Here is a 112,609-nt window from a genome sequence, read left to right as displayed (position 1 = left end):
TTGTGGATGTCCTTAAAGCTGCTGTTGGTAGGAATGGTGTAAAAAACATTGCTTTTTTTCTGCTGGGTTTGGAGAAAAGGTCATATTGCCCATCAGTACTCATCAGTAAGTGGAGTAATTTGAGACTCTTGGGAAATCTCTGCGTTTTCCAATGCCTTTGTATCAAGCAATGTTATTATTCCCCTCGTTCCAATTATGACGAACCAATCACAGCTAATCTCCAATCCTCTGTCCTGATTGGTTAAGGGGCGCCCCCCACTCCGTTTGGTTATGAGTCCGGCACTATCATGACTGCACATGCCGATCTGTGTTGGGGGGTTCAGAGGAAATCTGGTTGGGAGGGATAGTGTTGACATTTGAAGTCCCTCTCTGAACAGATGTTTACGCTGTGACTACCAACAGCAGCTTTAAGTTTATATAGAAGGATTTTGAAAGTGATTACAGGTATTACTGCTAGGTGGCAGTGTATGACAGAAGACATATTTACAAATAAAATACAAACATTTTCAACTGGAGATTAAATACAACCCTGTCTTTAGACAAGTCTTAACTATGAAGGTAAAATGTGTATTCTGATAAGCTCAGGGTAAATGCTCGAGAAACGCTGTTTTATTGTGAAAGGACTGACCGGAAGTCCTCCTGTCTTCGGCTAACTTGTGTGTAGCCGCAGTGTTGTGTTGGTTGTGTTGTTGCTGTGGCTCTGTAGATCTGTCATATCTGCTAGCTAACGCAACAGCCTCTGTGTGTTGTCATGTCAGGATCAGGATCAGGATCAGGCTGCCCCCTCACTGCACAGGGCTGTTAACCTCTTCACTTCTTCACACGTCCACTTCAGGGTCCGAGGACAGAAGTCTGTGCGGAGAGCAAGAAGAGGAGATGAAATGACAACGTCAACATTACAGGTAGGAGCTAACCATAGGGAGCTAACCAGCGCTGTAAGCTACAGCTCGGCCCATGAAGCTGCTTCAATCTGAACTAACGGTAGCAAGTCAGCTTAGCTAACTCTGCTGCGGACAGTTCTTCAGTGAGGTTTATTCGAAACAACAGCATTTAGATGATACAATCAGCGTTAATGTGCAGGCCAACAACACAATGAGAACAATATAATGAGGTAGCTCTGTCGGGGTTTAAGAATCTGTCCCCTGATTATAACGGTATTAGCACCGTTAGCTGGGCTGTGGCTCCTGAAGGTGTCAGTGAAACATCAAATACTGAATGTATTGTTCTTTGGAGCCTGGTTATATGAGTAAAAAAAACAGATTATAATGTGTAGCTTAATCCCAGAGATTTATGTGATCTTGTTGTGTTACATGCTTGTGTATTTTGTCTGCTATGTTTTGGTTGCAGCTCCAGTTTTGACAGGTGGACTCCGTATGAAAACACCAACATTTAGAGAAAGACAGAAGCTCTTATAGCAGATAGGATTTTAATTATTGTTTTAAATACAGTGGATATCAAAAGTCTACACACCCCTGTTAAAATGCCAGGTTTTGTGATGTAAACAAAATGAGACCAAGATAAATCATGTCAGAACTTTTTCCACCTTTAATGTGACCTATAACATGAACAATTCAACTGAAAAAAAAATCTAATCTTTTAGGGGGAAGAATAAAAATTAAAAAGATATAATAATGTGGTTGCATAAGTGTACACACCCTCTTATAACTGATGATGTGGTTGTGTTCAGAATTAACCAATCACATTCAAACTCATGACAAATAGTATTCAGTATACACCTGTCATAATTTAAAGTGACTTTGATTAATCCCAATAAAGATCAGCTGTTCTAGGAGGATTTTCATCACATTTCCTCAGTTGCATCTTAAAGTAAAAGCCATGGTCCACAGAGAGCTTCCAAAGCAGCAGAGGGATCTCATTGTTGAAAGGTATCAGTCAGGAGAAGGGTACAAACATGTTCCAAGACATTAGATATACCATGGACCACAGTGAAGACAGTCATCATCAAGTGGAGAAAATATGGAACAACAGTGGCATCACCAAGACCTGGACATCCCTCCAAAACTGATGAAAAGACCAGAAGAAAACTGTTCAAGGAGGCTTCCAAGAGGTCTACAGCAACATTAAAGGATCTGCAGGGATTTCTGACTCGTACTGGCTGTGTACTACATGTGACAACATCTCTCCTATTCTTCATATGTTTCTGATATGGGTAGGGTGGCAAGAAGGAAGCCTTTTCTTATGAAGAAAAACATCCAAGCCCGGCAAAATGTTTCAATAACATACATGAAGTCTCCAAAAAGCATCAAATGTTTTATCGGTGTAATAAAATCAAAAGGTGCTTCAAAAATAATAAGTTAAAGGGTGTGTACACTTATGCAACCACATTATTTTATTTTTTAAGTTTTTATTCTTCCCCCTAAAAGATTTTAATTTTGTTTTCAATTGAATTGTGCATGTTATAGGTCACATTAAAGGTGGAAAAAGTTCTGACATGATTTATCTTGGTCTCATTTTTTTTACATCACAAAACCTGGCATTTTAACAGGGGTGTGTAGACTTTTGATATCCACTGTAGATATAATAAGGTAAGAAAAGAAGGGTTTAGGTTTCACAGTGTATTACATATTTCCACTGTCAGGTTCCTCCTGTCTAGAGTTTTTTAATCGTGATGTGAACTCTGTAAGTCACAAGTGTAAATGCTCTGCCTTCATTCATGTGATTCCACCTTAAATCCATCCTTCATCTCTTCCCTCTCTCCACCTGTTTGTCTGTCTGTGTTGCAGAAAGCGATTGATCTTGTGACCAAAGCCACAGAGGAAGACAAGGCCAAGAACTATGAAGAGGCCTTGCGACTGTACCAGCATGCGGTGGAATATTTCCTACATGCCATCAAATGTGAGTGCTGCAGCCTGACAGTGGGACCGGTTCTGCAGCTTGTATTGGTATTTTTACTCACTTTTCATCTTTTCTCCAGATGAGGCTCATAGCGACAAGGCCAAGGAGAGTATACGAGCAAAGTGCATGCAGTACCTGGACCGAGCTGAGAAACTGAAGGACTATCTGAAGAACAAAGACAAACAGGGCAAGAAGCCTGTGAAGGAGGCCCAGAGCAATGACAAGTACGCTACCTATCCTCTGACTTCTCAGGATACAAGTGTGAGTCTGTGATCCTTATTTGTGTCAACTGTGTGTGTGCGTGTGCGTGTGTGTGTGTGTGTGTGTGTGTGTGTGTGTGTGTTTCTGCTTTAGGAGTGATAGTGACAGCGAAGGTGAAAATCCAGAGAAGAAGAAACTGCAGGAGCAACTTATGGGTGAGTAAAGTCTGACTGAAGAAGGGGACACAGAGGAAACACTTCAGATTTAATGTTTGTTTGATTTTAGAACAGCGTGATCTTCTGATACAGTGAAAATAAATGATCTGACTGATAAGTTTCAGTAACTGAACCGACTGAAATGAAGAAAATGTTGTTAAATTAAATCTTGCTTTATGTTTTGTAACAGTCTGAAGTTCAGTGGAGTTATGAGGTCTTAGTTGTGTTCAGTCATTTTGAAGTCTCCTTCCAAACCTGCTCTGTGTGTGTTCAGGTGCCATCGTGATGGAGAAGCCCAACGTCAGGTGGAACGATGTGGCTGGACTGGAGGGAGCAAAGGAAGCTCTGAAGGAGGCCGTCATCCTGCCCATCAAATTCCCTCACCTCTTCACCGGTACTGTGAGATCATCTGATTTAAAGAGCATCAGCACAACAGCTTTATAGAATTTTTGCAGTTTTTATTATGAGTATTTCTTAAAACCTTTAAAATGTGTGATTAACAAAGTGCATTTTGATAAAGTCTGATCTGAAGCTGTATTTCCTAAACGTCAGAGTTTCACATTGAAACAATAAATACTCCAGAACCCACTCAAACCTTAAATACTGTCCAGGACCTCTGTGATAATATTTACTAGGGATTTAAATTTCAAGTATTTTCCGTGATCGATCTTTGGAAATGTTAACAAGGGAACTGAACAGAAACATATTTCAGACTCACGGTGTCCAGTTTTCTTTAGTCAGCTGATTCACATCGAAACATGCTTTAAACTTAAAACACCTCCCTGATAGCTGAACCACATATGAGACCACATGATGATTGTTCTACGTGATAGAAAATACAAAAAAAAAATGTGCTTGAGTACGTTCTTAACAATCAATTAATCAATAATCGATTAATTGTTGACATTCCTAACATTTACCATGTTTTTTATATCAATTTACAGCAGGTAATAAATTATTTCAACACTTAAATCTGAATAATTCTTCATCTCCACCTTATCTCCACCTCATCTCCACCTGTTTGCTCATAACTTTCTGTCTCTCTTCCTGACATCTATCAGTCCCATCCACTCACTTTATCAGCTGTATGTCTTATCGACCTGGCATTATACATCAGCTCCACTTTTATCATGTTAATATATCATCAATGGAATCTAATGTTTTAATACAACTGCAAAAAGATGTTCAACTAGACATCACCTCTCAATCATTACATTTAAAGAGAGGGCATTCCAGTCATTCCAGTATGTACACTACCAGTCAAAAGTTTGGACACACCTTCTCATTCAATGGTTTTTATTTATTTTAATTATTTTCAACATTGTAGATTAATACTGAAGACATCAAAACTATGAAATAATCTGGCTTTGCCATAATCTGGATTACAACAGTAGTCAAATAGGGCTATCCATTGTGTGCTAACCCTACCTCTGAACAACACAACTGATGGTCTCAAACACATTAAGAAGGCAAGTCATTCTACAAATGAACTCTTGACAAGGCTCATGTTAATTAGAAACCATTCCAGGAGACCACTTCATGAAGCAGACTGAGAGAATACCAAGAGTGTGCAAAGCTGTCATGAAGGAAAAGGGGGCTACTTTACAGAATCTAAAATATAAAACATATTCTGCTTTGTTTAACACTTTTTTCTTCATTCAATAATTCCATATATGTTCTTTCATAGTTTTGATGTCTTCAGTATTAATCTACAGTGTTTACAATCATTAAAATAAATACAAACCCTTGAATGAGAAGGTGTTTACAAACTTCTGATTGGTAGTGTTTGTGTTTCTCTGGGGAGCATGTTGTGTGAAGACCCTGCATGAAACAGATCTGTGATTCTGGATCCATTAGTTTAGTAACTGTGATGGTATACAGATGGAAAAATACGTTCAAATATACAGAATATACTTTGGTGTCTTTAGATATGTATGCAGTCTTTGTGTGGGAAACATTGATTCAGTTTTATTTAATAATCAGAAAAATACTGAAGCAGTTAGTCCACCATTGGTTGCCGTGGAGCCTTAAACAGGATACATCTTGCTTATTTAAAAGCTCTTCACTAAAAAGTCTTTTTTTATATATATTTTGAAATGACTGCTAACTGTCATTTTTATATTCATAAGCATGAATTAATGAAGGGTTTCGTCCTGCTGGTTTTTTATTAGTGAGGACTCAGCTCCCTTGTTATTTGACTGTTGGTGTGCGCAGCAGTAACTCAGTCCTGACTGTAAACATGTGAGACTTCATATGACCATCATAACTCCTGCTCTCTGCATCCTCAGGTAAGAGAACTCCCTGGAGAGGCATCCTGCTGTTTGGTCCTCCAGGAACGGGGAAGTCTTATCTGGCCAAAGCCGTGGCCACCGAGGCCAACAACTCCACCTTCTTCTCCGTGTCCTCCTCAGACCTCATGTCCAAGTGGCTGGGAGAGAGTGAAAAGTACGTCTCTGATGTGAAGTGAAAAGTATACAGTGAGGGTTTGTGATGCTGCACAAATCCATCAACATGTCTTTAACGACTTCTTTGAGAATTTAATCTAACTTGAATTTTAACTCAGAGGAAACCTGACTCTCCATTTGTTTAGATAAATAATGGTCATTGAAAGGACTTATAGCGCTTTTCTAGGTACTCAAAGATGCTTTACAGAAAGTGCGAAAAAACATAGAAAACAAATAAAACAGAACAAAGACAGAGGTGGGGAGGGAGTAGAAGTTTTGTGTTGTATGCTTTTTTGAACAGGAAGGTCTTGAGGAGGTTTTTAAATGATTGAAGAGAGTCAGAGTTAAGGATGTGTGGAGGGAGGGAGTTCCAGAGAGTTGGGGCAGCGATGGCGAAGTCTCCGTCCCCTAAAGTCAACATCAACAATCTTAAAATAACAACAAACACAATCATAAATAGAACCACAGACTTCTGTCTAAACAAGAGCTCACACATTCATTTCATTGAGGATTGTTCAATACAAGATGAATACAGTAAATCATGATGAGGGCCCACATCCGAGGCAAAGGGGACGTCTTTTTTCAAGTCTGCCAGATATTTTAGAGTCACTGTGGGTTCCACTGAATGAAGCCTTAGTTTTGACGCTCTCTAAAATCCCTTTCTTGAATTTCCCTCTGAAAAGAACTCAACAGGGCCACGTGATAAAGTGTAAGCTGTTTAAGGTGTTTATTTTCCATGTTTTTATCCACAAATCCTAAAAGAGAGTGAGAGAGAAAGAGAGAGGTAAAAAAAACATCTCCACTCTCTCCTTGTCGAACTGCCACCTCACTAATTCAAAAACTGATCTTCTACGGATGACCCTTAACAAGGGGGCGGGGTTACAGCAGGCATGATTCAGCCACCCTTCCAACAGAGGACATCTATATCACAAATCCAAATACCTTTTAATATTATTAGAAGATACTAACAGCACAATGAACTTGAACTTTTACCTATGTATAAATGTAAAGATGTATCTTTATCCTTGTGAATGAACTATCTATGTAAATTATTATCTTGCACATTAACTTTTACATGAATTATTACAACATTATAAATTGCATTTAAGCTCCTACAGTCACATTCACAAAAGAAGGGCACAGCTGCTTTCAAACAGATTTCAGTGCATCTCTCATTGGACTGCAGGTACATGAAAACTCATTGCTCTGCTGCATGTGTATAGATAAGCTCATGTGTGTTTACTTCAGAGGTGCAAACAGCAGAGCTGAAATCCATGTTTAGATGAAGTGAGATAAAAGTGTCATCAGAGGTTTGGTAGAGACTGAAGTGCTTTGATAAACTATCAGACTTTCTATCAACAGTTCCTCCTTTTATCATAAAAGAATACTTTTTCTCTAAATATCGTCTGCACATCATTTTTTCTCTGTGTCTCTCAGGCTGGTGAAGAACTTGTTCGACTTGGCTCGCCAACACAAACCCTCAATCATCTTCATCGATGAGGTGGACTCGCTGTGCGGCTCCAGGAATGAGAATGAAAGTGAAGCCGCCCGCCGAATCAAGACAGAGTTCCTGGTCCAGATGCAGGGTGAGCTGAATGAGACTGACATGGAGACAGGAATACATATTATCAAATATTATTTACCTCAATGTACTAAAGCGGGAGGATAGAAACATGATCAAAGGACCTTGAATAGAAACAGGACGTCTGAATGAAGCTCTCTGGTTTTGCAGGTGTGGGAAACAACAACGATGGGATCTTAGTGTTGGGAGCCACCAACATCCCCTGGGTGCTCGACGCTGCCATCAGAAGACGGTCAGAATCACTTCACTACTCCATTGTTGTTGTTTAGGATGTGTTAGTCTAAATACCCGTCTCTTACCAAACAGATGATCGGTCTGTCGGAGGAGATCCAGAATCAGGGAGGAGCTAGTTCTCTTCTTACTGTTTTAAATGACACGTATTGACTTCAGCTAAATGAAGCGCTCTTGTACTCAAGCTGAACTCTACAGCACAGAGGTTTTGACACTACTTTGTTGAAATTCTCACACAAACAAGTGAGTACACGGTGCACTCAGTGTGCTGCATGTTTGTGTTCTCACAGGAGTATCTCAGAGAAAACACAGCCCATGAAAACATGATGATTCAGAGGATCAGGAGCTCTTACTCAAACACAGTGGTTTGTATCAGTGTGTTATTAGACAAACACTTCCATCTCATTTTTAATCTCCAACGTTTCCTCTGAAATGTACTGAAAGACCTTAAGTCAGGTAACAGGAGGTGCTCAGTTTGGAAGGAAATCAGATGTGAGACCACAGAGATGAGTTTTTAGTGGTCCTGAAACAACAAAGTGTCCTGGTTATGACCAAGTCACTGAAGTTTCACACTTATATGACATTTCATCCTGGTTTTATGTAGTGCTGGGCGATAATGAAAATTATGTTATCACAATAAAATATTTCATATTAGTGGATATTGCTAATTATCACTTTAAATATCAAATCATTATTTCATTTAAATGTAAAGGCAGATTTTTGCTCCTGAGTGAAAGTTGAAGAAACCAGTCAGTTTGTTCATTTGTATCTGGGTTTAGTTTTCTGATAAGCTTCTTGAATCCATCATTTCTGACAGCACTAAGTAAGATGTATACGTTTTCTTCCGTGTCGCTGTCACTCGTTTCATCTGTGTTTACGTTCCGCTCTAAACATCTTTAAGCCCCGCCCACCTCTCACCCTGCAATATGATTGGCTGTTCAATACTGTATTCTTCTTCTTTCTAATGTTGGGTGGAAAGTAGCGTTTGAGGCTCATTAGCGCCCCTCCCTTTCCAGTGGTTGGGGGGTGTAATTACAGGGCTAAATATATCAAATTTATTGAACATTAGTTATATCTATATTGAGAAAATGATATCATCATAATTAATGAATTATCGCCCAGCCCTAGTTTTATGGGACCTTGACATGCCGCCTGAAGTACTCTGACAGAGAGCAGAACCCTGTGGCATGAGTACAGTACAGCTTCTCTAGGTCTCTGATCATTCATGACTCAGATGATCAGATATCATTTAAATTTGCACACAGACCTACAGAAACCAGGATACTGCCGTGATCAGCTGTTAAAGGACATGATTAAGTAGGTGGAGTAAACATCATTTAGACCAAAAGCAGGATTGGGCTCGACATCTTGATACTCATGAGTATGGAAATACACGTGTATGACCTGTGACCTCCTGTTTGACAGCTCCAGTAGAACATAACAAAAGAAAGTCTGGACTTCACCCCAACAATGTTTTCACTCTGTAGTCTTTCATACCACTAATCTTGAGTACGAGGACTTCATGTTTCAAACATCTGCTGACGTGCCCGTGCCTCTGTCTCACGTCAGATTTGAGAAGCGTATCTACATCCCTCTGCCAGAGGAGCCAGCTCGGGCTCAGATGTTCCGTCTCCACCTCGGAAACACTCCCCACAGCCTGAGCGAGGCCGACCTGCGGCAGCTTGCCCACAAAACAGATGGTTACTCCGGTGCAGACATCAGCATTATCGTCCGGGACGCTCTCATGCAGCCTGTCAGGAAGGTCCAGTCTGCCACGCACTTCAAAAAGGTGACTGCAGTCAGCTTTAAAATCAAAACATGTAATAAGACTGTGGTTAATAAAGTTCCTAACAGTTGTTCTGTTTGTTTTCTTCTTCCTGCAGGTCCGTGGCCCGTCTCGGAGCAACAACCAGCTGATGGTGGACGACCTCCTGACTCCCTGTTCCCCCGGTGATCCTGCAGCTCAGGAGTTGACCTGGATGGATGTGCCTAGTGATAAGCTACTGGAGCCCATAGTCTGCATGGTGAGACACTTTCTTTCACGTCTCCTGGGTCACAACTGAACAAGATGATTCCACATACAGTACACATCCATGAAACTGACACCACGGGTTTGACATGCAGCCTAAGTGATAATCAAGTTAAATATAAAACTGAGTCCCTCTGTGTTTTTACAATCAGGAGCTACACTCAGAGTTCTAAGAGGGATGGTGATGGTCGCATGCACACAGTCACAAGCACAGAAGAAAAATGTTTTCTTTCTTTTCTTTTGCTGCAAGAATAAATTGCATTAATATTTGACAGTTTGTGACAAACATGACACAAACCAGAAATATATATGCAGACAAGGGGAAAAGAAAGAGAAGAAAAAGAAAGAAAAAGAGAAAAACAAAACAAAACAAAAAAAAAAACAGTCAGGAGCTACACTTTAAGACACACTGTGTTTTTACAATCGTAAGATGTATGATCTGTGAACATTTGATATGAACGGTGACGTGACGCTACATCAGGGAGCATGAGAGTGTCATCTGATTTAGATAAGCTCAGTTGAACTTTGTAGTTTTATCTCCAGAAAGAACATAAACACTCACATTCATTCATTACTTTCACATCCAGATCATTCACTCACCTCATTGTTTGTTTCTTACACATCATCCATGAAGAAACAGGAGCAGGGAAAGTAAAAAACATGACCAGAGCGTGAACATTATTCAGATTAAACATCACTGAATTTAATAAAAACATTCATAGATTTGACTTTAAAAACTGTCCTTAATTCTCCAACTTATCTATCTATCTATCTATCTATCTATCTATCTATCTATCTATCTATCTATCTATCTATCTATCTATCTATCTATCAATCAAGCTTTATTTATAAAGCATCTTTCAGATAAATCAAATGCAATCCAAAGTGCTTTAAAGCGATTGAAAACAAGACAGAAGCAGAAATAAAATAACAGCAAGACATAAAAAAAATACAAAAATGTGTTTTGAAGAGACTAATGCACACCAACAACAATAAAATATAATTAATTAAAATTATTTAAAGTTAAAGCATCAAAATAATAATAAGAATTTAATTATGTAAAATAAATTCAATAAAAAAGGTAAGGATAAAAGTTGAAGATAAATAAAGTCACTATACATTTCAATAAAACTGACTTAAGAAATAAAAAAATAGAAAAACAACACTAAATCAACACAATACATTAACATAATAAGAATATAAATAGTTGAAATAAATAAATACATAAAGGTAGGGATAAAAGCTGAAGATAAATAAAGTAGGGCAGTATAAATATTAACAAAACTGAGAAGACAAATAATAAAAACAATACTTTAAGTTATGAAACAACATTAAAATCAATATAAAACATTAAAATGATACAATTATGAAACCCTACATAAAAATTCAGACTGAATAGAGAAGTTTTTAGTTTACTTTTTTATTATTATTATTGGCTTTTACAGACATTAAAGTGACGTGTCCCTCTCTCTCCTCTGCAGTCGGACATGCTGCGCTCTCTGTCCACCACCCGTCCCACAGTCAACACTGAAGACCTGCTCAAGGTCAAGAAGTTCACAGAGGACTTTGGGATGGAGGGCTGAGAGACAGAGCCCTCTCTTACCTGGATCAAACTACTCTCCACAAGCTGCCCTCCCATACCCATCTAACTGCTGTATCATCCTGTACGCTTTCTCTCAGCCCAGCGCTTGGTTCACTTCCTCTCAGGGATGGAAAGAGGAGAGGAGTCCTCCCTCTTTGACCCAGGTCAGTATGGTTTAAGTCCTCTGGGGAAGTTGACTGATTGCTAAACCTTGGTGTGATTTGGTATTAGGACAACAAAGCCCACTACACTACAAGAACTTTTCATCTAACCTGCATCACGGCGAGGAAACGTGAAGTCCTCCCCCCTCTGAGCCCCCTCCGTCTGACTGAAAGACTGTACATTTTGTTGCCATTGTGCACTTTGCTTTGGATCACCATGAAGGACAGTGACGAAGAAGAAGAAGAAGAAGAAGATAGTTCTCCTGCCTGGCATGCGAGTGTGAATGCATCTAAGTGTTTTTATTAAACTCGTGTGTCTTATTGTTTGTGTCTGTGAGTTGAGCGCCCCGTTATTTTGTTATTTGACGAAGGGTTAAATTAACGAATCATCTCTGCCTCAGTGTCCCCATACCACTCTATGTGTGTGTGTGTGTGTGTGTGAGCGACACACTCATGTTTTACATTTACGATACAAGAGATGTGCTTGATTGAGCCGAACGTCACATCACTCTGAACACCTCGCAGTACTTTGAAGAGGTGTTCTGGAGCTTTGGTCACAATACGAGATGATTTCTCGACTTGTTGTTATATTGTAAATGTTTCTGTTCTCTGTCAGGGCTTCTGATCCACATCTGCTTCAAAGCTGAGGTCTCAAGGTCAACAGCAGCTGATCCTTTAGAGAGTTGTTGTGGAGCTTTTGCTCAGATGACATGACGTTCAGAACCACAGCTTTCAGGCCTGCATGGATGAAAAGTCCACAAGACGTTTAGAAAGGATGAAAGACGTCTTTAATTCTGATTTCATCACTTGGAAAGTTCCAACAAACAACCAGCAGAGTTTATTTGACTTTGTATTTTATGATTCTGTCAAAAACAGGAAGCTGGACTGGGATTTGTCACATTTTTTAAGTGCTCAGTACCATTAATGTGAGAAAATTCAAACACTCAAACCCTGAGCATCAGACAAGAATTCCCTTTATTTGTCATTGTTTAGAAAATGATGAGACAAAATAGAAGTTTAAAAAAGTTTTAAAGTATTTTTGTTTCATGTGAACTTTAAGCAGCTGATGAAGGTCGAGTGAAGTGACAGAAAGATGAAGGGGTTAGATTTTTTTAACCGCTCTTTCAAAATCCAGAAATGAATCTTAAACTTTAATTCAACCAAGCTAAAACTGGTTCCTGCACTACATTTCCCAGAATCCCCCCTGTCTGCGTCTGAGCTGTAATGTGTTGTTTTGAATCTGTCTTCTTGTAGCATTTCTCGTGTTAATGAGATTCAATGAAGCACATCTCTTTGCTCGACAGTGTCCTGCACATTATTTATACAGCATGTCTGACGACGTGTGTCGACTGTACTAGAGACTCAGTATGTTTACACTTGAAGTATTTCTTTTGTTGTTGTTTTCTGATAGAGCTCCAGTGATAGACCGTCCTTTGTTTTGTCATTTTGGAGGCTAATATAAACGCCACGTTCCCTCCTGAGGCAGACTCTACATAATGTTCCATCACTGTGTTCAGGGCTGGCTGTCATTCTCAAACCGGGTCCCTCAGTGGATCAAACTGCTATTGGATGTTTTTGTGTACCACCAGTCTGACCTCTCACTGTCTCATCAGGCCCGTCTGTGTGTGAGGGCGCTCTATGTTAGCTCAGAGTGCCGTCACTGCTCAGTGTTTGTGGAGGTACGTACTGGTTCAGTGGGAGGTCGGCTTAGCGTCCCTTTTAGGGGGCTTAACCTGCTGCTGGCCCTGTAACCATAACTACTAATTTATCCTGCATTAATAAAAACTGACATTTCAAATGAAAGAAACACAACACCGCTGGTTTCATGTTTTATTTTATTCAGTTGATGCTGGTTCAGAAGTGTGAAGAGGTTCTCAGGTAGCTTTTCAGTTTTCTCTCCCAGTTTGGTCGATCCATCTACACTACCAGTCAAAAGTTTGGACACACCTTCTCATTCAAGGGTTTGTATTTATTTTAATGATTGTAAACACTGTAGATTAATACTGAAGACATCAAAACTATGAGAGAACATATTTGGAATTATTTAATGAATAAAAGTGTTAAACAAAGCAGAATCTGTTTTATATTTTAGATTCTGTAAAGTAGCCCCCTTTTTCCTTCATGACAGCTTTGCACACTCTTGGTATTCTCTCAGTCTGCTTCATGAAGTGGTCTCCTGGAATGGTTTCTAATTAACATGAGCCTTGTCAAGAGTTCATTTGTAGAATGACTTGCCTTCTTAATGTGTTTGAGACCATCAGTTGTGTTGTTCAGAGGTAGGGTTAGTACACAATGGACAAAAGTCCTATTTGACTACTGTTGTAATCCAGATTTTGGCAAAACCAGATCATTTCATAGTTTTGATGTTTTCAGTATTAAAATAAAAATCAAATAATTAAAGGATTGAATGAGAAGGTGTGTCCAAACTTTTGGCTGGTAGTGTACTTCTCTCTGTTCTATATCTCAGGTTTTTACTGACAGGCTTCTCTTGTTCTGCAATTTATTTTGGGTGTTCAAGCGGAGGCTTTTTAAATACTGTAGCTGTATTTGATCATTGATCCTTTTTTTTTCTTTGTTGACATCCGGTAACACAAATCACAGGCTTCACGATCATCGCCCTCTGAGCTGTCGGAGAGATATTCACTTATTCCAAATCCCTATTTTCACATTGTTTCAAGTATCTTTAACGCTCTTTTAAACTTCACCAGAAGAACGTTAATGACTGCTCAGCTCACAGCCCCCAATCCCCACTGACAGGCAGAGAAACATTCAGTGTTTAATCAACAGGTTCACAGTTACAGGAGAGAAGTTTGTCATACTGGAGTTGGACAAAAGAAAAGACCTTATTGATGAATATTGGGGGAATCCTGACCTCAGAACAAGCTCAGACTCTACATTTGAGCTCTGGGCAGCTTGCCTCGCAGCCCCTCCTGACGTCCTGTGTCAGCAGAGAAGATTTAAAGGGACAGAGTTTGGATGTATAATAGTTTATATGGTTTTATAATCTCTTTAAATCACTGAGTCTGATTGTTGAAGGAGAGTAAACCTGTGTGGATGAAAATCTAAACTAAGAACAATCAGCTGGATTCAGGGTTTTGACTCAGTTTGTAAGGATACCATCGGCCCTGCTGACGCTCCTGAACTGGACTGTAAACAGCGGTGCAGCAACAAAGCTCTAAAACAAGAGGATGAGTCAGGAAACTCTTTTCAAACTATAAATGTACTCTAAATCCATGTTTCTGTCCCAAGTTTAAAAATTAAAGATCATCAAATTATCTGGTTTCCTAAAAGTCAGTCTAACACTTTAACGAGGAGTAAAAAAGCAGGGGTTCAGAGACTCTCTGAAGGACACTTTGACTAGGCGCACAGCTGGTCAGAGACCAGCTGTGATGGTTGTGAGGAGATCCTTCTCCCTCCTCTCACTCTTTGAATCGTACAGGCACATTCTTCTATTTAAATCCTGTTTCTCCTGACCCACAGAGGCCTTTAAACACACCCGGTGTAGCTGTGAATGAAGCTCTCGCACGTTGTGAATGTGATCACAGCCTCTCAATCGATCACAGAGCAGAGGTCTGTGTAGGCAGCCCCGCGAGGTGTTGATCTGTGCCAGTTTGTTGCTTCAGCTGAGTTCCCCTGGAGTGCAAACACCAACGTAAAACCTCCTCATGAGCCCATTCCTGCTCCGTGCGTGCAGAGGGAACAGAAACACTCATCGTTGGAGCGCACCTTCCTGAGAGTGTGAGCTCTGGAGGGTTGAGTCCAGCATGTCGCTGCCTTCATCACACTTTGCTCCTCTTCGAGTGGCTCTCTGCCTGAGCAGCAGCGGCCCTCTTGTTGCGATGGTGGGGGAATGTTGGCATCAGCTCAGGCTCACAGGCTGCAGAGAGAAGCAGACAGACAAGATTAGTGACTGATTATTGATCCACCAGAGGGCTGTGATAAATACCGCTGAGCCAGAGTCTTCTCACTCACGTAGAGGTTTCTCTTTGAAGTAGGAACTCTCCAAGCTGTCTTTGGCTGTAGCTCTGAATCAGGAAGACAGACAACATCGGTCAGTCATGTCAAAGATTTCAAGAATTCAAAGGGAAGTTCCTCTATTATTACCTTTATTTTCATACATAGCATTGTATACATACTGGAAGCAAAGTGGGAACTTCAGTAGGTCATTAGAAAAATATTTAGAACCCAGATTCCATCAGCTCTTCTGAGAACAACTCTCTGTAAATGTTGGTGGACCCATGAGACCAGTTTTAAAGTGAAATTTCCCATTCTTGTCTGAGAGGATTTCAGCAGCTCAAAAGTTGAGGGTCTCCATTGTCGTATTTTTAGTTTCATGATGCTCCAAATGTTTCCAATGGGGGATGAGTCAGGACTGCAGGCAGGTCAGTTCAGCACCTGGACTCTTCTACTACAGAGCCATGCTGTTGTAATATGTGCAGAATGTGGTTTATCATTGTCTTTCTGAAATATGTAAGGTCTTCCTGAAGACATCATCATCTGGATGGCAGCATATGTTGCTCCTAAACATGCATGTATAGTTCAGCATTAATGGAGCCTTCACAGATGTGTAATCTACCCATGCCATGGACTCTTATGATCCCCATACCATCAGGGACGCTGGCTTTGAACTGTGAGCTGATAACAAGCCGGTTGGTCCTTCTGCTCTTTAGAGCGGAGGACACAGCGTCCATGATTTCCAAAAAGAATGTCAGATTTTGATTCATCAGACCACAGGACAGTTTTCATCTTAAACAGGCTCAGGTCCAGAGAAGTCTCTGTGTTTCTGGATCATGTTTATGGTTTCCTCTTTGCATGGTTCAGTTTTAAACTGCATTTGTGGATGCAGTGATGAACTGTGTTCACTGATGATGGTTTGTGGAAGTGATTTAGAACCCATGCAGTGATTTCCACTACAGAGTCATGTCTGTTTTAATGCGGTGCTGCCTGAGGGTGCAAAGATCACGGCTATGTAGTATGTTTTGGTCCTTGTCCCTGCAGAATACATCTCTCCTGATTCTTTGAATCTTAAAATAAATTTGGTTTAATTTAACTTGGTTTGCAATAATCAGCAAAGCACAGCTAATAGAATTGAGCTGTCTTTATTTAATTTATTTTTACACACACTGATTCTCTTTCTGTGACGTATTAAAACCTGTTCAGTGAAATGAAATAGAAGTCATGCACATGTGTTCCCAACAGAGTCAGACCCACTAGTGATACAGCCCTGATCCTAACACGTCTATGATCTGTGAGTGTGTACCTGCGCCCTGGATTGTACATGAAGAGCAAGTTGAGCAGTCTGTGTCCAGCATCAGACAGCCAGGTGAATTTGTTCTTCAGGTTGTTGTACGGCTGCTTCCTCAGACTGTACTGACCAATGAGGGGCAGCTGGGAGAAACCCTGAAACACACACACACAGATTCACATCAGAACACCTCACAAACACGTAGTGGTTAGTTTATTCTGGAGAAACTCTTGAGCTCAAGACTCACCGGCCAGATGTTTTCATTCGGAGTTCCCAGCAGCTGGACGATCAGGTCGACCTGCTGGATCTCTGAGGTCCCCGGCAGCAGAGGTTTGTGAGCCAGCAGCTCCGCCAAGATGCAGCCGACAGCCCTGCAAAGGAAACATCACATGTCCTGTTTGTTCTGTTGACCTTCCTTCTGTTGCAAAATCTCTGAACTAGATATCGGACATCACACTTGAGATGTTTCAAAACAAGATGTAATGACTTCATTTAATGGATTTGCATGGTGGGATGTTTAGTGTCTGCTCTCCTCACCACATGTCCAGAGCTGTAGTCTGTGTTTTGGTCCCTAGGAGGAGCTCTGGAGCTCTGTACCTGCAGACAGGTTAGGACAGGAAGGAGACCATATGGTGATGGAGTTTCAGCTGAGACTGCACCGGCACAAGGTGAGCGACACAGTGATCATCTGCAGGGTGCAACACACTCACCCAGACACTCACCACAGTGTGACCACTCGAGGCGTCATGGGCTGCTGGGGGATGCCGTACATCCTGGCCAATCCGAAGTCAGCTGCAAACAGAAACAAGAGAAAGATCCATAACAAAGAAACCAATCATCATTTAAATGCATATTTATAAAAGGTCTGAAATCTTAAAATTTGACTCATATTTCCTGAGGCTCAGATGATGTTAAAATACATGTATTTTTATTCAGACTGGGGATGTAGAGACTCTCACACTGAGGTCTATAAATGGAGTTCCTCTAACCCGTCCCTCCATATTTCTGTCCCACAACAGAGTTGACTCTGTTTGAAGTCCCGCCCACACCTGAATGAAGCACTTTTCATCAAGGTGGAGGGGTCCGATGGAGCTGCAAGCGTTTTGAACTTTATATACCCATGATTACGTGTCACACAAATGCTACGCCTTTTACGTAAATAACTGTTTAACAGACTTGCATTATTAATCATTGAAAAAGATGAAAAATACTCCACAATCTCCTTTTTTTTGTCATCAGGCTGATGTTTAAAATTAGTTAATTAGAAGAAGTAGCCTTCTTGTAAAGATACAACACTTCAAAATCTTATAAACACGTGACATTTTTACGACTGGGTTAATAAGATCCTGAAAATGTTGTAAACTATTGCATCCTTCTATCTTTGTGATCGTATTGTTTTTTCTTTATAAAAACAGTTTATCTCTGAGCGATTTAAAACACTGAACGCAGGCGCTGGTGGCCTAGCGGTCTAAGCGCCCCACATAAAGAGGCTACAGCCCTCGTTGCAGGGGTCGCTGGTTCGTTTCTTGACTGATGACCATTGTCCTATAAAATAAAGGCAAAAAGGCCAAAAAATATAACTTTAAAACACTGAACCACAATTTTTCGGAACATCTGGAGTCCATGATGAACAATAAACGCCAAGCAGCAACCTCCAGACGCGAGAATTGAAGCCAATACAGAAGTGTTATAAACTCCAGTTCATCGTGTGTCCACTTGAGGCTGGCTCCGGAAGTACCAGAAACCACACCATATTGGTAATGCTGAACTCAACCAAACTTAGTGTGAGGTAAAGAGGCGGGCTTTGAGCCTTCTAGCCAACAGCTGTGTTCCCGCCTGTCAGTCAAGTCAGTCATGTCCTTATTTGGGCAAAAACTGGTAATCTTAATATCTTCTGAACTGTAACATTAGAAGAAAATTCACCCCATGTACAGTGTGTGCTGATAGAGAAATAAGCTACATAGAACCAAGATGTTTTTGTACCAAGCTGTAAACATGTTTATTTCTGCTGTAAAGATCGTCTCTTTGAATTGGTGTGTATGTGGTTTCTGGTGTTTCTGCAGCCAGCCTCAAGCAGACACTCGATGAACTGCAGTTTATAAAACTTCCACATGGGCTTCATTTTTTGAGACCGGAGGTTGCCACTTGATTTTTTCATAATGCAGAAATTCTGAGATATCAATATTACGAGTTTTTCATTATGAGAGGCACAGCTGACTTGACTGACAGGCGGGAGCACTGTAGCTGTTGGCTAGGAGGCTCAAAGCCCGCCCCTTTTTATGTCACACTAGCTCGACAGCACTTATGTTGAGTTCAGCATTTCCAATATGGCTCCCGCCGACAATTGGCTTCAAAACAGCGCTTCAGAAACAGATGGGTGACGTCATGGATACTACGTCCATTATTTTTACAGTCTATGGTTATACGTGGTCCTTGATCATCATCCAATCAGAATCAAGAAGGGGTGGGACTTCTGATACCAACTTTGTCAACAACAATGGCGGAGGTCTGTATGGAGGTGAAAAGTTATCACACTTGTTTTTTCGAGGTACAATTTCAAAGTTTAGAGCTGCTGTTGTTGCTCTGAAACGATTTCTACCAATAGTTTTTAGTTTCTTGTTAAAATGCTGTTGAAGCAAGTATTTAGCATACAGAGCATCTGAAACAGACCCAACGGTCTCTACTTAGGGAAGCACAAGTGCTGCGGGACGAATTTGGTAACCTCGCAACAGTAAACACTGGTGAGAAGTGCTCTGAAATGGAGGTGATGGGCGCTCCCTGGACCCAAAAAAAAAAAGCCTGAGTGGACACAGCCTTCTCTCCAGCTTTAAGAGGAGCAGAGGTGTCAAACTTATACACATAGATTTAATTTTATACCTTAGTCTGTGACATGAAACTTCACTACCTCATAATCAAAGTGTCAAGTTCCTGCTTTCCATATTGGTTTCATTGAGGTCACAGTAGATAGACGTTAAGGGCTGGTGGTCACTGTTTGGATGAGGCAGTCAGTATAAAAGATAGTCACAGAGGTCAAAGGTCAGTGTTGCAGAGTTTGGGATGTACTGTATGTCAGTGCAGGTATGGAGTGATGACTCACCGATCTTAACGCAGCCTTTGTCTGTCATCAGCAGATTAGACACCTTCAGGTCCCTGGTAAGAAGATTGAAGAGGATAATGAACCAATCTGAACCCCATCCCCCTCCGCTTGACGTTCATCAAACTGCTTTCAGCTACAGTTTTAACTCTGAACATCTCTGCCTCCGCACTTCTTTTGTCCGGGCAGATCTGTTCAAGCTCAGTCAAGTTTAAATGGTAAACAGCTTTACATCATTTAGTCCCTCAGTGCTGCCTGACTGTTCTGGAAACTCATCGTGGTCGTGTGTGACACACTTTCTTTTGTTTTAGTAAGTTCAGACATGAGGTTCATTTGGGCCGTACCTGACTCAGAAGTTTAACTCAGTTATTTTCTTCTTTCTCTTTGTTCAGCTCAACAGTTGACTCTGATATCAGCCTGCTTGAGTCTCGTGCTTCACATGTAGAGTTTATCAAAGTTTCACATACAGGCCCGCTGTGAGACCGACCTCAAAACAACTACAGCTGATTTGTTTTTTAATGTAATTTCTCAGCTGCTTTTAAACTGGGTCATTGAACCTAATTAAGGGACTCAGTGAACTTGAGGGTTACATTCAGGGGCAGCTTGGCTCACAGACCCTGAAGGCTCACTGACTGAGTTTAAAGCGCTGCATTCATTTTCTGAATGGGTCTGTTTGTTCTTAATGATGGATACCACACAGCATGTAACTCATCTCCAGGTAGAAAGCTTTGAAACAGAGAACACATGAAGAAACCATCAACAGCTCAGCTCGCAGCCCCTCAACACATCACCTGACTTCAATGGAAGAGACTAAAAGAAACACACTAAATATTAAGAGACAAACAAACAAAGAAGGAAACACAGACAGAAAGAAAAAGGGAGAGAAACATAGGAACAAATAAACAATGGATCAAAGAAATAGAAACAAACAAACAAACAAGCAAAAAAAGACAGAAAATAAATGAAAGAAACAAAGGAACAAAGACATAAACAAAGAAGGGAAGGAAGAAGGAAACAAAGAAAGAAACAAAGGTAGAAAAAAGAAACAAACCAAAAGGACAGAAAAAAACTGACACAAAGACAGAAAGAAACAAAGAAGGAAACAGGCAGAAAGAAAAAGCGAAAGGAACAAAGAAACGAAAAAATAAACAAAGACAGACAGACAGAAAAAAACAATCAAACAAACAAATATACAAGCAAAGAAGGAAGAAAGAAAGACAGAAAGAAATGAAGAAACAAAGACAAATAAACAAACAAAAACGACAGGGGCAAATGAACAAAGACAGAAACATACAAACAAAACGAAAGAAACAAGTAAACAAACAAGGGAAGGAAGAAGGAAACAAAGAAATAAAGAGAGAAAAAAAGAAACAAACAAAAAGGACAGAAAAAAACACTGAAACAAAGACAGAAAGAAACAAAGAAGGAAACAGGCAGAAAGAAAAAGGGAAAGAAACAAAGGAACAAAGAAACAAAAAGATAAATAACCAGAAATAATAACTTATGATAGTGAAACTGAGGGAGTCCACCTTCCATCACCTACAGGAACAGAGTCCTGCTCAGTGAGAGTTCATATAAACTGAGTCCACCTTCCATCACCTACAGGAACAGAGTCCTGCTCAGTGAGAGTTCATTTAAACTGAGTCCACCTTCCATCACCTACAGGAACAGAGTCCTGCTCAGTGAGACTTCATTTAAACTGAGTCCACCTTCCATCACCTACAGGAACAGAGTCCTGCTCAGTGAGGGTTCATTTAAACTGAGTCCACCTTCCATCACCTACAGGAACAGAGTCCTGCTCAGTGAGAGTTCATATAAACTGAGCGAGTCCACCTTCCATCACCTACAGGAACAGAGTCCTGCTTAGTGAGAGTTCATTTAAACTGAGTCCACCTTCCATCACCTACAGGAACAGAGTCCTGCTCAGTGAGAGTTCATTTAAACTGAGTCCACCTTCCATCACCTACAGGAACAGAGTCCTGCTCAGTGAGAGTTCATTTAAACTGAGTCCACCTTCCATCACCTACAGGAACAGAGTCCTGCTCAGTGAGGGTTCATTTAAACTGAGTCCACCTTCCATCACCTACAGGAACAGACTCCTGCTCAGTGAGAGTTCATTTAGTGTTTACCTTTTCAACCCGTTCATCATTGAGTAATAACAGAACTCTTTCTGAACTCTGAGATCTTCTCATCAGCTTCATTAATAGCTTTTGTAACTCAGCACTGAATGCTTTAAGAAGCAGATCAGTCCTCTTAGTTAATCAAACTGCCTGGCTTAATGACTTGAAGGAGAAGAAGGAGACAGAGAGGAGGAATGAGGAGCTGAAAATAATCAGAGATATAAAAGATGGAGATTGTAATGTAGTGCCTTCTGTCTTTAATGTCACAACACAAAGACTAAACATCCCTAACACAGAGACTGAACGTCTATCTTTAGCTAACAGGTAGAAGACATGCTCCTCTCTACAAAACTAAAGCTGCCAACATGTAAACCTCTCACTGCCGGACATTTTATTGGATTCAATCTTTAAGCTGATTAATTCCACATGCCTCTGTGTCTGTCACTCTTACAGTTTGAAGTTTTCACAGAGCCAGTGTTAACTATCTCGCATCCACCCAGAGGTGAATCCCTTCCCTACAAATAACAACAATCTGAGGCCTCTGGACATTTCAAACTTTGGTTCTAAACAACATCTTTGATTCAAAGCAGCCCAGTGCTCCCTCTAAATGCTTCACCTCTCTCTTATGTATAATATGTATGATATTACAGGGATGGAGGGATGTATTTAGTCTCCTGTTTAACCTTGAAAATACCTGTTTCTCCGTTCATGGTTGAAGTAAAGAGGTTAAAGAAGTGTGTGGATCTGTATTGGCAAAGTTTCAGAATGATCAGCCTGAATTATATTTTATTCCCTCCATCTGTTTTTAACATTTCATCATAACAATTGTTATCTGTATAGATTCATCCACTTTTGACCCAAAACTTTTATTTATACGTTTACTGAAGTTTGTTTTTTTGATTTCTTAAGACAGATAAAAACAGACTTTCAGTCACTTCCTGTATTACTCCTGGGACAAAGTCTGTCTTTTTAGAATAGCAGGATTGTAGTAGAAGTTGGGATAGGGGTTCAGATTAGAATAAACAACCTGTTTTCTATCAAAGATGAGATCTGTAAAGCCGTCAGATCTGCAGCGCTCTATCAAAGTTTTTTGTAATTTGTTGTTTTTTTAAATTAAATCAAAAAGTGATTAAAAAGTCTTAATCATGTTGTTTAAGGTCATTAAAAGCATAATATTCTACAACTCTGTAGTCATGCACTGAGAAAACTGAAATTATATTTTTGCATAATATTAATTTGTTTTGGTTAAGTTTCTCAAATATACAAATTCTGCGTTTTTAGTGAACAGCTAAAAAATTGTTGCATTTTAATGCTTATAACAACCATGAACAGAATTATTGAGCCTCGTTTCAATAATCTTTTCATTTAATTTGAGGAAAACCTACATGTAGAAAAGAAAAGAACGAGGCTTTGGCTGTTTTACGAAACCGCCTGCTACACACTACCTACAAATGCAGGTGGTATGACTGTTCTGTTGGATCTGGTCTGCAGGATGCTGGGTTAGGTGTCGCTGGATTTTCGGTTTCAGCGGAAGTAAACAACGACCAAGCTTGTAGAGAAACTGCTTCTTTAGCATCACTTAGGATTTAAGAAGTTAAGAAGTGGTTTATATGGCAGTTAAAATAAAAATAAAAAGAAGAAGCGGAACGTTAGCGCTGTGCATTGTGGGAAACAGCACATGAGGGAGACTGGTTCGTTACAGACTGAGACATGTTCCTGAATCAGTACCACATCCGGGGAGTTTTGGCATACTGCAGATTTTGCTCTTGTTCACATACTGCATTCTGAATTATGTTCCAAATCAGTACGTACTTGTAGCGACTACTAAAAGCAAAAAGCCGCTGAGAGGCTGACGCTGGGCCTAGTTATTGTCAGATGCGCTAAAGCAAAAAAACACTATGCACCAAAGTAAGTTTAACCTTTTATTATCAAAAAAGGATGATAAACTCATGATAAAGTGCACAAACAAAAATAGGAAAAGTAAGTGATAAACAAGCGTTCATAAAGCGAAAAGCAAGCGAAAAGCAAGCGTCCAACAAAAAATATGGAGACCCAGCTCACCCCCTCTCTCTACCTGCAAAAACAAAGGAACACAGGTGGCCTAAATTAACTCAATAACCCCGCCCCTAACACATGACCCGTAAATAACCTAATTAACTGATCCCACAATAAACTATATTGTAAACAATCACCATAATAACACCACAAAAAATATACAAACAATATCCTACCCTAAACCTCAAAATAACATAATATAAACACTTGAATTCCCTTCATGGCTCCAACAGTACTACTACTCCACATTATCAAACCTGAGTCTGGCTGATCTTTCTGAAAATGTGCCACATGAATTATTAGCAGATGTTTGCAGAGGACACATGCGTCTATATCACACAGATAGAAACTCATTCTGGCTGCAGACTGATTGATTTTCTGGTCTGTATGTGAGAGAGAGTGAGCTGACAGAGCACTGTGGATCATTCATTAAAAGGTGACATATCACGCTTTTTTCATCAATATATATTGGTCTAAGAGGTCCCCAAAACATGTCTTTAAAGTTTATGCTCAAAAACACACTTTGAAATCAGATTTTGACATGCCTGAAAAGCCCTCTTCTTCAGTCCTCCTCAGAACACTCTGTTTTCTCTCTGACCACGCCCCCTCAGGAAGCGGATGTGCCTCGGCTGTCCAGCACGTTGATCTAATGTTTACGGCTGTTTCCGAAACGGCCTGCTACATACTACTTACTAATGTAGTAGGCAGTAGGTATTGCCTACTACATACTGCGTCTGAATTTAGTATGTAGTATGACTGTTCTGTCCGATCTGTCATGCAGCATGCTGAGCCAGACTTCGCTGGATTTCCGGTTTCGGAAAGCGGAAGTAAACAACGGCGAAGCCGATAAATAAAAAGCTTATTTAGCATCCATTTATGATTTAAAAAGTTAGGAAGTGGTTTATATGTAATTTGATAACTTTCACAGCACCTAAAAACGGATTTCCTCCCGTCAAAAAATGAGGAAAAAAAAAAAGCAGAACGAGCGCTGTGCATTATGGGAAACAGTACGCGAGGCAGACTGGTCCGATGCACACTGAGATATTTTCCCTAATCAGTAGACATCCGGGGAGTTTTGGCATACTGCAGATTTTGCTCTTGTTCACATACTACTTACTACATACTGAATTTTGGACATATCAGTACGTACTGCTAGTATAGTAGGCGATTTCGGAAACAGCCTACATGTTGGCTGAATATACACGGCTGCTCACAGACCCTCGTTACTTCAACCCTCTGAATCTGATCCAGAATCTGATCCTGACGGAGAGGCACCTGTAGCAGGACCTTTCTGAAGGATTGGTCACAGATTCTGTGTTTCTTGTTGTTTTATTTGTCAGTATGTAGACGTGTGTCTTGGTACACAGCTACAGCTATGAACATGTAGCTATGCTAACTAGCACTAGCACTTATCCATGACAAATAAAAATCATCCACTAGATCTTCAAATCTGCAGACGTGGGGAGTAAAACCGACCTTTGTGTTTATTAAGACAGCCTACAACTAGCATGCCTCCCTCCTAAGCTCCTTGTTACCACACATTTGTGCAGGTAATGAAAAACGGAGGGGGGATTCAGTATTAGTTTATACAGTCTATGGGCTGAACGAGCTCCGAGCTCTGACTCCGTGACAGACCGGATATTGTTGTTACGTAACAAAAACACGGAAGTCTGAAACGGCTCGTTTCACACACATTTACAGAAAGGTGCAGAAATCAGAACAGGGACAGAATGGATTTTTTTCATTCTCGGGGGGTTTGTAGACATGCCAGGGACACATATTTCAGGTAGAGAACCATTAAAAAGTCCATTTTGCATGATATGTCACCTTTAACAAGCTGACATGATAAAAAAGTACTATATGTTTAATTTACTGGGTTCAAGATTAAACACATGCACGTTAGTTTTAACATTTGGGATATAAATGTGTTTACATGTTTGGGACAAACCTGTGAATGATGAAGTTATGGTGGAGATACTCCAAACCTCTGAGCAGCTGAAGGACGATACACTTCACCTGAGAAAAGGACGACATGAGACACATAAATGATCATGTTATGATATGACGCAGGTAACCTCAGGCTGAGTCCTTTAACACTGCATTCAAATATTAGACTGCTACTGATGATAGAGTGAGGACTTCAATTAATCCTGGACCAGGACTACGGTAGAACCTTAATGTGAGAGGTTACCCATGAACTTTGTGTTCTGTCTCACATTAATTAATCTGACAGATTTTAAAGATGGCAGATAAAATGGAGGGAAAGTGAAGTTAATCAATCTTTATTAAAAAGCGCCAAATCCCAACAAACATTATCCTCACTATTTCCAAACAGAGCAGGTCTAGACCGTACTCTATGTTCTATTATTAATAGTGACCCAACATCAAGACAGGATAAGATCCAGTCCCATCTTACAGACAGGACTCAGTCTGATGTCATCTTAATCCACCATGAGCAGAGCACTTTGCAGCATTTAGCAAGTTACAGTGGCAAGGACAAACTTCCTTTAACAGGCAGAAACCTCCAGCAGGACCAGACTCATGTTAGACAGTTGTGGAGAGCTGCTTTGACGGCTTGTGTGGATGATAAACTAGATGAAGTCTATTTGTTATCATGTTCATCTTAGGTGTTTGGAAGCTGAGGGATGCATGTATGGAACATCTGGTTTAAAGAATTAGTTGGATTTAATTTCACACAGATCTTGCTGAAATCCAGTATAGTAATATGAAGTAAGAGGAACGAACAAACAGAGAAAAGTTTGTTAGAAATTGAAACCAAATGAGGGAAACATGGGGCTGATTAGTCTGACTTTGTCATACCTGAGCCTCAGAGAACGGGGTCTGCATGTTCTCCAGCAGACTGGCCAGGTCCTGTTCACAGTAACTCATCACCAGGAAGAGACTGAACCAGAGTCACGCAGAGACAAACAAAGAGAATATACGATCAAATGTTAGAAGAGGATTCTGGTGTTCTGTTCATTCCTATCTATTTAGATCTAAATGAGGTCTTTCTGAGATAAACTGACATCCACTATCTTCAAACCATCAGACTGTGATGACAAAAGCAGGATTCAGCCTCGGAGTACACAGGAGCTTAGTTAGTAGGTTTAGTAGGATTCTGTTGTTGTGTGCCAGATCCAAGTTTTTCGTTCAACAACAATCAGTCAGAGAAGTAGACCAGATACTCCTGTGTACTGTGAGGTCAAAACTCTGTTTTTAGACTTTGTTTGGTGGCACTAAGACGGGACTGTAATGGCTGCTTCTTGTTGAAAAATAAACTTCTACTCTTCAAGAAAAAGTCTGACTCTGTAGAGATCCTCTTTGCTGTGTTAGGAGACTCTGAGATCAAAGTCTGAGCCTGTCAAAGGCAAAAGTCAGCACTTTTAATGGTTGTATTCTGACTCCAAGGATTTGTTATGTTGGCAGGTGGCTAAACCAACCTGTGTTTGTACCCGTCCATCATTGAGATCAAACAGTATATCAAAAAAGTGCACGATTTTAAAACTACCTGAGGTTCCCGTCTGAGAAAACAGGAAGGACTCATTTTCCCACTCAAATAAGATAAACAATAAATACAATGCTTTCAGATATAGGATAATTAAACACTGAGATGAAGCACCTCTGCAGCTGGCTGCCGACGACCACTTCTTTCAGCTCCACGATGTTCGAGTGTCTGAGCCTCAGCAGCAGGTTGATCTCTCGGAGGCTGCTGATGGGGATCCCTGAAGGACAAACGGCGTGGACGGTTCAATAACAGATCAGAGTGAGTGACCATGTAAGCGACATTAAAGCAAGACAGGAGCTTCTCTCAGGCCAAGTGGGAAGAGAGGCAGAGGCCTCTGAGCCGGCTGTAACCGATCACACAACTTCATTCATTCACTCATTCATCCACTGAGCGATCAGATCCCATCTCTCTGAAGAAGGCTGAACACTAACTCACCAAAACCATGCACGACATGCACCAACACTTTCTCTGACTAAAGCAACAATCCAAACACTACTGCAGCTATTTGACTCTATCATCATTGATTGATGACAAACGGCACCATTGACTCTGATCACTGTTTTTGTTTACTCGATGTGTGTGTGCTACATCTCTGTCCCCGTCTTGTCACTTTGTTTGTTCTTTTCTGCTACCCTGAGATCTGGGAAATGCGCCAACCGTGTATGCAGCCTGTTAAGAGTCGCTCCTCTTCGTTCATTCTTCTTTCTGATTGTTCTTCTCTTTCTTCATCAAACTTCCCCAGATTTTTCTCTGGCAGTTTGTTGAAGTTGTTACCTCTTTTGACCTTCCGTTGGTGAGAGTTGTGGACTGTTTTTCAAGATGAAATCACCAACTTTAACTTTTACTTGCATTACTGTTGCTGGAAACCCCGCTTTGCTTTGTTTTTGTTTTTACTCATGCTGGGCTGGTTGAGCTGAAGCCGGCCGGTTCATCGGCTGAACTGCTGGATGTTCCTGAGGAGCTTTGGAGATTTAGGACCCATAGAGGCAGAGGAGGCATAGAGCTATGAGGAGGAGAGCTGGTATAAGGAGATGGAGGTTTATGGAGAGGAGGTAGAAGCGTGTCTCTCCTCTCTCATCATGGGCAACGTGAGATCTCTGGCTGTTAAGATGGACGAGCTAACAGGACTAGCCAGGAGTCAGACGGAGTTTCAGGAATGTAGCATGTTGTGCTTCACGGAAACGTGGCTGCATCAGTATATTCACGACCACAACGTCTCCATTGACGGCTTCCAGACTGTCCGGGCAGACCGGGATAGCACTGAGAGCGGTGTGGGTCATACTGGTCATACTGGTAGTTGTTTACATCCCCCCTCTGCCAACCCAACTACGGCGTCCAACGTTCTCAACGCTGCCATAGCCAGACTCCAGACAGACCACCAGAGTGCCCTCTTCCTGATCTCCGGGGACTTCAACCATGTATTTATTTTCTACATAGCTTATTATTGTATGTGTATAACTTATTGTGTATAGAGAAACTGTAATGACTGAATTTCCCCTCCTGGGATAAATAAAGTATTTCTGATTCTGAGTTCACAACAGACTTACTTAATCTTGAAGTGTAAAAACTCTTTCTCAACCCAAGAGATTAAAACGGATATAATCCTGTCAGTAAACTTTGAATCTGAATGATCAATCTGTCCCAAAAAGCTTCTATTCTAAATTTACTAGAAGAGGATGAATGCTCCTCCAGCACATTCATACAAAAGATATCAAAGGTTGTGATTTATGAGACCAGCGAAGCCGTCTACAATCTTCAGATTCTGTGCGTAGAAAATAAAGAAAACTGCACTCTAAACACAGAAACCAGCATCAAAGAGAGTTCTTACCATCCTTCTCTTTGTCCATTCGGACCTTCTTCAAAGCCACAATCTCATCCGACTTTGTGTCTCGAGCTCGGTCTGTAATTGGGACAGAAAACAGTGTTTCCAGCGTATTACTTAACGTGAACGACTGTTTTGATTTGTATGTGAGAGCGGTGTGTGGTCTGTTATATGAAATACTCACACACTATGCCGTACGTTCCTTCTCCTATGCGATTTAGCTTCTCAAACTCCCTGACGCTCCTGCAGCTCCCAAACTGAAAACAAAAGAAGTGTTACTGCGTTCATATTAAACAGACTCTGGAGTTAAGTACAGAATAAGAGTGATATAAATAGAATCAGTAGTGATCATCAAAACAAAACAACTGCCTTGAAACAGCAGCAAAAAGGAAAGAGTCATTTAACACCATCTGAAGTGGTTTCCTTAATCCCAGAAGGTGCTCTGAAGGTAATGAGGACACAGAGAGGGTTCACTGGTAACGATCCAGTGCAATCAATAAATGAATAAAGAGGATAGTGGGGTGCTTTTCATGCAGGCTTATGTGCTGGTGGAATCCAGTAATGAGATTAGCAGCTGATGGAGACGATGACTGACTAACATTACCTTATAATAACTAAGGTGCAACACTCACTCATTACTTTTTCCACAGAGCTTAGGTAACTAATCTCGAATAGTGAAAGCTTATTTTAATACAGCAATTAAACATTGTTATTGGTGAACTCTAGAAACTGCTCTGATATGTCCATATCGATCAAATATGAACTCTGTTTGCAGATATTTCATCGGGCCCTCTCTTGTATTTTGCTGCACGGTAAAATGGAGCGAATACAGGTAAGATAAAAGAGTCTATATCATAAATAAGTGATGCATGTAACAAATCAAAGCCAGCTCTTTGTGTTGACTTTAAACTGAGTGGTGTAAACATCATTAATCCTGCAGCCTGTTGAGTTTGGTGTCCTCTTCTCCGCATGCGCACGTTTCTCTCACCCTGTCATTTTGAGGCACTGTGAAGGTCTTATTGTTCTTGATGGACTTGAGTTTTATAGGGTCCGGTTCTTCCTCTCCTGTGTTGTCCATCGTGTCCCTTGTTTTAACCTCAGACAGAAAGCGTTTGGTCCGAGCAGCTTTATCCCCACACGCCTTCGGGCGCCGCCATGTTGTTTTGATTCCGGTCCGGCCCACCAGTAGGTCAACTAAGAGCTTTCCCGGAGTTTAAAAAGCAGGGACACCGTGTGTCGGGACCATGCTACTGCAGCTGGGTGGTGGTCCTGAAGTCCATCATGAGTCTTTCTAGGAAGATTTGAAAAATTAAAATTAAAACCATGTGTAGCCTATATCCAGTGGTGGACAGTAACAAAGTACATTTACTTGAGTACTGTACTTAAGTAAATTTTTTGAGTATTTGTACTTTACTTGAGTATTATTTTTTGGAGATACTTATCACTTTTACTCCACTACATTTAGAAGACAGTTATTGTACTTTTGACTCCACTACATTTCTATCAGTGCTCTAGTTACTCTCTACTTTATCTTTGAAGTCAGCTCATGAATGTCCTTCTCTTTTCTGAAATCTGATCCTAAGACAGTAAACTGTGTTTGTGTAGTTCTGTTTGTCTCAGTGATTTAGTCGTACCTGTATATATCGTGCGTCTCCACGGTTGAACATGGAGCAAACACATCTCCCTGTTTCCCACTCTGCCCAAACATACAAACATTCACTGTCCAACCTGAGAAAGCGTGTTGAGCTACGTAACGTTTGTTTCATTCCAGATTTCAAACTAAGTTGTCAGTGCTTGGAGTAACTTAGTGTCTGTTTTTATTCCATGGTATAGTTTTTAGAGATTTAAAGTAATGGTTTCTGGATATACATGATGTAACCGAATGCACTTCTGTGTATTCTTGACAGTACTCATACTTTGTGAAAATACAACATTTTGAGATATTTTAAAAAGTACTTTGAATACTTTAGTATTTTTAAAAGCAAGTACTCCAGGACTTTAACTCAAGTCATAATCTCACTGAACAACTTTTACTTGTATTGGAGTAATATTTGACCTGGACTATCTCTACTTTGACTTAAGTAATGAAGACGTCTACTTTCTCCACCACTGTGTACAAAAATTAAATCCCTTGTTTCACACACAGAGTTAGAAATGCTGGTTCATGCTTTTATTTCCTCACGGCACGACTATTGTATTTCTCTTTTCACCAGCCTCAATAAATCTTCTCCTGACCGACTACAAATAATCCAAAATGCTGCAGCAGGACTTTAAACCAGGTCAAGTAAAAACAAAGCACATCACCCCCATCCTATTCTCCTTACATTGTCTGCCAATCAAATTCACAATACAGTTTAAGATCCTCGTATTAACATATAAAGCTATCCTTCATCAAGCACCCTCATATATCTATGACCTGCTCCATCCTTACATCCCCAGTAGACCCCTCAGATCCTCAAATCAGGGTCTGCTTGCTGTGCCTCGTGTTAGGTGTTAGAGCTTGTGTGACTCCAACTCTGTGGAACAATCTTCTGCCCCAAGTGTGCTGTGCTGATTCCACTGAAGCTTTTTCAAAGCATCTTATAGACACATTTGTTTGTCATGGCTTTTGACCATCTTTTGTAATTTGTTGTTATTTTTTCTGCTTTCATTATTATCCTTATTTATTACACATTGTGTTGTTGCTATTGATACTCTGTGAAGCACTTTGTGACTATAGGTGCTATACTAAATTAAGTTGACTTACTTACAACTTGATACAGGCACAGGAGGCCATATGTTTAAAACATTGAATATACTACAGCTTCAGTTGTTGTTTTAGGGCTGAAGTGAAGAAGAACATGTGTAAAATGTACTGCCAGCTTCAGTACTCTTCAAATGATGTTAACTAAAGTATTGCTAAACACACACAATCCAACATTGTTCCACTTCATTCACCTCTGCTCAAAGTTTTAGAGTTGATCTCTTACCTGATCCCCACTTTTCCCAGAGCTGGGTGTCTGTGGTTACTTCCCGGTCACTAGTTTATTTCCCACGACAAAAGGTGTGGTCTGAGGCCGTCTCTCTTTGACAGCTTCAGCTATGGTCACTGCGGCCGTTGAGCCGTAGAGGTCGTCTTGTGATGGAGCTGTGATGAGGATGGTGGGTGGAGGTCGAGAGATGTAAGCTGCCTGTGGCACAGGGCTGGGCGGTGAAGGTGGAAGACTCAATGTAACTGTAGGAGAGAAAATCACACTGAATATGAGTTAGAGGGTACATGGAGACTGATATTAGTCAGATAAACTCCACCAATAACTTTGAGGGCCCTGAGAGCTCCATCTGCAGACACGTGCAAATAGAAGCTCATGTAATCAAATCATGTAATGAATTCAAGTCCCTGAGAAGAGTTTCTGACTGGTTATGGAGCACACTGAAATTAACTGACCTACAAAAGCCAACAATATAATCAACGAGCAGACTGACAGTCTCTATATTATAATTTTTTAACCCCTGTAAGGACTACGAGGGAGAAAGTGTGAGAAGAGAAGGCTGAAGAGACGGCCTCTCTTTTATTTTATCAGTAAATATTTACAGTGAGTGATACATTTCACTGTTAAAGAGAGCAGGGCAAGACTTTTATTTCCAGAAAACACTGCTTAAAACGAACAGGACAAAATTATTAGTTAAGAGGTACCACTTTGTGTTCTGGGGCTCCAAAGTAGAATAGAAGAGAATAAAACGTTATTCGTCCTCGATGTGGGGAATTGTCTTCGGCTTCAAAAAAAGTCATACACTGACTCGAGTCACAACACTACACACAACAACAACAACAATACAACATTCAGAGACAAGAAACCAAGAGAGCACTTGAGGTTCTTCCCATCCTCACAGTCATGGTCGACAGAAACAAAGATGAAAATATGTAACTGCACTTTAAAAACACAAGATTAGAAGACACACTACCAGTTAAAAGTTTGGAAACGCCTTCTCCTAGATTAATACGTAGACATCAAAACCATTAAAGAACATATATGGAATTATTGAATGAACAAAAAAGTGTTAAACAAAGCAGAATATGTTTTATATTTTAGATTCTGTAAAGTAGCCCCCTTTTTCCTTCATGACAGCTTTGCACACTCTTGGTATTCTCTCAGTCTGCTTCATGAAGTGGTCTCCTGGAATGGTTTCTAATTAACATGAGCCTTGTCAAGGGTTCATTTAATGACTTGCCTTCTTCATGTGTTTGAGACCATCAGTGGTGTTGTTCAGAGGTAGGGTTAGTACACAATGGATAGCCCTATTTGACTACTGTTGTAATCCAGATTATGGCAAAACCAGATTATTTCATAGTTTTGATGTCTTCAGTATTAATCTACAATGTTGAAAATAATTCAAATAAATAAAAACCATTGAATGAGAAGGTGTGTCCAAACTTTTGACTGGTAGTGTAGTTATCTTATAAACAGCCTGAGATAAACAACAACAGAGCATGCAACATCACCACAAACAGGAACGTTCCTCACTGGAGCTTTAAGAAAACTTTCTGCAAACTTAGACAAAATCAGTAACCACAACACAATGCTACACAAATAAGGAAATAAACATAAACAACACAAATAAAGAAGACAACACAATCAGATACTGCTGCACAATAAATACCAAGAAGCAACAGTCAGCACGACTGAAAACTACAACAAATCATAATACAACAACGTAACCATATTCAGCAATAAAATAAAAAAAACGTAAAAACGGGGACCCAGTCAGATAACTCTATCATAAACAAATACAACATACCATCCATTATCTGTACCACTTATACCAATCAGGGTCAAGGTGGGCGAGATGCGGGGTACACCCTGGACAGGTCGCCAGTCTAAGACAGGATTATAGACAGATTCTCACCAACACTTAAAGGCAACTCAGAGTGACTGATTACCTTCCAATCATGTCTCTGGACTCTGAGAGGAAGCTTTTATACCTCACAGACAGACTCTAGGGATTGAATCAGGAAACTTCTTGCACTAACCTCTGCATCACCGTGGAGCCAGAATAAAACTGCAGCCCAATCAAATACCACAAACAACAACACAACTAAATTACAAATACTACAACATGACTAAATATAATAACACAAGAGAACAGCTACAACAAAAACAAATACCACAACACAAACTAACTCAACACAGTGAAACCAACATAAACAAGATAAGATAAGATATTCCTTTATTCGTCCCACAACGGAGAAATTGTTACAGTGTTACAGCAGCAAAGTAGATAGTGCAAAACAGTATAAAGTTAACTGGAGAATATAAAATATCAATGATTACAAAGTTATTTGTAATTACAATTAAAGAAAGTAAAATAAGCATATCTTAAGAAGTATATACACAACTCAAAGTACATTTACACATATTTTTTGTATAATACAACAAATACTGAATGTCAGAACTTAATAAACTCCATCAACACAACTAGAGACCACAGCAAAAACTGAAGAATCAAGTACAAGAACAACAACAAATGCCACAGACTGCAACATAAGAAAATAACACCACACACCAAAAACCTGCAGCACAAGCTGTTTCCACAAGTGTCCAAAAAAAGTCCAAATAATAAAACAACCAACAACAACACAAACAAATATCCCAGTACATAAATACCACAACACAACTGAAAACAAATACTGAGTGTGTCCAGGGCACACTTAGTAGTTATGGACGTTGTTTGGACACCTGTCTTGATGCCACAGTCTGTGATTTGTGTGATTATTTAGGTTTGACCTGAAGTGTAAACACATGTTTTAACTCATAGTCTTTTTAACTCTCAGGGCCAAACGATAAAAATGACCCAGCGAAACAATCAGAGAGGTCGACAGTAAAAGTCCCTATGAAAGGTCTGATAGCTTCATCTTCACGTCCTCATCTTCTGTTTGATACACTTTCTAATGATTGATTCATGAGGAATCAACTGAATGACATTCATGGATATCCTGTGTGAACATTGAGAGTGATGTAAACACCAGAGTCCTGCTGTGAACACAAACCGGCCTGAAGAGGAGATTCTGGATCTGTGATTGTCCTGTGACTGACCTACATGTCATGTGAGTTACCTGCTGATTGGAGGACATCCAAGTGTGTGTATGTGTGTGTGTGTGTGTGTGTGTGTGTGTGTGTGTGTGTGTGTGTGTGTGTGTGTGTGTGTGTGTGTGTGTGTGTGTGTGTGTGTGTGTGCTATTGTGGATATGTGTGTGCGTCTGATCAAAGCGTTTCTGTATGACGAGCAGCAGCACATTTCAAATTGGATTGTGCTAATTTCTTAAGAGCGTTAGGTTTGTATCTACATCTTATGAGCAGGGACAACAGTAATCATTCACAATGATCAACATTAAGGTTTCTAAATACTTTCACCTACTTTTAAAAGTCACCTGACACTTAAATACCAATTAACACAAATATACACACTGGGAAAACAAACATCAGAATAAAAGCGGGTTGGTGTACCAATGAAAATTAGATGCTTTTTTCAGTTTTATGTGAACAATGATGAAGAAAGTAATCATCAACACTTCTATCCAAGAGGAAAATCACACCAGACATCCTCACTGATGATAGATGTTTAACAAAAGATGAATTCTTAACTTTAAATTTAGTTTGTTAACTCTATTCTTTTAGTTTTAATGTTGATGAATCTGCTCTAAGATGATTAGGTCTCCTTTATGATGTTATTCATCCAACAGCTCATAACTTAAAGAACCAAAATAATAAATATTTAACAGATGATATCTTAGATTTAGCATGTTTTCACTTTGAGTCAGGATAAACACATAAAACTCTGTCTATCCTGGTAAAATTTAAACCTGTCTGGGAGCAACTATCCTAAAATCTGAGCCGTATAAATCAAAGGGTCAAGGTGTGCTTGAAAAAGTCTCAGATATTATTTTCCTGCTTGTATCATCAGAGTTCAGGTGTATCTCATTCCTACCTGTAAATTCCTTCTGGCTTGCTCCAGACCCCATCAGGCTTCACTCAGCTGTCTTACAGTCCCTACATGTCCTCAAACATGGCACTCGCATTTTGGTCAGTCTATGACACCGGACATTCAGGAGCCTGTGCTACATCTGAGGCTTCATATAGAGTCAACGCTCCCCTGCTGGTCTCTCTGCCACGCCCTCCCCGAGTCGTCACTGGCTCTGTCTGGCAGACAGACTCTAATCCTGAGCAGTAGTAAGAAGTTCTGGATTTAAAGGGTAGACGAGGATAAATTAGTGTAAACTCTTGTTTTGTTATAGAAACAAATTACAGAACAGGCACATGATTATTTCTGGACCATTATACAAAAATATGTCACATGCCTCAGAATTTCCTGTTACATGTGTTTGTAAAAGATCAAATGTGCCAAATAAATCATCATGCTTGTTTGAATAATCTAAGTCATTTCAGTGTTTTATAAACTCCATTTTCAGCTTAACATGACCACAAAGAGTGTTCAAGTAATAACCTGCACAGGATGAAGGATTTTAACTTACGTGATGTTTCCTGGAGTCCAAAGTGAAACATGTTAGATGTATATGGGTCAGCTGATATAATCAACATACACCAGCTCATCAGAGACATACTGGAGTTAAAGTGACAAAGACTTTTCACAGAACATCAAATGCAGAAAATTATGCTCAGGGTTATTGAGACAACATGTCATCCTGTAGTGGGACCAGCAGAGGGCGCTCTTATTCTGTTAGTCATGATACTGGCTGTTTTCGAAACGGCCTGCTACATACTACCTACAACCTACAAATACTACCTACTTCACATAAATACTGCATTTTAATTTTGTATGCAGTATGACTGTTCTGTTGGATCTGGTCTGCAGTATGCTGGGTCAGGCTTCGCTGGATTTCCGGTTTCGGAAAGCGGAAGTCAACAACGGCCAAGTTGATAGATAAACTGCTTCTTTAGCATCACTTGTGATTTAAAAAGTTAGAAAGTGGTTTATATGGAATTTAATAATTTTCACAGCACATAAAAACTGAGTTCTCCCTGTCAAAAAAATAAGAAGAGAGACGACGTAAGGAGCGCTGTGCGTTGTAACATTGAAACAGTACGCAAGGCAGACTGGTCCGATGCATACTAAGACATGTTCCTGAATCAGTAAGACATAAGGGGAGTTTTGGTATATTGCAGATTTTGCTCTTTTTCACACACTACATACTGAATTTAGGCCAAATTAGTATGTACCGCTAGTGTAGTAGGCAGTTTCGAAAACAGCCTTAGTCACAAGTTTGTAGATCTAATTCAGAGCAACACCTCGGCTCTATAGTGAGCCATAAAGACACATATGGTTGAGTTTGTTTTCTTGAAGTAGTCTGATGTATAGTGTCCTGGATACAGGATTTATATCTTTTATTACTCAAAGTCAACCTAAGCAGAAGGTTTATTTGGTCACTAGGAGAAGTTTGTCCACTGATGGGTTTATACTCCAGTTAGTTTAAAGCCCTGTGTTTGTCCTGCAGGTGCAGCAGGGTACCTTGTGAATCTGAAGCTGAGGGCCCTTACAAAGTTTGGTAAATGTTTTTAGCCTTGGGAATGAGAAAAGGCTGTTGTAGCAGAGCATCACTGCAAGCAGACAGTTGTCTTCAGCAGAAATGTTTATCACTGCAGATTTCTGTGTAACTTTGCAGATCTTATCAGTAAAAATAGGAAATATTTATTTTCAAATCATTCCAGTTAAATAAAAAGGATACCTTTGTCCTCTGCAATCTGTGGTCTGCATCTAACCAAAGTTACAGAAAATCAGGCTCTAACTCTGGAGTACACATTCTTGTCAGATGATCGTCTTTAAGTTCATCATTTCAAATAAAGTCTGTAAAAGCCAAGCAGCAACCTCGGGCCGCGAGAATTGAAGCCAATGCGAAAGTGTAAAAAACTGCAGTTCATCGAGTGTACACTTGAGGCTGGCTCCGGGGGCACCGGAAACCACATACACACCCATTCAAAAAAGAAGCTCTTTACAGCAGAAATAAACATGTTTACAGCCTGATACAAAAAACGAGTGTAGTCTGGATAGCTCATTTCTCGATCGGCACACACTGTACGGGGGGTGAATTATTCTATAACGTGATGGTTCAGAAGATATTAAGATTACGTGTTTTCCATCATGAGAGGCACAGCTGACTTGACTGTCAGGTGGCTCAAGGCCCGCCTCTTTTTCTCACACTAGCTCAACAGAAGTTTGGTTGAGATCAGCATTTCCAATATAGCTGCCGCCGCCGATTGGCTTCAAAACAGATGGGTGACGTCACGGATATTACGTCCATTATTTATACAGTCTATGGTAAAAACATGGAGTGCAAACACACACTACTTTACATGCTGATGTTTTCAACATATTCTTTTACTTATGGAAATATATTTATAGAGTTGTAGGTACACATGTTGTATTTTTACCAATTCATGAAAACTACGTTCAACTATGGTGTGTGATAAAATCACTAATTGTGTCACGTGTGTTTAAGTAATAACTCTGTTTAAATAAATTCCTACCAATCTTTACCAAACTGATGTAGTTTCATAAACCTCACACTTCAACTAGAGCTCCTTGAGTCACATGACAGACTGTCATTAAAGTAAAGAGGTCAGAGCAGTGATAGACTTTTGAATATTACCTCTTTTTCAGAATAGTGCTAATGAAGAAGTTTGATCGCTCAACTATATAACAGGTCAAAAAAATCATGCCTCGTAATGGAAACCATTAAAGGTGTTAATCAAGTGTTTATTTTGTAAATATTCAGAATTTAAAACATAAACTTTCATAAGAAGCACCCGGACAGCAAACAGAATGAATACTGTTCCACGAAATGTAACAATGAAAGCAAAGCAACCGATCAGAGTATTTTAAAGTTTGCACTTGTAGCTAAAACAATGTTCAGAGCTCAAGGGGAAGGAGACAATAATCTCACCAAGTTCACAAACATTAGATATCAGCAACAGATGTTAGAACTCAACAAGGAACGAGAACAACAGCCTGATATAATAATACAACTCTACAACATCTGTAGCCTGTGTGTGACTGTGAGGGCCGTACAGGACATAGAAGTCCAGTGTCTTAACACAGTCCCTACTTTCACATATTTTAGAGTTTGGATGATGTCACTAAAACACTCTGGCATTGTTCCAGATTAATTCAGCAGGGAGTTTCATAACAGGCTTTAATGGCTGCAACATAATCCCAGCAGATAAATCTGTAAATCAAAGCAGGTCCTCTTAAAGTGCTTCTTATTAACAGGCTCAGATTGTTTTTCTACAAGCTACTTAATTCATGTTTACAGAGACCGACCTTTAGATAACATCAGCAGAAACAGTCCTTACATCACTCTTCTTAAGAAACAAAACTCCATCCAGAGAGGCAAGACTTTACAAAACACTGGGGTTGCTCTAACGCTGCTGGGATCAGCTTGTTCATGTTAGTGAACTTTTTTAAACATTTTCACACCATTAAGGCTCCTTATTGTGTTGAAAATAAAGTCACTGGGCTAAAATCTCAAAGTCTAAAACACGGTCACAAATAACCCCAAAATGAGAAGTTCTCTGTCATCATTGTTGGACCAGATTCTGGTTTACAGGTAACAAGAAGCGGAGCAAGAGCAGGAAACGTGTTATCTTTATGTGCATTAACTGCCCGTCTATTTCCCAATCATTGAACACTTACTGAACAAAAACTGATAAGGTTTGACTTTTTTTTATTCCATCCTTCACTTTCCTCTATTGCTTTAGGTTGTGGTGTGTCCAGGCTGATTGTGTGTTTATGAGTCATATACCCAGCGCCTCAGATAGTCTAACTGGTCCTCCACCTCGTCTTCCTCAGTGTCGACTTCTGCAGGCAAAACAAAGTAAAAAGAAACTGAGTGGTTCGTCTTTCTTATGAACTTCAGCTCTCCTTCAGAGCTTCTAAAATGTGGAGTCAGCTACAACTGTCTGAATGTACACACAACAAAGAATCCATGGTGGACACCGCTGTCTTATCAGTGTAATCTGACACCTGTGTCGTCATGCTTCCTCCCTGGAGGAGAAGATGATGCACTGGATGAATCTTCAGGATAACAGACTCTGTCCTCCTTACTGTCCTTCTCAACAAAACTCTCATCCAGATTCTTCTCCAGCCGCTCCAGCTCTGCCAGCAACTCATCCTGACGGGAAACACACACACACACACACACACACACACACACACACACACACACACACACACACACACACACACACTGATTATTAACTAAAGTAAACCTTGTGGAGTGCTGGGCTGATTGAACCATAGGATTGAACAGACTTCTCAATTCAAGATTACAGCTGACCAACAGAGGTGGGCTACCTGACCCGTTTTCCCTCTGGAAGCTTTTTTCACACCACACCCACACCTCTCCTCATAACCACACGCTCAATGTGTATTTGCACATAGAGCAGAGATGTGAGGTCCAAAGTGGTCACTACAGACGCATGTGGAGAAGCGTAGTTACACCAGGGTAGACTGGGTACAACACTGACATGAAATCCCTGAGGGGACAATACCTCATTAAACTCCAGTCCGAAGCTCACAGCGGTGTAGAGACTGTCTGACATGTTCAGGCTGTCAGCCTGCTCATCTGTGAAGTCCTTCATCAGATCATTCACCTTGTTGACAACATTTCTGAAAAAGTAAATATTGTTCTGTCAGGGTTCAGCTTTTCTCTTAAAAATGAATCTCTAATACACAGATTGATCTCTACCAAGAATCGCCTCCTCATCTTACTTGTCTTCATGAGCAGCCCTAACCGCCTTGATGGCACAGTCGGTGTACGTGAGGTGTTTCTCATACCACTTCTTTCTTCTCAGCGCCTGCAGAGCCACTGGGAGGAGAGCACATTGAGAGACTGGATATAAGAGGAAGTGAATTAAATTAAATGCACAGAAAACAGCTGAATCATGGGGCTTCAGACCTCTGGACAGATTACTGATGTCATTAAGTACAGACACAAACTTGACTTAGCATGCTAGGTTAGGAAGAATAAATAATAAATAATAAATAATAAATAATATGATGACTACCTTTGTTAAGGCTCCAAACAAGCTTATTGAGTGATAGACTTAGAAGGGCTCATATTTAGAGCCATAATAAACTGTAATCATAAACCTGCCACATAGCCAGGACCAGTAATCGTTAATATGTGTTTAAGAAACATTACTTCTTATATTAGCCTAAAAAAAACTATGTGTTGTTGATGTAAATTAACTCAGTTATCTAATTCAGACTATATTTAAAATGCAAACTCTCACCAGGTCTGTTCTTCCTGCTGTTTGTCTTTGCGAGCTGAAGTTCCTGCTGAATCCTAGTCTTCAAATATTCTTTCTTCTTCACCAGAAACTCCTCTCTCTCCTGAAGACTCTCTACCTTTCCTTGATTACAGGTCCTCTTGTCCACCTTTTCTCCTCCGCTGAACATTTGAACAGACTGGGACATGTCTGTGACTCTGTGAAGTGATTAACCCACCGTGTGATAATAAACACAGTTAGCTCCTGTTCTCCAGGTAACGGTTTAGCATTAGCTTAGCTAACGTTAGCTGCCAAGGAGACAAAACAAAATAACCTTTCTGTTATTTCTCCAACTTTTAAATATCTATTAATATATGAATAGACTGTTTTTACCGCCTCTTTTGGGTATAATAAAGCTGAAGGAGTGCAATGTTATTAGTTGAACACAGGCCTACGGTGTTTTTAAAGTAAACTTAAGACTTACCTTTTTAATCTAGCTTCTAATTTGGAGTCATTTCTTTTTAGCCCTGGACTGCATCATTATTATTATTTTATTTTTTAACATTATTATTATAATAAGTATTATTTTATGGAAGCATATCTTATTTAAATATTTATTTATCTATAACTTGTATTCATTTGAACTTTTCTTTCCACTATTACTTATTTTATTAATTTGACTGTATTGATTTGATTTTATTTTTAAGTATTTTTTTATAATCATGCCTTTTATAATTTTACCATTGCTGTTGTTTTCTCTCTCTCTCTTGAAGCACTTTGGGCTGCATGTTTTTATGTATGAAAGGTGCTATATAAATAAAGTTGAGTTGAGTTGAGAATTGTGTACAAATAAATATATCTATGAAAGCCCTAAAAGGACATGATTAATATATTTTGTTTTCTCGAGATAAGGAGTTGTTATTGTAAATAAAATGTATTTAATCATGCTAGAGCTTCCGTACTAAACATAACAAAAAGGAGAACATATACATATGGTAATCAAGTTCCAGGTAATAGGAAAGGCCCTTTATCAGTTTCTTTAATAGTTTTTTTTTTTCCACAAACATTGTTTAGAAAATGTTGCCTCAGTAGAGAAAAAAAGACATTTATCTTACAGGTTGAAGATCAAAAACACAAAAAACTAGCTTAGTTCCCTGGATGACGTGAGAGAAAAGAGAATGTATTTAATCCTGTAGTACGGAAGCATAGAATTGCGCATGCCTACTACACACAAACATCAATAAACATTTAGAGCGGTATCGTTGTGACTGAGAGAAGAACATAGACTGTATAAAATATGGACGTAGTATCTGTGACGTCATTCCTCTGTATCTGAAGAGCTGTTTTGAGGCCAGTCGGCGTCGGCAGCCATAGTGCTGCTGTCGAGTGATTGTGACGTAAAGAGGCGGGCTTTGAGCCTCCTAGCCAACAGCTACAGTGTTCCTGCCTGTCAATCAAGTCAGCTGTGCCTCTCATTGGAAAACTAGTAATCTCAATATCTTCGAAATTGCTGCGTTAGAAAAAAATTCACCCCCCATACAGTGTGTGAGAAATAAGCTATCCAGACTACACTGGTCTTTTGTACCAGGCTGTAAACATGTTTATTTCTGCTGTAAAGATTGGCTTTTTTGAATTGGTGTGTATGTGATTTCCGGTACTTCCGGAGCCAGCCTCAAGTGGACCCTCGATGAACTGCAGTTTTTAGCACTTCCGTATTGGACTCATATTTTTTGACCGGTGGTTGCCGCTTGTACCGAAGCCATAAAAGAACATGATTAAAAACATTTCATTTTCTCTGTTTTCTTTAAATAACGAGTTAATTTTGTCGTTATCCGAAGAAAACAAAGCTTGTTATCTCAACTTATTTTTCTCGTGATAATGGGATAATTTATCTCATTTTATCCAGAGAACAAAGCTTGTTTTTTTGTGTTTTTGATCTTCAACCTGTAAGATAAATATCTCGTAACAAAATGGCTTTTTATTCTTTATTGAAGCAAAATTTTCGAAAAAATGTTTGTGAAAAAAACAAACAAACATTAAATGATAACAGGCCTTTCCTACTGCCTGCAGTTACTTGGTTACCATATGTATAAATGTGCTCCTATTATGTTTAGTACAGAAGCCCTAAAAGAACATTATTAAATACATTTTATTTTCTCAGTTTTCTCCTCTTATTTGACTCGTTATTTGGTATTACAAAAAAATTAAGTCGCGATCTTGAGAAAACAGAAAATAAAATGTATTAAATCAATGCTCGTAGGGCTTCCGTATATAGCTGACTCTATGTGGTTTCATTTGCTATTATGCCACAGACAAGCAGGATTTGACAGCAGGTGGCGGTACTGGATTTAGGATGCATGCAATAAACAAGGAAGGAGAGGCTTTAGTTTTTAAAAAGTAAACAATGTATTATTGAAAAATAAATTATGTATTTATGTATTATTGAAAAATTAATTATGTATTTATGTATTATTTATGTTATCATAAAGAGGGAGGCTATTCCATAAAGTAGAAGGCTGTTTTATAAGGTCAGTAGATTAATCTAATCTATTAAAGTGGATAGAGGACTTCTTAAATGAATGATCAATTGAATTAAGAAGAGCTATTCTTGACACTGTTGTTGCTATCCTTAGTACTTTATGACTTTATTGGTTTGTACAGTGATACATTTTAGTGTACAGGTGGTCTTTTATAATAGATTGGTCTTGGATTTCAAAAAGGAAAAAAAGTGTTTTAAAATGAAATAAGGTATTCAATAAAAAAAATAATATAACCAAGAATAGGACAAAAAAAAAATTTGTCAGTGTCATAAGATGTCTATTGTTAGAAGTGACCTTGGCAATAGATGTGTACTGAGGACAGGTCTTATTTGGATAATTGGCTCTGTATTGGATAACCTGTATGTGTGTGATGTTGATGTGATGTTAGATCACATTCATCATCTGGCTTTGAGTTTATATTTAGGTGCCTTTTGGGAACAACTCCAACTTTAGCATTACAGGTGATAAGTTGTTAAACATAACAGTAGAGTAAATAAACAGGGTCACAGTGAGGTTCATTCAATACAACACACTATAAAGCCTCATGGCTGGGAAAAGTAGAGCAGGGAAACACAATGCTTTTGATTGGCACTTACTAAGAAAGATACGGAACTGGAAATATTTGAGTTAAAATTAATCTAACCATCTATACCCAACAATACTCACTATACAGATGATGTACTGAAATAGTTAACTGGAACCCCCCAGTGGGAGCAGGACCCTTATATAAAGTGTTATTCCTCATACAGTCTGCTATCAAGAAATAACACACTGTTGCTATGGACTGTTGCTATGTACAGACCAATCAGAATCAGGCATTTAGCACAACTGTGTAGTAATAGCAAAACAGAATCCTAGAATATAAAGTGAAGCAATTTGTAGACTACGTCTTACTTCAAATCTGATACTGATTGTGTTTAGTCCTGTTCAAATCCCTCTGTAGCCAGTATTAGATACAGTCACTCAACAAGCAGACCAGATATTTTGAGACAATTAGCAGCAGAAATTAAGGAGGTAATAAAGCATAGATTTAAGAAATGATGAGGCAGAATAAAACAAAATAAAGAGGGGATGGTTTCAGAGATTTGAAAGTAATGTCTTAGAAATGAAAAGTATATTGAATAGGAGCCAGATAAGCAGTTAATTACATTTAGATTAAGATTTTGTCATATTGGACCACACCCTGCATTATTTAAAACTGGAAAACATAATACAGCAAGAATTTTAGAACATATCTTGGAGACTTGACTCAGAGCCTCAAAAGCTTGAATTTAAAACTGGCCCGCCAGAGGTTCCAATCCGGCCTTTGTATAACGACTTTGCAAAGTGAAAAAATTACAGAGAAGACATTAACTGTAATTTTTCAATAAAAGTAACTACTATTTCAAATTTGTCTTCTGGGGATCACATAAAATCATAGTGCTGAAGGAGCGCACCTGAACAGCACTGTTTTTTCCAGGACTTTTTTTTCTCAAAGTGAGAAAATAGATTACTTGCTGTTTGCATAATCCGGTTGAGATTCATAGAGACTTTTTAGAGCACTACAAGATGATCCACTTACTACTAACACTAGCACTACACCCCTCATACAACACTGTCCAGCAAGCAAACTGTTCATGCAGGAGCTGAGGGGTCCAGAATAATCAACTTCACCTTCTTCATTATTATAATCGCTGTCTTTTTTGCTTGAAACATTTCACTCTGTGTCAGGTGAATGGGTAACCTTTGTGTTTGGTGTGTTCGCAGCAGGTCTCAGTGCTTAAAGAATCTCATATTCTGCCCCACACTCTGAGACTCATCATGGCAAAAAATACAACAGCTATTTTTGTATAAAGATAGTTCATTAAATGTAAACATTTTCAGAATGTACTTTTTTGCACTAAAACAAAGGTAAAAATGTAGAGTTGTCATTATTTATAGGTTATTATGTTATGATTTTACTGGTCCGGCCCACTTCAGATCAACTTGGGCTGTATGTGGCCCCTGAAGTGACATGAGTTTGACGCCCCTGGTTTAGAGGGTGCGGCTCTGTGTTCTGTGTTTTGTTTATTGTTTTTCATATTTCCGTTTTATTATTTCACTGAATCCCATCATGGACCACTTGGCGGCGATAGTGTGCTTCTTCGTTGTGTGCTCGACGCTTAAAATACCACAGAAGAAGAACTTACCTCGGACCAGGAAGTGCGTTAACAGACTCGGTATCAAAACAAATCAGTACTAGCCTGTTGATCAGCTGAAAACATTGTTTCCTGTGATCACATTGACTCATCCTCGTTTTGACATGGATGGTATGTCGTATTAACAACTTAGCGGTCGATCTTGATAATCGTTTCCTCTTTTTTAAGCTTATAAACCTTCATAAAGACAGATAGCTGTTATTAGCTGGTTAGCTTGGGTGTGTGTTCGCTAGGCTAGCTGTCAGACCTGTTTGTGGGTCTTAGTTAATTCATTTACCTTATGTAACCATAGTTACAGCACAGGTAATTAATTTAGCCTCTGTTTTAGGAACACTTATTGTGTAAATGCTGAATGATGTCTCATATTAAACAGGAATGTCATTAAAAATGTGATTAGAATGCTACGACAAACTTAGCATCTGGACACCCCCCTACGTTTACATTAAGAATTAAAAGCACTGAGAACTGATGAATATAGCAGCTTATGGCATTCAGTGGAAACATTAATAGTATTTCCTACTGTATGTGTTGTGGTAGCATTGATATGTAACAGTCAACACATGCTAACAGTTTACATAATCCACATTTATAATCCTGTTTTTACTGTCTTCACAGAAATGATCTTTAATTTAAGGGTAAGTATCATTGAGAAGGATTCATCCAAATTTACTTGATCTAACTTGTAAAGGTGGGTTTTGTATTGACCTATCCCTCTGTTTGTTTCACAGTTCACTTCCAAGCAGCTGGAGAGACTCGCTAAGAAGGCAGAGAAGGAATCTGAGAAGGAGCAGGCCAAAGTTAAGAAGGTAAGGACATAAGCTGCATACCTCACACAATGATTTCACTGTCCTACAGTCAGTCAGTTTACATTTGGTTCGGATGAAAGAGTGAAGGGAGTGATGTTAAGAGTAAAAACTGAAGATTTAAAGGTTGTATTTAATGTAGTCTAACTAGCAGCACTCCTTCAGGTTCATTCACGCTCTACGTGAAGTTCAGGTGATTCATAAAAGCACTGTGACTGTTATCTGCAATACAGAAAATATCCTTCCATCATTTCCTCTGGGAGTGATGTAATGCATCATGTGACCGGTGTAGTCGGCCTGTAGAGGATGACGACAGTGTTTGGGTGTGCCTGTTCAGGGTTGTGCTGGTTCTCTTTACTTCTTACTAACACACTCCCTCTACTGACTCTGCTACCAGGTGGCAGTTCATGGTATTCAAATAATTCAAAACATGTTTATACTTCAGTGAACCAATTAGTAAGATAATTAATGCTGAGTGAAAAATATAAAAGTATTCTATGACCACCAGTCAGTGGGTTAAACAGGGAACATGTTTATTAAAAACATTTTTAGACTTAAGTAATTTATTTCTGATTATTTCCATCCTAACTTTAGTTCTCATCATCTATGTGAGGTGGTTAACATTGTTTGCCCATTAAAATCCCTTAAAATATTTTTTTATCATGTCAGGGCTGTTGGCGAAAGCAAATATAAAACACAAAACATATCAATAAAGGTATTATTATTATTATTATTATTATTATTATTATTATTATTATTATCATCAAAGCAAACCACTTAAGTTACAGTGACGGACTTATTGGAACCTTAATTCCACTGCTGTAGTTTTCACAGTGGTGGACAGTAACAAAGTACATTTACTTGAGTTCTGTACTGAAGTACATGTTTTGAGTATCAGTACTTAACTTGAGTATTATTTGTTTGGGTGATTATTACTTTTACTCCACTACATTTAGAAGACAATTATTGTACTTTTGACTCCACTACAGTACATTTCTATCAATGCTCTAGTTACTCACTACTTTATCTTTGAAGTCAGCTGATGAGTTTCCTTCTCTTTTCTGAAATCTGATCCTAAGACAGTAAACTGTGTTTGTGTAGTTCTGTTTGTCTCAGTGGTTTAGTCGTACCTGTATATATCGTGCGTCTCCACGGTTGATCGTGGAGCAAACACAGAGCAGATTTCACTCAGATCAGGCAGTTCATGTAGAGGTGGTAATGATGGCTATAATTCTCCACCTGAGCACCCATGGTCATATCTTCAGCCCGTGTTAGAGGTTTTTGAAATGAAGGATGATACGTATCATTTGAAATGTTCTCCTTGTTTCCCACTTTGCCCAAACAAACAAACATTCACTGTCCAACCTGAGAGAGCGTGTTGAGCTACATAACGTTTGTTTCATTCCAGATGAACATTTCAAACTAAGGTGTCTGTGCTTGGAGTAACTTAGTGTCTGATTTTATTCTATAGTATAGTTTTTAGAGATTTCAAGTAATGGTTTCTAAATAAACATGATGGAACAGAATGTACTCCTATGTATTCTTGACTGCACTCATGCTTTGTGAAAATACAACCTTTAGAGATTTTTTATGAAGATTTTTTATGAAGTACTTTGAATACTATTGAATACAGTATTTTTAAAAGCAAGTACTTCAGTACCTTAACTCAAGTAATAATCTGACAGAGCAACTTTCACTTGTATTGGAGTAATATTTGACAGGGAGTATTTATACTTTGACATAAATAATGAAGACGTGGACTTTGTCCACCACTGTTCCTACCAGACGTCAGGATTTGTTTTCCAAAGTGGAAAATATGGCTTCTATCATTCATACACTTAATGTTTTGAGTAGATTGTATTCTTTGAAGTAATAAAGTAGCTTAAAACTGATTGTGTGACATTAACAAAGAATAGAAACTTGATTACATTACTGAATAAATTCTTTCAAGTTTGTGTTTTAAAAATGTTTTACAAAATGAAAACATTCACAGTCATTCCTACCCTAACCACTAGTGCAGGAAACATTTAGAGAAATTCATTTTGAGGCAAATTCAGCTTTTTTTTCACAATTTTGAAGAAAAAAAGTAAATGTTAAATTTTGCACATTGCACAGACACAATCTGACCCTGGTGTTCAGAGAGTTTGGCTGTCAGCAGCATCAGTTTTATCGAGCTTTACTGTCTGATTACTCCTCTTATCAAAACACTCGGGGATGAAATGAAAAAGAAGTAGCATGGAATTTAATCTTGCACACACACAAAATACAATATCAAGATATATGTATTTTTCTAATCTATTCTAGATTTTAAATTACAATTTATTGTTATATTGTTGTTCTATTTTAATCTTTATTTAACCACATTTACTGCCCTTGATACTTGCCATTTAATTTAGTAATCAGATTCTAATCTGTTTTCTGCTGCTCTATTGTAGTCAGTAGGTGGTAGTTCTGTTTGCACATTAAACAATGAGTGATTTGCTTGTGTGCTGTAAAATAAATTGATGTCTTGGATATTCAAAAAAGATTCAGATTCTACTGAAGGGGGTACATAATTTAGTTCTGAATTCAGTGTGTATCTCTGTTCCTGTTCCACATGCATGTTTGCTTCAGAGATAAAGACATTCAGCTTTTCTGGTGTCATTATCGCCTCACTGTCTGGAAATGTTTCCCTGTTGAGTCATGATGGTCTCTCCTCATATCCTGTCTAACAGCTCACATGCATTTGAAACGAGGAGGGAGCTGCTGCTAATGCTGCTGTTTGTTTTCATGTCTCTTAAAAGCTTTATGATTAGTTTATTACAGACTTGATGGAGTCAGGAGTTTATCCACATATGGAAACTTCTGCTCAAGAAACAGTGTGAATATTTAACATGGATTAAAACACACAAGAGTAAAGAGATGTTTCAATTTATGATAATCAAAGTTGATTTTAAAAACTACAGGACTGATCTTTGTAAGCAGCTCAATCTGCACCACAGAGAACCACCTGTTTGAACTAAGTTCTTAATATTTATTTACTGTAAGTAAATAGATCAGTGATGTCTGTGTGTCAGTCTGAATGTGTTGACATAGTGTACATGCATATTGAATATTACAGCAGAAGTGAGCTGTGTTGATGTTTCCGACTGTGTTTCTGTGGACAGGCTCTGCAACAGAAGAATGTGGATGTCGCCCGAATCTATGCAGAGAATGCAATCCGGAAAAAAAATGAGGGTCTGAACTGGCTGCGCATGGCATCCCGAGTTGATGCCGTGTCCTCTAAAGTCCAGACTGCTGTCACGATGAAAGCAGTAAGTTACTGTGTTCAGTCAGTTTATTCATACATGCTGCTTCACACTATAACCAGTTACACTTTATGTCAAATGTTGAGTTATCATGCATCTGTTTTCACACCTTCACACATCATTCTCTGTTTTGAATGAAGTTGGGAGGAGAAGTTGAGCATTTTCATCTTCCTAAACTCATATTAAGAGCTTGTTTTTTAAATCAGGTATCCAAAAACATGGGCCAGGTGACCAAGGCTATGGACAAAGCTCTGAAGTCCATGGACCTCCAGAAGATCTCTGCAGTCATGGATAAGTTTGAAAGTCAGGTGGAAAACCTTGACGTTCACACCTCGGTGAGTGGCTGCAGATATTCAGCGTTTAATGTGCTTTTCAAACTTTGATCAGATGATCTATATTTAAGACCAAACACACCAGGTCCGACACAGTTTGATCTCTCCCTTTCTGATCTACCAGGTGATGGATGACTCCATGAGCTCAGCAACCACTCTGACTACACCTCAGGACCAGGTGGATGACCTGATCCACCAGATAGCTGAACAGAACGGGCTGGAGGTGATGGACCAGCTCAGCCAGCTGCCTGCAGGAGCCACTTCAGTGGGTGCAGAGAGCTCACGCAGCCAGGACAAGGAGGACCAGCTGTCTCGACGGTAAGAACCGGCCCCTGTAGATGATACGTGGTGTCTGGAAATCACACGGTGACAGACTCACAGCAGCGTCTGTGTGTCTGGCTGAAGGGTTCCTGGGGCAGGTTATCGAATCCTGCCACTCTGCACCAAGTAGAACTGACGTCGTTTTGTTCCTTCAGACTAACAAGCAGCACATGAGCAGCTAGAATACAGCACGAGATCAGGAAATTAGATTACATAGCAGCAACCCCCCCCCTACACACACACACACACACACACACACACACAAACACAAACACACACACACACACACACAAACACACGCACACGCGCACACACACACGCACACACACGCAGAACTGAAGGCTGAAACTGAAAAACACCGCGTCCTAAGCAGTGACAGTTTGGCCGCGCCAAACTGTCACTGCTCGTTTCTGACCAAAGCAGTCGTTACTTTCGTGCCCAGCACCCACACTCAGTGAGAAGCAACTGTCCATGCACCCACTTGAGCTCCCACTGGTGTGTAGGCATCGAACAGGCTCAGCCTCATCTCTTATCACGCCCACTTCACCTCGTGAAGATTTGGTGGATTTCTACTACAGTCTCACTCGAACCAAAGACACCGGCATGAGCACGACACGGCCTGAGATCCACACCGAGCTCTCTCTGATGCACGCACACACACACACACACACACACACACACACACACACACACACACACACACACACACACACACACAAACACAAACACAAACACAAAAACAAACACACACATGCTCCCACAAGTGCCTGAAACACACTTACCAATGCAACAACAACAGCAGCTTTCTTAATGTGGAGACGCACTTATCTTCGCTCCTGTTGTTGTGAAATCTCTGCAACAGAAATATGTTTGATACACTGGCACATTGGAAAGAGATGTTAAATGTTAAATGAGCTGGAGTCTGACTTTATTTGGTCGATCTGGACTTCTTCCATTTTTTAAAAACTACTAAAATAAAGAATAAGGGAGCAGACTTAGCCTAATGGTCAAGTTGCTCTCCCATGTAGCAGGTGGCCTGGGTTCGAATCTAGCTTGCGTCTCTTTCCTGCATGTCATTCCCCCACTCTCTCCCACTTTTCTACACTATCCACGATCCTCTCCTCTATAAATTAAGGTGTAAAAGCCCAAAATATAACTTTAAAATAAAGAAAAAGAAAATAAACATCAAAGAAAAGGCCAGAGAGATTTAAGAAACACAAACCTGGAATCCTGTGACTGAGAAATCTACAAAACTGAGGATGACCTGTGAAGTAAACTCAAACAGAACAGAGATCGGGGGATGATCAGGAGCTGTTCTCACTGACACTAACAGTGACAAGGCAGAAAAACACAATCAGGTGCTGCGCTGATTCACGTCGTCCTGTTCACCCTGTTTCACTTCTCCATCAGAGGAAGTGTTCGGTCTAATATGAGTATCAACAGCTGTGTTAGATGTGTTTTAGAGGGCTGCAGCGTTAACTGTCACCATGGACGCAGCTCAAGATGCTCCTGTAACAGACTTTATTTGACAGAAGAAATATAATCATTTTAAATCCATTTTTGGTGTAAAATCTTTGATTAATGAAAAGGCTGTGGATTAAACAGGTCACTACATTAAACATGCAGGCTATGTTCATTCAAAGTAGAAATGTCCACATTAGGGATGTAAATTTCAAGTATTTTCTGTGATCGGTCTTTGGAAACCAATTATCGATTAATCATTAAAAAAAACTTGGACATTTACCACGTCAAAAACAATGCCAAATGGGTTTTTTCCCCTGAATCAAACTTTCCTTAACGACATAATGTATAGAACTGACAGTATTGAATAGCTACGGATCGTATTGAGGTGTTCAAAATGTAAAACATGTCAACATGTGGAGTAGGCTCATAATCTCTGCAGACATACAGCCATAAAAGTGAAGGCTCAGAGTTCAACAAGAGAACTGAACAGAAACATATTTCAGACTCACAGAGTCCAGTTTTCTGTCTACTCGTTCTTATTGAGAAAAATAATCATATGAACATGGTCAGGTGTCAACCGGGTCATAATCAGTCTGGCGGCGGAGAAAAAAAGCGCACGTGGAGACCTGTCACTCAGCCGCAGCCCCCAGCTGAGCGTCTCTGCTGTGTGCAACACCTTCAGTCAGCTGATTCACATCCAAACATGCTTTAAACTTAAAACTCCTCCCTGATAGATGAACCAAATATGAGACCACGTGATGTTTGTTCCACGTGATAGAAAATCAAAACAAAAAATGTGTTCAAGTAAGTTCTTAACAATCAATCAATCAATACTCAGTTCATTGTTTACATCCATTGTCAACATTAATAACACTCCAATAACACTGAACTATCATTTGAACCAGTGTATTCAACATTTTACTTTAAAAAGGTGGAGGACACATCCCACATGCACTACAACCATTATTATTTATTATATTATTACGACCTTTAAAGGTGACATATCATGCAAAATTGACTTTTTAATGGTTCTCTACCTGAAATATGTTTCCCTGGCATGTCTACAAACCCCCCGAGGATGAAAAAAATCCATTCTGCCCCTGTTCTGATTTCTACACCTTTCTGTAAATGTGTGTGAAACGAGCCGTTTCAGACTTCCGTGTTTTTGTTACGTAACAACAATATCCGGTCTGTCATGGAGTCAGAGCTCAGAGCTTGTTCAGCCCATAGACTGTATAAAATACAACTCAACCCCTCCTCCGTTTTTCATTCCCTGCACACATGTGTGCTAACAAGGAGCTTAGGAGGGAGGCATGCTAGTTGTAGGCTGTCTTAATAAACACAGAGGTCGGTTTTACTCCCCACATCTGCAGATTTGAAGATCTAGTGGATGATTTTTATTTTTCATGGAGAAGTGCTAGTGCTAGTTAGCATAGCCACATAGCTACATGTTTGTAGCTGTAGCTGTAGCTGTAGCTGTGTACCAAGACACACGTCTACATTCTGACTAATAAAATAACAAGAAACAAAGAATCTGTGACCAATCCTTCAGAAAAGGTCCTGCTGCCTTTCTGGCAGAGGTCGGTTTTACTCCCCACGTCTGCAGATTTGAAGATCTAGTGGAAGATTTTTATTTTTCAGGGAAAAGTGCTAGTGCTAGTTAGCATAGCCACATAGCTACATGTTCATAGCTGTGTACCAAGACACACGTCGACATACAGATAAATAAAACAACAAGAAACACTAAATCTGTGACCAATGGTTCAGAAAGGTCCTGCTGCAGGCGCCTCTCCGTCAGGATCAGATTCTGGATCAGATTCAGAGGGTTGAAGTAACATGGGTCTGTGAGCAGCCAACATGTAAACATTAGATCAACGTGCTGGAGAGCCGAGGCCACATCTCCTTCCTGAGGGAGCGTGGTCAGAGAGAAAACCGACACTTCTGAGCAGGGCTGTAGAAGAGCGGTTTACAGGCATGGCAAAATCTGATTTCAAAGTGTTTTTTTAAGCATAAACTTTAAAGACATGTTTTGGGGACCTCTTAGACCAATATATATTGATGAAAAAAGCGTGATATGTCACCTTTAAAGCTCTGGTTTTTGCTGATTTGTGGCACCTTTGCGGATTTAGTCCTGTACATTTTTAGATCTGTTTTTCCCTCTTACACAATTTCTCATCCTGCTTTCTTTGAACATTTAAATAATCTTTATTGTGTAAAATGTAAAAGAGAGACAGTTTTTCCAGCATTCTGTTAATGACTATCTGGCACCTACTCCAGCAGCAGCAGTGTCAGACATAAAAAGAACGATAAAGAAAGAATCCATCTTCATGCTGAGGGTCTGGTTTGTGTGTAGGTGTCACAGAGGGATCAGTATTTATCTGAGTCTGTTTCATAACTCAATGAAAACTCCTCACAGGAGCTTTAAGTTTTGAAACTCTGCAGAGAGGAGTGCTGGATAAAGACTGATTTCATGGATTTGATAAAATGACCAGTTTCTACCTTCAGTCTGTGGTGGCGTGGCCCGGCGTGAGGCGATCGTCCAGCGGAGCAGTGACCAGAAATGAGGCTTCAAACTCAGTATAAGAGTTTACACACAAAATTTATTCATGCAGCATGAGAGAGAAGTTACAAAACACTCAAGGAGCATCCGAAGTTCTCTGGCAAATGACAGAGATGCTCAATACTTTATAGTTCTTCAAACATAAGGGAGGTGTAAGGGAGGGGGGAAAACATACAATTCTTTACACATCTCCTCGTGCCATGGGGGGGGAGACATGTGGTTTGCAACTATAGGAGAAGGATATCGACTTAAAGCATAGCACATGGACACAATAGAGGCATACATCAGTCTTGTGACTTACAAGTCACCATGCATAGAAGACTATAAATGTATACACATATGATCATTCATTTAACATAAAACACGTGGCCTTAGTAGCCAGAAATATCCTAAGCTTACATACAACCGTAAAAGCACGAGCTTACATTTCCTGTACTTTCAAAGCAAATCAGCAAAGATGAACCATCTCATCCTGGCTGACTGATCTTGTGATTCTGAGGCAAATAGATCTGGCCTCGGTCAAACATGTTTTCCAGGAGCTGCACAGATGCTGGTCTTATATCCTACTATTAGCTCGTGACTTGATAAGTCATACAAAAGAAAACATATGAATATATCTATTAAGAGAGAATACATGAATATAACAAGAAAAATACATGAGTATAATAAGGAAATAAAGCGAGATTCCACATTCCCCCCTTTTATTCTATCAGAATAACTATTTACGTTGGATTGTCTTTGTCCAAGTCGTAAGTAAAAGTGGTCAGGGTCACAGGTCCAGTCTCTTTTGGAGTCCAAGCGCTGTCACATGCAATCAAACTCAATATCAGGGTTAAGAATATGACAAAAGGAAAACAGAACCCTATACATGATACCACTCTTTTTGTCTGCTGCACGGTCATTACCATAGCACTTACAAGTGGATACTCTTGCAACAACAGAGCTCGACCTCTCTCTGTTGTCCAATCAAACACATCTTCCAATGCCCGCTCCAGCTCTTTACCATCAGAGTCTCTTTTCTTCCTTTCTTTAGGTTCCATCGCAGCTGTAGATTTAGAAGCGGCGATCCGCCCACGCTTCAGTTGTCTTCCTCAACGTCTAGAAGAATCTTAGTTGGAAAGTAACAGATCGCACATTATTCTGGTGGTCTGACTTTCTTACAGTGAGAGGCATGGATCCAGGTCGGCCTTCCTTGAACCTTTACTGCGGTATGCGTGGTCAGCAGCACTTGATACGGCTTACTCCAGCGTGGCTGCAGCGCTGTCTTTCGTCGGTGCACTTTTATCGCGACCCAATCTCCTGGCTGTATCTGGTGGCAGGGTCCGTCAGGTGGCACCGGTTGTCCTTCTCGTACCTGGTTATGGAAAGAAGAGAGGGCAGAGTGCAGAGCTCTGCAATATGTTAGAACTCCCTCATCTCTCAATGTCATTTCATGAGGAACGACAAACTTCCCTACTTGCTCAGGTGTGCTCATGGCTCTTCCTGTTATTACTTCATAGGGAGATAAACCTGTTTTTCTGCTCGTTGTAGATCGCATACTTATTAGCGCGATTGGCAGTGCATCAGGCCAGCTTAAACTCGTGTCAGCGCATATTTTCGCGAGTTTTTATTTTAAGGTTTGGTTAAATCTTTCTACCATGCCTGCACTTTGCGGATGATACGGCGTATGTAGTTTATGTTTTATCCCCAAAGCATCTGTTATTTCTTTTATCACATGTCCTGTGAAATGCGTTCCCCTGTCACTATTTATCGAGTGAGGGATACCAAACCGCGGGATAAAATCTCTGAGCAGTGCTTTAGCCACTGCTGATGTGTCTGCTTTAGCAGATGGATAGGCTTCTGTCCATCCTGAGAAACTATCTACAACTACCAGTATCCACTGGTGTCTGCCATGTTTGGGCATCTGTACAAAGTCTATTTGTAAATTTACAAAAGGACCATAGGGGGCAGGGTGCGCACCTTGTGTCGTTTTCACCACTTTCCCTATGTTGAACTGTTGACAAATAGAACATCTTGAAACGAAATCTTCACATGCTTTGTCTATTCCATTAATGAACCATGAGGATTTTAAAGTCTTTGCCATCCCTCCTTTGTTCACATGTGACCTGCCGTGAACAATTCGAAGCAAATAAGGGAGTAGTGATTTGGGGCAAGCAGGACGTCCATCCACTGAATAATATACATTATTTACAAGAACGCAATGAGTGTCCCAATGAGCTCTTTCCGAGGCATCAGCGGCTGTTTGTAAGGCAGCAACTTTAGCAGGTAACAATAATGCGTCCAGAAGATCTTTTACTAATTGGGCATTTTTAATAGGAGTACCAGCGGCTGTGAGAAATTGTCTGTGTCGCCAAATACCTCCAAAATCATGGCAACAGCCAAATGCATATCGAGAGTCAGTGTATATGTTTGCAACCTTGTCTTTCGCAAGAATGCACGCTTTGGTCAGGGCAACGAGTTCAGCTTGCTGAGCAGAACACGTGCCAGGTAGTTTGCCTGATAATAAAACATCAGTTTGAGTTGTCACTGCAAAACCTGAATCCAAGGTACCAGTAAGGTTTCTGCTAGAGCTCCCATCTGTAAACAGAGTCAGAATGCATTCATCATTAGTTTCAGGGATAGGTTGGTCATACAGATGCTCTCTAACCATATATGCATTATCAGTTATCAAAATACAATCATGTGGGTCTCCATCCTCCGATGTTGGCAATAGAGTTGAGGGATCAAGAGCAGGTGAACGATGTATGTGTAAATTTGGCAAAGAGGTTAAAGCCAATTCATACCTACTCTGCCGTGAGGCAGTGAAATGCTGAGTACCTGCCCGCAAAAGCATAGCCTGTATGGCATGAGGAACATAAAGATGACAGTCATAGTCTAACACAATGTCGGATGTGGTTTCTACAATAAATGCAGCAGCCGCCACAGCACGAAGACAGGGCGATAAACCCAACTCTGTTGTATCAAGACGCTTTGAATAGTATCCAATAGGACGCTGCTTGGGCCCATGTGATTGTGTGAGCACTCCAGAGGCGAAACCATTCTTTTCATGCACATGCAAGTGAAACGGTTTTGAATAGTCCGGTAATCCCAGTGCAGGAGCAGAGGCTAGACCAGTCTTCAGGGCAGAAAACGCACTTTCAGCCACAGGAGTCCATACAAGAGGCTCAGGTGAGGAGGTTAACACCATATCATAGAGAGGTCTAGTTAGTTCGGCATAATTAAGAAGCCAGGGGCGGGAATAGCCGGTAATACCCAGAAATGATTTCATTTGCTTCTTCGACACCGGGCGTGGAATGGCCATCAAAGCCTCAAGTCTCTTCGGAGATATCTCGCGAGTCCCTCTATTCAACACATGTCCCAAATAGTTCACCTTTGTCTGTACTAGCTGTAGCTTGTCCAAGCTAGCTTTGTGTCCTTTCACAGCAAGCGCCGTTAACAGAGCCTTTGTATCAATCTCGCAAGCTTCCTTGCTGGGGCTAGCTATGAAAAGATCATCAACATACTGTACCAGTGTGCTACCACCGGGTAGAATCACATCTTCTAAGTCATCTTTAAGTGCCTTAGCGTAGAGGGTAGGTGAGTGTACGAATCCCTGGGGCAAACGTGTAAAAGTGTACTGCTGTCCCTCATAAGTGAAAGCAAACATGTACTGACTTTGAGGATGCACTGGAATACTGAAAAATGCAGAACACAGGTCCACTACTGTGTAATACTCAGTGGTGGGTGGTATGGAAGTCAAAATTGTGTGTGGATTTGGAACCACAGGGAAAATGGGAGCCACATAATCCTTGATACTTCTCAAATCTTGCACAAAACGCCATGCATTAACTTTGTTAGGTTTCTTTACTGGTAAAATAGGAGTGTTGCATGGACTCTGACATGGAACTATTATTCCTTGTTCCAATAGTGAATGCATTACTGGTCTGATACCTGTAATAGCTTCTTTGGAAATAGGATACTGCGGTTTTCTGGGAAGAGGAACATTGTCTCTAACATCAAGAAACACAGGAGTTACTGATTTAATTAATCCACACTCATTGGAGTGGGAGGACCAAAGTTCAGATGGAATATCCTGTAGCAATGGATGCAGAATACGTTGAGTTAGCTGAGGAACTGCTACTGCAGAAGGCAGCGGTGCAACAGTGCACACAGGAAAGAATGCGTCATTACACCAATTATCATCCACAGTCATAGTCCATCCTACACCTTTAAAATGACTATACACAACACCGTTATGAAAAAACACTTCCTCAGGTAGACTGTGAGTCATGTAACATGCAATAGGGCCTAGTTGCTGTTGTTCTACTCCTTCTACAACAGCCACCGAAATATGGGGTGAGGTTCCAGCAACCTGAAATAATGACAAAGCCAAATCTCCAACGTTTGGTAAATAGAAAACACCTTTAGGAGTTATCGCCAAGGTATTTGAAAACACAGAAAAATATGATCCTAAATATGGGCCAATTTGCTGGGAGTAAATTACATCTGTTCCTGTAATATCAACATGCAGAGTTATATGGAGATCTTGTAAGCCTGTTAGCTTGGAATGGTCTGGTAGGTCTTCTTTTCCTGCTAAGAAGTCATTAGTCTGAACCCAGGTTACCGTCTGAGAGGCTATAACATCTGATTGAAAAGGTGTATACATCAAAGAATAATAACACCCTGCATTTACAGCCTGTAGCATGTTGGAAAGGAGGCTAGAATTTTGTTCAGGAACCGTGATGTAAATACCGTCAGGAGAACAGTAAATAGTTGCATGCCACTTAGATAACAAATCTCGACCCAACAGATTACATGGTGAGTTATCAGTAATCACAAATGGATGCTCACATGAAATAGGTCCGAATTTGACTTTAGCTGGTGCTCCAATAGGATGTGACATAGTTATCCCGGCTATTCCTACTGTTTTTATATGTTCAGAAGTAGGAACTAGTCCTATACGTTTAGCATTTGATTTGTTAATAGTGGAGACTGTTGCACCTGTGTCCACTAACAGCTCAACAGACTTTCCTTCTACTAATACTTTAATTTTGGGTTCAGCAGTTACAGTTAATTGGGGGCATTCGGTTACAGCTTCCTGTTCTGTGTTAACATCTATGCACACACTGGGAGACACTGATCTGCTGTCCTATTGTTGAGGAGGAAACCATTGGTTCAGGGGCGGTCCTGATCTGGGGGAAACCCATTGGTTCAGGGGCGGTCCTGGTCTGGGGCTCTGTTGGGCCTGAGGTTGGGTCTGAGGTCTGACAAGCCAGTTTCCTCTTCCTGTTGTTCGTGGGGCTACAAACCCTCTACCTCTGCCTCTGTTAGGAAAACTTCCTCTGCCTCCTTGAGGTTTAAAGGGACAAACTTTAGCCCATACTTCAACATTCACCTTTCTTTAAATTTTTTGCTTTTTCTTGACTTTCCTTTATATATTTTACCACTCCTACTAATTTAGTGGCTGCTGACTGTTTTTCGCCTACAGCTTTCACTAAACTCCATTTAACATCCTCTCCCTTCCTAGGATACTTTCCTCCTTTACCATCTTTCCCAAAATAGAGCTCTTTTAACTCTGTATCGCATGCGCGCAGGACCTTTGGATCAAAGGTTCCTTCTTTTGGCCATTTTCCATCAGTTTGTTTGTTCCACAATTTAAACAATTTAGGCCAATCATGGTGTGGATAGGATCTGTTTAATCTTTCCAATATCCCCTTATGGGAAACAGAATCTATAGTTTTGCTCATGCCCGAACCCATTGTTATTCAGTGTGTCTTGTAAAAACTGTGTTCTAGCATGAGCTTCTTCAGGAGAATCTGGCTTTTCTCCCCGCAAAACACGTTCTCATTTTTTTTTTGTTTGTTTATTTGTTTGTTTTTGGATCTCCTTATGGCTTTATTAATGAGAAACAACAAATAATTCTGAATATCCTAAATATAATCCTTGATGCACACCACAGTTATGAGCAATACACAGGGTTCTGCCACAGATCATCTGCCGGCCTATCCCCAGCTCATCAACTCTCACAAGTATATTTACTTGGTTTGTCACACAATTTTACACACACAGATGATCAACATATAATAGCCATTTCGTCAAATGGTACAGCATAACACAATCATAAAAATCAACTTTCCGCAAATGCAACACAACAGAACCTCCGACTTTAATAAAAACACCTTTAAATATTTTCTATAACACTTCAGACGATCAACGTCTGTTTCATATTCATCAGCGTAAGGTTCCTCAGCAAGCTCTCAAAACAATTTTATTTTAACTATTTAAGGGTTACTTGATCTCGTCTGTAGTGCCATGCACAGGGTAGCGATCCTCTGTCACCAAACTCAGACCGAGAATCAACGATACTACAGAAAAGATGAACACTAGTTGCTCATACGCACTTATTATAGACCCCACTATGCCGTTCCCATCTAGGTTGCGATCCACAGTCTACTAGGCATAAGTGTCAGTGTCATTTTCTGCTTCACACTTCGCCGAGGTGAAATGCCCTTTATCTATATTTTACTTAACAATATCAGCCTCTTCCAGCTTTCCGACACTGCCCGCCGGGCTTTATCCTCACAGATGAGGGGCCTAGGGCCACTCCGTGTTCTTTTCCTTAATTTATTAGGGATCCCGTAACCTTCAGCACAGTCAAGAATACAACTCTAAGCACTCCACACTAAACTTGAGAATCTTTAGAAAAGGTGTTCTCTTACCTTAGTCTAGATGTACAGTGGAGCAGTTGCATCAAGTCTGTAGCTTCAGGCGTTTTTGGGATCCCATCCTCGTCGCCATTGAATTGTGGTGGCGTGGCCCGGCGTGAGGCGATCGTCCAGCGGAGCAGTGACCAGAAATGAGGCTTCAAACTCAGTATAAGAGTTTACACACAAAATTTATTCATGCAGCATGAGAGAGAAGTTACAAAACACTCAAGGAGCATCCGAAGTTCTCTGGCAAATGACAGAGATGCTCAATACTTTATAGTTCTTCAAACATAAGGGAGGTGTAAGGGAGGGGGGAAAACATACAATTCTTTACACATCTCCTCGTGCCATGGGGGGGGAGACATGTGGTTTGCAACTATAGGAGAAGGATATCGACTTAAAGCATAGCACATGGACACAATAGAGGCATACATCAGTCTTGTGACTTACAAGTCACCATGCATAGAAGACTATAAATGTATACACATATGATCATTCATTTAACATAAAACACGTGGCCTTAATAGCCAGAAATATCCTAAGCTTACGTACAACCGTAAAAGCACGAGCTTACATTTCCTGTACTTTCAAAGCAAATCAGCAAAGATGAACCATCTCATCCTGGCTGACTGATCTTGTGATTCTGAGGCAAATAGATCTGCCCTCGGTCAAACATGTTTTCCAGGAGCTGCACAGATGCTGGTCTTATATCCTACTATTAGCTCGTGACTTGATAAGTCATACAAAAGAAAACATATGAATATATCTATTAAGAGAGAATACATGAATATAACAAGAAAAATACATGAGTATAATAAGGAAATAAAGCGAGATTCCACAAGTCAAAGACAGTCCTGATCCCTGTTGATGTTAGACTGACACATTTCTAGATTCTTTTTGTGATCAAGTGTTTGAGTAAAGGGTTGTTTGTTAGATATCTCCTCTTTCAGCACCTCTGACCTGTTCAGGGCCAGAGCTGTCCTCTGTTTTAGATCTTGAACATGTTGGTTGTGCAGAACAACGGGTAGTCACTTTGAGCTCTGAGGGTTTCACTGTCACACTTTATTCAGAGATGAATCCAAAAATGATCGGCAGGTGATTGTGCAATTGTTCATATTATAACAGAATTAGACAGTAAAAGCAGCAGAACATCATTGTGCTCCGTTAGATCTTCTAGAAAAAGAAAAACATCAAGGAGGACGAGGCAGAGAGAGCAGTTTTCACAGGTGAAGCAGTCAGCTGCTCATTAAGAAGGTGTGACACTGTGCCGTAAAGGTGGTGTTGTTTTCTCACCTGTGACAGGTTTCTGGGGGGAAAGATGGTGTTAGGCTCAGAGAGTCTGTTACAGCTTAGTTTAAACAGTTTGGAGTCCAGAGGGAGGAAAGTTCTCTGACAGGTGCTGGTTTTACATTTATTATAGTGTTTGTGTTTATTTTAAGTAGTTTGTAGAAAAAGGAGATTATCTTTGATCATTAAAAGCTCATTTAATACAACCACAGAACTAAGTGTGTGACTTAAAGAATCTAAAACATCTAATCTGCACATGAACTGGTTTCTCCACCCTTGCTTGTCCAGTTCCAGGACTCTGGATGTGACTGTGTTTCAGTCTGGAGGGGATTTTCCATCGCCATTGTTCTCATATTTTAGCATTTCAATGACTGTAAACTCCACAAACACTGACACGTTCAGCTGAAGGTCTCCGGTTTACAGAGTCACTTTTAAAACCGTAACACTGGGAGAGACGCATTCACGGTGGGCTGAGAGAAGACTACTGTTACAAGCTGCTAAATCAAGAGAATCACAGCTTCTTCTTTTGAAAAGTACACACACATACAAAAAAGATAGAACAAATAAAAACTAATGAAAGAAAGAGAAATCAAGTGAATCACAGATGTGTGTGATGTTATTGTGGACGGAGAGCGGAATAAAAACACTACGTTTAATCTACCAATCAGACACGTTCAGCATTGCAGGCCCCGCGCCCTGGAAGCCCCAGGACCTTTGAAAAGTACTACGCCCCTAGCAGGGGCTTTTCAGGGTGGAGATTATCTACCCCGGAACTACATTTAGAACCTGGGCCCACCGGTCGAAACGCACGTCGTTCAGGGGTAAAGTTCTCGAAAAACGCCTTTAGACTCAAACTTGGTCTCAGCTGGTCGCTGTGTTCACATGAGGGTTTTGTTATTTTCACTGACAACACAGATTATTATTAAGTATTTGACAACATATCACATAAGATCTTACAGAGATATTTTATTTTACCCAGAGTTTTTTAAAACCAGATAGAGATATAGACAACACTTTCTTCAAAGCCAGCAGACTCGATCACCAAGAACGTATTTTACCTCAGACTGTAGCATTGCTGTTTTTTTTATCTGCCTTTTATTGTGTGTTGCAAGAATATTGTGTATTTATGAAACTAGTAACACAAACTAACCAACTGAGTAAAAAGGTGCAAGCTCAGAACAACCACAAACTGTATTTAGGTGCACGTGTAGGCCCGTCTTTCTCTAAATGATGAATCTCTCTTCTCTCTTTTCTCACACCGTGCAGGTTGGCTGCTCTGCGAAACTGAGGGCTCCTCCAGGAGAGGTGACGGCCGCTTACAGCTGTGTGGAAGCAGACGGGCTTAATGATGGCAACAGGAGCTGTGCGTGTGTTTCTATTGAACTGTTCCTACCGGGAGGACTTAATGAGCCTATTGATTACCATCCCCCTGCTCTATAAATACACACACCGGCCAGAAATACCACCTGAGAAGGCTTGAATCTCTCCCTGGTTCACCTTCTTATTTCGATCCATTTATTCCTGTCTCTATCTTCCCCTTTAATTCCCCATCGCATCTCATTTTACCCTCCCTCTACCTCCTTTTTTCATCCCTCCTTCCTCCATTCTCTGGCCCTGATATCACTGTCTTTTGGATGTATGCTATGTATAAAAAAGACAACCAATCTTACGACTTGTATAATGTACATTGATGAAAACATAATAATCAGTTATAATGATTATAAGGGGAGGGGGGGTCAAAGATGCATCTACATGTTATGTTAAGACATTAGGGCTCTGTTAGCGGGAGGTGGTGTGACCGGGTGACTGATGGGAGGAAGGAGACACAGACATGTAATGGGAACGAATTCTGGCTCTAGGAAGTGACACTACGGCTACATCCACACTCATGCTTTTCAATCTTTAACAGAAACTTTGCTCTGTTTATGACGAGCATCAAAAATAACACAACATTTTACACATAATGATGTTTGTTTGAGCAGCAATGAAAAAGGTAACTTTGACACCCACACACTCTTATCAATCAGGTCTAATCCGTCAGTATGAGCCCAGCCCAACCTGAAGAACCATCAATACATGCTTATGACCTTGTGTGTGATGCTAGCTGCTGTTGTGCAGTTAAACTCTGCTTTATTCTGCAGGAGACAAACTAATATCAGTGTGATTTCTGTGTCTGGTGGTCTGGGTTCCAGAGTCAGTGCCTGTCTTGGGTTCCTGCTTACGCCAGCACACGCATGAACGGTCTGAGGTCTACTCTTTCAGGCGTGTCAGAGAAGTGAAACAGTTATTTGGGTGAAGATCTGTGTGTTGTAAAAGCTGTTTTAAATGGAGTCGTGTGGAGTCGGCCTAACAGAGTCTCCTTTCCTCATCAGATGCATCCAAGTACAACCGGCTTCATGTAAACCAGCGGACAGTCTGTTTGTGTCCCGCTGTCCGACTGGTCGTTCTGCGTTCTGTTTATTCTGGTTTGCTGTTCTTTTGTTTCCTGCATGTTTTCTTCTTTTTTTCATTGCCTTATTTGGGATGAAGGTGATTGCTTCGGTGCTTCCCTCTTCAGTGCCTGAAGGATTGTAGATCAGAGAGTGAGAGCAGCAGACTGAAATTCCTCAGACATCAATCAGTCAGATTCAAAAGGAGGAGCTTTCCGCTTCTCTTCCTGCCAGACGAGGCGGAGATGTTTTGATCTTGGTCTTCGCCAGCGTCACTTCAAACTGTCTGTGAGGAGTTTGTGTTTCTGACATAGGTGGACATTGTTTTATCACTCTTTCGTTGTGTAATCTCTTTGAGTTTGTGTAGCGTGCAGCTGTTTGATGCTGTTGGTGTGACATTTAAGGTGTTGAGGCGCTCCCACACCAACAACAAACCTCATGCAGATATTTTTGGAAGCCTCTCTGTGTCAAAATGAATTAATCATCCTCTTTTGTCTCTTCCCATCAGGGGAGACATCAGTGTATCCAAAGCAGGGATGTACATGCTGGACCTTATTATAACACGGGTGTGTTACTGCCCCCAAGTTACTCTGTTATCCTCATTTTCGCTCGCACAGTTACTTTATGATATTTGAGGTAAATCCAAATCAGGTGATATAAAGATGGAGGAGTGAAATGTATGCAGCTCAGCTTTGAGTTGGCAGTTGACGTCTCTTACTGGCATCAATGCCTCCTTTGAGCTGTTCATATAATCCACCTGTGACGGAGCGTCTTCATCCTGCAGACACTGGTTTCAGTTTTTCTGCCCATTTTAATGACAGAGGGTTTATTTATACATAAAGTTTAGCAGCACTTTTGTTTTGTACATTAATCTTGTGAAAATAAAATCTTGCCCTCTGACGAGTCTGACTTCAGTGGTTTGTGTTTGGATGCTTCAGTTTTCTCCTCTGTTTCAATAACAAGCATTTCATTGATTGACAACAAGTTAGAAGATAAATGCATCACTACATTTGCTTACAGTTAATATGTTGACCAATAAATAAAGTTAACTTCACAATAAGAGGAGGGAAGTCATTTTTAAAGTGAGATTTTTTTTTGTATGTTTCTTTTTATTGTAAATCGTACATTAAAGCTGGGGTTGGTAGTCAGATTCAGATCCACTTTTTATTATACTGGTTAAAATGATCTTTATGTCCTGATGGTAATCAATACATAATGTGTTCTTAAAAAAAGAGGTAAAAAAAAGCCGCTATCTACAGCCGGAGTAAACCTGGGAAAACAACCAATCCCTGCCATCAGGAGCCAAATAATGAAACCAATCAAATCCCGTCCTGCCGTTCTGCCCGCCTCCTGCAAAGCGTACATTTCATGTTTGTTTGTGTTTTTAACTTTCACTATGAGAATGTTTTGGTGTTTTCTTACCGCTGAGTGAGACATGAGTTGACGTAGTGCAAAACACAAACCATGTGCTGAGGACCGGTTTTGAATCAGTCACCATCATATGGTCGTGAATCAGCATGCATGTGAGCGGGGGCGCCGTTTTGGAGGAGCTCCGAGGGGAGAGGGGGAGGGGTTAGACTGAGTCCTGAGGAAATGCTACATTCAAATTCATGCTAGTTTTCTGTGACTACCAACCCTAGCTTTAAATGTATTACTAGATAGATCTTTCATGTCATTGCAACAGGTACAACGGAATTGGATGTTGATCTTTCAAGTGCAAAAAGAACGGCATTAATAGATTAAAAATAACAATAATAATTAGATTAAAAAGTAAAAATAAAACAAGCAGGCAATACACACAGAAAAGGGAGGAGATATTGCACATGAGAAATATTGCACAGTGTTCAGATGTTTTGTGTGTTAAGTGCAATGATAGGTGGTAACTGTTTTAAGTGGATGATTTTAGGTGCATGTCTTGAGTCAAAGCTGATCTTTTTGTAACCTGACACGCCTCTATAGGCATCACGTTTACTTTACTGCCACCAAAACAGAACTTGTTTAAAAGTAACGTAACTACAAACATTCTCAAAATGACTTCAAAAAATGTAAACAAAGCAAAAATCCTTTGATAATATTCATTTTCAAAACACAGAGTATTAAAAAGTTACTCATGAAGCATTGATCCCCATAGGAAATGATTTTTTGGACAGGGACTGAGGTTTAAAAAGTCCATAACATACAAACAGTTTCTCTAAAAAGAGGAGAGGCTGGAATGAAATGATCTGAAACAATAATCAGATCCTTTTTTAGAAAGAAAGCTCCTAGAAAAGAGAAAAGCACTAGTATCACTCTCTTTAACTCTTCCTGTTCCCGTAAAGTTACTAACCATAGACCTTTTTGGAGTCCCTGAGCTCCCTTGTCTCGTAGGTTCCTCTGGATCTCTGCTGCTGTGGACGCACCAGACTCCAGCTGCTACAACTACTACTATCTGTCTCATCACTATCATCTCTCTCTCTTCATCTCCCTCTATCCCTCTCTCCAACACGGTCTCAGCAGATGTGTGTCTAACATGAGTCTGGTCCTGCTGGAGGTTTCTGCCTGTTAAAGGAAGTTTGTCCTTGCCACTGTAACTTGCTAAATGCTGCAAAGTGCTCTGCTCATGGTGGATTAAGATGAGATCAGACTGAGTCCTGTCTGTAAGATGGGACTGGATCTGATCCTGTCTTGATGTTGGGTCTTTGTTAATAATAGGACATAGAGTACGGTCTAGACCTGCTCTGTTTGGAAAGAGTCTGAGGAGAACATTTGTTGGGATTTGGTGCTCTATAAATAAAGATTGATTGACAACCAACCATCTGGATGCACTCTGTTTCATCTGATATTTATTTTAATCCTCTTGGTTTATTTTTATTAAACCTGGCACTAATACAGGATCCGTCACAAAGCTCACCCTGAATACACCACACCCCTCTGGTGAGATACCTCTTTTTAAAGGACTCTTCTGCATAATTAGATTGGGTGAATGTAAACAGCCCTTCAGGATGGCTGGGTTTCACTCTGTGGGCTCCTGTTCTCCTGGCTCTGCTGCTGTGCTGCTGCCAGGCTGTCAGAGAGAGGAACCTTAAGTGAACTGATGCTTCATGGAAATTTCAGAGCAAAGCATTTGGATTAGTCATCATAGCTGCTCATGATCTCATTAGCAACACAACACAAGGCAGATAATAACTACTGCTCTCAATTAGGTCATGAATATTCACACAGATGCAGTTTGTTCACACACAAAGACAAACCATAGGCTGCTGCGCTCTCAGAGTAAACAGCTCCAGTCATTCCTCGCTGAAGCCCTCACTACAGAAACTGCATTGGGAATAAAACTATGAGCATTTCTTTATATGCTCTCTCTCTCTCTCTCTCTCTCTCTCTCTCTCTCTCTCTCTCTCTCTCTCTCTCTCTCTCTCTGTGAAATAAATGATGAGGTAAGTCATCATACCTTGAGTAAAAAATTATACAGCCAGGGGAAGGGGAGCAGACAGGAGGAGTACATGCGGGCAGCCCCATAACCACAGGCTGTCTTTTCATTAAATGTCAAAGAGGGGGCCGGAGTCATCAACCCAGCATGTTGTCTTGGCGCACTCTGGGTGTTTCCACTGTGGACTCCCCCGCCTTTCTCTTTCTGGAAGCCTGGACTTAGCCATGCTGACAGAAGGAGGGCACACAACTCATGAAAGCACAATAGATGACGAACAAGCCATCCAAGGACTGACTTTAGTACATCGTGCAAAGTGCTGGGTGGCCTGTGTGTTCTTCTCACTTGAAAATACCGACCCACTGACCTCCCTCAGTGGACTTAAAATCTGGATTTTATGAGATGAAAATGGATTTTAAATATGTGAGTGACTCCCAGCAGGCGACTGCTTCTATAAAAAGAGATGCTCACAGGGTTCTGCTGACTGAATGGGAGTTCCCCTTTAAAGCTACATACCCAGGGAGGGCGGCTGTGTCAGGTTTCTGGGTTGTGTCTGCTGTTTGTGTACAACAAATAAGCTACAGCCTACTTGGCAGTCTGTGTGTAACTCGAAACTGCTCGGGGAGTGAGGTGTGTGAGCAAAATGGATCAGTGTCACAGGACACTACAGGGATCAGGGGACAGGAAACAGAAACTATAAGTGAAAGTGTGGATGGGGTGGGTAATAGGGAGGAGCAGGATCATTTACATGTTTTTAGAAGACAATGGGGAAGAAAGTGGAAGTAAGGGATGAGAAAAAGGCAGTATATAACATGTATCTGGTGCCCATGACTTTTAAAGGCTGGATTATTTGCTGTAACATATTTTCATTGTAATCGCAACTCCGCCATTTTATTTAGAGGAGAGGAAATTAAACGCATGTCACCCTGTGTTTGGAGTGGGTAATCCCTGTCTGCCCCCCACCCTCGCCTCAGCGGATAGAAATCACGGTGTTCCCTCTCCCATGTGACCGGCCCTGCTCATTGGCTGAGGAATAAGGAGAGTGTACAGTTTGTGCTGCTGCGATTGGATTAAAGGAGGGCTACGTCAAGGTAGTCATAGTTATCAAGAGAGACACCGGAAGGGATGGGATTTTACTTTAGAATATAAGTGAACACGATTCAACATCATCAGATAAGTCGTTAGAAAGAAGGAATACAATAAGATATAAATACGAATAAAAAATAAACAAATAAAGAAAAGAAAAGAAAAGAAAATAAGTAATTTATGTAATTTAATAATTTAATTTAATTTAATTTAATTTAATTTAATTTAATTTAATTTAATTTAATTTAATTTTATTTTATTAATTAAATTAAATTAAATTATTAAATTACATAATAATAAAGTAAATACAGAAGTGCAGAGTAGTTAGAATTATCTATGTACAAAAGTGCTAGGAATGAATGTGAAAGTAGGTGATTTAGTAATTAAGGTAAATTTAAACATAGGACATAGTGTCAAAAGAGCTTCTTGTCACTGATTCAAATTTAGTATTGTTTACTTTAAGGCCAATCTGAATTTTAAGACAAGGTTTTAAAATTTGTATTTATAATTTTACTGGTTTTTATTTTTAGCAAAATTCATACATTTGCAGAATTTCATATACAGACAAAACAGAAAAAAATGTGTATCTGCTAACAGGAAAGAAAGGAACATGAATAAACAAACAAACAAGTCAAAGGAAAAGAAAAGGGTCAAGTAAAATCACAGCCTAGTTAGTCACTTATCCATTTCATTGCAACAAAATAATGATCGTGAAAATAAACAAATAAATGCAAATTGATTTTTAAAAAAGAAAGAAGAAAAGACAAGTGTATTTAATTGGTTTAGATTTAAATTGATTTTGAATTGATTATTTTACACAACATCCATACAGCCTTTTAAAGCTGCTGTTGGTAGGAATGGTGTCAAAAAAGTTCATTTTTTTTCTGCTGGGTTTGGAGAAAAGGTCATAATGCCCATCTGTACTCATCGGTTAGTGGAGTAATTTGAGACTATTGGGAAATCTCTATTTTCCAATGCCTTTGTATCAAGCAATGTTATTATTGCCCTCGTTCCCGTTATGACGGACCAATCATAGCTAATCTCCAATCCTCTGTCCTGATTAGTTAAGGGGCGGCCCCTACTATGTCCTTCGATTGGTTATGAGTCCGGCACTATCGTGACTGCACACGCCGATTGGTGTTTGGGGGCTAAGAGGAAATCTGGTTGGGAGGGATAGTGTTGACATTCAAAGTCCCTCTCTCTGAACAGATGTTTACTCTGTGACTACAAACAGCAGCTTTAAGCTAAAATAATGACAGTATCTACATTCTACTTTTCATCTTTGCCTTTTATGATAATATAATTTACATTTACTTAAATAACGCATGCAATTTACATGCAACACGTGTCTTTTTCTTTTTGTAAAATTGCACTTTATTTACATTTTAACTTGCCATATATGGGAAATAAAAACTTGTTTTCTATGAAAGTGCACACTGTGAATTTGTGTCCATGCTCCTTGTCATTAAACAAATGGAGACAGCTACAGTGTACTTTTCACTTAATGACATTACAAACACAGCTTACACTCAGTTAAACTCTGAGTTTTGGGAGCCACTTTGAGTGTGTGTCCTGAAGTAGTTTCCAGATTGACCCTGTATATCCAGTTAAAATCCTGACACCGGCCTGATTGATGAAGGGCTCTTATTTTGGTAGTCAGGACCGGAAGTGTGTTTTAGAAGAGAAGCTAGCTTCATGGTTAAACGGCTGTAAGCAGCAAGCAGACGGAGCTACGATGCTCTCAGTTTTCATAAACCGGGGAGCAATTTAACCGAGGGAGGAGAAGCAGCTCGAGTTTCTGTCCCCAGACGATCGTTTCATCATCGAGTAAATCATCGGGAGGCTGTCAGAGCCCGGGGGGAGTGTTTGCTGTGTCCCGGAGCTGCTGCTAGGCTTGGGCAGGACAGGGCGGGGTGATGTTTAGGTTCCGGTATAAAGCCTGCACGAAAATGGGAATCCGACGAGTTGTGGAGCCGGCTGCAGACGCTGCTGTTATTCACCGGAGACTAGAATGAGAAGTCTACCGTTCTGGGGTGACAGGGCGGCGGTGTAACGGTCTGGGGAGGCCGCTGGCGGGGGAGATCGGTGTCTCTGCGGCGCCCCTCCGCCCCCTGTCCGTCAGTACGATGAGGACGCTATTTACATTCTGTTGTCTCTTCCTGATCCCGGACCCAGCGTGGGCGAGCGGAAACCTGACAGTCGACGGCAGCAACGACGCGAACCTGACGGCCGACAGCAGCAGCAGGTTTCTCAGGATCGGGGACGGGTCTTCGCAGGAATTCGAGTTTCCTGAAAGCACCAACGGCGTGATTGTAATCTCGAGCCGGTACAGGAGCTCCGCGACCAGCAGGAAGGGCCGGCAGAGCTGGAAGCAGACTGTGAAAGTCCGCTCCCTGGACCCGGAGGTTCTCTCCATTCTTAACGTGACGGATAGTGGACACGCAGGACCAGCCAGGAGCTACATCATCAGCATCCGCTCCGGGTTCCCAGGCAGGGCTCAGCTTGAGATCCAGCTGCTGGACATGGACCAGGATTCGGTCCCGGTTCTGATTGAGGAGAGGACAGACTATACCATCAGAGTGGCGCCTGAGAGTGATGACCCGGCCACCCGACTCATCCAGTCGGGTGGCCTGTCCCACTTCTCTGAGAACCCTGTGCTGTTTGCCTTGCTGCCCCTCATTTTTGTCAACAAGTGTGCCTTCGGGTGCAAGGTGGAGGTGGAGGTGCTGCGGGGTCTCCTCAGGAGCCCTGTACCTCTGCTCCTAGGGGTACTGGGTCAGTTCATGGTGATGCCTTTGTATGCTTACTGTGTTTCTCGGCTGGCCGCTCTGCCCAAAGCTCTCTCTCTAGGCCTGGTCATCACCTGCTCGGCCCCTGGTGGAGGGGGGGGCTACCTGTACAGTCTGTTGCTGGGTGGAGACGTCACCCTGGCTATATCCATGACTCTGGTGTCCACAGTAGTGGCAGCAGCAGCCATGCCTTTGTCATCAGCTTTCTATGGGTGGCTGCTTGGAGTGCACGCAGCCTTGCATGTGCCATTTGTGAAGATCCTGGGCACCCTCCTCTTCATCGCCATCCCCATCTCACTGGGCATGATGGTGAAGCTGCGGCTGCCCGCCCTCACACGCGTCCTGCTCAAACTCATACGCCCATTCAGCCTGGTGCTCATCGTTGGCGGTATCTTCATGGCTTACCAAATGGGTGCGTCCATCCTGGCCAACGTCCGGCCTCAGATTGTGGCAGTCGGGGTGACAGTGCCTTTGCTGGGGCTGGTGGTAGGAGCCATCCTGGCCAAGCTGGCGGGCCTGCCCCCGCCTCAGAGGAAGACGGTCAGCATAGAGGTGGGCGTCCAGAACAGCCTGCTGGCGCTTGCCGTCATGCAGCTGTCCTTCCGCCGAGAGGAGGCAGACTTTGCATCCCAAGCACCCTTCATCGTGGCCCTCAGCAGCACCTCCGAGATGCTGCTCATCGTCCTGGGGTACTTTGCCCAGCGGAGGTTGTGTGGGTCCCCCGTCCCCAGGAGTGACGCCTGATTGTAGCCACAGTCCTTTTACCAAACTTTTTTCAAGAATGAACCCTTTCAAACCTTTGGAAGTTTGGTTTTCCACAGTCTGGGCTACGAGACGCCCAACAATCACCGATCCATTCCTCACTGTTGTGGTACGCAGGACAGTGAATGGACTCTTTTGTGTTTTGTCGTTGTTTTCGTATTTTTCATGAAAACCAAAGGCCTTTTACCCCTCTGAGACCTTTTTGTGTTGATTTTACAGTATGTACTTTTTAAATCAGATTATACTGTGAGGTACGTAATGTAAATATTCCTAAGAAGAGAAATACCTATAAAAGAAAAGATATTTTTGTACCAGATTACTTTTTGTAATCAAAAGCAAAGATTGATTTGCGTCATGTTTACAAGAGGTCCATGTGTCTTAGCCTGGGGGAGTGTGGCGGGGGGGGGGGTTAAGTGGAATCATTTGTGAATCAAACTGGAACATGATGATGGTGTTTTGAAAGTATTTGCTACTGATTGTGTCTCCTGGATCTGTGAATCCATGTACTTGAATACTGGAGAGGAGAGGAGAGGAGAGGAGAAAGTAAATAAAAACATTGTTAAAGCAGACTTCAGGTTGTCGGCAGTGTGTGTGCAGAGAAACATGTCCAACAGGTCCGCGTCACCACAGATCCAGCGCACTGTGTTTTATAGCATCACTATCTGTGTTTTATCAGAGCTCACACAGAGGCTATCGGCTCCTGGTGACGGTTATAAGTTTCACTTTCACACAGATGATGGATCTAATGATTGCTCATTATGATGCAGCATATTAAAACAATTTCACACTGTGTTCAAATTACCTTTTAAAAGTAGATTCAGGCTTCTGAGCCTATCTAGTCTCATATGAATGGTATAAATGTAACTTTTCCTGCCTTCTAACCTCATGAAACAGCTCAGGAGATGAATGGAGTTTAATTTGGGGCTGCTTAGCGAACTTAAAAAGTCTTTCAGGACAATGTGTTGTTGTTACTCTAAATAATCCACAAACACATTCACAATTTTTCAAAGGACTAATTCTTTTCTACTCTAAATTATACAGAGTACTGAGAGCGTGTTGTGGCAGAGATTCATACCGTGTCTTGTACTGCTCTGAGTGTCAGAGATGTTGATAGCAGGCATGTAAAATGAGCACATTTGTTTTAGTATTGTTTATATTTATTTATTTGCAGAACAGAAATACATTAATCTTCAGTAAAATATCTTTGTACCCAGGTTTATTATGACCTTATTGTCATCTGTTGACCAAAAAGAAAAACAAGACGCTCCAGAATTAGAACCGAACCAGCCTGAGTTTCCTGAAGAGTAATTATATGTTTACAGAGAGCGTGAAAAGAAAGGTAGTCGAGGGACACGGAAAGAAAAACGAGGCAAAGGAGGTAAATTAAAGGGAAGACTAGTCTGTAAATAACATGTGGGGGAAAGATGAAGAACTGGAAGAAACCAAAGGGAGGTCTGCGTTTAGAGCACATCTGTACCAGCTGCCTTCAGTTTATTGTTCCAGAGGACAAGGTCCAGCTTTATCAGTGATGACGTGAGCTTCGAAAGCAGGTTCAATAATGAGAATATGCCCCCACTGTTCACAATCAAGACTAAAAGATAAATCTTCCCCCCTCAGAGAGAGTCCACAGCTCTGGTGAGAGGAGGGTGAGGAGTTCATTCACAGATATCTTTATGTAAAGGCTACATTTCCTGCCTACATGTGGAGCAGCAGACCTCTCCGTGCTTCGGTAACGCGATCTTTGAGGGAGTTTTGTGGAAGAGAACAAGAGGGTAGAGACGTGCTGTTTTGGCTCAGCAGATCTGACTGAGCTCTCAGGAATGTAGCACAGCTGTAAAGCCTCCAGGCTGAGCTGAAGCCGCTGCTTCTCCCTCAGTGCTGGTGTGATTTCAACTCCTGTGGCTGCCTGGCAGAGGAGGGCAGGTCCAGCTCTGCCGACGTGTTTCAGAAAGAACGGCCACTTAACAAAGAACAACATGATCTCTGAGTCATGACTGTTAAAACATGTCACCTCTCTGTGGCATTACTAATGATTTTTGTAAAGACAAGCATGTGTTGTAGACAGATCTGTTTCCTGACCTACATGAGGACAACTGTAAATACAGTAATGCACAAAAACAGAGAAAGAACAACAAACACAACGTCAGCAGCTAGAATAAAAACAAACAAACAAGGAAAGACAAACCGACAAAGAAGAAGAGTCACGTGTCCATGTGAGTCCAAATGACGATGACAGAGTCCATAAATGATTGAAGGTCATCAGTAAAGTTAACACTGAGATTGAGAGTGGGTCAAGGTAAATGAGCTCAGATATGCAGACACATAACACAACACAGTTAGAGACAGAGCAGCACAAAACAACACAGAACAATCAGTCCTGAGCTCGGTGTCTCCTTCTTCTTATTCTCACACCACACAAATCCATCTCACCTTTCTGTCACCTCACTCTTTAGATACACTATCAGTCAAAAGTTTGGAAACACCTTCTCATTCAAGGGTTTGACTTTATTTTAATTATTTGAAATACTGTAGATTAATACTGAAGACATCAAAACATATATGGAATTATTGAATGAATAAAAGTGTTAAACAAAGCAGAATATGTTTTATATTTTAATTCTGTAAAGTAGCCCCCTTTTTCCTTCATGACAGCTTTGCACACTCTTGGTATTCTCTCAGTCTGCTTCATGAAGTGGTCTCCTGGAATGGTTTCTAATTAACATGAGCCTTGTCAAGAGTTCATTTGTAGAATGACTTGCCTTCTTAATGTGTTTGAGACCATCAGTTGTGTTGTTCAGAGGTAGGGTTAGTACACAATGGATAGCTCTATTTGACTACTGTTGTAATCCAGATTATGACAAAACCAGATTATTTCATAGTTTTGATGTCTTCAGTATTAATCTACAATGTTGAAAATAATTAAAATAAATAAAAACTATTGAATGAGAAGGTGTGTCCAAACTTTTGACTGGTAGTGTAAACATAAAAACAAAGTTAATGTTTAATCCACTCCAGCACAAGTACAACGCATGACAAGAAACCAGGATTGCACACAAGAGGTCATACAAACATAGAGTGTAACCAATAACTTAAATGGACTAACTGCATGATGTGGATCATAAATGAAAGATGCATAAAGCAGGAATAGATGCCACATGATACTATGACCAACTTGTTTTAATAGTGGCTAAAAATAAATCTGTCATTTGAACAAACTCAGGAAAAAATGTTTTTTTTTTATCTTTCATGAAAGCATTATGTCTCCATCTTCCTCTTAACTTTAAAAGTTGTTTGCTCCTCTGATTGAATTTTCCCATTTGTTTACTTCCAGACCAGCAGAGAGAAGTAAACATCAAAGAAAAATATATATAAGCAGAATACATTATAACACCCTTTATAAGAAGATGACAGGAACCATGGTGTCATCTGTAGAGATAATGAGATCCAGCGCCTACAGTATCAGTAGGATGTAAATAATTCATTCAAATACACATAGAAATGAATAAAGTAAACATGAACATACTAAACAGGGAGGTAGAAGAAGTCTAGATGGAATGAACCACACCAATGTTATATAATATGTGAAATAATGTGTGAAATAATCATATGAGATGGTCAGTAAACATGATAGTATTTCAGTCCCACAGTTCAAAATGAGAAGAATGCATGCAGTCGTTTATGATACGATCAGGAATTGGTTCTGGATCATCTGAAAAATCCAGTTCTGTGACATGTTTCACCCAGACAGATTCTTCCAACTCAACCTGAATGACATGTTTGAATGTGATGTTTCACTAGTCTCTATGTGTGATCTGACCTGGGATCAGAAGAGGTAAGTTTTCATGCAGCTGCAGAGACATTATCATGTGCTCATCGTGTCTGCCTCCTTCTCAAACTTTATTACGGACACACAGGAAATCCTGCTGAGGTCCAGAGCCAGTCAGTCCTTCATCAAAACTTTGCCTTGCAGTGACAGAGGCAGACTATGATTCACAGCTGCCACAGTAACTGAACATGTGTGTGTGTGTGTGTGCGTGTCTGTGTGTGTGTCCTCAGGTGTCACTGTGTGTTGGTCCTCATGGGGGCTGACAGGTGATGACGCTCTGCCTTGCTGGTAGGTCTGCAATCAGCGTCGTTTGCACATCAGCACTCCTGTTTATACTACTATCCTGCACATTAGCAGCACAATAGAAGGAGAGAGCTCTTAACAATTTATGAGGACACATTGCATTAAGTTTTCATGAGTTCCTCTCACCAGCTCCCAGGAGACGGTTTTCCTGCTGCCTGCCGCAATGAAGCTGGGAAATCCAGAAAAACACACGAGCGGGGGGAAGTATGCACGCTGAGGGGAGTCATCCGAGACGTCAAGGGCAAGATGGGGCCTGCTGCCGCAGTCAGGGCCACTCAGTGTGGTTTGGCAGGGTGTGTCTACCATGCAACACCAAAACTCCAAATGTGACTTTGACAGTTCTTGGTTCCCAACATTTTTAATCTTGAACGCAGAGCTTTAAGACAAACTCCAGGACAGTTTAACTCAGCGCAATGAGACAATCATGTAGTCCTCTAAAACCAGGGCGGCTCTTTATCTCTTTATGAACGTGGGTTGGTATTCACAATCACACCTTTCCTCTTATATCTCAAATTCAGGTTGGTGTAAATCCCTGAGAGAGCTTTGCATAACAACTAATAATTAATAAAGTCCTGTGGCAAGCTGGTGAGTTTAAAAATGCTCTGAATCAGAAAATTTAATATAAAGAGCAACTTCTGTGCTGTTATCAGCAGAAGTAAAACCTCTTTCACCTCTGCAGATAGAACACAGGCCAGAGGTCTGAATCTGAAACAACAGCCACACCCACAGGGTCAAACTTTTCAACTGACTTTTCTTTCTACAACACGCTGAGAATGACAGAAGAACATGCACAACTATCAGGGATTACTGAGTGAAGAACTGTACAATGATTCAAATGCTGTTAACCACTTTTAACGCCAAAATGAACAGTGCTATGAGCTTTTGCTTCTTGTCCCAAGTCCAGTCCTTGAGATCAGGGGTTCCCAAATTTTTCAGTCCACGACCCCCAAAATATAGGTGCCAAAGACTTGCAACCCCCACTGTCCCTCACAGTAATTTAATGTGGCTTCATTTAGCTGGTCTGCAGAAAATTACCTATATGAGCATGTGTCTGTGTTTCCTGTGCCTTTTATGAATTAATACACTGCTACTGATGCTTTGATAGTTAACTGTTCACTAACCCTAAACTTAGGAGTCATCTGGCAAAAAGTAATGCAGAAAACTCATTACATTTTCAAGGTTATAATTAAAGATTAGCTACTATTTTTGTTGAGATTTTTTGCTTTAATGGGTAAAATGAACTATTTTTAGATAATTTGAAAAAAAAAAACATTCTAGAAGACATCTCACAATTCCCTATTTGAGTCTTGCGACCCCCCCAGGGGGTCCCGACCCACACTTTGGGAACCCCTGCTTTAGTGTATTCTCAAAAATGTGTTATTTTCTCGGGTGCTTGTGATACAAAGAAAAGATTTTGGAGCTGAAAAAATGTTGTAAACAGATACACATATTCATACTTTTATCACCAATTCAAACAAACATGGTTCAATACTTTGAAACCAAACCAAGAGAGCAGTTTATTTATGTTATTTAATGCAGCCTTCTACAAAATTCAATCAACTTGAGAAATTAGATGTGCTTTATATTCACATTTTTCACACATAAGGTCCTATCTTCACATGAATGAGAGGAATAAATATGGTTGTGTAAAACTAAAAGCCAAACTCAGCATAGGATGATAATAATGTAATGTATTGAACAGATGCAGCCATGGAACAGAGCAGTAAACACATGTGCTCATGTTCTCTTCAGACATGTTTAAAGGAGGAGAAGTAGGCCACACAACAATAGTTCAGGTTGAGTTTCAAAACCTGTTCCATAACGACCCCCTCGGCTGTATTTAAAAAGCAAACAATGTAACACATGTTCACTTGAAACTCCCTTTGTTATACTGAAACCACGGAGCCTGCTTTTTCACGCCAGACAGTTAAAAAAAGGTTGAATTGCACATAATAAACAGATTTAGAGATAGCACTGCAAAAACTCAAAATCTTACCAAGTGAAATTGTCTCATTTTTAGACAAAATGTCTTCTCCCACTTGATTTAAGATACATTTACTTAACAAGTAACATTTGAGCAAGATAGAGGGACTTGTTTTAAGACAATGCATCTTAAATATCTTGTTAAGTCAAACAATCTTGAAATGATCTTGTTTTGAGTTGTAATTTAGAAGAAACAAGGTTTATTTTACATTTCATACATTTTTCAAGCTGAGATCTTATTTGTAGAAGACGGATAATCTTGATTTAAGACAAACACTTTACATGATTTAAGTAAAAGCATTTTATTGGAGAATCCTTCCTGCCTTCAGTCAGTCAGTGCTGACTCCTGAAAGCATGAGCATGTCAGTCTGTTGGTGCACAGATGGTCTCTTTAAAATGTATTGATCCGTTTGTCCCGTTTGTCTGTAGTGATTGATCTGTCATGTGATTCCTTGACTCTACATCAGTGATGTTGTTTTTGCTCACTCACACAGAAAAGCACAGAGATAATGTTTATTAGTACAGCTTTCCAAAGACAGACTGAATATCCGACCAGAATCAGCACTTTTGGATCAAATATCCACAAAAACACAAACAGAAAACTCTGGGTTAGTTTTTGTTTGTCCCACAGCTCAGAGGCGTTTTCTGATTGGATGTAGCGCGGACCAATGAGAGAGAAGAGCGCGAGACCACAACATGGAGGAGAAGCTGAACCAAAACAGACACGAGCGTTATTCAGCAAACCCGGGCAGGAACTGAGGCGAGAAGTACAAAAATGACAACTATACTGTTTTAATCTCACAACTCCTAGATTACAACCTTTATTTTAATTAAGTTTAAGCCGTAGGACCAAGTCAAATGTCACTGAGTGCAACGTGTGACTCGGTCTCTCAGAAAAGGACTCTGTCCAGCCTCCTCGGTGAGTTGACAGCCGACTTAGAGTTCTTGAGGCTCCTCGGTGTTAAATATCCTCTTAGTGTTAAAGATGGTAAACATGTCACTTCAAGAAAGCTTAGTTTGCACTATGACTTCATTACAAGTACATCAATTGTATTGTTTTGTATAGCTGTATTGTACACTGTATGTCAGTGGATGAAGATCTCTGAGCGGTGTGAGTTACAGGGGCGTATCCGACTTTCGTGACTGGGGGGCAGCTGGGGCACTGACTCAAGCAGGGGGGCCGTGAAGTGTGCCTAAGCACGAATAACAGGATTAACTCTTTATTACCATATCTTATCAAGTCTTATATTATCTCATGGTTTCATCAGGGTACATTATTTGTATCATATTTGAATTCAAAACAGATTTTAAGTCGCTATCAAGCGTGAATGTGGAAGTGTTAAAAACTGCAGTTCCTCGAGTGTCCTTTGAGGCTGGCTTCGGAAGTACAGGAAGCCACATACACACCAATTCAAAGAATTGAAATAGCTCTCTGCATCCGCCTGATGTACTCTGCTGGTAATTTAGTTCACATTGATAGTAAATGTGAATAACTTTGGTCTTGTTAAAGCTGCAGTTGGTAGGATTGGGGTATGAAACTGTACTTATTTTGTGCTGTGTTTGGCAAAAAAAGTCACAACACTCATCAACAACCATCAATAAATGAGGTATTTTGACATTATGGATATTCCTATGCCTCTGTATCCAGCAATCTATAAATTCCAATCGCTCCCGTCTGCTCTGACCAATCAGAGCCACTCTCCTAATTGGTCCTCCTACATCGTCCTGATTGAGCGTGCACTATGACCTGTTTGTGAGCAGGGCTTACAAGAGCAGAGAAGAGGGGGGAGAGGGGTGTAGGGAGAGGGAAATCTGGTGTGGAGGGGTAGTGTTGACATTCGAAATCTCTCCCTGAACTGATGTTTATTCCAGGACTACCAACAGCAGCTTTAAGAGAACTACCTGGTCGAGCTTTAAAGTTGAATTCACCATTCAATCGACCGTTTCTGCTCAAGGAGGTTTGTTTCTGTTTGCCATCTACAACTCACTGATGCACTGATTCCGGAATTCTCAAACCACGTGACGGGCTGAGGGTCAGAATCACAAAATGCATTGATTGTGTGTCCAAAAATGAGTAGTGTTAAAAGGAATTTGTGTCAGACACACTCAGCAAACCAATAGAAAGTGGTTTCCCCAGCTGAATCTGTGATCCATGTTTTGCTGTGTTGAATGAATGTTGTTTTTTTCTCTGTTTTTTCTCCCCTCTTTAGTCTAGTCTGCTTGTGGGAATTTCAAATTTCCGTTTAAACAAGTAGAACATTAGTTGCTTCATAACATCCCTAGTGGTAATATGTTTAGGCATTTTCTAAGCTGAGCTCTTTTAAGGACTCGAGAGGAAGATGTACGTCCAAACTCACAGTTAAAAAAATACAGGAAAAAGAAAACTACCAGCAGCCTGTTCAGCATCGCCCACACTGTTTATTTAAAAAAAAGTGGAACAGCATATTAACAGATTAAGATTTCAGTAGTGACCAATCAGATTTGAAGTTGGGGCATGCCAACCCTGGCCCCCTCTGGACCCGCCCCCTGAGCCTCATGTGTTTGTGTTCCCAGCTGGCCGTGTGGTGAAGAGGCCGAAGCAGGAGGATGGTCGGCGGCTGCAGGAGGCAGCGGTCCAGCTGTTGGAGCAACAGCAGAGCCTCAGCTGTCTGCTCAGGGAGATCGGGGTGAGTCAGGGCAACACAAACAACAACACATCGTACGATTCATATAATATTCTGTGCTCATCTCAGGGTTGACAAAGTGCCTCTTAACAACTGTCAACATGTGGCTTTAAATGGGTTAAAAGGACTGTGTCATGGCAGAGACAGACGGGTGGATTGATGCAGCTTCTGTTGTCTGTGATACTGCCTTTGGTGAAGTATTTAATGCATGAGAGATGAGAGATGAGAGCTGATGGACTGTGACATGTTTGAATTCAGCAGTTCCTTATTTTTCATGTTTGAAATGAAGCTTCTCTGTATTTCTCTTTCCTGTAGAATCCAGATCTGTGCAACATGTTCCAGAAACAGTCCGAGGGCGTCTCAGATACTCTTCCAGGTTCACTGCTGGGTGAGTGTTTCAAACCAGACACCTGAACTTCTCTGCGTTAGTTGTGTATTTAAAGCACTCAGTAACATCTTACGCATGAGTCAGCTGCTAAATGAACTTGTTGTGTTGCCTGTGGAAAGTGTTCGAGCTGAGGCGCCAGGCCTCACAGCTTGGTGTCCCTGTTGCGGGGGTGTCAGTGAAGATGGTGCTGGAGAGACTGACGGAGATCACTGAAACTGAGGAGGAGGAGGAGGAGGAGGATGAGGATACGAGGAGAGGGCTGCTCTCTTTCTCTCAGAGGGTGAGTGTCTGACAGAGAGACTCTGGAGTTATACTTCTTTGTGCTGCTTTGATTACACTAAATGTGCTCAAAGTATCACCCATTAGCTGATCAACCTTGTGTTATCTTTGATAAGTCTCCATGAACAGACATGTGTAAACAAAGTTAGACAACATTATGATCATTTGTCAGTCAAACTGTAAACACTGACCCTCAGACAGAAGAGGAGCCTCAGCTCTGATATCTCACATCTGTTTGATCTGAGTGTTCACTAAATAACTGACGTCTGACAGCATCCAAGTCCTGGCTGTCGTTAACCTTTGAGGCTGAAGAGCTGTCGATGGTAGCCGGAGGTTTCTCTGCAAACAAAGTTACTGACATCAGAAATGTTATTGCAGTGTAGTAAATATGAACATGTCCACCTGTTTGAATACTTTAGGCTTTTGAATCTGAACTTATTGAAAGTGTTCTGTGGTTCTTTTCTCCAACATTGTTTTTATTGGTTTCCACAACAACTTTAGACAAACATTTATAAACATTCATACACATATCTTCACATCTACAGTCATGGCCAAAAGTTTTGAGAATGACACAAATATTACATTTTCACAAAGTCTGCTGCTTCAGGGTTTTTAGGTGTTTTTGTCAGATGTTTCTATGGTATAATGAAATACAATTAGAAGCATTTCATAAGTATCAAAAGCTTTTATTGAGAATTACACAGAATTCATGCAATAAGTCAATATTTGCAGTGTTGACCCTTCTTTTTCAAGACCTCTGCAATTCTCCCTGGCACGCTGTCAATCAACTTCTGGACCAAATCCTGACTGATGGCAGTCCATTCTTGCATAATCAATGCTTGGAGTTTGTCAGAATTTGTGGGTTTTTGATTGTCCACCTGCCTCTTGAGGATTGACCACAAGTTCTCAATGGGACTAAGATCTGGGGAGTTTCCTGGCCAAGGGCCCAAAATCTTAATGTTTTGTTCCCCGAGCCATTTTGTTATGACTTTTGCTTTATGGCAAGGTGCTCCATCATGCTGGAAAAGGCATTCTTCATCACCAAACTGCCCTTGGATGGTTGGGAGAAGTTGCTCTCGGAGGACGTTCTGGTACCATTCTTTATTCATGGCTGTGTTTTTAGGCAAGATTGTGAGAGAGCCCACTCCCTTGACCGAAAAGCAACCCCACACATGAATGGTCTCAGGATGCTTCACTGTTGCCAAGAGACAGGACTGATGGTAGTGCTCACCTCGTCTTCTCCAAACAAGCCTTCCTCCAGATGCCCCAAACAATCGGAAAGGGGATTCATCAGAGAAAATGACTTTACCCCAGTCCTCAGCAGTCCAGTCCCTGTACCTTCTGCAGAATATCAGTCTGTCCCTGATGTTTTTACTGGAGAGAAGTGGCTTCTTTGCTGCCCTCCTTGACACCAGGCCTTCCTCCAAAAGTCTTCGCCTCACTGTGCGTGCAGATGCACTCACACCTGCCTGCTGCCATTCCTGAGCAAGCTCTGCACTGGTGGTGGCCCAATCCCACAGCTGTAACACCTTCAGGAGACGGTCCTGGCGCTTGCTGGACTTTCTTGGGCGCCCTGGAGCCTGTTTGGCAACAATTGAACCTCTCTCCTTGAAGTTCTTGATAATTGGATAGACGGTTGACTGAGGTGCAATCTTACTCGCTGCTATAAACTTCCCTGTTAGGCCCTTTTTGTGCAATGCAAATATTGGCTACACGTGTTTCCTTGCAGGTAACCATGGCTAACAGATGAGGAACAATGGTGTCATGCACCATCTTCCTTTTAAAGTGTCCAGTCACTCAATCATGACAGATTGATCGCCAGCCTTGTCCTCATCAACACCCACACCTGTGTTAATGTGTGTGACACCTGTGTGTCATTGAAATGATGTTAGCTGGTCCTTTTGTGGCAGGGCTGAAATGCAGTGGAAATGTGTTTTTGGTGATAAAGTTCATTTTCAAGGCAAAGAGGGACTTTGCAATTAATTGCAGTTGAGCTGATCACTCCTCATAACATTCTGGAGTATATGCAAATTGCCATTATAAAAACTGAAACAGCAGACTTTGTGAAAATTAATAGTTGTGTCATTCTCAAAACTTTTGGCCATGACTGTATGTGCATAAATACAATACAGAACACACACACAAAATCTCAGGTACAAAAGAAAGGACAGGGAAGTAAGCACATCTTGCATCCACACAAATAATAATAAAATATATATATATCAATATAAGATAACAATAATTAAATACAAGTAAATAATACAAATAATCTTATGTGAAATAAAATAGAATAGAATAAATTAATAAATTAAAAAATAAATAGATAAATAAATAAAAAGAAGTAAAGCAGTTCTTGTACTATGTCAGTTGTTTGAGATGGGGAGTGTTAAAGTAGATATATACCTCAGTCTAGTATTTGAACAGCCAACATTAACGTGGGTGTTCTGTAGTTCTTTTGGTCAGGAGTGTTTTTATGTCTTCCTCAGATCTTGATCTTTATGAAACTCCCATTAAGACAGACATTAAATATAAAATACACATTTTTCTCACCAAGTACAATCAGTGAGTGATAGTTGATCTTTTTTCAATAATAGTGGCATTATTGTTTTTGTACAAATGTCAGCTATAACTCAACTCATTTTTATTTATACACCTTTCATACATTCAATCAAGCAGCCCAAAGTGCTTCACAAAAAGAGGCAGAAAACAACAGAAATAGGTAAAATGACACAAGACTAAAACAAGATAGGCAAAGTAATATGAAATACTTAAGAATAAAATAAAGTCATTACAACAAAATCTATCCATTTAAATCAGAGAAATACCAGAAGAAAAATTACTATAAAAAATATCTAACATATAATCAGATAAATACCATATAAAATAATAGCAATAAAATAAAAAACAACATAAAATCAGATAAATACTTAAAAATAAAATAAAATAATTACAATAAAATAAATAAAATAAAATCAGATAAATACTTAAAAATAAAATAAAATAAATACAATAATTACAATAAAATAAATAAAATAAAATCAGATAAATGCAAGAAAAAACAATTAAAACAAAAAATATATAAAATAGAATCTGATAAACACTTAAAAATAAAGTTAAATATTTACAATAAAATCAATTAAATAAAATCAGATAACTACCTGATATAAAGATAATATAAAAATGAAATAACAGAGAATAAGATAGAATGAAACAATAAAATAAAAATGATGCTTAAACAATGGTATTCATTTTGATAATAGTAATAATGATAATAATGAAGTCCAGGGCTAAAAAGAAATGACTCCAAGTTAAAAGTCAGATTAAGAAGGTAGGTCTTAGGTGTGCTTTTATAGACACCCAGTCACACCTTCAGTAAAGTTTAAATAGGGAGATGATCTGTTCTTTATCTTCTGTCATCACACTGACATGTACAGTTACCTTCTGTTTCTGGAGTGACAGCTTCACTGTTAAACCAGTTCTACATGCTGAGAGTTTACGCTGCCTCACCTCTGTTCTGCAGATCTGTCCGCAGATTCTTCTGTCTGTGCTTTAACGTTGACGAAGTGCAGTCACCACCCTGACGTAGTCTTTCTTTGGAGCAGGATTCTGGTTCAGAGTTCTCACAGCGACAGTTAAAGTGTGGTCCTTTTGTCCGCAGGCCCAGCTGTGTGTCCTGCTGGAGGCCTGCAGAGGACTCATGTCACAGGGAGCCCTCTGTCCTAAACTCTTGTGGCAGGAGTACAGAAGAGATCAGGTGTGAATCTAAAAGTGTTTACTCGTCTTATTTTATGATAGCAGTTTACAGCTAATGAGTCAAAATAAAGACTCACTTAGAAATGTCTACAAAGCAGAACTATCACTCGCATTTATTCCTCACATCTGATCCACAGTAAGAAAGGCCAGCCGACGTTCTTTCATCATATTAATGAAGTATTCAACAGTTATGTTTTGTTTTACAGAGGCTTCCTAACCTAGAGGTGGTGTACCAGCTTCATGTTCACAGCATCATTAGTCTGAAGCACATTTTGGAGAGGTGAGAAACGTCATGGATTACTATCATACAGCTGTTTGTCACATTTAAGTTGTCGGGTTCATTAAGTTGGATATTTCAGGGGAATGCTATTCAAAAAACTTAATTCAAGGCATTTATATATTGTTTTTAAATATATATATATTTTTATTATTCTATCATTTTCAGAACAAAATGGAACCAAATTATTATTATTTTTTTGATTTGTATTTTATTGAGTTTTTTTAACAAGAATAATGGACAACAAAGACAAAACAAATAAAATGGACTAAGACAGCATCAGATAAAATAAATAAATATGTAAATAAATACAACAAAAAATTATACTAATAAATAAATACAAAAAATTTAAATAAATAAATAAATGAAAGAGGTTGACAGGAAACAGTGTGCATTTACATATTAAGGGCAATTACCCTACATTCTTCACAGGGTAACGTTGCGTCCCCCAGCCTTAAAGTCACTGAAGCTGTCCCATTGTTCTTTAATCATATCGTTTCTGGAGTTTAATTTCCCAGACATCTTCTCACATGCAGCAATTCCTGTCATCTGCTCCCTCCACATTTTCAGTATAGGAGCAAATTATTACTATTTTTTAAAGTTATATTTTTGGGCATTTTTGCCTGTAATGGACTGGACAGCTGAACAGAGACAGGAAATGAGGGGGTTAGAGAGTGAGGGAGGACATGCAGTAAATGGTGGTTAGCAGGGGTCGATGATTATGAGGTGACTTGTAAGATATTAAAATAGCTTTCAAACTTAAACAGGCCTCACTTGTTTCCTCCTATGTGAATGTGCAAAGGTTGGATTCATTGTTCTTTGTTTGAGTCTAAAAAAGTATTTTATTAGATTTTTAAAAGCGTTACCACCCTGAACTAAAAGATCTTGATTTCAGAAAAGAACAGGAAACAGGAAACCCTCTTCTGGTTAAATGACACCAGTGATTGTTGAATATTATCACTATACTACAACTTCAGAACTTCACAAATAAAACTCTCAAACTTGAATGTGTGTTTTGTTGTAAAGAGCGCCCCTCAGTGGACGTACTAAGAGTTTTTTTAAAATAGTTCCCCGAGTCACATAAAGACTCAGACATGAGCTCTAAACAACAAACCAGCTCCCAGCTCTCTCTCTTCTTCTCCTCTCAGTGATGAAGGCGTGAGGCTGTGGTTGGGCTCTCGGTTGAAGTCTCTGTGCAGATGCAGACTTCCACAAGAAGAAGAGGAGACCTGTCGAGTCCAACAGAGAGTTTTGTCGAGTGAGGAAATAGATGGCTCTTACATGTCTGGCTTTACTTCATTAAAACTCACATTCACTGATGAACAAGCATGAAGCTGTCTCTCAGCTCAACACTGAACACAGAAGCTGCTTTAGCTTGTATTTTAAATCACCACCATGTTAACATCAGAGCGGGATGAACCCAGTCTAAGACCTTGTGTTTTTCAGCTGTGGTTGGGGTTTTGGTGGGTATCGGATTCGAACAGAGCCATGATCCAGCATCCTCAGAGCGGAGGACGTCCCTGCTTTGCTGCTCCGTGCTGGACGACCTGCTCTTCTGTGAGTCTACGAGGCCCTGTCCCACTTACCCTGTGATTCTGAAATATTTAGTAAAGCACTTTCATTCACACCTCAGGAACCCAGATGCTATTTTTACCCCGAGTATTATTTAAGTACTTTCTTTTTCTGTCTGGCTCTTTAACATTTCATTGTTTGTGTCTGTCCTCTGCAGGGCTGCTCGACTCTGTGGAGGAGAGTCAGACGCTTCATCCTGCAGGACCAGGACCTGAGATATGGTGCTTTGTTCTTTATGAACTGTAATGTTGTTAAGGTTGAGGCCTTTTTCTGAAGTAGAAGACTCATGTGCAAAGACAGCATGACAAGAAACAGACATTTAACATATTACAAGGACATGGTTTTTATTCAGATTCAGAGAACTAACTAACAGACAAACCCCTCAGTCACGGCACTCAACACGTCAGTGACAGTAACAGATCTGTGGAGGGGAGCTGTTTTATGACGCAGCAGACACCCTGGAGGTTTAATTTGTAGAAATTATTTAAAAAACACTAAAAAGGACTAATCGATTTCAGGGTACTTAATTGGTTAACCCTCAAAGACCTAGACAAAGGGCGGCAGCTACTTGTTCTTAAATGTTTGATAACTTTTGAACCGCTAATCTTATCAACAAGCTTTAAAAACTCAGTTACAGTGGACATTATCAGCTTTCCAGTAATACAACATTTGTTGTTTGTACATTCAGTATATTCAAAATAAATTTAAGAGAGTCTGGCGCCCCCAAAGATTGGCCTAGGACTAGGTCTTTAGTGTTAATGTAAATTCTCAAACTTATAAGGTCACAAAAATATGAATCAAAAACATTACTTATCAGTTCTTTGACCTGCTTTTGTCTCATCAAGAGTTAAACATTAGATAAAGCGGATGTGCTTGTTAGTGTTGTAGACCGGTCTCGATCTCGAGACCCCTTTTTAAGTTCTTGGTCTCGTCTTGGAATCAAAAGCATTTTTACTCGTTCTTGTCTTGGTCTCGGACTGGGTGAACTCTGTGAACTCAAGTGTTAATGAATGGAGACAGACAACAGGAGGAGAGACTGTGTGCCCGTGACCAGAGATGTCTGCTTAGTTATTTAATGAAGTGATAAATAGATATTCAATAACAAACTCTGGAGGCACACTGAGAGAAGGGCCCAGCTGAACACCTGCCACAGGATTACCACAGTCAACATCTATAACCCATCAGATAAAAACGCTACAAATATTAACTAAAGAAAATATAAAATGCACACAACTAATGAGAAAAAAGGCTTGACAAAATAATCCTGCACAGCTACCACTACAACCTCCTACCTCTCCTGAGATCACAGGCAACAGAAAACACAATTTGAACTCTATTCAAAAGCGAAAGTTAAAATAATGAGGATGAAAACAAAACTCAAGGAGTAAAAAATCGATAACAGCGCATCAAAAGAAAGGCAACAAAGTCAAAACCAAACCTTGTTAATTGTATTTAAAGCAAACTTAAATAAAATAAACAGAACTCTTTTATTTTGTTTACTCTCATTAGGATTTTTCATTGATGTATATATATAGTCTTGGTCTTGTCTTGGTCTTGCCCTGCCTTGGTCTTGGTCTTGACTCGGTGCACTCTGGTCCCCGACATGTCTTGGTCTTGGTTAATGTTGTCTTGACTACAACACTAGTGCTTGTGGGCGTGGTTATGCGTATCTCTCTCCTTCTGTCTTTCTTCTGTGGTCACTTTGGCTCAAATTAAATCAAGACGGGACACAAAATGCAGAATCGGAGGCTTCAAATCATCAATCCACCAACCAATCAGTGACGTCTCACTGGCTACGTCTACTTTTTATTCACAGTCTTTGATCCCAGCTGAAACATTTTGTACTGTCACTCTTTAGCTAACCAGTTTTCACCTCCTCCCACGTTTGTTTCATCTGTTGCTGAAGCTCAAAAGCTAAAGACGCCCCTCACTTGGTTTTCTGTGCAGACGTGTTCTCTGCTTTCTTCACACATATCCCTCAACACTTCAATCCTGCAGACTGGAACAACTCTGACACTGAAGTGAGAACATTTCTGGTGCCCGTCTGGAGTAGAACACCTGGCTCCTGTGATCACACTGTTTTTTCCAACCTGTATAAATACCTGAATCTAGCTGCAGCTTCACACAGTCGCTGCAGGAGAGAACTGCTCATTTAAAAATGCGTGAAGTTGAAGAAGGATGCTGTTCGTAGTGCAACACTGTGCCCATCCAGTCTTAGCCAGAGTCGTATATAAAGCAATGACTTTTGAAAAATACTTTCGTTGACACAAGCATGGAGCTTATTTGAGCTATTGCCACAAAAACACATTTTTATTCCCCATACTTTCATGAAGAATTTAACATTTTCATATGCTGGATGTTTTATGGTGTGGAAACAGCTTTGGGAACATGAATGTTTTAAATGTCTCTGTTCTTTCCTCCTTTGTTCTGTGTTTCGTGCAGGATTCGGATATTTGATGCTTCATTGTGTGGAGTGTCAGCTTCAGCGGACGCCCTTCAGCGTTTCTTCAGACACTCTCTCACAAACACTCTGACTTACAAGCCTCGGCTGACCGGTAAGGACGAGTTAAACACAGGAAGGAGGTCAGAAAATACAGATTTGGGAGGAAAGAATTGTCCTGATACACAATACACTCTTCCTTCTTTTGAATCATTTATACTATCCTGAATAAAGAAGCTTTGTGTGTCCTCAGTGTCAGACGCCATCACTCTGCAGAACGAGTGGACCTTTGCAAAAGCCAATCGGGTGTTGACCTCTCTTTTCCGAAAGGTAAACGCTTCCTGTTCTCCAAGAAGTTTGCAGAGATTAAAGTTACTCTTTACGTACTTTAGAGCAGGGGTTCCCAAACTTTTCAGCCCGCAACCCCCAAAATATATGTGCCAAAGACTCACCACCCCCACTGTCCCTCAAAGTGATTTAATTTGGCTCCATTTAGCTGGTCTGCAGAAAGTGACCCTACCTATATGAACATGTGTCTGTGTTTCCTGTGCTGTTATGAACTACTGATGCTTTAGATAATTAACTGTTCACTAACTCTAAACTTAGGAGTCATCTGGCAAAAAGAAAGACAGGAAACTCATTACATTTTATATTTTGAAGCTTTTATTTCAAGTTTAACTACTATTTTTGTCTATATTTTTTTACTGTAATGGGTAAAATGTACTATTTTTTAGATAACTTAAAAAAAAAAAAACATTCTGGAAGACATCCCACGACCCCCCATTTGTGTCTCCCGACCCCCCAGGGGGTCCTGACCCACACTTTGAGAACCCCTGCTTTAGAGGGTTTATGCAACTTTGATTAAAGTCTGTGTCTGACATTTAACCCCAGCATGATCTGACGACAAACCGAAGGCCTTCATTTGGGGAGGTTCAGTGAGGCCGAAGTCAAGTGACTGTGGAGGAAAGTTCATGATGATCAGGACTTCTTGGTCGCCTTTGGTCTTTAAGTACTGGTGTTTTTTTTAGTGCTGTGTTTGGGGTCAAGACCCTGCTGCAGAATGATTATAGGGGGGTCGGCATGTCTCTGATGAATGTTGGGAGTTAGATGGCACATACAGTACCAGTCAAAAGTTTGGAAACACCTTCTCATTCAAGGGTTATTTTTATAGATTAATACTGAAGACATCACAACTATGAAAGAACACTTGTTGAATTATTGAATGAACAACAAAGTGTTAAAGCAGAATCTGTTTTATATTTTAGATTCTGTAAAGTAGCCCCCTTTTTCCTTCATGACAGCTTTGCACACTCTTGGTATTCTCTCAGTCTGCTTCATGAAGTGGTCTCCTGGAATGGTTTCTAATGAACATGAGCCTTGTCAAGAGTTCATTTGTAGAATGACTTGCCTTCTTAATGTGTTTGAGACCATCAGTTGTGTTGTTCAGAGGTAGGGTTAGTACACAATGGATAGCCCTATTTGACTACTGTTGTAATCCAGATTATGGCAAAACCAGATTATTTCATAGTTTTGATGTCTTCAGTATTAATCTACAATGTTGAAAATAATTAAAATAAATGAAAACCATTGGCATCTTTGAAACATCTTTCTTACATTGAAATGTCTTCAGTGGCATCCAGCGGCTATCTTGATAATACCTTAGTAGGAACACTCTTCACCAACATGATGCATTGTGGGTTTTATATTGCATTGCGTCTAATACCGCTCAGCTGCGGTCTTACTGTGAGTACAGATAAAATGGAAATCAAGAGCACTGCACTTTTGATTGTTGGAGAAAAGGGACAAACTTGCACTGAACACATGAACACGCACGCCAAGCGCCCAGGCATGTAAGTGCGATGGAGTGTGCGTAATGGGACAGCCCCTCTGTTGTTCCAGTATTTCAAATTAAACTGCAGCCAGTCATTTTGGGCTTTGGGTCCCCAGCTTGAGGCAGTATCAAAATACTGCAAATATACATATCATAATTTTTCTATCAACAACATCCAGCTGGAGTTTTTGCAGCGCGAGTACATCACATCACATGCTGTTTTTGATCCTCAGATTTGTGGTCAGCAGAATGTCGTGTTAACATCTGTGTTGTTGTTTTTCTGCAAAGCTGGCAGTGATCTTCAGCATGGAGCAGCTGTTAGGTCACCTGCAGCAGGTGCTGGAAACCCACGAGGTCAACTGGAAATACGTCCTGAGCTTCCTCTCAGCTCTGCTGGTTTATAACCCCGGAGCCCAGTCCAGCCTGAGAGGTACACACTTGTGAATGTTTGATCGGTTTGAAACTCCAGAGAAACTCCTAATGTATCAGAGGATACATGGATTACGGTTAATCTATTAAAAGACATGAACTGTTGACCTGTTTGATCGCATTGATACTTTAGAAATAAACTTGGTTAGTGTTTTATTATAAATCAATTGTCTTTTGCAATCTTAAGAAATAAATGAGTAGAAATCAGATTATCTCGAACATTAAGAGGCTCTTCATGCCCATCTGTCTCTCTGTCCATCAGAGCTGCTGTCCAGACTCCTGACTTCAGCATTTGAAGGCTATGATCTGGAGAACATGATAACTGCGTTCCTGTTGGCTCGTCAGGGAGCACTGGAGGGACTCGCTGTGTTCCCCTCGTACACCGACTGGTTCAAGGTTAACAGAAACTTTTACACGTATCTTTGGATTAATGCTGCCTGTTTGGGGTAATTATGGTGTTTTTTTTTTAACTCGAGGCCTGTTCTTGGGGTTTTTGGGGGGTTTACATATCTTTGGTGTTTAAATAATACACTTTTAATTATTCAAGCAAAAAAGATTAGATCAACCAATCAATCATTTTTTTATCTAGCACAAAATCCCAACAAATGTTCTCCTCAGACTCTTTCCAAACAGAGCAGGTCTAGACCGTACTCTATGTTCTATTACTAACAAAGACCCAACATCAAGACAGGATCAGATCCAGTCCCATCTTACAGACAGGACTCAGTCTGATCTCATCTTAATCCACCATGAGCAGAGCACTTTGCAGCATTTAGCAAGTTACAGTGGCAAGGACAAACTTCCTTTAACAGGCAGAAACCTCCAGCAGGACCAGACTCATGTTAGACACACATCTGCTGAGACCGTGTTGCAGAGAGGGATAGAGGGAGATGAAGAGAGAGAGAGAGAGATGATAGTGGTGAGACGGATAGTAGTAGTTGTAGTAGCTGGAGTCTGGCACGTCCACAGCAGCAGAGGTCCAGCTCAGGGACTCCAGAAAGGTCTGTGGTTAGTAACTTTAATGGGACAGGAAGAATTCAAGTAAGAGACAGGCAGAGAGAAGAGAAAGAGGGAACAACAGGATCCCAGTGTGTCAGTCTAAGCCTATATCAGCATAACTTAGAGCTGGTCCAAGCGTGAGCCAGCTCTAACTATAAGACATCAAATATAAATAGACACCAAAGGACACTTTAGGCCTTAAATAAAAAACAGAAATCAAACCCAGTCCAAGTAGACAAACTGTGTAATGTGGAGTACGTCTGCAGCTCATTCATCAATTCACTGCATCATATACTCTGTGTTAGCGGCCTGTAACTCTGACCATCACTAGATTTAGTTTGTTTTAATGGATGTTTTGATAAATGTTGATGTCTAAATGGGTATTTTTCTAAAGTGTGATATAACCTGAGGATTATCACTGCACCAAAACCTTAGTGAGTTTGTTTGTTAGTAACAAAGGGGGATGATGTTTATGTGTTTGGTTGTTGCCGACAAAGAGGGCTGAATGTTTTTAGGCTTCTTCATATTATTGATTTAAAAGTAGAATGACACGTCTCTACTTCTTCTCAGTTGTCCTTCGGTGGAGGCAGCAGCTACCATGCAGCCAGTAAGAAGTCTCTGGTGTTCCTGCTGAAGTTCCTCTCAGACCTGGTGCCCTTTGAACCCCCACAATACCTCAAGGTGACACCCTGCACGTGTATCTGTCTCTGAAACATTATTGATCACCTCATTTCAGCAGTTATAAGAGAACAGATGAGCCTTTGAATGTCACTTTGGGTGAACTGGACCCTAAACAGCAGACAGTGACAGGATCAAGAGGAGGAAATGTTGAAGTATTGAAGATAGATGAATATAGTATGAGCTATAATAAGACACTGAAAGTACATATGTGATGTTTTGTACCTTTTTGTCACACCTCACCTGACAGGTTCACATCCTGCACCCTCCATATGTACCCATGAAGCACCGCAGCCTCCTGATGGAGTACGTCTCTCTGGCAAAGACCCGACTGGCTGATCTAAAAGTAAGATTAGGTGTAAAGTCCTGTGGTACTTATTCTTTTTTATTGTTCCTTTTATGTGAAACCTTCATCAGTGACTTTCTGTGCTCATGCAGGAATCTGTGGAGGACATGGGTTTGTATGAAGATGTCTCTGCTGCAGGTGGAGCATCAGTGCAGGTAACAGTGACATGTAGTGGTGTGTATGTGTAATGATTCCTGATGATGAAATTTTGGTTCCTCAGTAGAAAAGACGAGAGACTTCAGGCAGACTAGTTTTAAAAAGCTTGGTTCAGTTCTTGAACTAAAACCTGAAACTCAGAAACCTCATCAGCTGGTCAAGTGATAGCTAATGCAGTAAGTTTTAAGATGAACTGTCCGATGGCATCATTACTAACAAGAAAAGGGAAGATTGTATACTTAATGAGCCCTTCAAGGCTAAATTTAGATCATGTACCCTTGGAGTGTTTAACAGAGGCAAGAAATAAGCCAATGATCATACAGGACCAAACACACTCATCAATTTATGGATCAGAAAAGAGGTCCGTCTCATACACACATCATGTTTTTCTCAGCTGTGTAACTCAGTGTTTCTCTGCATGCTATGTCCATGTGGTCTCTGCTCTGAAGGTCAGGAAGTGCAAAACCCAGCTGAACTGAAAACTTATTTTTCTAAATATTTCAAAGATGGTGAAGCTTCTGGTTTTTCAGACTTTTAAATAATGAGTTTCCTGCTCCCCGTATCAGTTTAACTACGCTGTGGGAAGAGTTATTGGCTTAAAACAGCTGAATACGAACTCGGTCAATTTTACTGATATATTTCATTGTAATTATTATGTTTTAATTTATTATTATGTTTTAATTGTTTTATATTTCTATTAAATTTTGTATATATATTTATATTTAAGTTTACATTGATATAATATTTATATTTATTTTATTTTTAAATTAATTTGTATATTTATATTTATGTTTAAATTTATATTACATTCATATTTATATATAGCACCTCTCATACATTAAGGAATGCCTCCCAGAGAGCTTCACAACAAAAAGATAAGAAAAATTGAAAGCAACAGTTTAAATGTTAAAAGATTAAAACTGAAAAAGACAGTTATAAAATAATTCTAATAAAGACAATTAAAAATCAATACAGTAAAAATAGTAAAATAAGTAAAAGTTAGTTAAATAAATTAAATTAGTCAAAGTTGAATAAAACAAAATAAATACCAAAAATCTAAATATTCTAAATAAAAAACTTTGAGCAAACGATGAAAACACTCTAAATTAAAAGCCAGATTAAAAGGATCCTGGAATAAGTCTTTAGTTTCCTTTTAAAAACACAGAGTTATAAACCTCGACACACGACCAGCAAGCACTCAGAGAACTCTGCACAGTCTGCAGTGACACTTTTTATTGGAGGAGGATTATGTAGGACTGCTGCCAAATAATCCAGATTAACACTTGTTTAGGAGAATTGTTGAACCCAACCATCTGGAAAGATGGCGACAAATAAAAAAACAAAACAGAGGTTTTTCCAGCTCTCTGTGGGTCCTCTGCGTACTCTGGATCATTTATGTTTCTTCTTAGTTCATCTATAAATACCTTTCATTAATTTATCATGAATTTATTTCCTGGTATTCGTCATCTCTTCTATAAAACTGTGAAGTTCAACAGATGATCTGATACAGTGTGCTGCATGCTGGTGTACAGCTGTAAGGTAAAGCATCAAAGTGTTAAATGAAGGGCTTTCAGGTGAAAGATGGAACAGTGAAGAGAAATCTAAAATACAGAGTATAAGGAATGTTTTAGGTGACCCTGATTTGATTTTGATGGTTTAAACTCTGTATGAAGCTGTAAATCTCTGATTGGTTAACATTGTATGAATTAACTTTGTATCTTAAAGGACTGACAGTATCATCTTTAATACAAACAGTGTAACAGAATAATGTTTCTTTGTTGGCTGCTTCAGTGCCCGGCTGCTCAGGATGTGGAGAAGGCCGTGTCTCTGTTTGATAGCACAGGAAAGATCTCTGCCACAGTCATGGAGGCCAGGTGATCAGTCAGATTATCAGCTCCTCTGCTGCAGCACATTCACATCACTGTGTAGATCTGTTATATCAAACTGAACTGAGATAAAGACAGGTCATTGACCCCTCTGTCGTCTTCTAGTATTTTCCGTCGGCCGTACTTCCTCACCCGGTTCCTCCCTGCTCTGCTGACACCAAGAGTGGTGAGTGACTTGACTTATGATTTGTCATGTATCTTCACATCACATTAGTCGCTCACCTTTCTTTCACTTCCAGCTTCCTGTGAAAGCTGATGCTCGGATGAGTTTCATCGAAGCTCTGAAAAAGTGAGTTTTTATCAGATGCATAAACATGATCAGAGTATTATCACAGCTCTTAATGCAGGTGTGTCCAAAGTCCAAATCACAGCCTGAGGTCCATTATTACACGGCCCCCGGCTTCCATCTTTAAATGTTTTCTTTATGGCACAGAAACTATCACATCCTGAATTATGTGTACATTTCAATTTTCTTTTGAGTGCAAATCCAGAAACATCACACCAAACTACACATGAACCACACAGAGGCTTTATGTAAAGATCCTGCAGGGCTAAAATAGAGCAGACACACAAGAGCTCTTATAGTTGACATGACTCAAATATAACGTGTTTATCATTATGTGAAAATGTGTATAATATACTCTACATTTCAAAAGACACAAAAGAGGACAAAAGACGAGATCAAAATTATAAAATGGTGCAGAAAATTTGTTCAGATGCAGGAAGAGAAATGTTTGGTGCTTAAAATGTTGTTTAATGGAGAAAATCAACATAAAAAAGAGTTGATAAAATCCAGATTGTGATCTTGCCATGAGAGGATATTTTCCCATATCGTCCACCCCTGTTGGAGAACATTTCCTTGAAAAGAAGCAGGATGGCTGATGTTTAAAGGCTCTAACACTGCAGTGCAGAGAACTGAAGACATGTCGGGTATCAAATGTGGCACTCTCTCAAAGAAGTTTGGACACCCCTGTGTTAACATCATAGATTTAAATAATCAAGAGTTCTATTGTATATTTTTGCAGCTGTGTATTAAAATGTTTTCTTTTTTTCTTTCTTTCTTTAATTTTTTTATTGTGCAAGAAATGTGCTTTACAAGAAGGAGGTGACCAAGTGACAGGGTAGAATAAAAAATAAATAAATAATAAAAAAAAAAACCAAAAAAACAATTAACGTTTAAACAAAATGGGGCAGAATATACCTGTAAACAATAAGCAATGAAAGAGGAAAATCATACAAATAAATATATATTAATAATAATGATAATGAAACAGATAAGGCTGAGTGACAGTTTACATAACTATTAATTATGGGGGATTATTGATAAAAATAAATTTAAAAAAATATATAAAAACAACACAGAAAAATTAATAAATAAAATAAAAATAAATGTGTGTGTGGGGAATATGAAAGTTAGTGCCTATCTTGTGCTGGATTCCAAAAATAAGAAATATAAAGTAAAAAGGTTATAAGGAAGAAATGATAATATTAATACTAATACTACTACTACTACTAATAATGATAGTAATAATAACAATAATAATAACAATAATAATAATAAGAATAATTCTTCTTCTTCTTCTTCTTCTTCTTCTTCTTCTTCTTCTTTCTTCTTCTTCTTCTTCTTCTTCTTCTTCTTCTTCTTCTTCTCTTCTTCTTCTTCTTCTTCTTCTTCTTCTTCTTCTTCTTCTTCTTCTTCTTCTTCTTCTTCTTCTTCTTCTTCTTCTTCTTCTTCTTCTTCTTCTTCTTCTTCTTCTTCTTCTTCTTCTTCTTAATATTAATATTAATAATGTCTTTTAATCTATTTTTTTTTCTTCTTTTTATGTTGCTGCTTATTGTTAAAGTTGATTGTTATTGGTATAAAGATGTGAGATTTAAAGAGAGGGGAAAGGAGAGAAAAGTAAATTGAGAAAGTAAGACGTGATATGTTTATGGAAATGTTTGCTATCAAAAATCTTGCTTTTCAAACAGTTTATTCCCCAATAACAGTGATGCACTAAACGATGCTTTGCATTAGTATTCCATGTTATTGATCTTTCTTTGGTCTGTACTCAGAGCGGATAAGATCCCGGCTGCACAGTTTTCATCGTACGTGGAGGCCTGCCAGAAGCAGAGGCAGCAGGATAGTGAGTATTCATTGTAACTGAGTTAGATGATCATAATGTATCTGACGTTTGTAATTTATTTTCAAGATTATTCATTTGATTTCCTCTGATTATGTTGCTGATTAAAATACATAAAAGCAGTAAACATGCACCCTGGAGAGGTTTGTTTGATCAGTTGAGAATGAAATGAAGATATGAAACTGCTTGTCATGCTTTAACATGTGCTGACACATACTAATGTAACAATGAGACGAACGTGCTATTAATCAGTCAGCACTAACTTCAGTTTCCTAATTGAGAAACAGATTGACTGAATATAGTTTTTATATTCTGACGTGTTTTCAGAGAATGCGGTGTGTTTGGACTCTAACGATGATCCTCTGGAGGTCCTGAAGATTCAGCTGCAAGAGCTCACAGAGCGGGTTGTTGAGGGGAACGATGGAGGTAGGAAGATACCAGGACATGAGATGTTACACCTTATTCATTCACATTCACACAAACACGATACCTTGAAGTAAGGAGAGTGACTTCATGACTTGTTTTTAGAGACAGTTGGGAAGACTTTCTGTGGTCCTAATGATAAAAAAGAAAGCTCTTCAGATGTCATAATACGACAAGAAACAGGCGGTGAGGTGTGTGACTCTAAGAGCAATAAAAACAAGGGCTGAAAGAAAAACACCAACCATCAGACAGACACAGTTAGTGATTAGCTGGTTACATAATGAAGCATTGAGCAGGTAACTATCTGAAGATGTCCCTCAGGACATTTTTTTTTATAAGTTATGTTTTTGGGCATTTAGGCCTTTAATGGACAGGACAGCTGAAGAGAGACAGGAAGTGTGGGGAGTAGAGAGTGGGGGAGGACATGCAGTGAATGTTCGAGACTGGAATCGAGTCTGCGACTTCTGCGGCGAGGGCTATTGCCTCTGTACATGGAGCGCACGCTTAGACCGCTGGGCCACTGGTGCCCCCGCTTAATCCACTTCGACAGTTTATAACTTTTTACAGTTAGAATACAACATTATAGTTTGATAAGAAATAAGAAAACAATAACTGTAAAATCATAAACTGTGAAAAGTAAAGAAACCTTTAATGATGTTCTACAACTACTGTTTGTTCAAATGTCTCAGATTTATTGAAGTCTTCAGATTTGATGTGTCAGGTGGGCTCAGTGTGTCTGGAACTAATTATCTGCATAAAAACCCTGAATTTCATCACTTTCAGAAGTTCTAAAGAAATCAAAACAATAAGTTCACAATGATAGACGGTTATGTTGCTTTACAGGTTTTAATGAGACATCAGCTGAAGCACGAGCTGCTGCGGAGTCAGTGCTGGATAAGGCTTTGGCAGTGATTTGAGTTTAAGGGATAAAACGTAGAGATGCAAGGAGGCCACCTTCATCTTAAATTGTTTCCTTTGTGGTAGTTCCTATCTGTCTTCCTAACTATCTATTTATCCTGATCTTGCTGATTTGTGGACATTTTAAATACAGCTAATCATCCTGTGTTTTTTATTTTAATTTCATGTGTTCAATGTTCTTCTTTATATTTGCATCTTTTCGGCCTCTTTAAATCCTTCACTACAACTCGTCTCATGTTTAATGTGTTGTCAGAGATGTCAGCACAGCTATCCAGAGTCTCACACACACTGAGCGTCATCTTTCCTGGCCGTCCCAACGAGTCTGTTGGTCAGAAAGTCATCGACCTTCACGTCGACTCTCCACCGTCTCCTGAGCTCCACGTCAAAGTATGGAGTCTTTTTTTCATATTGACTTTTCTTTTATTTCTGATAACACTCAGGTGTGTTTTTCATGAGCTTATCCGTTGTGTCATCAGGTTATCAACATGATCCTCAGAAACTTCTGCCAATGCACGTTAAACGCTTCTCGAGCAAACCCTCCAAACAAGTGAGTGATGTAGCATGTTGTTGTGTTTTTAAAGGGGAGGCCATCTAAAGTAGAAGCCAAGTCATAGAATACTTCAAATAACTGATACGCTCTTTTAGCACACTCTATTTTTTGAATATTATAAAAAATATTGTTTTTAGCCGTATCTTTTTTTAAAGACAGACCGGCTGTTTGAGCCACAAAGAACTGTTGCTAGCTTAGGCTGACATGACTTTACCGTGTCCTATGCTTGTGTTTCTTTGTGCTGTGAAAGTAGTTTAAATAAATCATACTCTTCTCTTTATTATTTTATATAACACCAAATCCCAACAAATGTTCTCCTCAGACTCTTTCCAACCAGAGCAGGTCTAGACCGTACTCTATGTTCTATTATTAACAAAGACCCAACATCAAGACAGGATCAGATCCAGTCCCATCTTACAGACAGGACTCAGTCTGATCTCATCTTAATCCACCATGAGCAGAGCACTTTGCAGCATTTAGCAAGTTACAGTGGCAAGGACAAACTTCCTTTAACAGGCAGAAACCTCCAGCAGGACCAGACTCATGTTAGACACACATCTGCTGAGACCGTGTTGGAGAGAGGGATAGAGGGAGATGAAGAGAGAGAGAGATGATAGTGGTGAGATGGATAGTAGTAGTTGTAGCAGTGTTTGACTTATTTCAGGTTTTTAAGGTGGGCTTTTTAGTCTTTGCCACAGTCCAGTCCTAAGCTCTTTATAACTTTCCTTTCTTTAATTTGCAGTAGGTGATTCACCCTCTATTGAAAACTTCATCATACAACTATAATAAAAAGATGTAAACTATCCCTTAAAACCAAGCTTCAGGTTATGTTTTAATATGAGTGTCAGTGTGTCATGAGCTCACCTCTGCTTGTGTCTCTGCAGACAGAGTCTGTGGGCCTCCAGGTTTGTCGGCATGCTGCTCAGTAACACACAGCTCCTCTCCAGCCTCCTGTGCAGACTCTGGGACCTGTTTCGTAACCAGGTACATTATAATGTACTGCTCTTTACATCTGTCCTCCAATAAGTGTCTCTCTTCTTGATACCGGCCCTGGATTGTGTTTTGATTATTGAATGATATTAAAATCACTTCTCCTGTTGATTCCTTCATCTGACTCAACCTGGTTCATTTCCTCGTCAGTGTACCTGTTTAACTTTTATGCTCTAAAGGGATCATCACTGAGTGCGGCACACTTACTTGGTCTGGCAGCATTAGTGGTCCACCTGCAGGCCTCCATGTCCCACAGTCCTCTGGTTCAGCTGGTCCCGAGCATCCGGCCTAAACCTGTACCTGTTAGCGAAGCTCTGAGCTCAGCGCTAGTCTGCAGCACACATTCGAACATGCTCTTCTGTGTCAGGTGAGGGAACACACGACTCATCGTAGACTTTCTGCAGAGATGTTCTTAGTGACCATGCTATGATATTATATTCCTGATCTCTTGTGTCGCCATGCTTCCTCACAGTCCTTTTGTTGCTGTGCAGGTTTTGTGTGGCAGCTGTGTGTTATGGGATCTGCAGAGGAGACTCTCTTTCAAAGGAAACACAGCCCGACTACATCCTCAGCAGCCTCTACAAGAAGGTGTGTTTGACCTTCTCCTCACAGGAACTTTAACATAATTATACAAACAGATCGATCATGGGAAACCATCAGCTGTGATGCTTCATGTGCTACAGTCAGTGCTGAGAGTATTAGAAGCTATAGAGTCAAAGTGCACTCCACTGTGAACCCAAACATTGTTTTTTGCAGTAAGAAAACATAAAGGAACATGTAATATTTCACCTGTTGGGCTCTGACATTTTAACTTTACATGTAACTGTGTTTGTTTTCTTCTTCTAGCTTCTGTACCTCATCCCAAGGCTGTTGCCTGATGCCAGAAGGACTCCCATCACTGCTGGAGGTAAAGTCAGTGAACACCACGAGGAGCACCTGCTCAGCCTGTGGAGCGGTGCCACAGACACAAACAGCACCTGGAGGAAGACTGCCTGGCTCCTGTGGAGGGACCCTGCGTTCTGTCAGCTACAACAGAAACCACCGTACCAGGTAGAGAGGGTCGTCTGTTTAGGTTCTGAGTGTCAGGTACAGTGAGCATCATCAGTAGCTTTGATACTTTGTGTGTTAAACTGGTTGATTGATCCTCTCGTTCCTCCAGTTATCATTCTCCGAATGGCTGGCTAACGAGCTCAGAGTACAGAGAGGATCAGATGCTCTCTCAGACGCAGAGCGGTGAGGCAGGAAACACATCTTCAGAGGTGCCATCAGACATACAGCAGGAACGACGTTGACTCTGAAATGTAACTGTGTGTGTGTGTGTGTGTGTGTGTGTGTGTGTGTGTGTGTGTGTGTGTGTGTGTGTGTGTGTGTGTGTGTGTGTGTGTGTGTGTGTGTGTGTGTGTGTGTGTACACATACAGTCAGGAATACCAGCAATGGGCCTGTCTGGAGCACTACCTGCCTCTTCCGGAGGAGCAGGGAGGCTGTGGAGGAGACATGAAGAACCTTTGTACTCATCTTCTAAATGCCGTCATGGACCAACAGCACTTAAGGTGTGTGTACATAAACACAGTCCTGAATTGGTGCGACACTTGTGATCCAGTTGATCCTAGCATCACTTTTGCTGTTGAGAATGAATCATTATTGGAGTATTGAACATAAGCGGGTGATAAGGTGTAACTCCAGGCTGATCGTTCAGGTCATAGTTTTTACATGATTTGCAGCAAAAAGTAATTCTTAACTTATCTCAGACTGCTGTTTTTGAAAACCCTAATTTGGTTCCTTTGCTACTTCATCTTTTCCATGCAACAAAGTTGTGTTTCTCTTTTTAAAATGATGAATTTGCCCTTTTAAGGAGATTCACCAACTTGTGATGTCACGGTTTGAGCAAATCTTGTGTTGATCTCTCTGAATTCTCATATGAGTTTTTCAACAAGCCGTTCAGAGCAGCCTGCAGTCTCATTCAGGGATTACTCTTTTCTGCCATTTCCCATGTTTAGTATTGAGATCCAACATTAATATATATAAACACTACCAGTCAAAAGTTTGAAGACACCTTCTCATTCAAGGGTTTGTATTTATTTTAATTATTGTAAACACTGTAGATGAATACTGAAGACATCAAAACCATTAAAGAACATATATGGAATTATTGAATGAACAACAAAGTGTTAAACAAAGCAGAATATGTTTTATATTTTAGATTCTGTAAAGTAGCCCCCTTTGTCCTTCATGACAGCTTTGCACACTCTTGGTATTCTCTCAGTCTGCTTCATGAAGTGGTCTCCTGGAATGGTTTCTAATTAACATGAGCCTTGTCAAGAGTTCATTTGTAGAATGACTTGCCCTCTTAATGTGTTTGAGACCATCAGTTGTGTTGTTCAGAGGTAGGGTTAGTACACAATGGATAGCCCTATTTGACTACTGTTGTAATCCAGATTATGGTAAAACCAGATTATTTCATAGTTTTGATGTCTTCAGTATTAATCTACAATGTTGAAAATAATTAAAATAAATACAAACCATTGAATGTGAAGGTGTGTCCTAACTTTTGACTGTTGGTGTATTTTTTTTTTAAGAAAAGAGCACAAAATTAACTCTTAAGTAACACAAGAGAGTTTAAACATTGTAGCTTTTTTTGCGAGTTAAGAAGAATATCCAAAAGTCCAAATTTAGAATTACTTTAAGAAACCTGAAACATTTCCTACATTTAGTGTTTAGATCTAACATTTCAACGTAGCATAATTTATTTTAATATTGAAACAGTCTCGTACCACCTCTTTAACATTATAAAGACTCTTTCAACATAAATCATGGCATGAACATACACAAGAATACAGCAGAACAGTCAATGATTTATTTGAACATACAATTTATTTTTATTAAAGAACAATTACAAAAAGATTTAGATTTTGGTGTCAGTCATAGTTCTTTCAAGAAAGCAGGAAAATCAGAATCGTCAGGTCAGAACCTAAAAAGATCCGATTCAGAATCAGTCGAGAAGAGTTTGTTATTTCACCCCTAACAGACTGGTGTGAGGTCTGGGTTCCTCATTTAGAGAAGAGTGATGGTAGACACCTGATGCTTTCACTACTAAAGAGGTTAAATAAAAATGCAGCACATCAGCCTGTCCTGCTTTGAGTTTAATATAGTAATAAGATGAAACACTTAAATTTTGCCTTTAGACAAAATTCTAAACTCTGCTACTAATTTTATATTAACAGCAACCAGAGCCTGGAGACGCTCCATCACAGAGAGGCAGACTCAGGAACCTGTCTGCCTGACATCCTGTCCAGATTACAGGTGTGTGTATCAAAGAGGTTGAAATGTGACAAACGTATTGTGCTGTTTTCAGTGGTTTAGTGTGACAACAGTTGTGTGTGTGTGTGTGTGTGTGTGTCTGTGTGTCTGTGTGTCTGCGTGTGTCTGCGTGTGTCTGTGTGGTGTGTGGTGTGTGTTGTAGGAGGTTGTGTATGAGATGGAAGTGAGCGACCTCTCTAGCAGTGGAAGGAGAGGAGCTGGCATGAGCGACTTTCTGTTCGAGTTTGTGGCTCAGAGATGTTCCACCTCAGCTTCACCCAGCATCAGCACCGAGCTCAGCCTGCAACACACACTTAACACCTGGAACAGGTACACACACACACACACACACACACACACACACACACACACACACACACACACACACACACACACACACACACACACACACACACACACACACACACACACACACACACACACACACACACACACACACACTCTAACACACATCATTTAACATGTTGGCACTGACAGCTATCTCTGTGTGGTAGAGTGCTGTTGACTTTACCCGCGGTTGTAGTGGTTAAAGTAAAGACTGAAGGAGGAAGGACGACTCTGGACTGTAACAAACTGATCCAACATGTCAACCAGCATCAGGTCAGCTCATGAAACCGTTCTACAAATGAGATTTTCAGGTGTTCACAGACTGAATAAGATCAGCTGTGCAGTGTTTGAATGAGAGACATTAGAATAAGAATCCACACACTGACTGCTTTCTCTCTGCTTTCCCTCTCTTCATGTCACAGAGGCAGGCGTGTTCTCCAGCTGGTTTGCTGTCCTTCCATCTGACAACACACCTCCTAAAAGTAACAGTCGTGTCTCATAAATCCAACCTTAAATGACTGTAAATGTAAGATCTTACAGTTTGTGTACGAGATGAATCATGGTTGGCTTTCTTTCTTTCTTCATCAGGGTTTGTTGTGCGGCAGTGCGCGCTGCGGACGCCCAAGGGAGGAATTCAACAGAGCCTGGTCTCAGATCAGTCCACACTGTCCCCTCCTCCTGGTCTCCACAGTGGTAATGTTTCTTTTTCATTCACTTGATAATAATAATAATACTTGATTTATGTAGCACTTCTCAATACAGGTAACTAAATGCTTCAAAGCAAAATGAAGCGATAAAAATAAAATGAAATGAAAACTTAAAAACATGAAAACTTTTAAAACAGACCCTTAAAATCAGAGCTAAAATTAAATAAAATCACACAATAAAAGCTTTCCTGTAAAGATGTGTCTTGAGTAATGACAAGAAACACGGGACTGACTCTGCAGGTCTGATCTCCTCTGGCAGGCTGTTCCAGAGTGTAGGAGCCCTGACTAAAAAAGACCTGTCCCCTTTAGTTTTCAGTCAGGTCCTTGGAACAGATAACAGAGCAATGTCAGAGGATCTCAGACTGTGACCAGGTTTGTAGGGGGATAAAAGCTCAGAGATATAGAGAGGAGCAAGTCCATGTAGGGCTTTAAAAGTCAATGAAATAATCTTAAAACCAATCCTAAAATCAACAGGCAGCCAGTGTAGATGAGCTAAACTGGTGGTGATGTGGGCACATTTTGTAGTTCCTGTTAAAAGACGAACTGCTGCGTTTTGAACTATTTGTAGACGGTGGATTGATTTCTGACTGATGACCTGTAGTAACCCTTTGTTTCACAACTTTTTGTTAAAGCAATCAGGATTTAGTGGATTCTTGTGCAGGAGTGATTTTTACAGCAACACAGGAAAGAAAGGAAGAGGTGTGAGAGTTCAAATCATTGAACCTCAGTCATCAATATGTCCTTAAGAAGGTCCCAGGAGAAGTCTGAGTCAGATTCATGATCTTGTTCTTACCCGTGTTCATAATTAATGAAAGTCATGTCCTCATGTGCTGGAAAAAGAATCCCTCTCCCTCTCCAGTGTCCATTCAAGGTCATGAGGCTGAAAAGCTGCGCACACAGAAATCACTCAGGGATGAAAAAAGGAGCAGAGAGAAGCTTTAAAACACAAGTTAAAATCTGTGTGCATGTGCAGCACGTGAGAACACAAACCTCACCCTGACTTTACTCAGACTTTTCCAATGACCTACCTCTGAGGCTCATGCTCCTGCATTCCTCAACTTTCCCAGTCTTTTGTTGCTCCTGTCCCAGCTTTTTTGGAACGTGTTGCAGGCATCAAATTAAAAATGAGTGAATATTTGCAAAAAAAACAATAATGTTTATCAGTTTGAATATTAAATATCTTGTCTTTGTAGTGTAGTTAACTGAATATAGGTTGAAAAGGATTTGCAAATCATTGTATTCTGTTTTTATTTTCCTTTTTACACAACGTCCCAACTTCATTGGAATTGGGGTTTGTAGATTAAGTGAAATGCAAAGTTTGATTTTAAGTCCGGGTGGAATCATAGACAGAAACCAATTAGGGACACCGATCAGGTCACATTATCATTCAGTTTCATGTGATTTGCAGTTCATGTATTCTCAAAGCTGGCACTAAAATGATGGAACATGTGACAGATTCGTTATTAAACAGCCATATGGAGAGGCAGGTGGTTATTGTTGTAATTCCTACATGTGATTCAATTAATTATAGGTGCAAAGTAAAGGATAACAGAGGAAGTGCTTTCTAGCTTACCAGCACCCAAATGTGTCAGTGTACTCCTGATGTTTGTAGATTTTCTTCTCAGAACTAAATCCAGATGAGAAAACTTTTGTGACTGTCAGAGCCTGAAAACTGTGCAAGTGTGATTTAATGAGAAATATCTTAAATGATCTGGGAACGAGGTTCATTGAGAAAATAATCTAATGTGGTGAAAAGGTGAACTTTTCTTTATTAACCATATCTTCTGTATTCTTACTGAAAGATGTTCAGCTAATGTAACTCTGAGACTGATGACAGTGGTGAAAAGTGAAGGTTCTTTTAGAGATGAATGATATGTTTGCTGATAATGACTTTGAATTTAAGAATGTTCATCAAACCCCAAAATATTCTTCTTGGCTGATTGGGAAATAAACAATATACTGTGTGTGCTGATTAGGATTCTTTGTTGTTGTGTGTAGCACTGGTGGCAGCGTCTGTCTCCAGTGTTGTCGTCGCTGTGGAGTCGATTGTGCGATGAAGAGACTCTGCCGGAGCAGCTGCAGATCCTCACTGACTGTCACAGCTGGGCCTCCAGGTACCAAACCTCTCTCTCATGATACACTGATTCTGTAAACTGTGATTCAACTCACTGATGCCACAGTTCAATAAGTGACTGTTAGAAGTGCTGTAAAGAACAGGCACAGTGCAGCCCTGTTATAACCTTTGATAATGATAACCTTGGCTTTGGTCTCCTGTACCCCTCTGTGGATCACATCACAGAAACTGTTCCCTCCGCCCTGTGTTCAGTTTAGAGAGAGGCTCTCCGTCCTCGTCAGTGTCTGCAGCTTCAGCTCTGCTGCAGGCTGCCTGCCTGCACCGGGCCTGGGGAGGCTGTGGTTACGACACGCAGGGCGTCATCGCTGCTGTGAAGATGCTGAGACCAGAGAGAGGAGCAGAGAACCAGCAGGTGAGCTTGAAGAACGATTCAATCACAAAGCCTGTGAGAAGCACTGACTGAGTTTATGGCTCAATGTCCACCCTCAAGCACTCACTGACTTTGAGACACGTTCCCGCTAAGTCCTCAGGGGGGGGCTTAGGGCTGTCCCACTGTCAAATCATCAAGTGTGTGAGGGATCTCTCCCTTTCCGTAAGTGGGCATTTTTGCAGACTTAGCTTAAGGGAATTACCCAGAGTTCATAGCATCGTGTCGTGAAACACAGGATTCCCAGGGGAAGCCCGCGAGCATGGAAAGGTAAACGAGCGCTGTAACATGAAATACAAAAAGTGCGACAGTAAAAAAGAAGCAGGAAAGTTGCAATAAAATTTACAGGTAAAAAAGTCTGCCTGTAAGTATAAATATAGAAACAACCTTAATCTATTTATCTTCACACATATGTGTTTACAGTATAATTTATATAAAATGGTTATAAAGCCTATTTCTATATTTTAAATTGTGTGGTTAAGCAGTCTGTACGGTAAGAGACTGGATCACATGAGAATCAGGTAGCCAGTTCCTTAAGCTCATTGAATTTGAGGAAAGTAAAAATTGTGTAATAAACATTCCTTATATTGCTAAGGTGAGCTGGTGATGTCATGCAGATTACGTGAGAAGTCACAAAGTGCTGTCCCATTCCCAGTTCTACAGTTTGAGTCCTTACAGCCTCCTGCCCTCAGTCACTTTACAGCTGACGTCAGTTAAGTCAAGAAGGGCTCAGGGCTGAGGGCTCAGGGGGAACATTGAGATTGGGCCTATGTCACCTCTCCAGACTGTAGTGTTAATATTCAGAGAGTCGTAGTGGTGTAATACTGACCGCATGAACAATGTTGAGTACATTCACACACGTAAAGGACGTTGATAACTGTTTATAAACTGTTTTCATCAATGAAAGTAGATAAATATAAACTTTAAAATGCTAATTGTGGTGAAATGTTGCTAACTTGAAGGACTTTAAATGATCTGCTGCTAACATCTTGGTGCCAGATCCCACAGATACCTGACTCCATCGATGGATACTTGCTCAGTAGAAAACCAAAACTGAAAACCCTTCATGAATGATTTACCTGCTGCCTTCTCATTTCTTCTACCAGGTCCTGGTGTTTCTGTTTTTCCTGAGTGTCAACGACTACCTGTCAGCACTCCTGTTCCCTCAGGTAACTGCCTCATATTCATCACACAGGAAATACAGTAAAGGAGTTAGTTTGAAGTTTTTATTTAATTGTGTCATATATATATACACTCACTGGCCACTTTATTAGGTACACCTGTTCAATTGCTTGTTAAAAAATAGCTAATCAGCGAATCACATGGCAGCAACGCAATGCATTAAGGCATGTAGACGTGGTCAAGACAATTTGCTGAAGTTCAAACCGAGCATCAGAGTGGATTTAAGTGACTTTGAACGTGGAATGATGGTTGGTGCCAGATGGGCTGGTCTGAGTATTTCAGAAACTGCTGATCTACTGGGATTTTTACGCACAACCATCTCTAGGGTTTACAGAGAGTGGTCCAAAAGAGAGAAAATACCCAGTGAGCGGCAGCTGTGTGGACAAAAATGCCTTGTTCACGTGAGAGGTCAGAGGAGAATGGGTAGACTGGTTCAAGATGATAAAAAGGCAACAGTGCCTCAAATAACCACTCATTACAACCAAGGAATGCAGAATACCATCTCTGAACGCACAACACGTCCAACCTTGAAGAAGACGGGCTACAGCAGCAGAAGACCACACCGGGTCACTCCTGTCAGCTAAGAACAGGAAACTGAGGCTACTCTTCACACAGGCTCACCAAAACTGGTCAATAGATTAAAAAACATTTCCTGGTCTGATGAGTCTCAATTTCAGCTGCGACATTCAGATGGTCGGGTCAGAGTTTGGTGTAAAGAACATGGAAGCATGGATCCATCCTGCCTTGTATCAACAGTTCAGGCTGCTGGTGGTGGTGTAATGGTGTGGGGGATATTTTCTTGGCACACTTTAGGCCCCTTAGTACCTCTGAGCATCATTTGAATGCCGCAGCCTACCTGAGTATTGTTGCTGACCATGTCCATCCCTCTATGACCACAGTGTACCCGTCTTCTGAAGGCTACTTCCAGCTGGATAATGCTCCATGTCACGAAGCTCAGATCATCTCAAACTGGTTTCTTGAACATGACGATGAGTTCGCTGTACTCAAATAGCCTCCACAGTCCCCAGATCTCAATCCAAGAGGGGGCAGGAGCTCCTTTGGGATGGGGTGAAACGGGAGATTTGCATCATAGATGTGCAGCCGACAAATCTGCAGCAGCTGTGTGATGCTCCCATGTCAATGACCAACATCTCTGAGGAATGTTTTCAACACCTTGTTGAAAGTATGCCATGAAGAATTAAGGCAGTTCTGAAGGCAAAAGGGGGTTCAACCTTTTACTAGCAAGGTGGACCTAATAAAGTGGCCGCTGAGTGTATATTTATACGCCCAGCAGCATGGGTTTACAAGTTCAGGGTCAGAGCGCACAGAACGTCTATTCATCGACAAGAAATAGAAGAAGGAAATACATTCAGAATATAAACTCAGTAAAGAGAGCGTCTTGTCTTCCTTTCCAAACAGCCATTCCAGTTTTTGCTCATCTGTCCACCAACTCTCTGAGGTCACCATAGTTTGAACAGTACAAAAGAAATGGGACTCAGTCTTCATCCAAAGCAACCAAAGATCTTTGGCTCCTAGATAAATGAGATGTTTCATAAAAATCAGGGATGAAGATCTGTTACATCTGCACATATGTCCTTAGAGTTGGTTTGGATTGACAGGTCATCCTCATGTTGAGCATGTACACTCAAATATTATCACACATAGGACCATACAGCCACACCTGATGGGAATATAACATGCTGAAGGCACAAGCTTATGTTTATGATTAACGTGCTGATTATTGACGTAATAAAGAAGGCTTATTTCTGTCTTAATAGACGTGTGAAGAACATGGACATTGAACCTGTTAGGATTTGTTGTAATGCGAAGAGCTGAATAAAAATCCACTTTGAAAATAAATCCTAAAGAGCTTACCTGTAACATTTTACTGTCTGAAATCCTGAGGTGCTGGTTGTTTCATCTGGACAGCCTTGTTAGCTGCTTTAATCTGTCGTCTTGAAGCTGAGCTAACAAGCTTCATATTCATTAGCTGATGTGTTAGGTTATTAAACACTGAGCTGTCTCCTCCATCATGACATGTTTCTTCAGACCAGACTTCACCTAGTTTTCTTTTTACAAGATTTAAGCTTCAAACAAAGCAAACGGGAACAATGAGACACAGATTAAGTCAGGACACGAGCTTGGCGAGAGTTGTTTCAGGACATAAAACAAAGAGCACTTCAGGTTTTAGAGCCGAGGCTAAGATTTCAGAGGAGGAATACACTCTTTATTTTATTTGCTATTACTGAGCATGAAGGAACCCTCTAACAACGTCTATCTGTGATCATTTCTGCAGGAGAAGAGTCATCAGAGAGCCGGGGCGTTATGCACAGACCTCCTGCAAGTGTTGGTGAGCTCTGCTGACTGGCTGCTCGGTTTTACTTCAAACGGTAACTCTTCTTTACTCAGTTCACTCAGTCTTATTTAAA

At 40.2% G+C, this 112,609-nt stretch overlaps 6 protein-coding genes across 10 annotated transcripts in view; 4 read left to right on the top strand and 2 right to left on the bottom strand.

Moving 5' to 3' along the window:
* The first annotated feature begins 636 nt into the window (after positions 1-636).
* vps4a (vacuolar protein sorting 4 homolog A) lies at positions 637-13,113 on the top strand. Its single transcript, XM_034685172.1, has 11 exons — positions 637-902; positions 2,745-2,856; positions 2,936-3,080; positions 3,211-3,272; positions 3,547-3,666; positions 5,561-5,717; positions 7,154-7,302; positions 7,449-7,530; positions 9,099-9,318; positions 9,413-9,553; positions 11,040-13,113. Exons 1-11 carry the CDS (start codon positions 882-884, stop codon positions 11,139-11,141), a joined length of 1,311 nt encoding a protein of 436 aa, XP_034541063.1. The 5' UTR covers positions 637-881; the 3' UTR covers positions 11,142-13,113.
* Positions 13,114-13,119: 6 nt separating this feature from the next.
* On the bottom strand, positions 13,120-30,340 carry cdk10 (cyclin-dependent kinase 10). Its single transcript, XM_034685174.1, has 13 exons — positions 30,131-30,340; positions 29,327-29,399; positions 29,149-29,220; positions 27,435-27,537; positions 26,636-26,717; positions 25,764-25,831; positions 19,644-19,696; positions 17,269-17,338; positions 17,084-17,143; positions 16,794-16,917; positions 16,562-16,701; positions 15,274-15,326; positions 13,120-15,178 (listed from the first exon to the last, which is right to left on the bottom strand). The coding sequence occupies exons 1-13, from the start codon at positions 30,218-30,220 to the stop codon at positions 15,081-15,083; spliced, it is 1,086 nt and encodes a 361-aa protein (XP_034541065.1). The 5' UTR covers positions 30,221-30,340; the 3' UTR covers positions 13,120-15,080.
* Positions 30,341-38,868: 8,528 nt separating this feature from the next.
* LOC117814999 (charged multivesicular body protein 4b-like) lies at positions 38,869-41,978 on the bottom strand. Of its 4 annotated transcripts, none has more exons than XM_034686615.1 (6): positions 41,887-41,968; positions 41,427-41,620; positions 40,903-40,999; positions 40,683-40,800; positions 40,106-40,303; positions 38,869-39,990 (listed from the first exon to the last, which is right to left on the bottom strand). In XM_034686615.1, exons 2-5 carry the CDS (start codon positions 41,608-41,610, stop codon positions 40,139-40,141), a joined length of 564 nt encoding a protein of 187 aa, XP_034542506.1. In that variant the 5' UTR covers positions 41,611-41,620; positions 41,887-41,968; the 3' UTR covers positions 38,869-39,990; positions 40,106-40,138. The 4 variants fall into 4 exon arrangements, with proteins under 4 accessions (XP_034542506.1, XP_034542505.1, XP_034542503.1 ...); XM_034686612.1 differs by having other exon boundaries at positions 39,840-39,990; positions 40,156-40,303; positions 41,427-41,710; positions 41,887-41,978; XM_034686613.1 differs by having other exon boundaries at positions 39,840-39,990; positions 40,156-40,303; positions 41,887-41,932.
* A 4,116-nt stretch (positions 41,979-46,094) lies between these two features.
* On the top strand, positions 46,095-66,191 carry chmp1a (charged multivesicular body protein 1A). The gene is made up of 7 exons (XM_034685494.1): positions 46,095-46,230; positions 46,735-46,754; positions 46,848-46,925; positions 50,069-50,215; positions 50,416-50,544; positions 50,666-50,859; positions 64,126-66,191. Exons 1-7 carry the CDS (start codon positions 46,224-46,226, stop codon positions 64,145-64,147), a joined length of 597 nt encoding a protein of 198 aa, XP_034541385.1. The 5' UTR covers positions 46,095-46,223; the 3' UTR covers positions 64,148-66,191.
* A 5,255-nt stretch (positions 66,192-71,446) lies between these two features.
* slc10a3 (solute carrier family 10 member 3) lies at positions 71,447-73,900 on the top strand. Its single transcript, XM_034685834.1, has one exon. It carries the CDS (start codon positions 71,907-71,909, stop codon positions 73,311-73,313), a length of 1,407 nt encoding a protein of 468 aa, XP_034541725.1. The 5' UTR covers positions 71,447-71,906; the 3' UTR covers positions 73,314-73,900.
* A 6,213-nt stretch (positions 73,901-80,113) lies between these two features.
* The window catches only part of LOC117814093 (Fanconi anemia group A protein-like), a 34,944-nt gene continuing 2,448 nt past the window's right edge, over positions 80,114-112,609 (top strand). The window contains exons 1-38 of one of the 2 annotated variants that reach the window (XM_034685213.1): positions 80,114-80,362; positions 81,997-82,109; positions 82,422-82,494; positions 82,614-82,774; positions 86,432-86,527; positions 86,733-86,806; positions 87,952-88,061; positions 88,250-88,360; positions 88,533-88,596; positions 90,818-90,930; positions 91,069-91,145; positions 92,935-93,076; positions 93,338-93,471; positions 94,645-94,755; positions 95,003-95,098; positions 95,191-95,253; positions 97,046-97,128; positions 97,246-97,306; positions 97,380-97,429; positions 99,196-99,266; positions 99,591-99,689; positions 100,858-100,991; positions 101,081-101,151; positions 102,039-102,138; positions 102,324-102,511; positions 102,636-102,732; positions 102,991-103,230; positions 103,304-103,377; positions 103,564-103,695; positions 105,367-105,445; positions 105,606-105,772; positions 105,958-106,063; positions 106,213-106,272; positions 106,379-106,483; positions 108,496-108,611; positions 108,824-108,983; positions 110,105-110,167; positions 112,477-112,570. In XM_034685213.1, coding sequence (XP_034541104.1) covers positions 80,302-80,362; positions 81,997-82,109; positions 82,422-82,494; positions 82,614-82,774; positions 86,432-86,527; positions 86,733-86,806; positions 87,952-88,061; positions 88,250-88,360; positions 88,533-88,596; positions 90,818-90,930; positions 91,069-91,145; positions 92,935-93,076; positions 93,338-93,471; positions 94,645-94,755; positions 95,003-95,098; positions 95,191-95,253; positions 97,046-97,128; positions 97,246-97,306; positions 97,380-97,429; positions 99,196-99,266; positions 99,591-99,689; positions 100,858-100,991; positions 101,081-101,151; positions 102,039-102,138; positions 102,324-102,511; positions 102,636-102,732; positions 102,991-103,230; positions 103,304-103,377; positions 103,564-103,695; positions 105,367-105,445; positions 105,606-105,772; positions 105,958-106,063; positions 106,213-106,272; positions 106,379-106,483; positions 108,496-108,611; positions 108,824-108,983; positions 110,105-110,167; positions 112,477-112,570 — 3,949 coding nt within the window. In that variant the 5' untranslated portion in view covers positions 80,114-80,301. The remainder of the gene's footprint in view (positions 80,363-81,996; positions 82,110-82,421; positions 82,495-82,613; positions 82,775-86,431; positions 86,528-86,732; positions 86,807-87,951; positions 88,062-88,249; positions 88,361-88,532; positions 88,597-90,817; positions 90,931-91,068; positions 91,146-92,934; positions 93,077-93,337; positions 93,472-94,644; positions 94,756-95,002; positions 95,099-95,190; positions 95,254-97,045; positions 97,129-97,245; positions 97,307-97,379; positions 97,430-99,195; positions 99,267-99,590; positions 99,690-100,857; positions 100,992-101,080; positions 101,152-102,038; positions 102,139-102,323; positions 102,512-102,635; positions 102,733-102,990; positions 103,231-103,303; positions 103,378-103,563; positions 103,696-105,366; positions 105,446-105,605; positions 105,773-105,957; positions 106,064-106,212; positions 106,273-106,378; positions 106,484-108,495; positions 108,612-108,823; positions 108,984-110,104; positions 110,168-112,476; positions 112,571-112,609) is intronic. The other variant, XM_034685214.1, reaches the window with a different exon arrangement.

Source organism: Notolabrus celidotus, chromosome 6, assembly GCF_009762535.1.
Source record: "Notolabrus celidotus isolate fNotCel1 chromosome 6, fNotCel1.pri, whole genome shotgun sequence".
Lineage (NCBI taxonomy): Eukaryota > Metazoa > Chordata > Actinopteri > Labriformes > Labridae > Notolabrus > Notolabrus celidotus.
This window is presented reverse-complemented; position numbering and strand designations above follow the sequence as displayed.

Bases quoted from the DNA above. Each gene is read 5' to 3' on its own strand.
- cdk10 (XM_034685174.1), bottom strand. From the start codon at position 30,220: ATGGACAACACAGGAGAGGAAGAACCGGACCCTATAAAACTCAAGTCC. The intron at 17,339-19,643 runs GTGAGTCATCAC...TTCTGTTTGCAG, and splicing joins CAAAGGCTGCGTTAAGATCG to CTGACTTCGGATTGGCCAGG. The intron at 16,702-16,793 runs GTGAGTCTTGAG...TGTGTGTTTCAG, and splicing joins CGAATGAAAACATCTGGCCG to GGTTTCTCCCAGCTGCCCCT.
- chmp1a (XM_034685494.1), top strand. The intron at 46,755-46,847 runs GTAAGTATCATT...TTTGTTTCACAG, and splicing joins AAATGATCTTTAATTTAAGG to TTCACTTCCAAGCAGCTGGA. The intron at 50,216-50,415 runs GTAAGTTACTGT...TTTTTAAATCAG, and splicing joins CTGCTGTCACGATGAAAGCA to GTATCCAAAAACATGGGCCA.
- vps4a (XM_034685172.1), top strand. From the start codon at position 882: ATGACAACGTCAACATTACAG. The intron at 7,303-7,448 runs GTGAGCTGAATG...CTGGTTTTGCAG, and splicing joins GTTCCTGGTCCAGATGCAGG to GTGTGGGAAACAACAACGAT. The intron at 7,531-9,098 runs GTCAGAATCACT...GTCTCACGTCAG, and splicing joins GACGCTGCCATCAGAAGACG to ATTTGAGAAGCGTATCTACA.
- LOC117814999 (XM_034686612.1), bottom strand. From the start codon at position 41,610: ATGTCCCAGTCTGTTCAAATGTTCAGCGGAGGAGAAAAGGTGGACAAG. The intron at 40,801-40,902 runs GTAAGATGAGGA...TTACTTTTTCAG, and splicing joins AGGGCTGCTCATGAAGACAA to AAATGTTGTCAACAAGGTGA. The intron at 40,304-40,682 runs GTATTGTCCCCT...GTTTCCCGTCAG, and splicing joins TCGGACTGGAGTTTAATGAG to GATGAGTTGCTGGCAGAGCT.
- slc10a3 (XM_034685834.1), top strand. From the start codon at position 71,907: ATGAGGACGCTATTTACATTCTGTTGTCTCTTCCTGATCCCGGACCCA.